This window comes from Gavia stellata, chromosome 1 (genome assembly GCF_030936135.1).
Source record: "Gavia stellata isolate bGavSte3 chromosome 1, bGavSte3.hap2, whole genome shotgun sequence".
Taxonomy (NCBI): domain Eukaryota; kingdom Metazoa; phylum Chordata; class Aves; order Gaviiformes; family Gaviidae; genus Gavia; species Gavia stellata.
Window position 1 is genome coordinate 109,740,991 of NC_082594.1, and position 144,179 is coordinate 109,885,169.

At 39.9% G+C, this 144,179-nt stretch overlaps 1 protein-coding gene across 2 annotated transcripts; it reads right to left on the minus strand.

The window, feature by feature from the left end:
• Positions 1-17,143: 17,143 nt before the first annotated feature.
• On the minus strand, positions 17,144-112,240 carry USP25 (ubiquitin specific peptidase 25). 2 transcript variants are annotated; one of them, XM_059823136.1, is made up of 26 exons: positions 112,231-112,240; positions 90,671-90,748; positions 89,433-89,577; positions 80,083-80,206; positions 73,939-74,101; positions 59,643-59,729; positions 53,603-53,740; positions 52,670-52,746; positions 52,098-52,171; positions 50,464-50,612; positions 46,635-46,762; positions 45,749-45,844; positions 45,295-45,456; positions 43,279-43,487; positions 42,494-42,564; positions 38,607-38,835; positions 37,036-37,233; positions 35,420-35,559; positions 32,579-32,692; positions 30,615-30,710; positions 26,958-27,136; positions 26,066-26,144; positions 24,126-24,205; positions 19,065-19,188; positions 18,191-18,386; positions 17,144-17,740 (listed from the first exon to the last, which is right to left on the minus strand). In XM_059823136.1, exons 7-26 carry the CDS (start codon positions 53,717-53,719, stop codon positions 17,568-17,570), a joined length of 2,691 nt encoding a protein of 896 aa, XP_059679119.1. In that variant the 5' UTR covers positions 53,720-53,740; positions 59,643-59,729; positions 73,939-74,101; positions 80,083-80,206; positions 89,433-89,577; positions 90,671-90,748; positions 112,231-112,240; the 3' UTR covers positions 17,144-17,567. The 2 variants fall into 2 exon arrangements, with proteins under 2 accessions (XP_059679119.1, XP_059679127.1); XM_059823144.1 differs by lacking the exons at positions 30,615-30,710; positions 32,579-32,692.
• Between the last annotated feature and the right edge of the window lie 31,939 nt (positions 112,241-144,179).

A 144,179-nucleotide genomic window follows, 5' to 3' on the forward strand; every position in this document is an offset into this window, starting at 1 on the left:
CAGAAGCCTGCACCCAGGTACCCATTCGTTCTTACTTAGAAGACTATGTGCAGATCACACAACCTGCAGACTAAGGTACTGAACCTGCAAACACACGTGTGCTTAAGATTGCACATGTGAGTAGCATCAAGGAATTCAGTCACATCATATACATAAATAATAGGACCAGTCCACAGTATGCAATATAACACATTATTACCACTCGAAAAGTCATCAGAAACCATCATTCTGCCTGCCCTTTCCAGTATTCTTCCCCACATCCTCTCTGCTGAAAGAGACTTTGATTCACTGGGACTATTAAATGTTAGATGTAGTGCTATTCAGTGTGAAACAGATGATTCTCCTCTTGCAGAAAGCTGTAGGTTGTTTGTAAGAAAGTCTTCAATAGGTTTTGGGTTGTTTTGTTGGGGTTTTTTTGTATCAAAAATAACTGATAGATCTGGAGTAGTTACACAGACTTACCCAGTTTATTGTTAGAGGCAATAGTGTTAAGGCTTTAGGTGGTGAATTCAACAAGAGAATTAATTGCTTACAGAAGCTTTTAGAATAGAAGAATCCCTGTAGAAAGGATCTGAGTAATATCAGATTTACATGAGATGAAGAACAAGTGGCAAATACACCAATGTGTTCTGAAAGATATTTAGGTAAAACCAGGGGCGGCTTCTTCACGAGGCTATTTCCTAAGAATGTGCTATTTCTGTGTGTATTTATTCAACTGGGCCCAGAAAAATTCCAAACCTTATCTAAACTATAACAGTGTATGCAATTAAGGAATATGTTCTCTAGCAAAGATGCTAACATTTGTTTCCTTAAATGTCAATTAGAAAGTTACAATTTTTCACATTGGAAAATGCGACACCAGTAGTCAGTCATACATAGTCAGTTTTTATATATCAGCTTTATCATCAGACTGGTAGTAACCAGTAATGCAAGTACTAGGGTCCTGCAAAATAATGACAACAAATAAATCCCGCCACTCTTGCTGCTACTTAGACATGTTCAGCAGCTTGCATGACTGGACACTATCCATAAGTCCAAACCGGAACAGGATCTTCCCTAGGCTGCTTTTGCTTACATTTAGGGAAAAGACTGTTCTTTAGTTACTGGAAGTTACATAGCTCAACAAAAAAATATTTAATATTCTTCCTATAGAACTTGATAGTACATTTATATCAAAGATACTGTGCGCTTGGCTGGAAAACCCCTTAGGAAAAGTCTTACCTTATGTGGAGGAGACAAATTAAACCCAAGTTTGCAGCTTGAGACTTTCTTTTTTTTCTTCTAAGGATGAATTTATGTCTTTTCAGTTCAGTACCTCTGTGCTCTCTTCTGACCTAATTTTGTCTGTGATAAATGCCAAAGTTTCAGTGGAGTCACTTGGGCTCCTGTAAGAAAAGAACTGAAGTAAAAAATGAATGCACTCAACATTCCTGCTCTGACAGATTGCTTGTCAGGACACTAAAAGGCTTACAAGGCTGTAGGTGAGGTAAAGCCCCAGAACTGCCATTCTTTAAACAAAATTGCATTTCAGTTTTCTGTTAATTATTCTGACTAACATAATGAAGTTAAAGCTCTTTCAGACTAAACAGGTCTACAATTTGTACAAGCCTGATACAGGCCATTTTATAGGATTCATTCCCAGGGGTATTGCATGGCTAGAGGACATTAAAATTAATTTCAGCCTTGGTTTAGACAGGAGAAAGACAACAAACGCCTTCTACTGAGAGGCACTGCAAAGCACAGCTGGCCAATGAAGTTTCTCAATTTAACTACTTTCTATTCTTTCCCTACCCGAGCACCTTACAAGGAACGTTTTTCACTTGCTGATAGAGGGCCAGCAAATAGCATGGAAGACTGAACACAGCTGCATCTGCTCTTGCAGAAATGGGCAGGAAATGACCACAGAAGGTACAGGGTGGCTTCCCATCCTAACCCTTCCGGATGGATTCCGAGGTGTGGTGGAGGACCCTCCACCGAAGCCCATGTCACAGAATGAGGCAGGCAGGAAAGCTCAGGTGTGGCAGGTAACAGAAACATAAAAAGAGCTGTACTGGGAAGGGCCAAGAGCTCTTCCAGACCTGTATTCTGCTGCTGACGCTATCCAGTAATGAATCCTAGGGGAAATATCGAGGCAAGCACATCGAGATTTTTCCTCTACTATATGCTCCCAGCTTCTGACACCCTGCAGCCTTGGGGCTTACTTAAACCAGCAGGTGGTTTTTTCCAAGGCTACCAGCAACATAGGGGCTCATTGCTCGATCATGCTAAAGCCCTCCTAGATTTAGAGGACTCATTTAGCTCTACCTCAACAAGAGAAGAGTCCCTCATAGAGCAAAGGGAGAAAACTGAAGAAAGTAGATCAGATAATCTCATAGCCACACAACACATTTATGGAAGAAGAGTCTTTCTCTAGAAACTGTCCCAAAGTATGTGACACTTTATGGAACAGTTGGTGGAGGGCCAACAACTAAACAATATGTGGCTACATGATATATAATCTTAAGTCTTAGGATAATTTAATAAAAACTTTATTAAAAGATTATTTACAGCAGAAACTGCACTAAATTTTGCTATTTTAATACCATGATCAGGTTCACTGATCCACTGCAAACGCTCCAAAGTAGTTTTAAATTACCAGAATACATGCAAGTGTATAACTATTCTTCTAAGGTCTCAGTTTGCTGATCAGGCAAACATTGTGTTACTTAGGGGCAAAAAAGGAACGCCCAATTCCATCTCCTATTAGCAAAAAAGAAAACAACCCGTAAGATATCTTACCTGAAGCACATGAGAACAAAAGTTGGCTGCTTACGCAGTTAACAAACACTCATTTCATATGAGATGAACAAGAAAATATTTTCATCAGAAGAGCAAGTTATCCTCCATTAGAGCAGGTCCATTCTTTCTAGAGTGTCCCCTCAATCCTCTGAAAATACAAAAATAAATGAAAATACAACATTTTTTTAAGGAATAGGATTATCAGATTTTTGAACCAATTGTAAAACGCGGTATTGTAGACATGTTAAGGGTACAGTGCTTCCCAAGCCTATATGATAAAATTCCTCAATGTCTTAAAAGACTGACTGAGGCTTTGAAAAGTCAATATTTAATAATACATGTCAAGTCTGACTTTCAGATGTCCAAGTGATAATTTAAAAAAAAAATTAAAAAAATTAATATTTAAAACAGTACAGCTACAGCTCTTCTTTACTTCATCATTGCTAGGAAGATGGGTAAATTCACAGGACTACCGCAAAACAGTGCACACACATTGCCTAGGTATCATCAAAACTTGCAGACCTGCATAAGAGGAACACAATTGTGAAAGTATTTATAGTTCATATTCTTGTTTTTGAAGGAAGAGTAGAGAGCTTTTATATACCCTATTGCTTAAACACTTCTTCAGCTCCTAGAAAGTATTTGGATTTTCAAAGAAGGTTTAAGGAAATAAAGTGTTGACCACCAATGTCAATGATACTAAGGTGTTTACTGTAGTAGCATCTCTTTTGAAAGCTCACACTAAATTAGAAAGAAAATGTAAAAGGCATAGACATAGATGTATTAATCATTAGTATTCTCTCTTGCACCATGCTTCTGCATTTTTTTCACAGTACTTAAATACCTAAGCCAAAAGCACCCTGATCACGTAGAACTTCATAGAAGACAATCAGCTTTAAAAACAAACAAACAATCAAAAAACAACAACCAAAAAACCCCCCAAAAAACAGCATGATTTGGGCACCCCAGATTCTTTTGCAGCAATGAGATTTAAAGACCCCACTGCTTCGTTCACTTCTGATGTCAGAATAATAGTATTTCTTTTCTAATGCCATTTTCTTAAAATAAATTATGCTGTTACTTATACAACATGTAACCAGTATCAGAATACCAGTTATGGAAAACACAGCAGTAATATACGCAAAACTTCATATTGCTGCTGTTACGTGTTTTCCTAGTTTTGGCATGCCTTTTACAAACACTTTTTAACTTGTACTTGAATTGTTCTGGCCCTTAAAGCTTTTCCTCAAGTTGCTGAATAGGATTTTAGAAAAAGCAGTTGGGACTGCAGTAGAGAAAGGAAAAGAAAGTCATGTTTTACGTATGCCTAATGTTGCTCTCTGCCTTCCGTGATTATAGAGATAACAGGATTTCCAAAACTGGGATTCGAAACTGCGTGTTTCCTCCACTTCGAAATCAAGAAGGCCATTTACCTCTGAGAATTGGAGGAGGAAATTACAGGAGCACATTCAGCAACAGTTTGTAAAGCAAAATATTGACAAGAGAGGTGGTTGTTGTTATTATTTTAAAAAGAGTACCAGAAGCACTTAGCACCAGAAACTAAGAGGGCTAAAGACAGCTAAGCCTCATCTTTCTTATACGTCAGTACCACAACAGGAGTCCTGGTAAGGCAATGGGCTCAGGGTGCGATCTAGCAATTTCACAGCCCAGCACGGAAGATTTTTGCAAGGAAGCGCCAACCGCATGAAAACAACTCCTGTGAAGCTGTCTGGTTTCTGCGGCACCAGAGGCGCAGTGGTAGCAGTGATTCTAGCTTCAGTTCACTTTCTTCCAAACTTTTCAGGAATCATGTGCATTTATGGCACCTACTCCCAAGAAGAGTTTGCACAGCGTTTTGATCTACTACAACTGAGAGGACTGGAAAGCAGCTAATTCTGACACAAGTGATGACAGCAAGCCTTACCCCCCCCCCCCCCACCCCCTTCATGAGGAGAGAAGTACAACTAAATAAGGACTAAAAGCTGGATCCTAGGACCAGTTGCCACTAAATGGTCATTTCAACAGGGTTGTTTTGCATTGGTATCCAAGTTGCTGCTGCTGTTTATGCAAACAGTGATCCATGGTAGCCATGCAAAAAGCCACACACAAACCACTTCTGATCTCTGGAATCTTACAGTTCACTCAGGACACCAAGGCTTTACAGAGGAAAAAAGGTACAGACTAAAAGCTGAAAATGACAGTTTTTATGTCCCGCTTATCTTTAGTATTTACCCCCCAAAAATAGCTTGGCTGAAATTCCATTTAGCACAGAAATAGCTAATAGCTGAATAATTCCTTATGGTGCACACACTCCAATAGTTTTAATATTGGCATAATAAAACTGAATTTTAATTGACTTTGACATTACAGTTATTCTAAGATGAGTGTTATTCTGCTTTCACGTATATTGTAAATAACATTCTTTTATGTTACCTATAAAGTGACAATGTTATTTATGAGAAGAAACACAGATTAGACTAGGTGTGTGAATATATCAGATACTGACGGCTAACTAACATTCTGAAAAGTGTGTTTGTCCCACATAGCACTCCAAAACCTGAATACTTGTATTTGACCTATTATCTCTATAGATTTTCAGTTTCTTTTATACCTTTTATATGCTTCATTACTTTTGAAAGTGATTTTTAAAATTATTACTTTTTCAAAAATCAAACCAAAAAATCTTTAAAATCATTTTTAAGGTTGCATATTTGCAAAGGTCTGAGTAGCTTTGAACAAAAATATTGATTATCAGCTTTCAAGATGGAACCACCGAGCCTTTGCAAACAAATCTGCTCGCATGGCAACCTACAGCCATCCAGAATGTGTTAAAATGCGAGTCTGAAGGTTTTTGTCTTTTTCTGAACATACAGTATATTCCCTTTTCTCCTTTGTGAAGGAAGAATCAGAATACACACACATATATATACACACATACACATTTGTGCCAATCCCAGACTACAGCCAGCAACTGTTCTGTCTGATCTATAGGAGGAACGTATGTTGACTGGCTTGATGGTACATAACCAAGACTTGTTTTTAACATATTTTATGCTTTCTCAAGAGGGAAAGAGGGAGCATTCAACCAGCTTCTCTAGAAGCTCGTGGTTCTAGAAGTAAGATTGAATACCCAGATCAGAAATGTAGTCCTCAAACACATGGCCTAACCTTATTTTTCTTTTATTTCTGTTCAGCTTCCTTTCCATACACTGGGGAGGACGTATCTTTCTCCACTCTGTCTTTTAAAATTAAAAGATGGGTACTCACTCTTACTGTTAATGATTTTAGTACACTAACAACAGAACTATTCTCTCAGCTGTGGCTTCAAGAATAGCCTCTAACACAAACCAGAAGGTGGTGATGAGACTACACATCTCCAAGTTTTGTGTTCCTCCCTCTGCCTCAAGTGAGTGTCAGGTCCAACTGCCAAAGGGCCGTATTTGCTCAGGGATACCTGCTCATAAACCACGACAGACAATACTTGGTTCTCCAAAATTGAAAGCATGTTTCCAAGATGTATATAATCAATCTTTCAGAGGAGGAACAGGGCAGGAATCCATTTTTCATATTTTTATAGCCCCTCATGACAAAACATACCACATTAAGATTTTTCCAAATGTGTGTCATTTCAGACTGTACAGGTTACAACTACATATTCCCACTGAACATTTCCATTACAGCATAAACTTTGCTGAATGAACCACACAGAATACTTACAAGCCTTGACACATGAAGATGGGGTAGTGCTGCACTATGTTAGTTTTAACACACAGGACAGTGAATCAGTTCAGAAATCTCCCAGTATAGTCTAGAAAGAGCTTAACAACAGCAAAAACAAAGACTACAATGACAAAAACCCAATTTATTGCACTTAAATTCTGCAACAAGGCACACTTGTAGCTGGTAATAATGTAAGGGCAGGTAAAGTACTCTTTATTTGGAGTTTATAAAAAAGAAATTGCTGGTTTTATTTTACTTCTCCCACCACTGTAGGTACTCCATTAAGAAAAATCCCCTAGCTCAGTCTGGCATTCGAGAGCTACAGGTTGCTCACTCCAGGCTGAACCCAGCAAACTTGCATAAAAAGAACAAAGATCCATGTGATAAAAGAACTGAGTGTTATTACTGCATGCACCAACTCCATCCTTGACTTTCGGCAAACCTTCACTCTGAATATTTTGCAATGAGCAACTGAAGAAAGTCGCTGCTACTTTTCAGCAAAGCATCTGAAAGTGGAACTATGGAAAAAGCTCAGCACCAGAAGCGTGACATATTTCCTTCTATTCAGTGCCAGGATTTTGATAGAGCAGGCTGGCAGCTGAGGACTGCTGTCAGCCCTTGAGCTTTCCATTTGCAAAGTGACAGAAGTCCATCGTCGCCAGGCTGACAGCCATGTGATATGCTGCCAGCAATCCGCAGTGTGACACGGCTGGGATAGTAAGGCTGAGCTCTGCGTAGCAGGTAGAACATCATCTTTAGTCAAGAAAACAAGAAGGAAAGCAGCAAGCACAGATCAGCCACCGCATTAATGAAATCCATCAAATAGTAGCTCTTTAGCATGGACACCACCACCAGCCTCGTGCTGGCCTCAGTCCTCCAGTTCTCGCAGAGTGCTATAACTTACAAGCAGTGGAAAAGTATTTATTATGCCAAGAAAGAAAAATGCAATGGATCTTGAGAGTTGGGGTTTTTAAACTTCTCGTTGATATATGAAAACTGAATATCTGAGAGATTTTGTGCTGTGAATTTGGGTTCTATTTAATAGGGCAAGTTTGAGTAAATAAACATGTATCTTCTTTCCTGCCCACATGACTTCATATACTGCTAGGCTGTTAAGGGGAGAAAGAAAATTTCAGAAGTCCTAAAGCACATTGGGTGTGGAGAAATACTTGCAGCAAAGCTCTTGTAGATATGCTACAGCAGACCCAAGTTCCATCCATCTTCATGATTTTGATCATGAGTATGTCTAAACATCTCAGGTTCTCCAACAGTTTCACACAGTGCTATTTTGGCCTTGTATACATGGGACTGAGTGGCACAGAGGAGGAGCACACATTGAGCACCACTTAAATTCATCAAGAATGAAAAAAAGTCACCAACAATCCTGGTCCAAAAATTTTAAGAGACTAATTGTACATTCCAATATGTCCAGCAAATATTATGCTGCTTTGTAGCTTTTGCCCCCACCACAACTTTGGCCAGTCATTTTCGATACACTGTAATGCTCAGCTCAGGGTTTTGTGTAGAAGGAACTCCTTACTGTCTGTTGGATGAAGAAATGTTGTAATCTATGCCACAGGAAAGGCAAACACAAAGGCAAGATGGAGTCAAAGGACAGAAGAACCCTCACTGGGAAGAGTCGTCTTCTTTCAGCCTCCTAGTGAGACCCCCGGCTAGTTTCACTAGTGGCCAGTGATGCAGAAGGTAAGGCAGAAAGCTATTTGGGCACGCACCCAGCCTCGCGTTGCACACTGAGAACCTCCACTTGTGCACTCGCTGCCAGAGCAGCACCTTCCTCTCCTGCACCCCTGGCCATGGCAGAGCAGGGCCACAGACATTTTCCTGCCCTCCCTTCACCAAGGAGCGACCCCAACCCTGGCCTGCCCTCTGCTTGTCAGCCCTGCAAGTGGAACCAATAGCTGGCTGAAAATTAGCTCAGTACATGCTGACATACCACTCTGAAGAGCCTATTTAAAAGGTTAATAACTTTTAAAATCCAATTAGAGAGTCTAATTAGCTAAAGTAATCTTTGGTCTGCCTACTAAATCTCAAACTAGGTGAATGCAATAAAGATTAATTCTTTCTTTGTTTCTGCTTAAGCACCAAATAGGATGCTGGAGACCTCCGATCACCTCCGTTTTCAGGTAGGCACTGCGATGACACCTTCTTCAGAGCAAGTTCAACTACAGCAGAAAAGCTCAAGCCACAGACCTTGTGTACCGGTATCAACGACTGACGTATCATGATGCTGATCAAGCAGGTAGGGGACACTAACATACATGCTAGAACAGAGACAAAACTGCCATTTTGGGGGCAGCTAGTGTGGCACATTGGGTCAAAGTCATCTGGTTTGCTAGGAACAGCAGCAGTTAAAACACGGTGCCTAAAATTATAGACAGCAATTTTATTTCTTCACTCAAGTACTTCTGTGGACTTTTTCCTTTGTAACTTAGATCAAGTCAGATCATCTTGTTCTCACTATTGCTTTACATATATGCATCCTTGCAAACAGGCAAGAAACCTGTTAGTTACTAACCCACTAACTAGTTAGTAAGTAACTGGCTCTAGGCATCCACTGAAATACTGTTCCACCATTTCATAGACTATTCTTTCTCTTCCCTGCTAGGCATCAACAGCAGCCATAAAAAAGAACGGAAATTGCTACTTTCCTAGAAACTTAAAAAAAAAAAACACAAAAAACCCCCACACCTCCAATAAAAGCTCCTGAAAACAGCATATGGCTATCCTGAATCTGTCATTAGCACACAACCTCAAGGTAGAAAGGTTAAATTCACAATACATCAGATTATAATAAACTATCCTTGATTCTCTTGTTGGCAGGCAGCCCAGTGCCTCAGAAAGCCCCCCCAGTTTCCCAGGAATGCTTCCTGGGAGCTGCTACATCCTGCCAGAGGCATGGGATTGGTACCACTCACAAAGTGTATTTCAGAGCAAAAGGACCAGTTGCTAAAAACGTTGCACTACCAATCACTGGTCAATTTAAAATCAGAAAGCTGTTTAGTATGAATGGCAAGACTAACTGCAGCCATTCGAACACACTACTGAAAGAAGCTGCTTACCCTATCAAAACAGCTAATCACTTCAGACTTTCTGTGGTAAGACCTACACCATGTTTCCAGTCCAAGGGAAGAAAGAAATTGTTCCGGTTCACATGATGACATCAGCAAAAAGTGTAAAATTATTTTCCTCTGCTGAAGTGTCATGAGAGAAAAAAAAATAACCTCTAATGTGCCTTGCCACCCAGGCAGAGCAAAGCATAGCATTAACTGCTGAAAAATCAAACGTATATAAGACACCCCTCGCTTTTTAGTGACTTGGATAGCTTTGGTGTTCATTCGAGAACGAAGCACCGAGAAGGTCTGCAGGGAACTCCCTTTACACATCCCACTAAAAGCTGGAGGAGGTGAGCAGCTGCCCCCGGAGCACGCCTCTCACCCGCCAAGACTCACAGAATCATTAAGGTTGGAAAAGACCTGTAAGATCAAGACCAACCACTACAAAAAAAAAAAAAAAAACCACCAAACCCACACCACACAAACAAAATAAAAACCACACCACACACCACCATGCCCATCAAGCCACGCTCTCCTTGAACACCTCCAGGGAGGGTGACTCCATCGCCTCCCTGGGCAGTCTGTTCCACTCTGTTACCACTCTCTCAGTAAAGAACTTTTTCCTAATATCCAGCCTGAACCTCCCCTGGCGCAACTTGAGGCCATTTCCTCTTGTCCTGTCACTCGTCACTTGGGAGAAGAGACCAACACCCACCTCTCTGCAACCCCCTTTCAGGTAATTGTAGAGAGCGATGAGGTCTCCCCTCAGCCTCCTCTTCTCCAGACTGAACAACCCCAGTTCCCTCAGCCGCTCCTCATCAGACTTGTGCTCCAGACCCCTCACCAGCTTCGTCGCCCTTCTCTGGACATGCTCCAGTACCTCAATGTCCTTCTTGTAGTGAGGGGCCCAACACTGAACGCAGTATTCGAGGAGACGGCGAGAGGTATTAGCTTCGGCGCGTCTCTCGCCTGCCGGCGCCGGCGGCGGGGCTGGCTCAGGGGCGGCCGCTGACCGGCAGGGGTCCCCCCAGCTCCGCCGAAGGGCCTCGGCGGCGGCCGCCCCCCCCCCCGGCAGGGGAGGCCGGCAGCGCCCCTGTCCCGCGGTCGGGCGGGGGGAGCTGCAGCCGCCCGCGGCTACACGGCTCAAGGGTCGCCCGCGCCTCTCGGCGACCACAGCGTTTGTCATCGCGTCCCGAAGCCCGGGTCGGGGTGCTGCAGAATCCAGCTCCTGGGAAATTTGCCTCCAAGCGTAGGAAGCGGGAGCTGCTGCCTGCCTGCGACGGGAGATCTTTTGCCTCAGGGCGGAGAGCAGCCCGAGGCCTTACAGAACCACTCCCGAGCGCAACCAACGTCCTCCAGCTGTTGCTCTGCAGTTTCTCGTCACCCAAAGCCAGACTTTGATACCTTCGGTAAATCTACACAGACAGAAGAAATTTAAAATATTTCAGAACCCTTTTCCCCTGGAGATTAAAACCCTGCCGCCTTCCCAGAAAAGCGGCTGTCTCCATCCCTGCTGAAAGCGTTCACGTTTTTGACAGAGCGCGGCAGTGATATACCTCAGGCCTTCGCGAACCCTGTTCCCCGAGACAATGCATCAGAGACTCTGAAGCCATCGCTTACACCATTACACCCTAGAAAACATTAGAAGTATGACGGGCATAAAAGCAAACCAAACCCAGTCCAGACAAAACGCCCAGGCACTGTAAAATCTGCAAGATAAAAGCATTGTCAATAATACATATATTTTATACACTTAAAGAAGAAAGGCTGTCCAAATTAATGCATTCATTTTAAATCACTTCCTATGCAGGTCAGCTGAAAAGCTAAATAGGAAAGTTAAACAAAAGAAAATAATTATGTAGAGACTGTCTCTGAGCACTCCAGTGAAAACTCCCCTAGTTTAGGGAGATGGGCCACTGAAAATAAGAAATAGAAGCTTTTAAAATATTGTAATACAGTAGGTGAGATCTTGGTCTAAATTGAACAAATAGGAAATTTGTTAACTGCATTCCTCATTGTTAGGCTGTCACCATGTAAGATTTTTCAGAAAACAAAAGGTTTCAGTTTCAGCATATCTGTGTTCATTTGCAGTCTGTCCGATGTCATTTTAACCTGAGGGTTTATCCTTCTCTGGTGTAGAAGGCCTACTACTAATGCTGAAATTTGTAACTTGGGCCTTTACATACAGAAGTAGCCTCCCACACGCAAGCTGATAATATCCTACACAACAGCATGGCCAGTTTTACACTTGCCAGATTTTACCTAGTGGCTTCTATTTTCTTAGAAAAGATACTCAGCTTTCCTGATCTTGTGGGGCACTGTGTCAAGGGAGAAATTATTTAATTTCCCATTTTTACTAATTAGAAAACATCATTATGGCTCTTCTCTATCAACTACAACCAGCAGGTAATTAACTCCATCACTCTCCATTTCAGTTAAACAATTTCACAGATTACAAAGCACTACAACATCTCTTAAGCAGCCCAGATAACACAGAGATGTCACTGTCTTCAGTGGGAAAGACAAGAACGATGGCAAACAAAATCAGTACTGTTTTACTTGCCCAGTGCAAGGCATTTGAATAAGAAGATTAAACTGGACCAAGAAAAAGGGGAAGGGGAGTCCATTGTTAAAACACAGCAGTATAAATCCTTGTATGCAAAGAGTACTGAGGACTCCACCCTACAGATATAGGTACTGAAGTGAGAAATCATCTGTTCAAGCACCTGGCAACCCCCACAGAACTAAAATCACCATCAGCTGAGAGTGGAACAAGCACCTGTGCCAAATACAATGACAGGTCTTAATCTCCTGTTCAAAGGTATTGGAGGTAACAAACTTTTCTTCAGAAATTCGAAGGGAAATTTTACATATTCCAGAACAGAATGTACTTGTTCAAAATAGACTGTGAGCATGGAAGGGAGGACATAAGAAGTCTTTTGAGCATCCAAACTCAACTTGGACTTCTCAGAACAATATCGCCTCCCTCAATGAATGGGGGTTTTGTTATTTGATTTTGTAGGGAACAGTATTTTGGTTGGGTTTGGTTTTTGTTGTTGTGGGTTTTTTTTTTTTTTTTTGTTTTTTTTTTTTTTTTTAAGAATCTGCTTCATGAGATGCAAAACTTCAAGAATCTTTCCAAACAAAACAGCTTCAGAAGAAGATTACAAGAATGTATTACCTTGAGCTATTAAAAGTTGTAAGACTTTCAGTTCCATAGATCAAGGGCCTCACTGAAAAGCCTAACTCTCCAACCTCTTCCCTGCGGAAGCATGAGGGATTTTTTTTGGTTGTTTTTGGTTGTTCCCCCTCTCCCCCCCCCCAAACCGTGTTACTTACCACTGACTTTTGTTGTTTCTTGAAGGAAATCTACAGGAATTATTGCTGTCTCCCTGTTGCCTGCACGTCCTTGAAATACAAATGGGTTCAAAAGAACTTTAAGACAGATAATGAAGAAGATACAGTCCAAAAAGTGATAGGAAATACCTAGATACAGAACACAGATATGTGTAGGGACTGCACAGATGCTAACTTAAACCAGCACAGCAAGACATAGCTGCTTTTTGCCAAAATTTATGTTTGACTGCAGTTTTAATAATTCAAGACAAAGCATGAGGATCAGGGTAAACTGAAGTGAAGATGATTCAACACCAGGAACAGCCTCTACAGCCTTCATAAACCTGGAGAGATAGTGCCGATATCCAGCGCACGAGACACTGCTCACGCTTCTGAAGCACTCAGTTCAGAGAGCTCAGTTAAGTCAGTCTCCAACAATTTTTTTTTTTTATGTGCTAAGAGACTGTACAGAAAAATATCTGGAGCTTGAACTAACTGTCCATACCCTTCCTATTTCAGGCTCTCAAATGCGGAGTTGCCAGACAGCATGTGTGTAGATGGTGTTATTTGACCCACAGATCCTGCACAGGCATATACACCAGAGCGGTTCCAAGAAAAGCACTCAGGAGCCTGTAGAGGTGAAAACTGAAGCCCACACTAATCAGATGGCAGCAGAAGAATCCTGGTTCCGTATCACCAGCTCTACCTGGTAGCGAAGGCACAGTGGTTAGACCAGCTTTTAGTGAAGCAAAAACTAAACAAACTAGAAAGCCTGGAAAGTGCATACTCAAGTGACTTAAATGAAGAACAACAGGGCAGGAGGGAAATAAAAGAGAGTGAATGAAAGTACCATGGAGCCCGAACCTTTATTTGAGAGGTACTTCAATTAAGATATGAAAGGAGAGATGAAGGATGACAATATCCTTAACACTCATGATGAATCCATCCAGTGAATGGCATTCTGAAAATAAGCCTCTCTCACTATACCTTTCCTAGCCTGTGAGAAGGGGATTTGGGTTGATCCTGACCACCAGAAAGTAAGTCAAGCTGTTCTTCCAAAGTGCTGCCTCAAGAAGCTGTTTCTGAGAAGTGCGAGTCTCTTCCTGCTACTTACAGTGAAGATCTGAAATTCACAGTGAATAAAAGTTCATAACCAAGTCCAAGATTTTAAGGGGATGACAATAAAGTTGGAGCACACGCGTGTACGGTAGCGATGGCTGGAGCTATAAGAAATACAGGTGTCTGCCAAAGTTTTGCAGCCTCACTCCCATAAGGATCAAAACTGAAATAGAAGATCTGAACCAAGCAGGAATGTTCTGCTGATGGAAACTCCACTAGGGCAATACTGATACCATTAGCTTGCCTACAAAGAAATATGCTCCTTAGGAATTATGAGTGTTTTCAGTTAATAGCTTATCCATCAAGCCCAGCATTTCAAAAGATTTTCAAGGACACAATACATAAAGGAAAACTGGGTATCAACCGCATGAAAAATAAATCTGTTTAACTTGAAAGAATCACTCCTCTTTTGAGTTCTACCCACTGCATTTTGCTAAAAGATCTCTTTGGATAAGAGCTTTTTTGTATCTGTATTAATATCCTCTCCAGAAGCAAGGGATGGAAAGATGCAACCACTTTCCTCTCAATGCCATGACTGATACCTATTTTTCTTGCATCCTTCTAGACACAAAACCAGAATACATATTTTAAAAAATAATGTATGTATTTATGTTGGAAAATGCTGCAGAGATGAAGTGATTTATTATACACTTAGAGCAGTGCATTTTTTCATCAACATTCTTAGCTTGTGTTTATATAAGGCCTCCCACAGACATTTAGACTCACCGGATTTTGAGAGAAGGAAACAGCACAAAATGAAGAATATAAACAACAACCATTGTCTCTCTTTATGGACCTTTCGTTTGTTGGACAGTATCAGACTGTTTGCTGTGTGCTGCTGTTTATGTTGGGTACATAACTGAAAGACTGCAGTGCCTTCAGGGTCCTCCACAGTATGAAGCAACATCTGGGAAAAAACCCCTTGCATTTAATTGATGGAGCAGGTGATTTAGTAAATGAATTGGGGTTAAATTCCCTTATCTTTTTGTGTTCTATAAGCTAAAAAAGCCTGGTAAAAAAAATCTCACAATTCCCATACTGAAGAGAAATATCTACTTAGGCAATTCAGTGACAGATTATTAGGTAGCCAAATGAAATGTATGCTTTACTACCTTACACAGTTACTTGTATAGGTTTTGTGCTAGGCATCGTGAATCCAAGCTATCAGCTATCTTATTGCAGTGAAAAATGCAAGGTTAAGATAATTAATACCTTAAGCATTTAACTGAAGGTTTACATTCATACAAGGTATTTGAAAGATTAAAATAGTAAAATACATATAAATTTATTTCTGCTCTACTAGACAGACCTCAGTTAAACTCAAAAATTCAAGTCATTGCAAATGAATACATATTTATCTTCAGTACTATGAACTACAATGGATTATTTTCATAAAGAAACTGACAAACCTGAAAACAAAGAGAACAAATAATCTCATCCTTGCTTGCCTCCTTTTAATTTAAATATCTTAGATATTTTTCCCAAGCGAAATACTTTCTTCCTCTTTTACCTTAGAAAGAGTGCCTTTTCCCCTGTGTTTGTCATGGAAGATTACACAGAAGAGGGTAACTGGCTCCTGCAGGGTTAGAGGGGAGCTTTCCTTAAAAGTTTTCACAAACATTCGAATTCAAAACCTGTTAGCAAAGAAATAAAATTGCTTTCACTTTTAGTGGTTTTTACCATTATTGCAAAAGGCAAACGAGAAGTCTAATCTGTTCAAAACCTTGTTTAAAAATACACAATGCTAAGTAAGCATATTCTTGAGTTTCAAATCAAAGTGCAACAGATGCAAAATGTGAAAGCTTTTAAAATGCATCTTCACCTTTTCATAATATGCTTATCTTTTTCCTTGAAAGATGATACTTCACACATCAATAGTTTCAGACCTAAAAAAAGGCTCCTCAGTAGCACAGCACTTGTAAGAGTTGAATATTCTTTTCTTAACAAATTTTGATAAAATAAATGGATAGTTTGACAAAATATGAAGCACTCCAATACTGAACACAGAAGAGGAAAACATCCCTATAAAGCTTTTGAATGGAAGGCCACACACTATTCACTGTATATTGTGATCCAGTATCTCTCAAAAGTGAAAAACTTTCAAGACTGATACGTACTAAGATGGAACTCTGCCTCTTCTTGGATATGAGATGCCTACATTTATGCCCACTACATTTCTAGGTGGTCTGAACTTAATCACTCCATCCCTCCCTCTGTGCTCTTTTATTAGTAGATATTCAAATAAACACCACTTGAAAGCTTGTAATGAAAAGTTGAGTGCCGCTCCAATAAAAACATACAAACAAACATTCACATATTTTACTGTTCTAACACAAAAAGTTCTCTATAAAGAGTTGGAATCAAAATAGTGTCAGGTAACAGGATTACCTAAGGACGCATTAAATTTCTTTTTCCACAAAATAATTAAGTTTCTTCATTAAAACCAGAGAGTATTTCAGTTCTACAAAACAAACTCTATAGATCTTTTCTTTCACTTCCAATGGAAATTTAATTAGGACAGATAAAAGATTTCTAAGATACTTTGTTGCAACAATAGCAACCCATTTCAAGTAAGGAATTAATGTAAGGTTTTATTTCTGGTCACTTACATGACTAAAATACCAATTAGAAAAATGGAATAATTCTTAAGCTTCACAAATTCCTCTTTTTTAAAACTTTATTTCCTCTACTTAAATCAATTTCTAGAAATTTTGCTCAGAGGGTGTAATATAGTTCTACTGAAAATGCTTTTAATTTTTTTTTGTGGTTTTTTTTTTTTTTTTTTTTTAAGAATAGAAGGAAGGTGCCATTATTGTTTTGCTTCAGAAGCCAGTCCCTACTATCAGAAGAGACTTGGCATGGCCACACACACAAAAGTGTTCAGGTGCAGTATCATACAGATCAGCAAAGGATATACGAAAAACCATAGTGTATAATACTGTGACATTTTTTCAATATATTCACATAATCTCCAACTACCTGTAACTAAACTGGCCATAAATCCTGAAGAACCTTGTCTATAAAACTGAGTAACCCATCAATATCCTGTATCTCTTCTAAAAATACCCGTATTTTACACTAATATACAACAAGGTATCTGCTTGCCAACACAGAAGTAGCCATAAATAAAACTTTATTCTTTCATTTCATTTACAAGCTACCAAGTACCATGTATTTACACAGCACTGGACACTTAAAGTAGTTGCAGTCACAAAATGATCCAGACAGCTGTTGATAAAGTAAAGGATCTTAAGATAAAAGCAAAGTAATACTGTAACAGATAAGTGGCAAAAAAAGCAGTTTTGCCATAATGATCAGACTTGCATGTTGCATCAATTCTGGTTGAAACGACTGAGCGCCATGCGATTCTCAGCTTTAATTGTTTGCAGTCTGGCTAAAGTTTGTACAGTCATTTCTCTTTTGCAGTTATTAAAATAAAAAAGTTAAAAACTATAGCAGCAACAAGCAAACCCTGTGACAGGAAGGCAAGGTTTAAGAACTAAAAAAGTTTATACAATGTGCTTCGGAAGGTTGCAGAATTTATCTTCCATCGGCTGGAGTTCGACTGAGTGACAACATGATTCGGGCGTATCTTTCACACAGTTCATGTGTGGAGTAGGAGGGTAACTTTGGCGGGTCATTGAAACCTTTAATCTCTGTAGAACAATCTAGCAGTTTTGGCAGGAAATCTGTCAGCTTTTCTTGCAAGTTAGCTGCAAATAAAACAAGAAAAACAAACATAAGCATTTACATCTGCATGTGGAATTCTCCTTTTTCTGCCCAACATTGACTTTTTTTTTAAATTGGTGGGTAGGAAGAGGAGGAGTTTCACTTGGAATAATCCCCTTTCTTCAGGTCTGCCAGCAATAACTAGGACATACCAATTCCTAATAAGATGTTAATATAAATGCCCCTTCAGATGGTCTAACAACATGAATGTTTTTCCATTCAAAAAGCATGTTTCCTTTAAGGCCCTAATACCCCAGTGCAATATATGGAAAAACTGTTTATTTAAGCGTGTACAGGATTATTCAAAAGTCAGGGTAGCTCAAAATACATTACCAAGGCACAAAAGATATAGGCTCAATTCAAGACATTGAAAACATAACATTTACAAAAAAAGGTACACAAGGGCCTTTTACCTTAATGAAAAAATGACTTACGTTCCATTTCTTGTCCAAGATAGGAACACCAACGGTTTCTCATATCTTCCACAGCAACAATATCTTTTTCTTCCATTTCATCCACCAGTAGTAATGGCAAACATGGGACAATAAGCTCATTCATAATGATCAGGCCATTATTTACTTCCTGATCATCTCCCGATTCAAACAGTGCTGCAGCATGTTCATTTAGTTTCTTCATAAACCACCATAAAAAAGGAAAGCCTTTAAGTATACAGCATTTCACATTCTACCATGCATCAGTTTCTGTTTGTTTTAAAGCACAGTCTTCCTACAAAGCTACCTGGTAATTTGTATTAGCCACAGATGCGCTTTAACTTTTACAGCAATGATGCATATACTCTATTAAGCCACTTCATCTTGTGGTATTCCTCAAGCCACTTCATTTGATACCTGCCAACTCAACCTTTGCAGCTGTTCTTTTTAAGACTGAGGTCCTATCACCTGCTTTTGTTTTTTCATTCTTGCTAGAAGTGACATAATCAAGGAAAAAACCCCTTGCTTCCTTCCTGCTGATGCCTTTTCCAGTATTTGTCTCCCCATCAAACCATGGCAACAGGGTGAGTCTGCTCACCAACACTGCCAACTGTTGTTCCTACCTAGCCCAGACACGATGGCAGTGAGCACAGTATTTACAATCATAAAGATGATGATTGATTATTCAAAAAAAATGGGAATAATGTTTTCCTTCTTACTTTTGCGTTTTTTTCTTACACAAGTCTAAGTATTAACTTGTTAATGAAAGGGGCTTTTGGCTGGTTTTGTTTTACATGATGGCAACACTTTTCTACTAATTTTGTTAAAGCTATGCAGCAAGTTCAACTTTTTGAAACATACTTCACCCTTCACTTACTAGCAAACATTCTCGTCTGTAGTGAGATATCAGCTCTTCATCATGCCCTCTGTATGGGCCTTTGGACAAGAGTTCTTTGTTATTCTGGTAAGCATAGATAAGGTAGAGCAAGGCTTCCATATAGCTGAAGTAAAGTAAAGAAACAAAAACATTAGATGCAACATCCAGGTACCCCCTGTTTCAAGCTAACTACTGTGCTCTTCAAAGAATAGGTAACTTCACTTGGTCGTTTTACACCCCTCCCCACCAATCTCTTCATAATGTTTTTTCTACCAAATAATTTCATCTTTTATGCACATTAGAACAAGTTATCTTATTATCAGCTTAGATCACTTGCACATGAAGTCTGATCCAAAGCTCGCTGAAACCAATGGATATCATTTCACTCACTTCAAAAATAGGTTTGGGTTAGCCTTGAGTATACATGAAAACTTAATTTTTCCTGCGTGCATTTATGTCACATTAGGTTTGATCTTCTGTTGCCATATACATCTTGATAGCACTCTACACCTTAGCAAAGATTTAAAGCTGTCACGTTAGTTCTAAAAAATAAACTGTGAATTTCCAGCCTCACTAACTTTAAGTTCTTCCAAACTATTGAAGTCTAAAGCCACAACAGCATTTCAAAAGCAGAAGTGCCACTAGACTGTTGATATTTCTGTCTTCAACCTAAATGCAGAAGATAAATACAAGCCTAATTGGTAAAGGACAAGTAAACAGAGGACCTAGGAACCTAACAGTTAATAAACAACAGAGATCCCTTCATGCAGAGATTAACAATCTCCCCTCACACTGCTGCACATCATTTCCAGCAAACATCTTAAATTGCTAATTCTCTGACTTACAGAAACCCAGTTATGACAGACAGCCACTGAAAGCAGTTCAGGCAGCTACTCTAAAACCAAGCAGTTAGAAATCTCATTTTTATTCAAACTAAAAAAATCTAGGAAGAGAAATTTCCTAACGGAGCAGTTACAGGAACAGTACATTGTGTGCTCACTCACTTCTAGTGAGAACAGGAGGCCATGGTTAAGGTTTAAACTACCAAAACCCCAAACTACCAAAACCCCAAACTACCAAAACCCCAAACTACCAAAACCCCAAACTACCAAAACCCCAAACTACCAAAACCCCAAACTACCAAAACCCCAAACTACCAAAACCCCAAACTACCAAAACCCCAAACTACCAAAACCCCAAACTACCAAAACCCCAAACTACCAAAACCCCAAACTACCAAAACCCCAAACTACCAAAACCCCAAACTACCAAAACCCCAAACTACCAAAACCCCAAACTACCAAAACCCCAAACTACCAAAACCCCAAACTACCAAAACCCCAAACTACCAAAACCAGCTAAAAATTATGTGTGAGCACACACAGGGCATACCTGAAAAATACACATCAGTTTTCCAAAGTAGACAAACTTAAGATTTACAGCAATGCCTCCCAATGAGACAACATAAAAACGGAAAAAGCTACTTGAAATGGCAATGTTTCCTTAAAGCTTTACCTTCCAACATCCCTGTTTAGAAGGAAAGATGAAGCCCAACACTGTAATTTCAGAATCTACTGTGAAGTTATTTCTTCCACCATGAGATCTCCTCATAGTCCCTTACAATTCTAAATACTGATTGCTTAAGTAATTAATATATTACAAGTACAGTCACTATTCTCCACTTTTTTGTCCTCAAAATATAAAGCTATGCTTTTATTAAAAGAAGTCCTATTACCCTCTCCTTAAATTCCTTTCTCCTGCCCATGAAAACTCTTCACACCACTGATCACCAGCACAACGGACCAGACAGCAGAAAACCTAATGTAGGAGGAAAGGGGAGATGATGATTGCAAGGAACTGGAATTGCTGGATATAAAGCCAGAGGAGCAGGACCTTCTCTCCCTTTCTGTTCTTAATTCAGTTATTTGTGAAACTGCAAGTTGAAATTGCAGTGTCAACTACTCACTTGATCCAGATTAAAAACTTGCTGCTGGTAGTGGCCTTATTCCCAGTCCCTCTCTTCCTGCTCCTTCCCCCCGTTGTGTGACCTTTCCCTGAAAGAACCACAGTGCCATCTAACAGCAAGGTAAGCTATTTTAAATCATTACTGTACATCCAAGCTCAAAGTCCTTATATATCTTGAGAGTCTGAGGAATACAATTACACTGTAAATTAGCAAACAGATTCTGCCTTTTCACACCTGAAGTGCATATAAGCTCCAGCCTATGAAGCCTAAGCCTAAAATCACTGAAGCTACTCACTGAATTATGGAGCTCACTGGGTCAAGGCTTTGTAAAAGATGCAGAAAGCACAGGTTGGCTAAATTTTAGCACTGCTTTGAAAAAAGGCATTTCATTCAAAACTGAAAAACTGTATTGGCTTTCAAAGAAACTTAAAAGGCAACTACTAAGGTCTATGGTTTGTTCACTTTTCGGTTACTACCACAAGAACGAGCTGCAGGTAAAACTCCTGCCAAGGTTCATTAGCTGGCTGCATTCATCTCACCCATTGCAGGTTCCTACTCTATAGTACAGTCAGAGAAGACGTTCCTGAAAGACCCTTTAATTCTCCACCCGCAGTGAAAAGAGGGCCTTGTCAACCACCATAAGAGATCATGAGTGAACACTGAAAGTAGGCATGACTTCCCAGTGCTCAGCATAAGGTGATTTTTAGTAGTACTAAGCAGCTGTGGTTTCCTTTGCACCTTCAAATGCGGTCTTGCATGTTACACACTCCAGCACCAAGACCTATAACAGTAAGCTACATAAAGGAGAAAAAGATACACCAAACTACTTCTTTAATGTTGAGTTTGTTCAACACAGCACAATTATTTGAGGTAATCAGAGACTACCTAGAAAAAGGCTGATTTTTGGGTCTATCTAGAGTGCTACTAGGTACCAAACAGCGTTATTAAAGCAAGAAAAGTTGGTCAACTGAGGGAGATGGGTTTCTGAAAAAAGCCTCAAAACAGTCCTGCTGATGAAGACCGTATTTCAATTATGAAAGTCCATGTTTTCATATGTATTTCTAAAGTTACATTTTTATGATTTCAGTGTTAAAGGAATTGGAAGAGTTCATCAATTTAGTCTCATTTTCAGAATAAGGATGGTAGTACTGCCCTCTAGAGTGCAGAAGATGTGATCCTCAGTAAGTATCTCAGTCCTTTGGGAACCTGTAGCTGAAGCATCAGTGCCTAATTGCAATAGATGCCTTTAGAGTAGGTCAATGGATACCCAGATCCTCGCCCATCCTCTAAGCATGCTTAACCCTAGTCTTACTGACTTTGCATTAAATACCTGTTGAAGCAGTTATGAAATTGCATTTTTGCCAAAGGAAATGAATGCTACACTTGTTTGGATATTAGATGAGTCTGATAATACGGTATTTTTTATTTCTGACCAGTATCAAAGTCTCAGACTGGTCATTATAGGCTTGTTTTCTAAATTACAAAGATGTTTGGTAACAAAAGCCTCACCCTAATTTTGCAAATTAATGTAAATAATGGAAAACTATACCAAAAAAGCTGTTCAGCATGGAGCAGAAACATGTCCTTCCCTCCCTCCCCCTGGCATAATCAGAATATATTATGGTAAGAAGTGGATTAGTGAAAACACTGGTATTTTGCAACTGAAGGTGCCATCCTGGAGTCCCAGTGCCAAGGAACTTGAAGATTTTCCATTCCTGCCTGCATGCTTAGAGCATGCATGAAATCTGGCGCTAACAAGGAGGGGTCCTATATACCACACTGATGCCCATGACATTTTTGCCTCCTTAAGGGATCAAGCAATAACAGAGTGTTTATTTTTCAAATAAGCGAGGCAATCTTCTGACCAACCTTTGTATGTAAACTCTTCAAGACTGACAAAGTAGCATATTGCAATTCAGATTATTAATGAATGTACTATTTATTTCACGCTAGCAACCAGAAGACAAAACAGGACTATGGGCTCATTGTTTTAGCCACTATACAAAGTCGCAGCTTGTCACAAAGACAAGGCAGTGTCTTTTCCAATCAATTTTCCTGTTTTGTGTGGGGCCTTTCTTGCTTGGGACATATAAGACAAGAAAGATAAATATGAAGCAATTCACTTCACAACATACACACAAGAAATTAAGTTTGATTCTCCCACTGTAATTCCCCTACCTACTGTGTTATACAGGAAAAAACAGTGACTGATTGCAGAATTGTTTTCACAGTCAAAAATTTGTATCATGTGATAGCTCAATTTTCACACAACAGATGTCAGCCACCAGATATTTTGCAGCTAATAATTTTATTCCTTTGGCTGGGCATGGGAGGAAGATGCAGTTTTGAACAATTCTGTTTCGAAGACTCTCTTCTGCAGAATGCTTTGAGGCATTTATACTGCAATCACCATCCTTGTTGCATGCAGTAGATCAGAGTGTAAGTTTTAGCTGTAGTGCATTAAGTACATAAATGTCACCAATTTTATATAGCCACAATTCCTGACTTGGTTGGAAAAGAGAAGGGAATGAATCACCATTGTCTCATAGAGCTAAGAACCAGCTACAACTATGATAGTTATGCATGACAGTTTTCTTCAAATATGTTCTTTTTTCCTATCCTTTAAAGCCCATCACAGGTGGACTTTTGGCTCAGACAAATGCAGAAGACAACACTGCTTCTCTGGGAAGACCCAATAAAAAGATGGATAAGACGGGGTCTTGACTAATTGTGATTGCTGATGAAAGCAGATATATGTATGTATACATGTGCTGCCAGAAAGGAAAAATTTTTATGTCTGAGGGATACCCAGAGCACTTAGATTAGGAGAGAAGGAGGAATACAGGTGCACATGGAGGGTGCTTTGAAAAGAGTACATGGCTTGATAAGGAAAGAAAAAATGGAGATTAAGAATAGGAAGCTGTGGGAAACTTTGAGGTAGATGCAAGACTGAAGACACTAATGGACCAAATAAATGCTTAAATAAAATGAAGAACGCATTAAACAATTATAATTTTTAAAATAGCTTTACTTATTAATATTACATTTTGTCTTCAAATTGCTGTACCACATTTGAGTTCTATACTACCACTTACCTCTTTTTTTGGAAAAACTCCAATCCTACCATGAGAAACATGGTTGTTTCCCTGAAATTTCTGTAGTCTTGATGCCATCTCTGCATATAAGAAAGGGTATATACAATTTCATCCACAAACATGAAATACAATTTTTTTTTTTTTTTTTTTTAAAAACACACTTTACTTAGTGTTGAATACTCACGGTAAGTACTAAGGACTCTTAGTAAGCTTGCATGTGGGAAAAGTCCGCCTGCATCCCCCCTCCCTCAGTAAAAAGAGAATTCTTACAATACCTAAAATACTTCCAAATGAGATTATTTTTACAGAATGCATTACCATTTGAGAGGAACATAGAGCATCTTTGGAGAACCACAGTCAGAATTATATGAGATCCCCGTTTTCTTCTCAAAAAGAGTTGAGAAATGAATAGCTTTTCTTTTCTTCCCTACATTACAATCAGTTATTTACTCAAACTGTTAGAAAGCTTTTTCATACACTAAATACTAAGCTTAACTTTCAATATAAGACAGACATAGAAAAAGCCTAAACACATTACAGGGGAAGTGACAAAAAAGCCAAACGCAATTCAGACTGTGGAGATACTTATACTGGACAAAACATTTATCTTATTGCATCGCCACTTATACAAAGTGCCTACTGGTACAGTTTACACGTAAATGCTCTAAGTGAAAAAGGTGCTTTTACTGCAGTTGGTTAGTAGCTAACTTTCAATTGCTTATTAAAGATAAAATAGAGGACTGCATATCATAATACATAGCCACTTACAGATTCAACATAAAAAGCATGAGAAAGTGTCCATGAAATGCCAACTCGCAATAGAGGACAAACACTGATACAATCTTTGGAGAAACCACCAGCTATCTGCCTCAGGAGCTAAAAAAGTGGTGTGTACCTGCAGGGTAATAGAAGACACCCCACTCCCTCACTCTTAAAGCTAAGCCCAGAATTGTTTATTCTACCTGTGTAATGCCATTCAGAAAATGGTAAGATATTGAGCCTTGCACAGCCAAAAAAAATGCAACAGAAATCCCATTATGAGAGTCCTTTCCCCTCACAGGCCAGAGATGGCACACTGCGATATAGTAAGCATCTACTGTAGGTCCTAAACGTGGCAATGAGAAATGACAAGTAAATATTTTTCATTTGGGTTTGTTGAGGGGAACATTACTCCCATAGTCCTCCTGAACAAGCTGTTTGGACATACGAGCATAGCAATGAGGTTTAAGTCGTGCACTGGAATCTGCCTAAGACTTAAATATTCCCTGTCAAGAGGCCTTAATGAACTGTATTACGCAGAGTTGAAATTGACATTGGAAAACCAGCTACAGACTTCGCTTTAAACACAAGATGAATTATTTTAGCAAATATTAAGTCACAATTATTTAATGTCTGAGATTTCCTCTTCTGTCCAAGTTTTTCTAAATAGCGCAGGAAGTAAAATGAAATGCATGAACTGGTTATGTATGGTCTCAACAAACAAAAGAATCCGACGCTCATAAGAAAAATGGGAATAGCTGCAGAGACAGCTGGAGGAAAAGCACAAATGGGACTGTGCCTGTGACCCAGTTCTCAAGATGTGTAAGGCTTGGGCTTAGACCACTCTCACTCCTTCACTGCTAGCTGTTTCTGACTAAAGAAAGCCAGTTGGCTCATTTGGTGATAAATTATGAAATACTGTTAGTGACGTTGAGACACGTTAAGGAGTAAGGACAGACTCAAACCTGACATTTATTTATGGCTCAAGTCACTGAAATTACAGATGTGGCAAAACCAGCTTTAAATCACCTGGTCAGAGCAACATTCCTACAAATAAATGGTCTTTCAATAACCAGTTTCAACTTCTTAGTTTAAGACAAGAAGAAATTTGTGAAGATAAAATTCAGCTTACTGATAACTATTTCATGTTACAGTTTAATTTAACGCATAAAAATACTGACCTCATATTCCTCCATGTTTACTTCATCTGGCTTTATCATTTCAAGTTTAGCTTGAGCAACCTTCATTATGTTACGGCACCTTACAGAAAGCAACAAGAAATCATGGAAGATTACTGGAAATTTGCAAAGGATATTATCCCTACAAAGACAGCAGCCTCGAACAGTATAAGCTACAGCCTTATCCAAAACAGTATGAAAACACTGGAAAATTCGCTTTTTATTATGCATGGCATAATCAGCAGGAGAGGGCATACTTTAGAAGTACATGTGATGGAGGCCCGTGCTATTTAAGAATTACTTCTTGTTTTGTTTTGCTAAATTGCCACATTGCTCAGTCTTTCTTTTTAATTTAAAGTTCAGATGGCTTGAAACTCCTCGATATTTACTTTGCAAAAGTAACATTAAAGGATTATTTACTCGGCAAAAATCAGACCAATGTTCTCTACCTTTCAATTTATTTATTTCTTTAAATAAGTAAACATATGGAATTTTGAGTGGAAAAGAGACATTGTCTTGCATTCAAGTAAGTTACCCATATAGCTTGCAAGGCTTTGCTGTCTACTGCTGGCTTTCAGGGCAGCAAAGAATGCAAACTACACAACCTTACACAGAGTTCTGAAAGAAGGTACAGAAATCTATGTGCAAAATTATAAGCAACAGTGAGTATTTCTCCTTATTTCATAATGATAGAAATCCAACTCCTTGTTTACTCTTTTTATAGAGATTTTTATAAAGATGGTATTTTTTACAAAATATACTTGCAAGCTGTTAACTGGAAGATAGAGCCAAACAAACACACTAGCCTTCCCTCTATTACGTGCTACGAAGGGGCGTCTCCACCCGTCAGAGAACGTTTGTGAGCACAGGAAATGAGACATGCAGATCTTATTACCTTTCATCAAAGCTAAGATTGTGATCTCCAAACTGTTCTAGTAATGTTCTCTCAATTATCTTCTTTGGTGCCTGGTTTTGGATGAAGTAAACAATTGCATGACGCAAGCGGTAATCACATTCAGGTGGTGGATCTTCCTGGGCTAATTTTAGCAGACGCGTGTATTCCAATTTAATTGCCTAAATAATTTTAAAAATATACATTATTCTTTCTGGCTTTTAACTCTTAGACGTCACAGACGTTAACAGGATAATTCATGTCCTGTAGCCTTTTGCCTACAAAACAATTTTTTAACAATTCCATACCCCACCCTGCTAAAAAGTCTGAGCTACATTAAAAAAAAAAATAAAACTAACCCAACAACAAACCCCTCCCCGCAGACAAATGGTAAAGTTGTTCCTGTCTCTCCCCAACTAAGCCTGCCAAAATCCCAGGTAGACTTTTACTTCAAAAGCAGTCCCAATCCTGTACTACATCTCCCTGAGAGAAGGTTTATCCAATTCCTAGAGAGGCCTCTTCAAGCATTTACAGTCCAAAAGCAGTATAAGATTTCAGACACTTAAAGCAGTCTTCTCATATCTCGTGAGTTAAAAAAGGTACCTTTAATACATGGTTAAAATGCAAATATATGAATAGAACAAATGCTACAGGAAGTTTAATAAACAAGTATGATTTTGGAAACACTAAGTGAGAATGGAGAATACCTTTCAAATTGTAGGATTTCTAAAGAAAATACTACTTCAATACAAATAGTATTAGTCTCCTATAGGGCAGGACAGAGTCCTCACTGAGTATTTTAGATCAACTTTAGAGGTCATCAGGAACATTTACTTTTCCAGCTTTGCCAGCACATTAGATTTTAATGAACATCATCTGTTATGTTCATTAGATTTTACTCACTGCAACTATACAGCATGAACAAGAGCAACAACATGAAAAATAATTAGAAAATGGTGACAAATGTTAATATGTTCCATAATTTATGTCTCGAAGAAAGGGAGGTGATCAGACTGTTTGCTAACACTACGTGTTGACTCAAAACAAATGACTTAACGCAGTAACTTCACTCATTAGCAAAGTTTCAATACAACGTATGCACAAGATAAAGCTCCAAAGCAGGCAGAAAAATACCCTGTTCAGTATTTCAAATTGCTTTATGTTGAAATACCTGGCAGTAGCTGGTAACTTCTTGATATTTAACTATTAGAAATTTGGGCTCCCATCCTCTACTAAGACACATATTGTTTCAGGACTAAACATGTGGGTAGGATACTATTCACACAGGCTTAAACACAGAGCGTGTTGAGAACTTTAAGAGAACGTTCTGCATCAATATTTTTAAATACTAATCATATGCATTATCATTAAAAAGGAAGTTTGGGAGAACCAATTATAAATATCAAAAGCCACAGAGTTTCTATTATCTTACATCAGAAGAAGTTCTACCATTAGAAAACCAACACAGATAACTATGCAATTAAACCCTGTTTATTGGTGTAGGCCAGAAACAAAAAGCAACTGCTGCTAGACATTTAATTTTTCAGAGAATTACTTAGAAGTAGGAAAAAAAGCAACACAAAACCTGTATTTTTATACACATTTAAACAAAAAAAAGGTATACTACAGATTCAGGAATCATATATACAATGAAAAATAACACTATTTCTTTACACAGAATACAGGAAAGAGGGATGGTAGAAAAGACTATTATATGCTTTTGTTTTCTGACTGAGAATGTTATATAAAGATCTTAAGGCAAACATTCTGCAAGGAACTATCTATAAAGTTTAAAGAAGGATGATTGGAAGAGGTAATTGATCAAGTAATATCTTAAACGTTTGTATTAGTCACATCTCAAGCCTGAGATCTGAAGGGGGAGTGAAACCTTGGCAGTAACAATGACCCACGTCAAATGCATTTTACCTGGGTTACACTAAAACAAAGACATCGTAGAAAAAAACCACAATTTTCTGTAAACACTCATTTTATAAAAAAGAAGCACATGAAGAAACCCAGAGTATAACAGTAATAAAAAATATCATAGAAGCTTTTACAGTAAGTTTATGGAGTAATATGAGATTTCGTCTGATACGTTTCAAAATATAAATTTTGTTACTAAGACAGACCACTTCATCTGCACACTTTCATACTAATGTATTCCTCAAAAATGAAGCATTTTCCACCTCTCCTAAGCTATTGCAAACATGATTCAGCAGAAAACGAGTAAGGAAACTTTTCTACTCTCCAACAATTTAGTGTCAGAACATTTTCTCACTCAAAGATAAATTCCATCCCCCGTGAAGTGAAAATGTTTAAGCATTAAAATTAAAGACCAAAAAACATTTCAACTAAGCATTGTTTCGATAACTCTGAAGGACTAAATAAAATTGTATTTTGAACTGCATTTCTGTTTTTAAAATATCAAAACACCCTTCATATTAAAATAATTCGGTATAATTAAACTTTCTGGTAATGAGTTTGATCAAATAAGGATTTTTTTTTTTTTTTCAACTTAAAAAAATAAAAAAGTTAGACATCTTTTCATTAGCAATAAATTTGAAAAAAAAAAACAAAAAACCCCAGACCAGCACTAAATCCCAAAAACAAAACCCATTTCACTAAGCAGAAGCCATGGCAGGTGTCTATTCCGTGAGGGCAGGCACGGTTAACAGAGACAGCCCTGCAAGCAAATGTTATGGTCATAACACTTCTCAAAGTATCCATTACAAAACCCCACACAAACAGACAAACCAACCAACCCATGAGACTTCAATTTACTTACCAAGGGGTTAGAGAATTTTTTTGGGGGTGGGGGTGTTTGGTTTTTGTTTGGTTGGTTGTTATTTGTTTGGGGGGGGTTATTTCTTTTGTTTTTTACAATTTCTTCTAGCACAACTACCCCATAACAATTAAGAAAAACAGACTGCTACTCAACGACAAACAGGAAACCTCTTCCCCCCTCCAAATCACATTTGAGAGGATTTTACATCATGTCAAAGTAATTCCCTTTCTAATACCCTGAAAATTCAAAAGATCATGAGTTAAATACACAAACTTCTGAGAATTTTTAAGGACACTAACAAGTTTTGAAGTCTGGTATCATTGTGAAGAATAATAACCACAAAAAGCCTAATGTCTAATTCCTAGTAATAAAACACTGCATAAATAAATAGTATTGACATCCATGCAGTTACACAAAAGAAAGTAATTTAGATTTACTAAAAATCTTTTAAGGAGTACAAAACAAGAACATCTCTTTGAAATAAAAAACAAATGACTAAACACTAATGTCCCTGGGTGAAAAAATTGATGTCCCAAACAGTCTAGCAAAGGCATAGTTTTTGTTACTAACGGGGGCGGGGGGACACCAAACATGTTCTTATTGATTACATGTCTAGGTTTCATGTTACTTGCTACTATAATTCGAAAGGTAAAATGCAGAAGGGTATATAAGCTACTGATATCAAGGCAGTGTACCTCTGAATCAGAGAAATAGCTGTCTATTTTTCAAGGGAGAAATATCTAAATGGAGGACTGATATCATAGAAAAGTATGTATAAACACTGGAACAGTTTTTATATGCATCAAAGGGTGGAGGGAGAAGGCATATCTAACAAGAAAAGTCAGAGGAGAAAAAGTTGAAAATGTTAGTTGTACCTTAAAGAACCCTGCTTCTGGCCCACACCTGTCATAAACATTCCTGGCTTTACCTATAGCCATGATAATACCTTGCATGTTCGGGGTCAGCATGACCTGCCACAAGGGATTTAAGGTAAAAGTTTTGAATGATTAATATTTTAATGACCAAATTCAATATGCCTTTAGTCTCATGCAAGATAAAAAGCAACTTAATGCATGCATACATTGAAATGGTACATTTCAATACAGATCTGGTGTGCATATTATGTTCATCAGTCATAGCATGTGTATATATTTTTACTGTAACAACATATGATTAAAGGACACTTACAAAAAAAAAATTGAAGAACTGTGTCAAATACAATTTGAATATTGCATGGTCAAAATTTCCCAGGAAAGGAACATGCATCGTTCAGCATTAGTATCCATCAGAAACTGCACAACAAATGAGTGCTACCCATGGCCAAAGGAAAACAAAACAAAAACAAAACATGTCTCAAGTAGAAAAATCACCAATCACACTTTATATATACTATATTAAAAGCATAGTAAACTACACTGCCTGTATTTTATGCATATTTCAACATCAAAATAAGGGATCCATCACTGCAAATGCAATTGGTCCCTAGAGCATTTGCAGACATATTCTTAAAAATCAAACCCAAAACATTTAACAAACACAAAGCCAGACATAAGACACACATCTCACACCTATTCACATCAGTTATATACAAACAATCTGATACATCTAGGTTACTCAAAGGCGAAAGGCCGTTCTATCTGTAAGCAATGAAAACCACTCCCTCTCTCCCTGCCCAAGGTATAGCCGGCACAGCAACTGGCACAGCAACAAAAGATGAAGAACCCTAAACTCTCCAGAAGAGTTTCCCACACATAAGAACAACATTAAAAAAAGTGAATACACTTACAAAAGTAACAGGGAAATAGGGGAGAAAGTTATCATCCTCTAGAAAGACAATGGCATGGGGACAATAGTGGGAAAAAAGAAAACCAAAAAAGCAGGTCATTAGGTGAGGCTAAATCCTCATGTCTTTAAAGGTGGAGACTATGCATCTGTGAGAAGCCAAACTCCATGTGGTGACGTCAATTAAATAATTTTATTCCAAATCCTATACTCCCAGTCACAACTGATCACAGCTACAGGGCAGAATGACCTGAAATATCCATTTCCCTAGGGAAGCAAAAGCCCACTAAGAATGCACGCTCAGACACCTGAGAATATGGGCTGCACCAATGCTATCCCTAGACAAAACAAACATGGAGTAAGCAGTGTCAAGGCAGGACAGTTTGATGACCTGGCAGCGTTGCTTTCTGCTGCTAAAATAGGGCAAAAGAAAATAGCGTCTCACAGGATAACATGCGCCTCCCATCTGTTCTTCAAGTAGTACCAGGTACACACACCACCCTGGGTCTGAACTGGGAAAAAGAGTTTCTGTACTTTTTTTTTGTCCTTAAGCTTTGGAAGAGTCAGCTCCACTAGCCACATCAGTTTCAGGTTATTCCCATGGATAATTTAATCCTTGAAGTCTGAAAAGCTTAACCTTGGCAAATAAGGGATCGGACTTGAACATTAGCTTTATTGGACTGACAAGAAAGCACAAACATTAAGAACATCACTCGCTATCCTGTCACTTTTTAAGTAATGTAGTAGTCCGCAGTCTATCACCAGCATTTCAAAGGCTCTCTTGGCCTAACACAAACACTCAACTTCCACAGCTAAGAAGACAAAAATACCTCCAGTGTAAATGGTACCATGCAAAGCGTGCCCAATTAGAGTAGCTAGTGCTTTCCTTTCATATTTCATTACAAATTAAGACATTGTTAAGGTTACAAATTGCTAAGCATTTAGTCTTGCAGAAATCTGTTAGGTGTCACAATGTGCAAACATGCCAAAAATTCTCATCAGGCAGCACAAGAAAGCACCGAGGAGGAGCGGTGCACACAATTGCAATCAAATGTACCTCATCGTCATAACCCCCCTCCTCTGACTCAATCACAAAAGTCCCTACATCAGGAATCGCCACCTCTACAACTCGCTGGTTAGGAGCTGGTTGAGCTGGGGCATTATCAGAGCTCTGCAGAAGAAAATCATTATCAGTATGTGTGGGGGGGAAATAATAAAAAAGAAAAATCAGAAAAAAAGATAAAATTACAGAGAGACACAAACTGACAGGCTGATCAAGTAAAATGATGTGCACTGCTGAAGTTCTGAAAAAATAATAAATATCACTTACAACTCTACTTACAGTTTCTTAATTTTTTAAGCAGTACATTTTAAAATTAAGCCATCATTATTAAAAAGATTTCATTTGCCCATTATTCACTAATTACATCTTTACAGGTTAGTATGCCAGTATTGCAACTCTAACATCCATTACAAATTTAAGGCAGTTGTTAAAGGATGAGTCTGAACCACCACTTCTTTTCCATACGTTCCACAAAAATATTACTAAATATAACTGAAGTATCTGCTGAATTCATACTAAGGGATGGCAACAAACTAAAGGCTAATTTCCTGATGCTCTGGGAAAAAAAAGTATAAAAGAGCCTCTAGCAATTAAGATATTTGAAAGAATATTTAAAGGTGCATTACATTCAACAGGTTGAGTTTTTCTGAAAGTAATTAGACAGAAAATACAGCGGAAGATTACATTAGTCACTGAAATTCTTGCTATGTTAAAGTAAGTTTTAAACCATAGAGACAACTCTCAGCTCCTACAATCTATCATTGTGTAATAGCCAGTTTACAACATTTGCAGAATTTAAACCTTGACTCTCATCTAAGCAATCACAGAGCGCCATGCTACTTGTTCTGTAACTATTACAATAATCTCATTTTTTAACAAAGATTCCAGAAACACACATATAGTATCTATTTACACCCAGTACTGTATAAATACAAAGGAAGACTGTGCAGAGGGTAGAAAAAAGGACAAAAGGGCAGAAAACGGACACGAATTATCATATGGCGACTAACCTACAGTCCTGTTTGTTACATGTTCTGATGTTGGCTTTCCTTCTTTTAAAATGGACAAACAAAAAGCAGAGGAAAGGAATATATGCCTGCATGTCAGAATGCATATGGAAGTAGAATAATTAAAGCATGATGATACACTGAGAAGGAAGCACAATTCTGCCTAAGTTAAATTTGAGAGAGCAGCTTTTAAACATTAACAGAGTACCTTCAGATTAGCTAGAAATTGGCTTTAGAGTCTAACAGCTGAAATCCATTTGTTTCTAAATAAAATAGTTTGCATGGTTTGAGATTTTTTTGGTTTTAGTTTTAAAGAGCCATCCACCTTGCTGCAGAACAATGCAGTGAAAATATTGGAACAAGACAACCTGCATCTGCCTCATTAAGCCTATCATGATGTTCCCCATGTGGTTCCTCAACCACAGTCTTGTAAAGTCCTAAGGCTGATCACTGTGCAAACTGTCCTTAGCCTAAGCTAAAACACTTGACCCATGGAATCAAGCCTGTAAGATTCTTCCACGTCCCACCAGGATGGATGCTCACAGACCCTAGAAAGAGGACAGCATGATGCACGACATTTTATCACGGGTTTGCTATCTTCATAGCTACCCCTTCAGCTGCAGGTAACTCATAGGACAGGCTCCCCCTAAGCTGTTCTGTGTTCTGAGAACTCAAAAAAGTCAGATATGCAGTAGCCTAAAGCATTAGTGGTAGAGCATCTTTTCATCCAGAGTTAGATTAGTTTCTCTGTTGGCTTTGATTTCAGCTTAGCAGAGAAAGCCTGCTTCTCTGCTCTCCTAACACCACAGGTGAGAGGGATGGAAAACACGTAAGATGCAAGAATCGACAAGTTGTCACGTCATTTTCAAAGGCTTTAAGAGAACTTTCCTGTTGATCCCAAATGTATCTGTGGCTAGACTGCTTTTGTTTAATGAGGATTCATACCTGAATTTAGGAAGCATGCTTCAAATTTTGCACACATCTAAATTGTTCATATCTCTAGTGGTTACTAGTGGTGCCTAAGGAAGCTTATACTGTACATTTCGTATGTTTTATCCTTACGGATACAGTTCCAAGACAGATGCATGTATTGCCACAGAAGCAAGTGCCTTTAAAGCAAATACATCAGTCATTTATCTATATACTTATAGGGAAGCAAAACAATATTTGCTGAAAGAAAAAGCTATTAAATATTAGTTTCGTTAATAACTAATGAAGTAGTTAATTTCCAATTCCTCTCAGTATTTAGTGTATGAAGTCAAAACAGAATCACCCAACACTAATTCTTATAACCATTTTAAGTTAATATATGCATCTGATGAATCACAAAAAAATAATTTTCAACAAGTTGTGAATTTGCTTTAAAGCTACAGATTGCTGTTGAAAAAACCTTTACTTCTGAAGCTATTTTAACTTCCACAGGTCTTTCAAGGGAACTCAATTATAATCTTGTATTTCTCAGATAAAAAACTGAATGTTTAAATCAAGTCTTTTACATGGAATGTCAATGTTTACTCGTCAAAAATAAATGGAACCATCTAACATTTTGAAAAGATGGTGGGCACAAACATGACTGTCATTTGAACAATATGCTGTACTATCAACAAGTACTTTAATCACATAGAGGACATCTATCTTAGTATTTTTCTTCCACTACACCCATTACTGTAGTACACACTTTCTGGATGGACTTTGTTGGACAGTCCCTGAAGAAATAGCAGTTTTCATCTCAAAGTTTCCACTCACACACCCTTTTATCAGCTATTATATTGTTTCTACTTGCAAAATAAAAGCAAAAGTAGTATTTTAAGCTTCAAAATATCCTCACCGTATCCATTATAGCTTCTGGGCCTCTATCTTCTTGTTCAGCTAAAGCTTTATTGATTGCTTGTACAGAATCTTCTTTTAAGTGCTTTGAAAGATCACTTCTTGATGGCTGCTCTAAATATTCTGGTTCTCCTGCTTGAACTTAGTGACAGAAATAAAATAACAATTTTGTGTGTTAAGCATGAATTCTGAATTGATTAGCTTTATTTGGGTCACTCTCTCATAGATAAAGTAACCCACGCAGAAAATGCAGCGTAGGCCACACCATTCACAAATACAACTTTTCAACATGACCTGAGACACACAGACTGGTGTACACTTTCATATAAATGGACCCATGATTTTATATTAGGAATAACAGACCTGTCCTGTCCATAGACCCATTAAGGCTCTTGGGTGAGAGGTGTTCATCAACCATATGGGGGATGACTGAGAACAAAGATGAGATCCCTACTTGGACTTTCTGTGGCCTACAGACCCAATAAATGGAATAACCTACAGCCACCTGAATGCCAGATGTATTTTTATTTCACAAAATAATCAACATGTTATATTCTTCTGACTTAAGGGTAATCTCAAAGTCTCCCCCACTTGAGGGCAATAGAATTGCTTAGCATAAATAGTGTCTTATATTCCTTACATGATGAAAGCAAATTCTGGCAAACAAATAAAACATTCATTTAGTACTTTCCATTACTAACAAAAGAACTAAAACCAGTCTCAAAGTATCTGTGAAGTCAAAACGTATAGAAGTCACTCTCCATGGAGTTTGCGAAGAGAAATGTCATTAAGTCACTGCAGTTTTTACATTCAGTTTGTAGTCATAGATTGTTATGAGAAATATATGCTCAGTCTTAATGACTCAAATACAACAATAAGAGCATCTGGACAGCACAAATCCGTCATGTTACCTTTCACATAATGTACATACAGCCTTCTGCAATGGATCAAAAGGCGGATAAAACCTAAAACCTGACAGGTTTTTCTGTGTCAAATCAGGCATATGTTTTACAGTCAGATTGCCAGTGGTCTTCATTAGCTAGGTTCCTAACAGCATTGGCCTCACTGTTGCTGTTCAGAGCCTTTTCCACAGTTTTAACACCCTTGTTTTTACATAATAATTTCTTAAGTGGGCCCTACTATTGCTAACTCTATTTAATATATCACACCAAATAAATTATTCTTCTCTTCAGATCTAAATCCTGTCCTAATTTAAAATGGGAAGGTAGGTCTTCTACTCAATCACTCTGAATAGAAGAATGTACATCACTTATGGTCTAATAAATTCTCAAAACAGACTGGTGAGGCCTATTAATAATTACTTATCTTAAAAGGCCAAAGTTTCTAAGGAAAAAAAAATTAGTAAAAGCTAAGCACAACTGGGAGGGAAAAGGTAGAAGAATCAACAAATAATTTTTTTCTTTAAATAAGAAATAAAATGCAAGAACACCCCAACAGACTAAACTTCAAGTGCAGTTACCTTGGCCAAGTAAATAGTTATAATTCAAGATTACACAAATTTAATTTTTTCTTCCTTTCTTAAGCTGCAAAACAATATATACAAAACTCAGTGATTTTTGGTTCCACTCCTTTTACAAACAGGTAGAAGCAGCTAACCTGGAGCAGGTGAGGGTGCTGGTGCCCTGGGTATCTGAGATAACAACTTCTCCTGCTGTGCTTTCTGAGCAAGTTCTGCATCCCATTCTTCGAGTTCTTTTTCAAAACGTTTATTGTCTTCCTTGACGTAATCCCTTAGATCAGAAGGTAGCGTGTCCATTCCAACAAGGATCTGTCCCGTTTCTTTGTTAAACTCCTCTGCGGTAACATGAAATATAAATTTCAGAAAAAGAAAGAATAGGGGAAAAGAAAGTACATTCAACAAATTTCCTCAAGTGAATTACTGGAAACATACAGTACAGCAGCAAAACCCCAAAACTATATTACTTTTAACTGGTTTTATTATCTATTGGGTACTCCTCTGCTACTGGGACACGTGTCTACTGCTCTTGTGATCTTTGGGTGATATGTTCTTGGGTACCATCAGATCACTGCCATTTTGAAAGATAAGCCTTTTGGGCCATGAGCACCCTATGATTGTGAACATTCATAAAAAAGTCACAAAAAAACCCACCATAAGCTTGATTGCATTACTGCCACATGGAGTTGGACACAACTCAACTCCCCAGCAGAAAAGGGGAAGGAGAGTGGGCCTACAGGGATTTGGAAAGTCCCCTTATATGAACACCAGCTACATGAAGTAACCTTCCTTTTTGCTTCGAGAATTGTCTCTGCAAGAAGGTCCCAGATCCTGGGGGATCAATCAGCTGTAACTGTCCCCCAGCAAGCAGACCTCAGACTTAAGAGTGGCACAGCCACCCTACAGGGCCCATAAACCCTATGGCTGCAAGTCCACTACTAATCTGGCAATCTAGAAATGTCAAGGTTAATATTGGTTCTCATTTAAAAACTGAACTAATGCACATTCTAGCTTTCTGCCCTACAAAAAGACAGGAACAAGAAAATTTTCCACCACCTGCTATTGAATCTCTGCCCATTTTCACAGTCAGCTCCCTAGCCATCATTATCAGGCCCCACAAAACTCATGCTAAGGGATCTTAGCCCTCTCTCCAAACACTTACATACAAGCCTTATAGTAACATACTACTACATGACCTGAAAAAAATTTCCCAATCCATGTATTACTTTGGTTTAGTATGTGGTGGGTAGGGCTAAGTTATTCACATTTCAATATCCTGCATAAAGCTTCAAGTTTCCACGCTCCAGTGAAGTTCAGAGTTCTGAAGCTTATGAAAAAAAAGCTACATGAGGATTTTAATGTCAAGAGGGTCATTTCTGTACTTCCGTATTTCTGTTCTTAACTTCACTGAGATAACACCTCCAAAATTCTGAACATGTGATCACCTGGTGAAAATGTTTACAAATTAGCAAACAGTTTATTTTGCTCTCTTAATAATGCTGAAACACTGGCAATATCTTTATTAATCCAAAAGTTGAAGAGCAGTTGTTCCACCCACAAAAACAATCTGACTAACAGTTATGAGCATAAATAGAACTTTCAATAATAATTAAAACCATTTCAAAAATCTGGAAATCAATCTAAAAGAAGCTTGCTTTAGCAATATATTCAGCTATTCTGTATCATGCAGAAAACATATCCATAACATTACCTTGTATCAAGTATTGTTCCTTGTCATTGATATACATTAAACAATATGCACTGGCATTCCTGTAACCACCAAAAGAGTCCCGTTCCAACTCTTCCCAAGTTGACTTTGTCACAGAAATATCATTGTATTTCATCCATCTGTTCTGGTGGTGGTCATAAATATATGCCCAGTAGTGTCCTGCATTAGCTTGACCTTCATGAACTAGCACAGCATGCAACCTATAAGGAACCTTAAAAAAAAAAAAAAGAACAAAAAACCCAAAAATGTCAAAAACTCTCCTTGCGAGCATTTAGTTCCTACTACCTGCCAGCAGTAACAGCTACATTAAATAAAAGTAACAAACAAACAGGATCAAAACACGACACAGAGGAAAACCAAAAAAGGTAAAACTAGCAACTCACTAAGCAAAAGGACTTTGAACTATTTTACTTACCACTACTAGTTATAAGAGATCTTAAAAACATTAGTGAATCTATAGCACAAATGTCTACTCTGCTGTCTTTACTGCCAGGCATTTTCTTTTCTTAATTCCTTAATATTCCTACTTTCCCTGTATCTACAAAAGCCCCTCAAATATGTCAGCCTTGAGTGTCTATGATTTGCTCCAGTTCTGACCTGGTAAACTTGTCCTGAAGTAAATTCAAGATAATAAACTCTGTGCTTTCTATGTGCCAGTAAGAGAGTTTATTTAAAGGTATATCTGGGAGTTGGAATACTTCCATTAGTCAAAGGTAAAATTCTTACAGAAGAATAGGAATACAACTGTTTTCCAGTATTTTAAACGTATCGGTAAAAGCATTGCTACAAGAAGAATGGAACACATGAAGAGGTCCTCTCCTCCTCCTGAGGCAGAGAAGGAAGATACCAGTTTCTAGGATCAATGTAAAAAAGTATCCCAGGTTACATGTGTTCACCGACAACTAAGGAGAATGGGAAACCTAGTTTCTACTCAAGTAGTTGGAAATCTGAAGGAGAGAGAAGCAGAATGAGAGTGCTTCCTTATCAGTCTTTAAAGCATCTTAGTGATCGGCTCATTTTAACCTGCTGAAACAGCACATGCAACATAAAAGGGAAAACTGATCTTCCCTGCTATGCACAGTACACCCAAATGACAGCAGCTTAGCTAGGATGAAAAAACTGAAACCATCTTTTACTGGTGTCACAGTCTGGACTGTAGATAAATGGTCAATTTAACATAAGGTGTACTAAATATTTGTTACAAATATTATCCGAGGACCACTATAATTAGTAAGCATAAGTACATATGTAACTATGACTTAAGAAACTCCTTGAAGTTATTTTTAACCTGATCATTCTCTTCCAGGCTATATATGCAAGCGCTGGAGATTTTGCAACCCCACCTTGAACCATATAGCTGGCTGACTGCACAGCAGCTGGAATCAAACAGGCTGTCATCCCTGAGACCAAACCATACTGTAAATCTCCCAAACACAAGAAATATACACAGAAGAAATCCTAGCAAGTCCTTAAATCTGAATGCTCTGGGGTTTTTAACATCTGTTATCAAACCAGTGTGAAAGCTTTCTTAATATGATTGCAAGCCCATGCGTAGGCACATAAATATATGCAGATCCTGATTAAAAAAAAAGGAAAGAGAAGTCTCTTTAGACTTCGACAATAAAATTTCCTCACATTAAAATAGGGCATTAAAATCCCAGGTGAATTTAAATCATTTTACTCAAAACCATGCTAACTAGGTCAGCTTGAGGGCCCCTACCCTTGGTTCCAGCTCTGGAGGACCGGCTGTCAGTCATCCATGCTGAGCTTCCAGGAAGGTTCCCCACAAAGGTCTGTGACTGGGGGACACGCAAGTTCAGTGCTGACAGGTGTCTCTTGTGATAAGCCATTATATCAACAGCAATTAACGGTACAGGGCAACACAACAAGTAAATAGTTGGCATTAAGCTTCTTAGCTTACACATTACTCATGAAGCAGAAATGAAGCTTTACCACCCTTGTCACATGTAGCTACAGAACATACATATCAAAGCTGATATATCAAAGATGAATTCCTACAGGAAAAACAGGTGTCTCATTTCCTCACAGCAAGTTCATGGAAGGAAGGAAACACTCAAATAAGCAGCTGATGAAATCTATTCATTCAGGACAAAATAAGAATTTCGGGAATGTATTTCACATGACAATTTAACAAGGGTCTTATGGACAACTGCAGTTTCCTTCGAATCGAAGGGGACACAAGAAGATTAAGAGCTTCTTAAATAGTTCATACACACACTAGGAAGCATCCTGCAACTATAATACATTTTCCTGAGAAAAGTCTAGCTCTATGTGCCCAGACCTTACCGACTCACAAGAGAAAAGCTTTCAGTCCTACAATTTTATCATTCAGAGGAAAAGAACAATACTGTGAAACCGCTCCCAGTGAATGCGGCAATACTAAGCTACCCAATCACCCACATGCAGAGGCAGGTGGGGGGAAGTAGACAGCTATATGCACTTGCCTCCTTCCTGTGTGCCAAAACACCCACAGGGACAAAACTAGCTGAGCTGCAGAAGGGCAGCCTTTGCTTCCGGCCTGTGATTTCAGATGGGTTCAGTGCCTATTTGTTCCCTAACAATCACGTAACACACACCACTACTTTCAGCCATGGCACAGGAACCCCCTCTACAAATCTATATACCACCTTCATCCTCCTCTGTTCCTGGAATTCTGTTTCAAAACAAAAACTAAAAAAAAAATCTAGTCTACATTATACAAATCTGCACTAGGACAAAGTGTTTTACTAAATAATCTCCTTTTTTCATTGTAATGATTGCTGACTAGTATCTTCGCCATCCAGAGGTATTTCCTCCTGTAACACTTAAGCCAACACAGGTAGGCTATTTGGATGTGAGATCACCAAATTACTTCATTTTACTGTTAGATGACATGTAACCTGTAGCGTTCCTGTTATAACACAGGTATTAAGGAAAAAAAATGCCTGCGAGTAGCAAGCTTAAAGAAAACCATCTAGGCAAGTCTGCCTGAAATCCTTAACATCACAGTTCAGCTGCCAGGAACTATTACAAGCCATGTACAAAATGAAAACATACCTCAAGGAAAACTGTAAGCTGAACAGATCTTACTTGGAAGGAAAATAGTTCTTTTTACTAACAGAAAGTAACAGAGGAAGTAATCCTTAACCTTAAAACCTGTCAAAGTGAGCAAACACGAGTATGTGAACACAAGAAATACCAGAGGAGCCATGACTCCATAGTAAAACATTCTAAAAATGCTGTTCAGATTACACAGCATGAGAATCTCCCTAAAACTCAGCTTAGACTAATAGTCAAGGTTGTGACTGATACTAAATCTAGACAGAGTTTTTAAAAACCCAACAATAACCATAACAACAACACCACCACCACCCACTGGCATTATTAACTGCAAATTAAAATCAGGAGCCTTGAATCCCCAAGTATTAGTAAGGAAGATGCAATACGCAATGGCAATAAATATTGAAATATAAAAATAATATTTTCTTGTGCCTAATGCTTTGCCACCTTAAAGCTATAAGATTACCTAGCAATATGGTCAAATCAGGGTGAGAAAAATTTTATTGTGTTATATAAAAACTGAAGTTCTGCATTCAAGTCAAAAAAGTAGATCAGAGATCGAACATATTTGGGCTTTTCATCACGAAGTTGCTTAAACTTAAGTATGTCACCTGTAAAATACTGTAACACTGTCTTTCATCTGACTGCATAACTAAAAGGTTTGCAAAACCCATTATGACTTTCCAATGAAATTTCTCAAACCACTATATATAATTGTATACTTGCTCTACTTTCAAGCATCTAAGAACTTTTATTAAAGTGACAAAAAGAATCTATTTTGAATTATCTCATGCAGAAGTTGTACTTACTTGAACCATTGTTTTGTCAGAGTACATCAACTCAATTGTCCGATGTATTCTAGATATACTTTCTTGTAAATCTAAAAGAAAAATAAAAAAAGAAGCTCTGTTCCATAAGGCTGCATAATTGCACATGGCTACATCTTTATTTTATCTCATTAAAAGCCAAACAAGGGTACGCTTCGCATTTGGTGCATCTGTTTATCTACCTACATGCCAAACACTAAACCTTCTCGGATGATAAAGCAGAAAGAGTGACTCGTTATATGCCACTGGTTGTTTCCTAGAGCTCAGCCAAGCCCACCCCTGCTAGAACAACTACTTCCCTTGCTTCCCTCAGAGCAACAGAACAGACTGTAAGCTCTACCCACTCCAAAAAGCCTTTTCTCAGAAATTCGCTGAATTTTCCCTTATGGAAGGGGTCACTCTACCCTAAACTCCCCTGCAGAGTACCAAGTCACAGCATGGGCCCAGCCACTATAACAGAGACAGCTCAGACACGTCTGCAGGGACGTTCTTTGGCATGGATCCCATCTCTGTTTCACTCTACTCCCCTCAACAGCCTGCACACAGAAACCTGCGTTGAAACACCTGCTCCACTCAACACCCAGTTTGCATCTTCAGTTTATATACCTCCAGTCTACTACAATTTCTAACTGACTTCCCTTCCTATGAGCTAGAGATAAATTTGGAAGTGTGAAACAAGCAACTCGGGATACATGTGGACATTAAGGGAAATCTCCCCCACTTCCACAAATCCTTCCCAAACAGCATTCTCCAGCTTGTGGCATTACCTCTAGTGTCATTCTCTACTTCAGTCCTCCAGCGATGTAAACAGCCTTCTAGGACAGACAGCTCTTCCTCAGTGATGTGCCTTGGTGCCGGATGCATTGGCAGATCAGGAGGAATTCGTGATTGTGTGAAAGGTTTATGTATTACTGATCTTTGTACAGGAGATGTGCTAGGAACATCTGAAGATGAAGGCCCCTGCTGCTCTATTGTGCTGCATTCATTCAAAACATGAAATACAAAAATTGAATTGTCATGTATACAAACTAAAAGCTACACCATAAAAATAAGCTTTTCATCTGAAAACAGAAATTTTAAAAGGTAATGATTTCCTACAGCACAATCCAGAAAAGGTACTACAGCATCAATATGGAATAACTATATAACTTCTGAAAACTTTGTGGTGTATTACATGTTAGCACAACAACAATTCTGGTTGCCGTTACCAATGATAAAGGAATTGGATCGGTCAAGTCAGTTTGCTTCACTTGAAATGCTATTCAACACATTCAAATAACGTCATACAAGTAGTCACTGTGGTTTGAAACATTTACGGCCAAACTGCAGAGAGAAAAATTGCAGCAGCTTGTCTTATGGCCCATTGACCATAAAATCCAATAAATACAGAGTTCTGTGCTTAATAACTTATCTTCATGTCTAGTGTCTAACAGACTTTTTCCAGTCACCTACCTACAACTTAACTGAACAGCAACAGTGAAACAATTTCTGATATTTATAGCACACTGGAAATTTAGCACCAAGCCATCTAAACTTGTTCCAAACAAGTCTCATAACTCAAACAGCAAAGTGGCCAACTTAGGAGAATTCTACAAGAGCAGCAGAATATTAAAAATTAAAAACTGTTACAGGTTTTTCTCCTCCCAGCAAGACCACCTATATATAAACATACACATAAGGAATCTGAAGTACTAGCAAGCCACTATTTCTTTACTTTGTGCAGCGTCATGATACAACCTGAGGAACCTAGATCCTGCAGTAGTTTAGAAAGTTCTGAGAACATTAAGAGCTGACAATGTCACTCCTCATAACATGCTGTTTTGTTCTTACAGATTGACAAAAAAGTCGTAATACTCACATTTTTACAGAACAAGCTTCCTATACAAGACTTTGTTCAAAGTATACTACTTCTGCTATTACATTTTATGCAACAATGGTATCTTAAAAGTTTGTCTTCTCTTATCAGTCATCATGATTTCTATTGGCATTATATCAGCAAGATGTCTGAAATCTTGGAAAGGACTTTTAGCCGCATTTGCTTAACTTCTCTAAAGTACAAAAAGTTAACTTTCTTGACTGGACTAGAGCCCTACTTTCCAATTGTGATATAAAAAAAGCTCTGTTATAAACCGTTGGCATCCAGCTAGCCAAACCCTATCTTAAGTTATACTCTACTCTATTAGCTGTCACTAACAGTTACTACTAGCTTCAATAATGAGAACATCAGGGTGATAAAGGTCTAGTAATGTTCTTACTTTGGCTAGTCTGTATTTAAAAAGTCAGACTGTTAAGTTCCTGACAATCTCAGTCAGAAATGTAAGCAGCAAAGCAGAAAAGAAGCTTAAGACCCAGTCAAAAATTAACAGATAAATTGTACACCAGAAACCTTGAAGCTCCACAGAACATACATGCTGCCCAAATTCAGATTCTTCCACAACACATTTGGGAAGCAGTGACCTCACCAGATTTCGTGTCTATTTGGAACTGTAGGTGGAATTGTGCTGTGTTTGAAAATGGTAATTCTCCACCTAAAGACATTTTCAGAAGTGCATGAGACAAACCCAGATAAATAAATAAACCAAAATGTTAATAAAGTCTGTCGTGCTGAAAAATATTTCTAAGGAGAGAGCAAAAACTTTACACTACACCCCTTAAAAGATGCCTAGTTGTTATCAATCCAGTGAACAAAGCAGTTAAACTTCCTCCCCTCTCTCTCAGCAGCTGGGTTTGCACTAAGGGCATGATTGGCCTCTCACCTTGGGAGAGCAGGAGGCAGCCCTTACCTGGGCAGTGTCTGAGCTGGCAGCGTGCCGCTGGCAGGGGCACTAGCACCCAGGTCATCGACAGGAGACGTACACACCGGCTTGCTGGAGGCAAACTCCAAGGCATACTGCAGGACATCTACCAAGGGGAATCGTTTAGGACCAGAACCATAGCTTAAATATCTGTTAACCATAAAACGTATTAATGCCATGACTCACATATACAAGAAAAAGAAAAAAAAAGGATTTTTTTCTGGTTTACCACAACTAAATAAAGCAAGCCTTTCCTAGCACATTTCATGCACCAGAACTACTGTGCTTACACACAGTTTCCAAGGAAAACAGTAAAATAAAAGAGATACAGCAGGGAAATTTAGCACAAATAACTACACACAAAGTGCATAGTTGAAAGGAGTTATTCTATGTAGCCCATAATATTACTTGCATTTACATTGGGAACAGTTATCTATAGTACCGTTCTAATCTCTGCTGTAAAACCGTAAGGTACTCTTTGAGTCTCTTGATTTCATCCCGTTTAATTCTTGTTATTTCTCTGTTTTTGTGCATATACCTGTAAAACATGAAAGTTAGAAAGAGATGTCAACCCATAGTATTCTAGCACTGAAACTGAGGTCTGTACCCATCAGCCACACTGCTTAGTGCCAAGAAAAACTAACCCTCTCTAGAGCCTTGTTGTACCTACAACATGTTAAGCAGTAAAACAGAACTGAGAAGAAAATGGTAACCCCGCTAAGCCTCCTCTTCCACAACTTTCAGAAGATGCTTTATCCCCAGTATCAAAAGCTCTGTTCATACTATGGATGTGTCTTATAAATGTATACAAACACATACTAGAAAGCTTCTAAATTAAGTGGCTTAAGTAGCAACCGAGTAGCAATACTCTTGTTTCATTGTTTAGGTTGACAAATAACATTCAGCGTCTAACTGAAAGCCAAGTATTTCACCTCTACGTATAAACAGCATGCAACTGATGTTGAGAATCCTCTTCAATCCATGCAGTCTATCTGGAACACCATGAAATATCTGACTACTCACCCTCTTTCCCAAATGGACTCAAACAGTGTGATTTTTCAGAGTATTTTGCCTGCATACACAACTACCTAGCAATAAATTAAAGACTGAAGCGTAAGCAGGTTTTGGCACAAAGTAGCAGTAGGTCTTAAATTATTATCTATGCGTATTTTCTGAAACAGATGAAACCATGAAAATTGTAACTTGTCTGGCTAGAACAGAAATTTACTGTGATTTAAGTGAGTATCAGATGCACCAGCAACTTTACCAAACTCATGAGATTTAATTCATATTCATACTAGGATTGTGTTGATAATATTATACTGTACCTGTCCAGATACAAAATTGGAGGAAATTCTAATTTGTTGTGTATCTTCTCTGGTCTCCCCAAAGCTTGATTAAACTCAAATCTTGATAGCTCAAAAGTTAAGACAGGAGGAAGCTCAGTGAACCAGTGCTGAACAAAAAGAAAAACAGAAAACCCCACAATGAATGCCTTCCAACAGCAGAACTTTAGTAATAATGTTACAGTACCTGCAGACTGGCATAGCTATGGTAGAAACTGATTTTTGAGGATGGATCAGCATAAGCTTTCCAAAGTTCATCTTTCACCTTCACTGTAAACACAGACCATTTGTCACCCATGCTGCATCAAAGCTTTTCAACTCATCTACTGCCATCTGCATTAAAGCAGAGTAGGCAGGCAGGCTTCTTCCTTTCACATTTATCTTGCTTGTACTAAAAGCAGCCTACGCTTGAACCTACCTGCCTTGTCAACTGTCCTGTTCTCTTCTAACTCTCGAAGGCCACTGAAAGAGTTGTTCATACTGTATGAAGTGCTCTTCCCACTAGTTGCCTCAGACTCAAGTTTCTGACCCTTTCATTCACCTGGTATCACTCAAAGTTTCTAATGACCTTCTCTGAAGCAGGATCAGTGAGTACTTTGGGTTAGGTCGGACAAGCTCTCTCAGCACTGTAAAACTGATACTTGTTCTTGAAATCTCCTCCATACAAACATCCTCTCCTGAAGTTTCTGCTTATACCTCTAATCACTGCTAATTCATCCATGGACTAAACCATGTTATCGTTACTTTATCCCAGCTTTCTTTGAGTATTCAGTAGAGGTCTATCCTTAGTCTTCATTTCTTTCCTCACATACTTCAATTCTCAAATACAAGACAAATTCAGCTCCACTTCCAGCATTACAATCCATTTTTTCCTCCTTGCTCTGTAACATGAAAACCACAGTCTATCCATTTAATATGTTTTGAATGTCTAACCATCAACTCAAGCTTCCCTGATTGCTGCAGACACCATTGCCGCATATTTCTGACATCAATGCCCACAGCCCGGACGTGGCATTTGACTCAGGGCTCACTTCAAGTTCTCCTATCCAGCCAAACGTCTTGAATAGCCTTTTCACACAATACCTCCAAGACAACCTTTGCTCATGGCTAAAATTTGGATCTAGGTTCTCATCACTCCACATCTCAGTGCAATGTTTCCTCTCTTCTATCCTTGCCCAGCCTTAGTGCACGTAGCATTGTCACACTAACAGATTTCCAGGATGTTACCAGATTTTCCTAGTTCATTGCCTTCAGCATCACTCCTCACATCTGTTTACATGCAAAATGAGCTGCCTTCCCTCTTATTGCATATGTCAGCCTCCACTAACCACCTTTTCAGTTTTAAAGGAGACAATTACGACTTCTCTCTTGCAGCAACTTCACACAGCAGTAAATTTCAATGCTAAAGTCAGCAAAGCCACACCACAACCCTTCCCCCTAAACCCCTTTTACTGCAAAGCCCCCAAACCACTTAATGACTAAACTGCTGATGTGCTGAAGTTCATCAACCATGATGCTGACAAATGTTATCTCATTTTCCCCACACTTCTAACTCCAAGTATGTGTACTGATCTCCATCTTCTCTTGAATTCAGATTTAAGTTCCTTGGGACAGGAATATCTCTTTTCTGTTCATATGTTAACAAACAAGCTAAATACCCCATTAGAGGCAATGGTGCGAACAAGGGAAAAATAGAACGTTAATTTCAGGATAAAATGGATCTTTCAACACATGTGACTACCACATTAATATTATTCTCTTTAAGCTTTGATATCTACCAGCTTGGACGAATACCACTTGAAGCCTTTGTTCAGCAGAGACAGAATTCGTTAAAACGACAAGAAATTCAGCTTCCTTCAGTATTTCCAAACCTTCTAATGTACTGTAACATCTTTGAGGCATTATATTTAAGCATAACTACTAACAGCAGCAACCACTATAAATAAATTACTTCAGTTCAGGGAAATATAACCGATTTACTTGGCCATGGTAATAATGCAGTAGTGTTTTTCCAGATTAGGACTTAACACATTACTTTTCTTGTTTTGCCACTGTTGTCAATCTGTCATATGTCTATTTCACTTCCATTTCCACATGCTAAGAAGCCAAGCTGATTAAAAACCTGACAGTTTCACAGAACTCTGAGCTTAACACTGTAGGCCTGTACATGACTATCCTTTTGTTCCCCAGAGTTCCCTGACATTACGGGTTAAAAAAACCCCTCAAAAACAAAACCATAAAAAACCCCAAGACTGACATTTCTAGTCACGCGTTTATAACTGAACTGACATTTTATGAATGAATGCACACAGGTTTTAACTGCAAGACAGCCTTCCATCCATAAGATGAACAATCGTGCAAGATTTCATCTTGCGTAAAGAAATTGAACACTGGATTGTACCAAGATATTTATGAGATTTTTTTTCTTCCAGTTATATTTCAGGAAACATGCTCATTGTAAGAAGTCATTTCTACAAGTGCTGGAATAAAAATCGAAACATCCTGTGAAAGAAGAACACATCCAGTAAGATGTGTAAATACAGATGTTAACAAGCATTTTAAATTATTTGGTTGATCAATATTTGATCACCAATAGCTGACCAGAAAAAGGGACTGCAAAAAGGATGCTATAAAACCTTTGTTGATAACAAAATTGGAACTACAGCTTCAGACTGGAGGATGATTTCAGTGTGCATCACTAGGTTTAGTAATTAAACCATGTGTATGTTGATATGATTAAAGGAAGCAAAATTTCATTACCGCAAAAGATTGACATCAAAGAAGAAACTATACCTGAACTGTCTACTTAAGTAGAAGAAACCTCCTAAGACTTCACATCTTTAAAATAACTGTGATGAAACATGAACAACTGTGTAAAGAGAAAGTAGCTCAAGCCTTTACAGGCAACGGGGATTCCCATATTTTCACATCAATAACCCACAGGTTAGAGAGAGCTCTGCCAGAGAAAAAATGCTGGGCATATACATGCATGGCAGCAATAAGAGGGGACACTTCAGAGCACACCCTCTTGGTTCTACAACTACCGTCGGTCCAACTACCTCTTTTCCCTAACACGTTATTTCTGCACAAGAAAACTCATTCATCACTTCATTCCAACACCACATACTGCATACCCCACTTCTTAGTGGGGCTCCACCTGAATCCTGTCATCCATGCCTTCAGTATGCTCTGACATTTGGCAGCCTCCTGCTCTAGCAAGAGCTCTTCTGGGAGGAACAGCAGCCCATAGAGCAAGTATCATCTGTCCACCACTGCGAGCAAAGAGGAGGAGAATTGCCCACCACAGGGGGCAAAGAGGAGGATGCTGGGAAACATCAGTAAAAAGGGGAGAAGGCCACAGTGCTGAGGAATTAGAAGACAGGCACAAAGGAATAACAACAATGCTCTAAAGCAATGGTCAAATGCACAGCTTGTGCGTGCTGTTTACAGCACTGCACAGGGTGGCAAGTCATTCAGAGCAGTGGTCAGCTACCACAGGACATTATACCCATGACCTCTCTGGAGATCAAATATCAGCAACAGGTGGGAACCAGCCTGTGCCAAATCACTGTAAGCACTTAACTGTGCCAGCTTTTAATAAGCATGAACTTTGTATCTTATGATAAATACAAAAAGATGATACTCTGGATACACCAAAAGAGATAAACACACCAAATTAAAAATCCAATTACACCAGACATCAGAACCTGCACAGCAGCAGGTCACATAAAAACCAACCGTGAACCCAAATGAAAAAAAAACAGCACTACAACACCACCCTGAGAGAAGCCCACAGGAGCACTTAACTCACCTCCTGACCAGACTTTGCAGAGTTTTCTGAATGGAGAGATTCAATTTCCCCTTCAATCATTGCAGCTTCTAGGCACTCATGCAGATCTTTAAAGCCATTAACCTGGAGTGGATACTGGCCAAACATTTCTGTGTTTTCAAATTTTTTACCTTCACATAAGAAATTAAACAGTTAAGGTTTCAGAACAAACATCTACCTAACCTAATAATCCTAGGTCACCTGACCTAGTCTACTGAACAATACCCAGGTTTTCTTACTGAACAATTCAATCATATGTATGAAAACAAGTTACTCGCAAAAGTCACTTGAACCTAATATTGAAAATTACTGTATTTTCCTCTTCAGCCCATTTTTTATATTGTTTTTGCATCTTTTGGTAATAAGCAAAACTCAAAATGACTTGGCACAAAAGATGTATGGAAAGTTTTACACATATACATCAGTCGTTCTCCTGCAAATAGCAGCTCAGTAGTCCAACCCTACATTGTATCAGAGAAGTTAGTTGAATTGGTGGTATGAAACAGTCCTTTGTATAAGTTAAGTTTTGCAAAAATAAACCACAAAAGAGAACATTCATGATTTCTGTCCTGAAAACAAGATCACAATTTGGTAACAGCGTATAAAGACGTAAGCTCAAAAATGAGGAGAAATATCGGTGACAAACGATTTCAATCTACAATTTCATTTATGTCATCCTAAAGACAGTAACAAGTCTTCTTACATCCACTAGTTTCTTTTCATTGGTTTGGTTTTTACATCTCCTCAGTTAAGATGAGAATGTGAGGGATGGAAGTACCCGAACACCAAGGAGCAAGAATACTAGCTAGGAGCAGGGAACCTGCAGAATGGTTTTGAAATCTGACAAGAAATCATTAGATACACTGTTCCAGGCCAAGCAACAACCTGGAAGCCACTTTAAAGATTATAGCTGCTTCACTCAAATGGCATCTCACGAGTCATTCACTCTCGGGATGGAGAACAAAATCACCAACTTCAAAAATACTTTCACAACTGCTGGCCTCCTGGAAATAGAGAATGCTGCAGATCTGCAGATCTACTAACTATATGCAGATAAGAAAAGGAAGCTTGTTGTACAGTCTCTTTCTCCTCAGTAGTCTCTCCAACACTGCCCTTGAGAAGGTTTTCACTGGCTTGTTTTCAGTGAACTGTAATTTTAAAGAGGGTGAGTTATCCGTACCAAAAATTGTGCAGAAGAAAATTCAATAATTGAAATTTTAAATTGCACTAAATGAAGCAGAGAGAGTGCAAGAGACTAGCTCAATGAAACACAATAACTTGCCTTCTGTATACCATTAGTAAGTGGCAAAAGTGCCCTGATAATAATTTCTTGCAAGCATTTTTGCTCAGCATCTCACCCTAACTTCTACTGCACTTAATTACATTGCTCAGCTCCTAAAAGTTATTGGAACAGTCTTTCTGGACCTCTGCAGCTCACTACATTTACCTTCAGTCTCATTCTCAGGACAAACATTTTGTCACAGATCGAATGCGTATTCTCCAAATGTACTTCTGCAGAAGTAGCTAAAATGCTATAACTGCATCATTCACCTGTGTACTTAGACAAGCACTGAACAGACATGAGCACAGAAGTCCAAGTGAATTCAGATGCATACCTTCAAGTACACCTACTGCTAGAAATCGTCCATAAAACAACTCCACCATTGGGTTCTTTGGTTTCTCTCCATCCCTGAAAACAGAAAGCATGTTAGTGCAAAAATCAAACACAAAGCTACAAACTTTTATAAAACTATGAGCAGAATATTCTGAATTCGTTATGGAAATGCTACCTATTTTACTCAGTTACTGTTCATTAAGTTTTGTACTTTCCTTTAATGACAATAACAATGATTCACATATTTGCAATGGTAAGTATATTCTGAAAATTAAGTTTCAGAAGTGCTTCATTCTAAGAAAATTTATGTAAATCCAATTCAATTCGTGAGTGGTTAAATTGTACAAAACCCTTGTAAAAACTATTTCCTGCAACACTCTAGAAACAATCATGTATTCAAAAGACAGTTTACAGATGTTCACTTATACAAATGATGAGTATTTACTTCTGAGAAGTATATTGAATATTTTCATGAGAAAAAGCAAACCAAATAACCAAAAATCCACTTCTCACTGCGTGGCTGAAAAAGATCCAACTGAGCTGGATACAGAGCTATTAAAAAAAAAATCTTACCTCTCTTCTTCAGCTTTAATTTGGAAGGCATCTTCTAGCCAATCTAATAATTTGTGTGTAAATTCACTAACATCTTGCTGTTGAAAAATAGGAAATGATCAGTATATGTTCACATATGTAAAAGAACACAACAAAGTGTCACCTTACAAGATTAGTATAGCAGTATTCTCCCCACAAGAGCTCCAAAATCACACTATGTTTAAGACTATGCCATGATTGGTTTTTTATGGGTGGCTCTTACAGCACCCTAAGGCTCTGGTGTTCCTCAGCCATTACACTGTCCTGTGATCCTTATTTCTTGGGCTCAGCTTTCATACCATGCTAGTCCAAAGGCATCTTATGAATCCCATTGTTCAAACCCTTTGGTATCTAACAAGTGGTGACTAATGTTACTTTCATCAAGCAATAAATTCAGCATGCTGTTGTAAGTAAACACCTTAGCCACATAACCTCATGTGGGAAAAAAAGCACCCGAAGAAACAAAGCGTTTCTCAGAAAAGCAAAATGTATCCACTATGATTTAGGCAAGAATCCTGAATATGAATATTAGGACCCTCCAAACCAGTATCTACACAGACAAATAGTATACCAGAACTATACCAGCCCTGGATGTGAAGAATAAAGCTCTTTCAAAAACCACATACTTAGAAGCTAAACTAAACTCTAAAAGCAAGAATGTGGAACTATTGGTTTCTAAAGTAATAGGAAGAAAGTGTACTGAATAAAACAGTCATGCTGTCTGGATTTTTTTTTTTTTAAATAAAAATTATTAGAGATTGCATAACATGAAAGAAAAAGCTCAAAACCTGTGACAATTAGAAGTTTCTTTTCCGTGGACATTTTGAATTTTTGTTGTCCATTTTAAGAGTTTCCTATTGCCAGACGAGCATATGAAAATGTGCATAAGCTTGAATAAAAATACATGGAAATCACCTGTTGGGAATCATTTGATTTAAAAGCATCTTTAAGGATTTCAACCGCTCTTGATGGGTCAACATATTTTCTCTTTGAACCAACTAGAAGTGCAAACAGGTACCTCAATTCACGCATGAAAGGCAGATTCCTATGTTCCTGTATTTGAAGAAGAAATTAAAAATATTTAACAAAGTGGTAACAAAAAAATTTACTTTATAGATGTGTTACCCAATGAACTAAGCATATATCCAGCCAATCATCATTATATATAAGCTTACTTGTAGTAGTACTACCAAGGTAGTGTGGCATGTCTTTTACTTGTCAGTTTTACAAAATAATGTAGTTCTCTGGGAAGAAAATTGTATTTCAGAAACTGAAAGCTCCCTGAAACCATATCTAGATGTGCCTGTGACTTGAAATGGGACTGAATGAACAAGTGAACAGGCTGAGTTGCATTTAAGACAGAACTCTTGTTCCCAAGACTTACAAAGCCTTAAGTAATGCACTGCAATAATATGCTTTGATTTTATTGACATTAGTATTCCTCTATACCTCTAGCAGAATTTCTTGTGAGTGTACACACTCCCTAGTACCTTTTTAAGCTTATTTTTTACTGAAGACTAAATATATAAGGTGTGCACAAACCATTATTATTTCTCTTGACAGAAGTAAGAGAAATAGCCTGCTCTCCTTTCTACCTATTTTTTTTTTTTAAGTATAGTTCACGGGAAATATGGAGTTATTTTTCCGGTTTCAGGGAGAGAAGCAGAAGAAATACTTTCTGTCTGTATAATGAAAAGCAAGTAAACTGAAACACAAATCCATCATACCATAGATTAAACCACAGGTTACAAATGCTGTGGAGATTGGAGATATCACTCACACTCCTGAGTACATAGTTGACAAATACTTGTGAAATTAAAACCTATGTAATATCCACTTGTATTTAGAACAAAGTATCATTCAAAGGCAGCACAGATGTCAGATGCTGGTCAAACTGGAACTACTTGATGACAAACTATTTCACACGCTCATCAAACAGCAGACTCGTTTAGTCACTCCTATGTCAATCCAGCATGCATAAAGATTTTTTTTTTTACATAAAGCCTGTTTTATTTCAGCTTTAAAAACTGCGCATGAATTGGAGTATGTTCTGCATAATACCTAAAAAATAGTTCTATTCACATAAAATCCCAATTTTTACTTGCTCTTCTCGTCCACCTTGCAAAACACTTGCCAGTTATAAACAATGTTCACAGAAAAGGCTGAAGATTTGATCAAATGCCACCTTAATTCAGCATTATATCATCATAATTTAAGAATAAAATCAGTCTCCCATTTACATATTTAAAGCACTTTATAACAAAAAAACAGGGAAACAAATTGTGAAAGTGATTTTTTGTTACTTTTTTCCTAAAGTGATCTATTAAAAATGAATAGAATTTCAAGTGTAGATATATATTTTATCAAGATGCTTCAACACCAGTCATAAATCATATGAATAATATAGATGATTGACCACAGAATACTCTAGATCTCACCTTCCTTTTGTTAAATCTGAAGTACACAGAGTACTATTGCATTACTTACCCAAATTTACGCTACTAATTTGGCTGAATTTTAAGCATACCTGTAGCTTTAGGTTGAACAACTGACTACTGATGTCAGTAGGATTACTCAGAACAAATCTCTCTGTAAAGCCTATGAAAAAGTTCTCTAGAACTAGAAAAATCCTTGTTGTTTTTTGAGAAAGCTCGATGTAGTGCATTAAGCATGATCCTTGACCAGATTACGTGGGCTTTACCACAACAAATAGTGATTCTGACTAAACAAAGCCCAAAATCTTCAAAAGGATGTGAGCCAGTCCCCAAGACAAGGTATACAGTTCCACAAAAGACTTGCACATTAAAACAAAAGAACTAATAAAGTAATCACAGCACATGGCTCTCAATTTTAAAGCATACCGTAGGTGCAACAACACAAAAAAGATTAAAATAAATCTTAAAATAAAAACCTGTATAGAACATTCATAATCTAAAACATTCTCTATTTTACCACCTATCCTGCCTGCATAAATAATGCCTTAATACGCTGATGTTGGAACAATGTAGGATTAAAAAATGCTTCTAAAGCAATCTACATGTTTAATACAGAGTAAACATTCATTATTGTCAATCAGTATGCCAGGACACTGAAATGGTGAAACAGGGGGAAGGATGTGCTAACCTGTAGCACAGTAACCCACTTCCTCGGATAATAAAATGTTTCCTGAAGATATCGTCAAGGCCAAACATGTAGCTGGCCTCACTACATAGAGCAAAAAAAAGTTCTGTTCATATGACAGCAAGAGGTAAGAGAACTGGCAGAGCAAAGAGGCTGCAGTAACTACAGAGAACCATATTTGTTCTACACAAGGAAACTGAGGAACACACCAAGGAAGAAAAATAAATTTCAAATGCAAAAGAACAAAAACAAAGTTTAAGTGTATGTCCGAGTTTACAATCCAGAAAAACAAAGTCCAATTAGCTGAGGCAAACTGGGGGGGGTTGTTGTTTGGTTGTGGGGGGTTTTTTAAGTCAAAATTTATACCAATGATTTCTGGATTAAAAATTTTACATGCCAAATTATTAATAGCATTCGGATTCAATATATCGATAGGAAAGAACAATAACACCCCACTATGCAAGATTCCCTCAAGCCTTCAACACTGTTCCCCACAGTATTCTCCTGGAGAAGCTGGCGACTCGTGGCTTAGACAGGTGCACTCTTTGCTGGGTAAAAAACTGGCTGGATGGCCGAGCCCAGAGGGTTGTGGTGAATGGAGCAAAATCCAGCTGGCGGCCGGTCACAAGTGGAGTCCCCCAGGGCTCAGTACTGGGGCCAGTCTTGTTTAATATATTTATCGATGATCTGGATGAAGAGATTGAGTGCTCCCTCAGCAAGTTTGCAGATGACACCAAGTTGGGCGGGAGTGTTGATCTGCTCGAGGGTCGGAAGGCTCTGCAGAGGGATCTGGACAGGCTGGATCCATGGGCTGAGGCCAATTGTATGAGGTTCAACAAGGCCAAGTGCCGGGTCCTGCACTTGGGTCACAACAACCCCAGGCAATGCTACAGGCTTGGGGACGAGTGGCTGGAAAGCTGCCCTGCAGAAAAGGACCTGGGGGTGTTGTTTGACAGCCAGCTGAATATGAGCCAGCAGTGTGCCCAGGTGGCCAAGAAGGCCAACAGCATCCTGGCCTGTATCAGAAACAGTGTGGCCAGCAGGAGCAGGGAGGTGATCGTGCCCCTGGACTCGGCGCTGGTGAGGCCGCACCTCGAATACTGTGTTCAGTTTTGGGCCCCTCACTACAAGAAGGACATTGAGGTGCTGGAGCATGTCCAGAGAAGGGCGACGAAGCTGGTGAGGGGTCTGGAACACAAGTCTTATGAGGAGCGGCTGAGCGAGCTGGGGTTGTTTAGCCTGGAGAAGAGAAGGCTGAGGGGAGACCTTATCGCTCTCTACAACTACCTGAAATGGGGTTGCAGAGAGGTGGGTGTTGGTCTCTTCTCCCAAGTGACTAGCGACAGGACAAGAGGAAACGGTCTCAAGTTGTGCCAGGGAAGGTTCAGGCTGGATATTGGGAAAAATTTTTTTACTGAGAGAGTGGTGAAGCATTGGAACGGGCTGCCCAGGGAGGTGGTGGAGTCACCCTCACTGGAGGTGTTCAAGGAACGTGTGGACGTGGCATTGTGGGACATGGTTTAGTGGGCATGGTGGTGTTGGGTTGATGGTTGGACTTGATGATCTTACAGGTCTTTTCCAACCTTAGTGATTCTGTGAAGTACAACCACATGCTTTAATTCTAAACCAAGAGATTGTCATGACCCTAGCATTAAACTCTCATTTCCACCAACTGGAAGAACAACATGATGTAAACCAAAGTCTTGAAAATCTGGCATTATTAAAACTTGGTCTTTATTAGCAAGGAAATTTGATCCTAGGGAATGTCAGTCACATACAGTATTTAATACTAGGTTAAAAATAAAAAGCAAAACAAAACTAAGTCGAGATAGTTTTAAAACAAGTAAGCAGATGGAAGTAAATTCCAGGGCTTTTTTTGGTCAACTGGTAGCTTATATTACAACTTTAAATCAATTTGCCTCTACTTGCCTTCACCTTATAAAGAAATAAAAGCACTATATTTGGTGGCATGCATGCTTATTTCTTCTACTTGTCTAAGTTCCAACTAGTGAAGCGATTTCTTTTCCTAAATTCTCCCCAAAACATATTTCAACACTAAGATAATCCTTTTTCAGCTGTAGATAAGACAGATGAACAAATCAATTAATAATGTTATTTCATTCTGGAATTTAAGTTAACAAAAGGAGAGGATACAAACTACTGCCAGAGATTCTTAGCAGCAGGCTTGCAGAAAGCAAGGTTTCTGCACAAATTCATATACTTGCCTAGTGTCACACCATTTCACACAACCTTAATATTGTCTGTCATTGTCAGTATTTCTAAGAAATAGCACTGTGGAATTGCTAAACGCATTCGGCTGCTAGTGTCAATGCTCGGGCAAGATGTTCTTCAAAGAAAACAGCTTGTTATTATCTAGTTCATACCACCTTTTAGATGCCAACTGCTTTTTACGCCCTGAAAAATGAAGGTAAAGAACTCTTGAGTACTGGAGGATATTACTCAAACAAATTATATGACGAATAATGAAATACCAGGCACAAAGTCAATCTAAAAATCAAAAAATAAATATTTCAGTACAACTCTTTGTTAAAGCATGACTTTATCCTCTCTTTCTGACTAAAATACACTGTCCCATCATTCTCGTGACATGTTCCCAATACTACTCATGTTGTATTTGCACACCATCTCATGAACTAATGCAAACTTTTTTTCCTAAGGGAAAAAAAAAAAAGAAGTGACAACTTGCTCTTTGAAGGGGGGGGGCAGGGGGGGAGGGAGGTGGCGGCAGAGGAGAAATTATACAGTTCTGACTGAACATGCAACTTCCCTTTTATGGTACATACCTAGAGGTTTAGAAAATGGACACCACCTTCTCTACATCTGTTTTCTTTTGCTTTTTTAATTGCAGCTCTTACTTTTCCTAGTGCACATTCCAGCCAAGCCTGAAGTGCCAAACAACTAAGAACAGGCCAACAACACACTCCCTTTTTAAAATCCAAAAGAAAGCGGTAAAAGGCAATAGTCTAATTTCTGGATATACAAAAATTCACTGCTCTGTAAACCCTTGCTAAAAATCAGGGCATCGAGTGCCTTCATGCTTCATACAGCCACTTCTGCTTCCCATTTCTTCCTTTCTATTTCATAACATAGAAACCAAGGTGCCCCCATGTATCTCTCCTCAGATGGCATCCATGAAGGAAGAAAAAGCGGTCTGTTTTGTCCCTCAGTCCATGACCATTCCTCCTCGCTAGTCTGAGGTCACGAGAAACCTGAGCTAAGGCTTCCCCCTCCCCAATCAAATATAAGTACCAGAATAAACACGGGAAAATTTACGCTTAACATTGCTTCATGAAAAGGCCAGAAGAGACAAGCTAATAACTAAAAGCTTGATCTCAGGTGATGAGTTACAAATACTAACATCCCTGAAAAACCAATGAAGTGGCCAGGCCAACACTAACAATGCTGCTGGCAAAGCTACAGATATCAAAAACATGCAGGTAACCAAAAAACATGCTCGTAGCTGCACAGTGAGAGTGGTCTAGAACAAAATGTATTTGTTAACACAAGCTCCATTCACATTAGAAATGCTCACCCACTAGCAGCAATGCTGCTACAGATTCATCAGTGAAGCCCTTCCACTGAATCCGGTCTAAGCAGCAGTAAGCCGAGCAAACTCTGCCTCTCTCAACACCCTGCCCGGTACTGTACTGTGAGGCTAACGTATTTTACGTAAGATCCCTAATAGGCAGCTCAGACAAATGTTAATTGGCACCTATAAAAAACGTGCTAATTTGAGCTAAGAACAATGCAAAATTCAACTGCAAGAGAGAAATGCCCTTAAGGGCCACTAAGGAAAGTTAGCTTCTAATTTTACCTTTTGGTTTCGGGGCAAGTCTTGAGCATTTGCAGGAGGATTGAAATTCAAAACTAGTCTTCGAAACTCCAGGAGGTTAAATAATGACTGAAAAGGGAAAAAAAATATTAAAAAAACGTTTAAACATTTCTGTAAACAATACAAAATTCTTCCAAATGTGCCTTTGTGAACTACATGAAATGTCAAACATAGGAAATGCTAAAACTTCATTTCAGAAGCTGTACTATTTCACTTAACTTTGCTAAACGTATTTTCAACAGACGACAATTATTTTTACCAAGAAAACAGCATAATCAAAAAAATTCTTTACAGTTAATCCCATAAATGGAACTATAATTTTAGATGACGAATAAAATTCTTGTTGTAACAAGTATTTTCTTCATTGTATAATTGTCAGTTTTCAAATAGAAATTAAAGCCTGTTTAGCCATGCAAAATTCATCTTGTAGCCCCTCTACGATCTACCTCCTCAGTGCAGAGGGAGTACATCTTTGTATATGCAACTTAAATCCACTTGCAATTATCTGTACTTTTTGCATTCTGCCCACTCCTCCCATTATTACAGGATCTCAACACTGTACATTAGAGTAAGGAAACTGGGTTATACATCTTTGCAGGTAAGGAACTGATAACATTTTCATTTTACGGACAGAGAGATGTAAACAGGTGTCCACAGGCACACCCACAAAGAACCTCATAGTGTAACACAGAGCCTGGAGCCAAGAGAGTACAAGAACAAGACGACTCTGGGTTGCAAAAATGAAAGTCCAAAGCAGTGGCTGAGAACTGAAGTCCTCAGCACTTGCTTAACTGCATTGTTGCTTTTCTGTACAGGCAGAAAGCACTTTGACTAAAGTTCACTTTATTACCACAGACTAGCATTTTGATGAAGAAAGAGTAGCAGAAAAGGTCTAAAGTATTTTAAACATAGTCATCAGAGAAGCACAGGAAATATTTGCCCTCCTATTCATCCACTTTGGTTTTACAATCTATAATTAACTCCCCACCCCACCCCCCTCAATCACATATTGCTATTTATTTTGGAAAGGCAGAGTTTGCCTACCCCAGCAATAGACTTTGATCCCAAAACTTGTCCTACACAGGTAAAGACTTAAGTCACAGACCACAGCAGGTTTAATAGCATTTCAACCCCGCAGTGCCAAGAAAGTGAAACTCAAATTGTGAAGCAGTACTGCATTTATTCCAATAATTTAGAACATGTTGGAAGGAAAAAAGAAAGATATTTGTGAAAAATTGCAATGTTCCTGACTCTCCCTTGTGAAAGAGCCTGTACCAAGTTTAACCTCTTCCCATACCCCACAGTATACAGCATCTCCAGCAAAATGAAAAAAATCAAAAACACCAACAAAAAAAGACCTTTCTGACCTTGCTAAATCAACAGACAATTGAGTAGTCAAGCTTTCCCCGCCCCCCCTCCCTGTTTTGCTGTTCAAAATACAGGTTCCCCTTTTACCCGTCCTTGCAGAGAAAGATTAAAACACGGAGTTCTTTGTTTACTTACTCAAAGCATAGAAAATGTTAATATTTAATTCAAGTGTCATTCTAGAAGTTGATACTAATTGAAGTTATGTCTCATGATGTAACAGCATTCCACTGGTGGGCTCTTCATCAAGCAAAACATAGCAATGTCTTACACACAAAATAAACTGGCGGCTAAAATAGAATGTCCAAAGACTGAATTCTCTCCACGATTAATCCAAGTGCCATCAAAGTGCCAAACAGCTGAGCTGGCCAATTTCATAATACACACAGACACGAATTAAATACAGAAAACTGTATTAAAGTTCAGAATTTTTGCCTGACATTTAATCCACAAGTTTTTCACAAAAACTGTATTCATTTAATCCAGAATTCTAAATTGTGAACATGTAACTCCATGCTTTTCTAAGCTAAACAAACTGATTTCTGCAAGCTGCTGAGAATAATTAAGAGGATTGTCTGATATGCTCTTTTTGTCTTCATCTTTGTTCTACTCAAAATTTCTTATGCAAGAGATTTAGTTATTAAACTTTTGTCCAAAACAGCTTACACTGAGGGGCTGTACTGAGATGCAGCAGAACGCTCACAGTTAATCTACTGCCAACACCACTAATGCTAACAGAACAGTATCATTATGTTTATTATTATTTATTATATATTTATTATTATCAACATTATCATTAACATTATCATAATGCTAACATAACAGCCCAAACACTCTTCTATACTGAACTAAATCAACTTCAGGAAACTTCTATTTTCGTTAAAAAAAACAAAGATAATTTCCCAGTGTAAGCGTAAACAAGCATACAATAAGTGTGCCTGAGATCAATCAGTTTTTGTGCCTGAAGTATCACAAGGATGAACCTACGGTTCTTCCTGAGGTAAGGAGATATAAATGAGCTCACCTAAGCCCTCACTGCAACAGAGACCTCCTATGGCCAACTCCCCCAGTGCTTCAGAAAGGGGCTAGGCAAAACAATTCCCAATTTGCTAAGCCATCTGTTGACTAGGCTTCCTACACCCAGGGTAGGCAACATCATGGAGCAGAAGCTGTTCTTCTGCAGCCACCGATTGAGACGCAGCAGAGACTGTCCCTGGCCTGAGTGCCACCCGCTGGCCCTAGGCCAAAGCACTGGCCTTCCAAACACATCGAATGGGGCAGCACTTCACCTCTCACACACTTGGCTTCAGCTACGGAAAGGTGTCAGGAGTCCCAGTGCACGAAAACAGGGTGGATCTAAAAGGTGGATACTTCATACCTACTGGCCTTGATCAAATATGTTTAAAATTTACCAATGTGAAGTATGCAAAACTTATGTATGCAAGAAAATTTCTCTAAAATGTGGGTGTTTGTTTTTTGGGGTTTTTTCCAGTGTATTTAAACCTATTTAAAAAGCTGTCATCTGGAAACCTGACCAAGCTAAGGCTAAGATAAGCTATAACAATTCAGATTACCATGAAAATCAATAGATCTTCAGAACACCTGCCTCCTATTACATCAGTTTGGGGACTGAAAAAAGTAAACGAAAATGAACAACAACAAAAACCCAGTGTCAGTTTAGGGTGTTCAGACTAACCGTGCTGAATGACAACAGACATACTGTGGCTTTCCCCTGTTATAGGTGGTGGTCATGTAGACATATTTTCTCTCATGCCAGAAAGAGCTAGGTAGAGTTGTAGCTTCAAGACTATAAGATATTAAAAACATTCAATTCTCTAAGTAATGTCTACCCTCGTTATATAGAGTCCAAACCCAGTTTCAGAATATAAGATGCCTTCATTTCACCTAAAATACCCTGCCTATCCCTTTTTTTGCCCTTTAATGTCTGGGCTTATCAAATATAAGGACCCTGGCACAAATTAGGTTGCCTGAGTAAAGGATTAATTCTTAACATTCAAGTACTGTGATGCTACATTAATACTGCAAGAATATAAATTAGTCAGCATATTAAATCCATAAAAGCCTGGCATGCAACAGAGATCATTAAAAGCCACCAGCAGAGTCCTAAAATAGTAAAGGTACTGACATCAACAATACTTGGGGAGTAGGAAAACAATACTTCTGCATCTAGATAAAAGGCGACCTATCAAGCTACTGCACAGAGCTTTAGACAGGCTCTCTCTGATGTATTCTTGCAAGTTCTGTAAGCACAGGGCACTAAAAACAGCTGTTTCAGTAGCCGATACATGAAAGCCTTCTGTTTTCTTTGACTTGCAGTTTTGTATCTGTTTCCACTGTTGAAAACAAAAAAGCAAAAGTTTTTGTGAAAGAGCTAGGGAATTTTTAATATTGATCACCTTTCTACAAGCTTACATGAAAGTCATTATTTCATAATACTATGAGTGTAGCCATTTTTCCATTCAATTTGTAAAGATTAAGCTTGGAAGGAAGGACTTTAAAATTGATCTGTGAAACACATATTAAAGCAATTCAGGCTACTAATTCTAAACCAGTCAGCAAGATGCCAAAAGCATTCTCATTTGGCAGAAAATCATCTAGGATGCTTAAGTAGAATGAATACATTTGACCAGTGCTGTAATGACTGCAGAAAACTTATTCTCCTAAGGTGATAAGTAAGAAAAAAATGGAAAAAACAAAAGCTTAGCAAACAAAATGGGACCGACCTACCTACTGGCAGACAACTGGAACACCAGCAGCATATTGTGATATGCAGTCATCATTCAGGTTTCTCTTACAGCAGCCCCAAGAAAAGCTGTGCAATTTCTATTCTTGAGGCAGGCCAGTTTGTAGTGTCCCTTTTATCAACGTGAGGGGGATTAACAACAGGCAAGGATGCCACAACTAGTGTAGGTGTGCATAATGATACCTATGTGTCAGCAGCAAATACTGACTAGGGATTTGTCCGAATTAGGGCCAAAGCTTGAAATTTAACAGGAGAAATATACAAAGACTAACCTGAATTTTGGCAAAGAAAATTTAAGGACTTAATTTGGCTAGTAACCAAAACCTAAATATATCTTATTAGTACAGCTTGGAAAGCAACCCTTCAGCAGGGGGAAAGAGAAGCATGCATTCCTACAGAACTCCTAAACGAACTGCTTCAGGTACTGGCATTTAGCTAAAACCTGATTTTGTTTACGTTGAAAGCTTATATATGCATTAACACATTGCAACACTCATTTGCCTTATTTAGTCATCTGGGGCCTTTTATGCATTTCCAATCTTACATTTATTCAGATTTTAAAGCCACAAAGAAGAGACCATATCTACCTTCATTTTGTATAGCAAGCAGAGAGTAATCTTAAAGAATGAATACATTATTATTGTTCTAAAAACAAAAGCAAAAACAGAGCTTTGCCTATGCCATTAAGTATATTATTTGGAATAGTTTGCCTCTGCCAACATGACCCATTAGACTTATGTTCTCACTTCATTTTATAAACAGTTTTGGTGGTTTACTGTATACAGAGCTAGTCTTAGTGGGGTAGATAGGCCATTATTAGGCTTAACTTTTTATTCATGCCAGTAACCTAAATCAAAAACACAGAATGCTATGGAATCTATGCTCCCACCTGCACGCATTACCTTATGTTCTTTCCAATAACAGAAAGAACTTTAAATTTACTAGTTATCAATATTTGAAGTGTTAACGGTTCAAAATAAATGTACTCTAAATACTGCACTTAGGCTTATTAGTGACCTAACACTCCTACATGCCTCAGAGGATTAGTGTCCAGCAAAACTCTGTATTACAAAAACGTAAGCAACTTCACTGGCAACTAAGTCCACTTCTCTCCAACTTTCAAGTCTTTTGGACTCTATACCACTAATTTGGGAGAATCACTTCTCCCTCCTCTTTAAGGCCTTCCCCACTTTTTCTATTCATTGATCTATTTTACTATTTTACCTTTTGGTTCATATTCTTGAACCTACTTTTCTCACAACAGAAGTCCATAAAGTGGTTGTTTGTTGCCACTGCACTGGCCGCTCTACTCCTGCGCTATGCTCCTTTCCACCCAGCACCTCCTCATAACTCACACTGCAGCTGCCTCCTACTCCACTTGTGCATGCCTTATTCGTGTAAATGGTAAATCCTGTTTTCAGAATACAGACTAATGATGGGCATTAAATGTCATCAACAGGCTTATATTTGAGCCAATGCATACATTGCATAGCAGTAAAAGTCAGCAAGCATAATACAACACAAATTTATCCTGTAACGCTTAAACTAAAAGGAAACTGACTGCTATATGTGTATGCAAATGCAAATTAGTTTAAACACATTTTACTTACAATGTAGAAAATAATTATTGTAACAAGACTACAGAGAATTTTAAATATATTTTCTCTTAAGCACATAGTAGCCCTGTGTATTGTCTTCTACCTTTTAGCAAAAAAAAAAACCCCTTAAGACAAGGAAGTCACCAAAGCATATTCCTGATATTGCTTCTTTCCCTACACTGAGAATTTGGCACAATCAAAAGCCTTCCTGGAAAGGCTTGCATTCTTCAGAAAATTGATGTAAGGAAGAGGGAAGGGAAGAGAGGAAAACAGCTTCAAAGCTGGGACTGGAGCAGGTTCCTGTTCAAACTTCATTGTAAAAGTTTAATAGGAGGAGTTTATTCTCTTTCCCTCTCTGAAACAAAAGTCGTACAGACAGGTAAGACACTATCTCATGGCTGAACTTCAGCAGAACAGCCCCACGTGCACAGTGGTAGCAGTCAGGAAGACAGATTCAATCCCAGATCTTAATAGCTTTCAAAAATATCTCAGGAAGGACATTTTTATTTATAAGCAGTCAACCAATCAGCATTCCAAACTGCTGAAAACCAAGGTATAAAATGCAGTTTTAAGCTGTCATGTTTTGCTTTTCTAAAAGGCTGAGGTGTAACATGGAAGAAGATGGAAAACAGCTTTCATACTGTTTGATCTAGAAAGTCAAACTAACCTAACCCAAGTCTGCTAGAGGTCTAAAGTCAACATTTTAAACAAACAGCTCACCATGGTATTACCAGCCTGCATTTAGAGAACATTTACTTGTTTATAGCAACAAACCCAGAACATTACTGCAATTCAGAAGACAAGTAAGTATGATATGAGATGTGTCCAGAAGAATTCACTTTATACTTGTGTCTTGGCACATACTAAAAAATGCCATTCAACCACTCCCCTATTACATGTTCAAAGCAAGAAAAAAAAATTCTGTTAGGACATAAAATAACAGCCGACATTTCCTTACATGGTTACAGTTTTCAGCTTCTTGCCTAAATGCACAGCAACATGAAATAAGTTCGTGGTATAACTTTAAATGACGCACCTAAAAAATGCAATGGCTTTACACCCTTCTAAACCTAGGAATTGCATGTAGGATCACAACCCAACACTTATTCTGTATCCTTTATTTTAATTAAATGAACAACTATTTTTGAGTCAAAGCTAAAGCCATCATCTGTTAAAGCTTTCCAACCCTTCACAACAGAAATTCTGCAATATTATATATGACTAAATATAAGGTAAGAGTTTGAAAAAATCACACAAGCAACCTGAGGGAACTGGAGACCATAGAGAAGAATAAAAAGCAGGAAAAGGAATATCCTGTCAGCAAATATCATAGGATGACTGAGCTTGTAAGTGACAGGTCAATCTTTACAGGAGAACAGAGGGAGTGACGGAGGGAGGGAAAGCAAGAAACCAGATTTCCAACATCATTATACCCCTGCCCATGAAACTCTACAGAACAGTTTATATATCCTATTCCCCCCCAACCCCAGGCAGTCCCACAGAGAAAATAGTGGAAAGAAAATATTCCACCCATGACCGTTTTAAGTCAAACAGGGACTGTGCACTGAATGTTCTTCAGCATCCAGCCTTCCACTGCATGCCCAGGGAAGCAAGGGAGTCGTACAGCGTACATATACACAACTCTTTTATATAATACTAGGCTTTTTGGTATTAACGCACTGCCACATCATTCAGCATAATCCTTTCCAACATGACAAATAGGAAAAACAAAACAACGCAAAAGTTAGATACTTGTGGTAGACTGCTTCAAAGATGGTAAGAACAATAGCTGAGCCACCAACTGGGAAAAAAAAAATATTTGTTTGATTCTCACCCACCAAGCTGGCTTGCTTCTTCCCAGGACTAAAAGCCTAGGATCAAATGAGATCCTAACCCCAAATATATTGACATCAGGAAAGCAAAAAGGCTGCTCCCAAACACAATGCAACAGAGTAAAATGCCAGAGGTGGTATTAGGGACCCTGAAAATAAAAGTTAAAAAGCCACCATGGAGATTTATGCTTGTAAGACAGTAGCTTGTTAATTCTTTGTTCTGCAAGCTATGTACTTTTGGGGAAGAAAAAACAAGAAACATAAGTGTCTCATTTTTGAATGACTAACCAGACTCTGACAGACTCCCGGGGAAAAGAGAGCGGAGATGCCAAACCCCAGCTGTCCTGATGGGGTAACTCATCCGGTAAATAATGGAGACAATCTGGACAGGCTCTCGGGAAGTCATGAGACCGAGGAAAACGCTGCACCTAGTACTTCAGGTATGGGACTGGGGGAAGGGGAAATAGAGCAGCATTTACAGTACAATTTTCATGGGATTCCCCAAACACTTTTTTCCTTCCATTAGAAATTTGTCTTAGCACACTGAATGGACAACATTGATTAAAGGACCAACTACTTCGTGTCTCCCACAACACCTTTTTCAAAGGGCAAGTACTGCCAGGGCATTACTTTTCACACATGACTGAAACCCTACTTGGAACTCCAAAAGATAAAGTTAGTCTTGTGCAATGTCTTAAAGCAAAACACCTGAGAGACAACTTGCACAGGCAGCAGGCCTGCAGACAATTCCAATAGTGCATTTGTGTCCTGTGAGTTACCCACCTTCTACATCCTGCAAATACTTAACTGATGCTCAGCATGACACAAAGGAGCCGCTTCACAGGCTCAATAAATGTATTATTTATAAGCCATTTGCAGACTATAAACGCTTAAAACCAAGGAAAATTGTGACGTTACCTTTTTACAAGGGAGCCACTGAAAACTACTGCAAAAAAGGTAGTAGTATATTCGTGTTTTGTTTCTTTAAAGAAATTGATACCAAGTTCTATTTCAAGAGCAGACATATGCAGTTACAATAATGAGAATTAAAAAACCACACACACAAACAACCTTCTAGAAGTATTCTAAAACCTCAAGATTTAGGGATCCTTCTATAAAAATTAATCTAAACAGTAGCAAAAGCATGTATGGGTGAAATCCTGTCAAAAATGCAGGTTTATTACAAGTTCGAGAGGAGGTGGGAAAATCATTGAGGGACTTATTTGTTTCTTGCAGGTAAGGAAGAAGCGAACATGTTTTAATACAGTTTTGTTTTGACATATTTTCTTGGGGACTCAGCTTTAAATTCAAGTTATTATCAAGTCAAAAGTCTTCAACAGCAGGACAGGTTTTTAGAAGTTTCACTGTGGAAAAAATATTCCTGTTCATTCTAATGATGCTGGATGTAACTGCTGAAAGCAAAACTTTGTTTTGGAGCTATATGAAGAGAGACTCCCCTCTTCCCCTACAGAAGAAGATGACTTCCACATGCGTGCACTTCTCTAACGCACAAATCAATACAGATTAAAAGGCAGTATTTCTAGCAATGTTTGAATCTTGTTAGGGTTTGCCGTCTTTCACTGCAAACTTATCTTAAGGAATTTCATGCTCTTAATACAAACACAACAAACCACTGATGATTGCATTTGACTAACTCAGCTAATTGGTAGCTATAAAAACCAACATCCATTGCATAAGAAAACTGTCAAAAAGTCAAAGGTTTTTTTTTCCTTAACAAGCACCCTTTAAATAGAAGGAAAAAGATTTTTCTTTCTTTACAATTTAGTTTTAGATTATATTACACAATATAACATTGTGACTGACAGTAGTTAAGATTTAGATATCGTTGACCTATGTGATGTGTCAGGTTTCAAAAAACTCCTAAAAAGAAAGCTTGAAAATACTTCTACATAGTCAATGCAACCCAAGGAGTCAATCTGCCCGGTAGATAAATAAATATGGTATTAGCTAATGCTCTAAATTAACATGCATTAAGTTTCCTGGGATGGTTTTTTGAAACATAAGTCTTCCTGACTGGCAGACTATATTAACAACCTAAATTTTCAACCAACTGAAGTTATAAATCTTTCAATGGTTTACTTGAATTACATTCTATAGACCTAAATACAGATGTTTAACTGCCTTTTAGGATCAAACCATTGTAATCCCAAATGCCACAGATTTTCACATAATATGGGTGGTGACGATAAGAATTAACTACCCCTCTTTATAAATCCATTTAAGATATAAAGTTGCACATCAGGTATAAATAACAAGAGATCATAGGTTTTTACATTCCCTAGCCTCTGTTCTTATCTTTGTGGTTAATGTATTAAAACTCAAGTCTTCCTGAAAACATTTATTTAAACATTTGCAGTTTCCCATGTATAAATATTTCTTTTACAGAAATGCACGTACACATAAAGTCAGTCATCTTGAGATTTGGGACTACTATGGAATGTAAAATCTGATGACACAACAGAGAAGGTAAAATGCCAAGTCATATTAGCTCTACAAAGAGCTTTACGGAAATAAAATGTTTCTCTATATTAGCACCAAGACAATGTTTCTGCTATTGGAAAAAGAGCTATACATGTGAAGGAATAAGGAAAGGAGGAGATATGAACAAGGGCAACATCAAAAGATCTCAGGAAAACAGAAAATACAAACACCTGACAGATTACTAGATGTTGAAAGAAAAGAGGCCTAAGAACACGAAAACTTCAGTGGGAAGTGAGGTGGTAGAACAAATAGAGAAGTCTTTCTGGAATACCCAAGTATTACCTGCAGGTGAGTAAAACGTGCCCATAAAAAAACCTAAAACCAAACAAAAAACCCACCACAAACAAAAATAACCCCACCCAACACCAAGTAGTCAAAAAGAACACGGATAACAGCAATCCAACTTATGTAGTCTACTGGGATTTCAGAGTAATTTCTGAAGAAGTCATTCTTCAGAACTAAGCAGCAATGAGGTAAGATGGAAGGTCCAGGCACAGACAAAGAGGCAATCAAAAAGAAAAAGAGGGCAGGAGCAAACCATCTGTTCCGGCCTGAAGGGAGGTTCCTGCAAATTCACGAAGTCTGTGCTGGTAAGCAAAATTCAGAAGTTATCTAGAAAAGACAGCAAGTGGCAAGATGACCAAGTTTGCTCAGTACAGACATATGTAATGTAGTAAAAACAAGAGCTGGCAAAGATGAACTGACAGAAGGATCATATGGGACTGAGTGACTATGTAGTAAGAAAGCTAAATTCAACACAGATAAGTATACAGTGAGGTACATGGTAGAAAGCAACCCTAAAATTTATAGAAAGTTACAGGCACCAAGCTAACTAGTATTATTCAAAATTTCAAATTTATGAAAGATAATTCCATTAAAGTATCATTTCAACACATGAAGTAGTTAAAAGCAGAATAAAATAATTAAAAAAGGAAGACAGAATGAAACAGAAAACATTATTATAGAATCACAGGGTAATTCAGCTCAGAAAGGACTGATGGAAGCCTCTTGTTGAACGTCCTGCTTTGAGCAGGAGGTCACCTGTGAGATCAGACCAGGCTGCTCAGGGCTTTTTCCAGACATGTCTTAAAGCCTTCAAGGTTCAACAGAGCTTGCACAGCCTCTCTGGGCAACCTCCACTGCGTGCCTGTCCTCGTGAGGAAAATACTTCTTATATCCAGGCTAAATCTCTCTTATCTCAACTTACTCCCATTGCCTCTCATCCTCCCAATATGCACTACTGTGAAAAGCCTGGTTCCATCTTCTCGATGGTCAGCTAATGCAGACCACTCCATAGCTTCCCAGGTTGACTTTTTGGCCTGTCTGCAGTTAATCAGAAATCTCTTTGATCCTCCACGACCCTTCAAAGATGAGAGAGAGTGGCCTTGCTAAGACTTTGCCTCATTCTCTCACTACTGGATGCAGCTCAGTGGGTCGTATGGACTTATATGGGTGAAGTTTCCTCAACTAATCTCTGATTCAATCCTTAACCACTGCTCAGAGTTCCTCTCCCCCAATAAGCACGGTGGTCTGGGAGACCTCATTGGTGAAGACTGAGCCAAAGCAAGGCACTGAGTACCTCAGCCTTATTTAAGCCTGCTGTCACTAAATCACCTGCTCTATTAAGCAACAGAACCACCTTCTCCTTGCTCAGCCTTTTAGGACTAGTGTAGCATCAAAACCTCTTCTTATTACCCTAGACATCCCTTGAGACATCAACTCTAGGTTACCTTTCAGTTTCCTAACACCATCCTTTCATGCCTGGGTAACATTTCCAAACTCTTCCTCAGTAGCCCATCTCTGCTTCCAGATCCTACACACTGCCTGCTTGCACTGGAGCTTGGCCATGAGTTCCCTGAGCAGCAGAATGGACCCTTCTTGCAATTAGAGGATGCTGCCAGCTTTCCTGACCTCCTCTGCCCTTCAGAGCTGCCTCCTAAGGGATCCCAGATACCAAGTTCCTGAAGAAGCCAAAGGCTGCTCTCCTGAACTCTAGCATCTGTACCCTACTACTCCTTCCTCACTCCCATCAGGATCTTGAACTCTACTATTTCATGGTCACTGCAGTCAAGAGTACCCATGTTACTACATCTCCAACCAGTTCTTCTATTTTAGGGAACAGCAGATCCAGCTGTTCATCACCCCTAGTTGGCCTATCAGTACTTGTATCAAGAAGTTGTCCCTGATACTCTCCAGAAATTTGGTTTGCTTGTGTCCTGCTGTGTTGGACTTCCAGCAGGTGTCAGGATGTTTATTATGAAGTTCCCTATGGGAACCACAGACTGTGATCCAGAGACTTCCTTGACTTTAAAGAAAGCTTTGTCCACAACTTCATCCTGATGAGGGTGGTCTGGAACAGACTAACCAGGGTGGTACCTTTATCAGCCTCTCCTCTGATCCTGACCCACAAACTCTCATCTTAAACTGTCGTCTTGTCCCACACAAGTACAGCATATATTTGAGCTGCTCCTTCACAAGGAAGGCAACGCCCTTCATTGTCATTCCTACTTGTCTTTCCTGAAGAGCCTGTATCTGTTCATTGTACCACCTCATAAATTCATAGCCCACTCACACCTTGAGAACTTTCCAGGTCCCCCAACTAAAATGCTACTAGAGCTAGAGAAGATCCGGAAAACAGCAACAAGGTAGATCAGAGATTGGAATAGGTTCTATATAGGCAACAACTCAGCAGTCAGCTTGGAAAAAGAGACCACTGACCTGTGGAAAGAAAGTACGACAGCAGTCCACAGAACTGTAACGGCAATCAACTTTTAACTGTCTTGTCCACCAGGAGACATGGAGGCCATCAGACAAAGCTAGTGGGAGCCAGGTTCAAAAAACAAAACCAAGGCGGTTCTTTATCCAATAGGGAGCACAACTATGGAATTCCTACCCAAATGACCCTATGGTTGCAAGAAATTTGCAAGGTTCAAGGGAGACAAGTTCATAAAAGAGAGGTCCACTGGGGATTACCAACTAAACAAACTACAAAGGATCAAGAAAATCCCAAGATGAAAGCAGTTGAAGGCTTGGGAGTGTTTTAACGGAGCAGTATAATGCGTACTGTTTGTACTCTTCTGTAAGTATCTATTTGCAGAAATTGCTAGGCAGAACATTGATCTAAATGGACTCAGCCTGAAGTACAACAGCCATCACTATGAAAGTAACAATATTAGTTTATCTGAAGAGCTTCAGCCTGACCATAATTTGTTAAAAATGGGTATTAAATATTTTATTTGCTTCCTCTCAAGATGTCAAACTATGACTAGTTACAATATGATGAATTTGCTTCTTTTAGGCTAAAAAAATAAATTTCCCCTACTGTATTCCAGTTTCACCCACAGTTTTCTATGGGTTTGGATGCTTTTGAATATATCTACAGATTATTTACAGAAACATAGACAGACTTAGCAATCACTTATAAAAAAAATCTCCTAAAAGATGGATTCTTAAAGTTTATGTACAATGAATTATTGATATTAGAACATTAGATTTCAATAGACAAGTTGCAGTATCGCTACTCATTTCCCTATTGACCCTATCTTAAAAAAAAAATGTAGCTTTTAATTCAGCTACATATATACAAAAACAGACTAAGAGCACACATATTGGCTGTATTAGGTAAAACAACACAAAACAGACACACTTGCATCCATATCAGATCTTCACCTTCCTTCTTCTCAAGTTTCCTTCTCTATCAGTTCTTCCTTCTTTTACCCTACTCAGCTATCCATTTCCTTGTAACTACTCCAGTAAGCACTCCATAATTGAGGGTGTCTCATTTCCTCTACCTACCCTCATTGTCAGCCACCCCCTTTCAGTCATTTGCTTGAGTTCCTTTTAACATAAAAAGTCTGTTCCTCATCTGTAATCCAATTTTCACATGTTTTTAGGCATCCACAGTTGTCATTGATGTCAGCATGAGCTGCAGACACGCAGGATCTTCAGAGACTCAACTCCTTGCCTTCAACAACTTTTTAATATGAAACATTTTGAAGCTTCACTTAGTTATGCTACAGTACTTTCTACGCTTCAATCACACTTATGGATGACATGTTAAGAGAGACAATAAATAAGTAATGCTCAAAAACATTTCATGTAGTGGCCTAAACTTCCCAGGAAAACAGATATCTTATTTTAGGTGGATAACTTAAGATAATTAACCTCACATTAAATACAATGAAGAGTATACACAGCTAATTGAAGAGGGTGCTTACCTGAATGACAGCACTAAACCAGCACGTGTTGCCAACATTCTTTAATCCTACTGGACAGTTGTCTTGCCGCTTTCGATCATAAGGGTTTGGAGAGTCACTCCATACCTCTGGATGCGTCCTCTTTAAACTTGCTTTATTTTCTGCAATGCTGGCTTCTAGAACTCTTTGGGAACAGAAGGGAGGAAAAAATGTGAGAAAAAGCCAAAAAAAAAAAACCATAGTAAAACACCTTCAGTTACTAATACAGACATCTTAATTGCATCATTTGCTAACATTGTTGCTGAACTTGGTTTAAAATTTATATGAAATAATGTGTCTTCAAAAGTAAAATGCTATTTTACTTTTAGATATGTTACAGTAATTCCATTACCTTTTGGAAAATGGTATCAGTGAGCAAGTGAATCTCCTGTGAGAGCTCTAGATACAAGAGCCACGTAAGTCAACAATTATTTAAGAACCAGATTCCAATAGGATGGACAACAATAAATTTTAGGCAGCACTATTAGTGTAGTGCTTTCATCAACAAATGCTTGTATTGGTATGCAAAGCACAAAGTCACCAATATTTACTGACAGGAAACCAAAGCTAGAGAGGCAGCTTTCAAAACTGGAAGACACTTTTTTAGTTTCCATTTTTGCAACTTATGCAACTGTATTTATCGCTTTACATAGCAAGTAGTTACTTTATGAGCCATGGAAAGACATCTCCCCACAATTTTTCAAATGTCAGCCAACAAGTTAATTGTACGCTTCAATGACCATACTCTTTGCAGGAAACTGTTCCTACGTGATTTAAGCTGAATGTCCATATTTCACATGACAGTAAGATCTGATGTGTGTTATGCTCCCAAACTCAAGCTTCACTGAACACAGTATTTCTGTATCGGCACATATCCTTAGATCGGTGACAAAGAACACCTTAAAGGTAATTTGTGGTAACCACGTATTCTAAACAGAAAGATGGAGATGGATACATTCAGGTCATATAACAATGGCTCTAACTCATAAGCAAAGGTGCCTGGTGTGTGCATAGTCACTATCCCCAACCATCTAGTCTGACTGTCATACAAAAGGCTGAGCTGCTATTGAACTACTACATTTGCCAAGCACAGGATTTCAGGAGCTGCAATACAAACATCTAAGCAGTCTGAGCAGCATGAATGGTTGCCCTCTTCGGTTCTAGGCTCACTAAACATCAAAGAAAGGCAGGTTTAGACTGGTCTGTAAATGGAGTTCCTAAAGGACAAAGTTTGAAGAGCTTAGAAAAAACAAAGAAGGGGGGGTGGGACAGGGGGAACACAGGACACATGACATAATCCTTCAGTTCCCTAACTGTGAGTTTTTGTTTCAAGCTATGCTTTTGTCAAAGTAAGAAAAGGTATTTATGAATTTACTATAGGTAACTGCTTTGGGGGATATACTAATTTGTTATTGCTACTTATTCTGAAAAAAAAAAAGAAATAGAAGCATTCAGAATTTGAGAGACCATCTGGTATAAACACCACCTTTGTATCAACACATCTCAGGAAGACCCTAAAACTTGTAATTTCCTAAGGATTAATCAATTTCTGACATTTAGTTTTTGACAGATAACCTTGTAAACAGTACTGGAAGGACAGGTGTATAATCCTCCAAGACTTCCTGCTCCAACACCTCTTCAAACAATGCATAGGGATGGAACCTGACTCTTCAGTAGCAAAACACTCTTACAACTAGCAAAGTTAATGTTATCTCCTAGGCAAACCCCAAAATGTAAAGAAACAGTCAAACTCATTTCCCTTCTCAATGATACAATCCTTAAAAAGTATTAGATGACCAGTCTCTGCTTTGAGAATAGAAGTTATTTGATGGGGACATTAAAAATTCATTCAAAACAAATGTCATACATATTTCAAGTAAATAAATTCATGTTCAGGTAGAATTACTTAAACTCTTGTCTGAACTAAACTGAAGGGACCTTTAAAACTGATGGGAAGACTCTGACAGACTGGAATAAATTTAGAATGATGTGGTAACAGGACTACAATACCTACTCCATACCACTTTTGTTTCAGGGAAACAATCAAACTTCTTTATTTCCCCAATCTCAAGAATATTTCAAGATACTTCAGGATTCAAGTTCAGAAAAATATATATTCTCAAACTGAAACAGTTCTGTGACCCCAAGGGTATTACCATCTATGAACTTAATTACCTACTAAAATTTCTTCCTTGTATTTGTTTTTTTATTTCTTTAGCAGGTGAGGGATTTCCTCATCTCTAGCTCCACCTCAAATCTGTTTCCATGTCTTAATAAAGTATTTGATTCTCAAAGCTTCATAATATTTTTCCTTAATTTTACTTATAACATTATCTGTCCTCAGAGACCACATGCGATAGCTGCACACCCTATGTGTCAAATTCATTTTCAGCCATAATGATAGCTCTGATGCAAACTGAAATAAAAAAGTGAGCACAGTAAACAGGAACCTAACGATAAGCTCAAAGCTACATAAATAAATGTATTCACCAGCATAGTGAGTATACCCCTTACACTATAATGTTCACTATATTACATTCAGACAGTCCTAATCTGGGAGACTACCTTGACAAAGAATCTTACCCATATGTTGCTCTCAACAAAATGAGCATCCTTCCAGAAAGTTAGAACAAGGATTTAGCAATTCTGATTACACAGCCAAAACACCCTCTTTGCGACCCTCGGAGACCACAGCAGCCGTTGCTAGCAGCAGAGCCATAAGCTACGTGCAGGGTATGGCATGTCTCTAGCCTCAAGGGACCAAGGGCTTCCCCACCTCCAAGTGGTGGAATCTTGTTTGGAGGGAAACTCTGGAGTGAGCGAGCGTTAGTTAATGCCAGGCTTGGCACGGGACTTGAAAGCGGTGTTTTATTCTCTCTGTAACAAGCATAGCCAAGCAGCTTTGCAGAGCTGCTTGCATGGGGATAGCCATACAATGCAATAAGCCTCAGGCAAAGTGAGCCCACAGCACAGAAGTTCAGCCAAACCATTTTGAGGAAGCCCACTAAACATGCTTCAGAAAAGCCCACTCTGACAAGCTACTCAGCTAAAAGAACCAGGAAAGGTCTTTATACTGTAACTGTCTTACAGCTGGATATCCCAGAGCATCCCCAACCCTACATCCCTCCCCAGTTTCACCTTCAATCTATACTACACAGTGGCTAAGCATTGTGTGTATCCCCGCAGCTTCAATGACCACGTTAAAAAAGAAAAAAAAAGCCCTGGGGTTGTGCACATTCTTATGCACTTACAGCACATACCCTCGTTTTAAAATGGCTACTACCACCATGTGTGTGTGCCACAACACACATCAACTAACTTCTCCTTTCAGTCTTATCTTACTAGTTTCCCCAGTGAAGCCCTACTTGGCCAGCCTCCTTCAATCCATGAAAAGTAATATAAACAGGAAAAAACTTCTTCATATTAGGAAATACACTGATCAGGCACAATTCCCTGGGAGATTTAGAGAGGGAATAGTAAAAAACTTGAAATGTGCCACGTACAAGATTTTCAGCTTGGACACTTGGACATTTCAGCTGCATTCCTCTCAACACCTACATAGTAATCAGATCCGTCCTCATTAAGTAGCACAAGGCAATTGCATTCAGAAAGACAAATTCTACGTGCATTACAACATTAATTACACAAGTCAAGAAATTCCATTAACGGTCCCTTGGAAACCTTAACAAAATCAGTGCAAAACAGGTTCCAAACCACTACGAATACCTTTGAAAAAAATATTCTCCACACCAGAAACTATTTAAATATGCACACATCCTACATTATTAAAAATGAAATATTTCCATAGTTTAATTTGCTTATTATTGATTTCCTGTTTGATTTCTGCTGCTTATTTAACGTAGAAAAACAAAAGCAAATGACTGCAGCTTGACTTGTTTACAACCAGTGTTCTACTTTTTCCTTTTTTCCCCCCCCCGAGAAGTCCTGCACAGATACTGTGCTTTCTATTGGAATGCCAACATTCTTTCATGAGGTGTTAACTACAAAGTAATATTTTTTTTTTTAACAGTCTTAAGTCTTGCCCTTAAGGAAACTGATTGAACAGTTCAGATCAAGAATCCTGAACTTCCTCCATTTGTACAACTTGTACATCATTTGCCATGAACTCAGGGTGTATCTTGGTATGTAACCGAGTTGATATAATACCTCAATGCTGGCAAAACCCCCAAGATTCTCACTCTTCTCCGCCTCTATTCACAAGCAAAGTCCCATTTCCCTTTCTTGTGCCACAATACACTCTGGATCTTTTAATGAATATTTTTGTATGGCTTTGGGAGATGAATTCACTAACAAATGCTCCAAAGAATACTACAGCAAGTATGGAAGATGTGGTACGGTGTGCAGGCCATATGCCCCTTGGTAGCAATAAGCTCTTAATTTAGCACATGCTGTCGTATGTAATTTTGCTATCAAATATACATCCCTGTTTCATCAAAAGACCAACATTTTTCTCTGTATATAACCGAACAGATTGTCTACATGCCTTTGTACATACGGTGAAAAAATGGCATACTTTGTTATTTTCTGCAGCCAGAAAAAAATACACCATAATTTAAGTAGAATGTATTTATAATACTTAGTTATGGGCTAAGCAGATAAGACCAAAAAGGGCATTTTAGTCCTAGAAGTGAAAAAAACAAAGTCTACAGGAAAAAACCTCAAGCTTCGAGGCTGCCAAGAAGTGAGCACAGCAGAAGCAGTCAAAGCTTGGGGAAGGAAAATAAAGGGAAAAAAGATTTCCATATCCAGAAATAGGTCCATCTTTCTGATTGCCTGCCTAAATCACAACTCTGTAATTATAACAATTCTGTCCTTCAAAAAGGAACATGCAAGAGCTGAACTTCTGAATCAAAACTGAACTTCCACCGTAATCTTGTATACATGCACATAGGGAGGTCTTAGAAAAAGACAACCCCTTAAAATCTTCTTCCAATTACTAATGAGAATATAAATCCCTCTCATCCCACCTTTCTCTCCTAAAATATGTTATCTTAAACTCATAACAAGATGGCTTGTATCACAAATAGACAAAGGGAGGGAGGGGTATGTTTATTCTCACAATTAGTACATTTATTTTTCAAAAGGAAAAATAAAATGACTGTGGATAAAGTAACACTCTTCATTTTCTCAGAGTTGGACTTTTCTGATAAGCCATTTAGTCTGTCAAATACAGTGACTGAGGAAAAGAATTATTGTGGTGAATCTCCCCCATCTAAATCAATTTTTTTAAAAATTAGTCTTTTACAAGGAGGCAGTACTTAACCTTCTAACACAAGGATCAAGTCATTGCCCTTTTGCCCTAGAACAAGGCTAGCCACAAATGAAAAAAACCCAACATCCCTCCCAAGGCCAGACACAGATAAAAAAACCAACATCCCTCCCACACAACACTACACCCAGGCTTAGTTCAAGTCCCAAATATTTCATAATTCTATCTACATTTACATATAAACACACACAGTACAAAAAGTTATTGTAAAATCTAATCAAAAGTTAATTTACAGACTCTTATCACGCCCAAGTTGAGAAAGTTAAGTTCATAAAACTTTAAACAAAGAAGTTAACTTCACTCAAGGCTTATATATTCTATTTGTAAAATAGGTTAATAAAATACTTCATCAGCTAAAATACAGCAGCTGCTCTTAGTATACTCAAGTCATAGCATTACTACCCCCTCCCTCAACCTTCGCACAGAGGTAAGAATGTTAGTGTAAAATGAACACTGCAAAAAACAGGATGAAGACTTTATTAGCTGCTTAATTATATTTTGTTTTCATTGTCTTTTACCTGATAGACAAGAGAAACTTTTAGTTTTAGGTCCTATTTAAATATGACTGTATATCCTCTATCTCCATCCACTTCCTCAATATTTAAACAAAAACATCAACATGAAACATACTATTAAATCCTAGCCCACACATAATAGAGTATTTTCCATTGTGGAACATACAATACATTAAAGCAACATCCTGAAGCCAGGCATATCAGTAGCACAAGTAAAAGTAAACAAGTTATTCTTTGTTAAATTAAAAGTTAAAAAAAGCAATACAGGCCAATCTCCAACTCTTTAATTTAATTTCTGCTTTATATAAGTTGTTCGTTTACCTGCTAATGGCTTGTTCCTCATCTGTTATTCCAGTCTCCCTGAATGCCCTGTTTGATTCCTCCAAACTCAAGGCAATTGCCCTCTGAAGATCATCTTTATCATCTCCAGTGAGATCAATCACATCTGAAAAGCAAAACTATCTTTCTCAAAATTAAAAGTGAAACAGAATGAAAGGCAAGTCTTACTGTAGAGGAGAGAGAGCCCACATGGATTGCTGAGCGCCATTCCAGTCCATCCCTCCTGTGCCCTGTGCTCTTCCAACCACTAACCCTGCTAATGTCTCCCTTCCGCCTCCAAGCCAGATAAAAACCTCAGCAGCTTGCTCTTGCTAAGATATGACAGGCAATAGTCTTCCTTCCTCCTAATGATCTTAAGTTTCACAAAGCTATGGGACAAATTTAGGAATCCATGGTTTCTGAAAGCCCTCTTAAAAGCCATACACTTAAATGTATTACATTAGCTACCACAATCAGTTGCTTCCAGGGAACACATGATGAAGACAACCTTCTCTTAAAAAGGATACCTTAACCAAGCATAGTTGTTTTTCCTTCCCCATGGAGGAACACGTGCAGAGTTTTCCCAATACAGCCCCAAATTCTACAAGTATTTCTGTGCACTGGTGAGCCAAACACTTTCACACAGTTTCATAACATGTGGGAGAGTTCTTTACTTAACCTAATTCTTTCCTATCCTGCCTGTGCATTCCTTTTCTGAAGGTATTTAAATCTAATTTCCATCTACTGGAAGTATCCCATCTCAACAGAAGAATTAAGAAAACAAATACTGAAGTCAAAATGAGGATCCATACTTGGAAACGTAGAGAATGCTGGATGGGCTACTGACTGGGTAATGAAGATGAAGACAACCCTACTTCTGCCTTCCTCTCCAACTCCCATTATCTAAAGAATCAGATACTAATGTCCCCCGTAAACACCTCTGAGGGTAGCAACAGCACTCCCCCTCCTGAGTAAGGAGGGATTCTACTACCCACATCACACCGTGACACCAATCATCCCCCCATCGGGCACAGCCGTGCTTTCAGAGCAGCCAGGGCCAACAGGAATGTCCAACTGCACAAGACCTTCAGAAAAGCCAAGGATATTGGTTATCATGATTTCAAGGGCCAAAAGTCTCATCTTGCAAGTCAGCCAGACAGAAAGAGAGGGGAAAGTGCAAAACAGAGACTTTTATGCGCAATATTAGACAGACACGCACACGGAGCATTGGCTGTTTTAGTCTCCCTCCTCCAAGGCCAAAGTTTACCCAAAGAGCTATGAAAGGGACTACTCTCCAGCATGGGGTTTAGACATTAGAAGCTAAAAGACTCTGGGAGAAAGATACAGATTCAAAACTGACGATTGCTCACAAAGAGAGTTGAGCAGCTTGTCTGCATTTCTCGTTCCACAGGCCAGCTCAATTACTCATACCCAAAAAGCTTCTCCGTCTAGCTTCTGACTTTTCTCCTGGATGGGCTGACTCGCTGTAGAGACAGCTTCCCCTGTTTTCCTGGGCTTACTTGTCTGTGACATTTCTCCTTGGATTAAAATAAAAAACTGAACTTATGATACAAAAGTCATCGTCATAGCTGTGTATGAACAGAAAATGGGATGACCTGTCCTAACAGAAAGCTGAAACTGAAGAGGAGTTGTAGAAGAAACTTTTCTGCTAACACCAGCATCTTCAAAAACTAGTTTTCAACTTAGTCCTGTTTCCCCCAAATAAAGATAGTTGAATTTCTATTTTATTTAGTGAGTCTTTAAAAGGAAGCACTCTTACCTACAAAGTAAACTGGGCAATTTGTCATGATCTGTAAGTATGGAAAAATGCTATGACCACAAAAGCAGCACTTCATAATTTTATTCCTATGTCTTTTATAGTCAGCTCAGACCTTCCAGCATATCAGAAGGATACTTCAACTCAGATGCCTGAAATTCTCCTTCAGAATTACTAAAGCAATTAAAAGAACCACCAGCAGAAGTCTCAGCCAGAGGGGTTTTGATATAAGAGCTGCCATGTTGAGAACATGTAATTCGGGCTAAAATAATACCTCAGCCTGGGTCACATGCAAGCATGGCTCTGTTCTACAGCCTGGGAGCAGGAGAAAGACTAGAAAGGTCGACAGCAGTGAGAGGATCCTGTGACCACAAACACTACCTATTACACTCTAAAATGTGATGCTTATGTTGTATTTTCTACCCATTTGCAGGCGGTCACACACAAGCACCTCATCCCCACTGGCAACGAGCTCTTTTTCTGAAAGTAGTAATAGTTGTCACAACTGAAGATAGAGTAACCCTCAATCCAGCAGCCACACATGCTAATGAAGACGTATGGGATTACTCCAATCACTTACTTAGAGGGGAATATTCCTTTAGCTAGTCTCTATTCAGGTAAAAGTGATGAAACTCTTATACAACAACAAAGAAGAAAGTGAGATTAAGAAGTAAGCTCCTTTATATGTTATATGGGGAGTATTTTCCAGAAAAGTCTCATAACCTAGCTGAAAATTATGTGGTTAACAAAAGCTCCCGCTGTATTTAACAAAAAAAAAAAAAACACTTATCAAGGTCAACTCCAACTCACACTTTCATTAAATTATTCAATTTCTTTACACCTCCCTAGCTCCTTAATCTTTATTAATCTATACCACCACCTTATGTGTTCAGCAGTTTATTACCATTTATATTACCAGCGATTACATCACTTAAATATTAAAAACCCCAAATCCTTGACTTCCTCTTGCTTTCCAAAAGCAGATTAACACAACAGTTTCCTCTGGCATGCAAGGATTTTGGAGCAGACAATACAGGATTCTCTTTAGAAATGTTGTTTTCACATAAACATTGTTCCTGATCTGCATGAAAAAAAGACAATACAGTGAAGACCTGCTGCCAGATACTACCACCATATGCGAGTGGTACAATTGATTTATGTCACAGAGGGTTTACCTAGCATAACCTATGTCAGAAAAATACATTTCTAAATATCAGGTGACCCATAGTAACCTACTTTATGCAAGCTTTTAGTTTGTAGCAAATGTAAAATACAAGTGTTTTGGAAGTTTAAGCTAATGTATTTTAGCTCATGTTTGCTGTACTTGGAGCAGGTCCAAGGTCTTTTTCAGCATCTCAGCTGACACAGTAACTCCTTAAGCTGCAACAGCTCACGTATGACTTGAATCCTAAATCATAGGATTAAAGAGGAGATCTCAATAGAAGTCATAACAGAAGGGGAACAGTGTGAAACTAAATCCCTCTTTTTAAAAAAAAAAAAATATATATATATATATATCAGCTTGTTGGCACAGTTTGCATTCCTGTCAATTGGGTATAGTACATATACTACATGAAATTCGTGCAGGTTTTTTTGGTTTTGTTTTAAAATATCTTCTTGTTGTATATATTCTTACATGGGGATTTTTTTTTAGTGAAAAGGTATCCAATTTTCAACCAGTTATTCTACGTGTGATTATTTTGCCTTCTCTCACAATCATTAATAAATTCAACATTAACCTAGTTTTAAAAATACCTACTTCATTTCAATTTTCTAGTGTTAATGCAAACCTATAACTGTTTGTCTTATAGCAATTAGTAGTGGAATTCATTCATGAAACTGATCTACTGAAGTTTCTTATCTGACCAATTGATTTCTGTGTTCAAGGTCTGAGTTTGAAGAAAAAAAAAAAGCTGGCTTTACTGGAAGTATTTATTAGACACACATTAGTTTCCTGTGATAGGCTGAAGGATGCATTTCATAAAGCTATTAAGAATAATGCCACTTCTCCAAATTTAGAAGTACCTGACTTTAATTTACATATGCCAACTTTGTAATGCTTATTTAGGCCACAGAATGCTTTAGTTCTCACTGGCTTATCCTCGTAAAAGTACTTCTTATTGTATATCACATAGCCTTATGAAAATGCAAGCTTTCTTAACTAAACCATGACTACTAGATAAAAAAAAAGTTTGCTTCTGAAAAAATTCTTTATGAACGAAGAAACTGCTCATCAAAACAGTCTGGCTTAGTACATTCATGATGTTTATTCAACTAAAATTAACATGCAGAATTAATCAACTGTTTTAATAAGAAATGTATTTTTGGTTTACAATGTTATTGTATAATAATGTGTGCTTCTGGTACATAAGATCAGAGTTTGATATCGTTTGTAATTCTACAAAGCAATTAAGTTGTATATTGAAATTTGTGACAAACATACTAGTTATATATAGTAAATGCACACACTACATCTATAGCTATCCCCATATATCTACTTTCTTTTCAAAAAAAACTTTTTATCAATCTGTTTACTTAGGAAGTTTCTATCATCATTTAAATAAATAGTTCTTACTTGGTAATTGCCTAGGTCATTAAAATAATTACTGTGTTATTGACTTGTTACTTATACCAGGAGGAGGCAGAGAGTAGGAACTTTAAACTTAAGTAGGCTGGGAAACCCAGTATGAGGGTCAGATCTGAAGTAGCAATTGAACCCAGGGACAGGCAATAAACAACAACAGTGATGCAACCGCTAGCACAAGGAGAAGAAAATGAAGGGGTAGGCCTGATGGGTTCAACGGACAGGTGCCAATGGAAATCCAGCAGCAAGACCCCAATGTCAACATGCCAACAATACAAAAAGAAAAAAAAACAAGAAAAAAACGAAGTTGAGACTACATCAGTTTTGTTTATTACAAGCAGAGCTAAGCAAGATCCTATATTCTATGGTCTATTCTGTGATGTTAAACATCATGATGGTCTTGGGCTCCTACATGAAGATTTAAAGGAATTTAATTGGTTGTACATGCCAATTTTGGTTAAAACTGGAGGGGGAAAGAATACACAGCATCCCAGCAGCTACTTAGCCAACCCAAACAGCTCTATTGACATAAATGTTAGCCACCACTATCTTACAGGAACTTCCCCATCTCAGCTGCCTTCACACTGTCCTAGGATTGTAACACCTTAAACTGACAATTCTCACACTGACAGGGATGGGAAGGAGAGAGGTAGTCATGGAACAATGGAACAAGTGAATCTATAAGATGAAAGGAGGACCTCAAGGTATAAGACTCCCAACATTTTGAAGCAGGGTCCCTGCCATACCAAGCTGAAGATGCTCTCAGGAACCTGGACAGAGATGACAAATAATCCCTGAAATAGAAGGAAGTGTCATATCTGAGTTAGGTAAGGTGACAGAAGAAACTAGTGTCAAATTCTACTCACAGAAAAAATGAAATGCACAGCTATAGAATGAGGACTGACTAGGACTTGTGCCAAGAAGGATCTAGGAGCTACAGCTGATTCATGTTCAACCTGCAATTCACATCATCGCAGCGCTGAAAAAAAATATGAAGTGTTACACTGAGGTATATTGTCAGAGTACTACACCGACATTTACAGAGATTCACCCATTTTTCTTAAGAGCTCAGCTGAAGTCTTGGTTAATGTTTTGAGTGCCACAATTCACAAAAAAGGCAGAACCATTAGAGAAAGTCTAGAAGAGAGAAAAAATTTACAATAGGTATAGGAAATGCATCCAAAGACTTGAAAAGGATTTGGGCTGTTTAGTTTAGATCTGAGGAAACTAAGGGGACGTTATGATACACTGTCTTCACGCATGCAACATTTCATCTAAGACAAAAGGAACAGTGTACTATAATCCCCACAGGGGATAGCACAAAGAATAAAAGACTTAACCTGAAGCAAGGTGGATTTAGGGAAGCCATTAGGTGTCTAAAAGTAATGACAGTGAAGCACCAAAACAAATTACTCTATGAACATTTCAGAGTCTCTAGAACAGAAGAGTTTTTAGGGAAAATGTTATATAAACATCACTTAGGGATGGTTTACGTGCAGTTAAGTCTACCTCATTGAAAAGGGCTGACTGAATGACTTGAAACCTACGCAAAGGCTCAAACTCTCGGACCAAGAAGATATAAAAGCCAGGTCCCCAGAAGCAATAAAGTCTACAGACCCCAAGTTGGTGTGCATGGTATTTTAGTGACATTGTACTATGGCCTTATAAAAGGGCTTGAAATCTTTTGTCTTGGCTGTGGAATGTGCGACTGAAAAGACTAATAATTCAGTTTTTATGAAAAAGAATTCTGAGTTTTCAAAAGAAGGGAGGGAGAGAATTTGTCTTGACAACTATTTTATTTGAAGACAATACATCTTCTAAAATATGTCTTCTCTTCATTCTGCTGCTTCCTTTAACCCTGGGTTCTGCAAGTTTCTCAAATAATGAAAAAGAAATGGATAAATGCTTAGCGATGCAATAGTTCTATTGTGCAGCCGTAGATGAAAATACACTGAATTACTGAAAATGGCAAAAAAGGTTTCTAGAGAAATCAATAAAGTGATAATATTGGAAAGTACTACTCAACAACTTCTTTTATTTTGCTTTAAGTGCAGTGCCTAGGATTTATGCTACTAAGCAGAACATTAAAGTGGATCTTAGATTAAAAGGAGTTCACTTGTACATTGCATCACTCATGACGTGAAAAAGCTACACTTGCACGTGCTTGCACATACCATTTTGAACAGGCAATAAGGCAAGCGTCATGAATAACACTAACTGTGCAAGTCAGCCTTTGCTTTTAAAGATGGAGTAAATTTTATGCAAACTTATTAATATTTTTGCAGCTGCTGAAATATTGCATTTGCTAATAAGAGAAATGAGGTTTCCTTATACCTCCTAAACATACAGGATGCAACTCTCAAACAGCTGAATGACCACTATCACTTTTGGAACAACCAGTGCACAACCCAGGCTAACCACTGACTGTTAAGGTATGACTTGCTGTTATACACATTTTTATTCTACCCCTTAACTAAGTAACCATTTCAAAGAAATGTAGTCAGTCAAGCTGACAGAATACATTTGATACACCTTTATGCAAGGCATACATTCAAAAGCCTTTGTAAGTGGCTGGAGGGTTTCTGTGGCATAAAAGAGAGTTCTGATATTTATCTGTAACTCCCTCTCATCCCTAGTTTGGATGACTTCACTTGGTGGGACTGCAAAGCTCGGTGACTCATAACATCGTAAGTTCCAAATGCACAGAGGTAGTTAAGCAGTAAGGAACAGTAAGGGTGAGTTATAATTGTCTTCATGTAATTATACCTACGTGGGATAGTAAAAGGGAGTCAGATTTGAAAGGCAAGATACTGTCACCAATTCAGCATAGTTACTGAGAAGTGCTAATAGCATTCTTTGCAGAAGGGAGTGTTGATGGTTGGAGCTATATTGTTGAACACGTTTTCCATCTATGCCCACCCTTCCAATCTCTTCTCCCAGGTCACCTGATGTCTTTCACCATACTCCCTTGCATGACAGTACTTACCAATGCAGGACCCTGAACCTTGTCCATTTTAAGTGTACTGCATTTTTAAAATTCATAATCAAAATAATTACAGACAAGCAGATCCCAACAAAAAGAACTGTAGAGTTCTGCAAGAAGCTTTCACTAGACCTCTATGGGGTGGGGGCTCTATGATCAGATTGGTTTAGACTTTTGTTCTGCTGTGGGTGTTTAGTTCTTGCCTTTAGTCCTCCAACATGAAGAAAACTTGGCCAGGATGCCTTTATCTCATAACTGTTTTCAGTCTAACTAAAACAAAGGCTGGCAAAGGGCTGTCATCTTTGTCGCCAGTGACGACCTGACCAGACACTAAAGATGTGCGGGAAAAAAAAAGTCTGCCTGCTTTTTCCACAGCAGTTGGCGTCTCTTGATTACTGACTTGTAGTACTATATAACTGTAAGGAATTTGGGTCTACCTTCAGTCCTCCAGAGAAGAAAAGAGAATCCTGAAATTCAACTTGGAATGTGCAACTGAAGACTTAGGCTTTTCAGTTTGACCATCAGTCATGGGTAATGTAGACTCTCTGCAGGCTTGACTCTTCCCTCATATCCCTTGTCACCTCATCTTCAATAAGGTTGTATAGCACAGTAAGTGACAGAAAAACTAAACACTTCGATTAATAGGATTGCTAATAAATCTAATTAAACACAGACTATAAGAGAATCCAGCTTACTATTCCACTGCCATAGTAGATATTCAGTACTGGAGACTATGACAATGGTGGTAAGTTTGTTGAAAATAATCTCCATTTCCTCAACGTCAATTTTCTGACATTGAAAATTAAATACGTGTGGGGCTTTGTGTGTGTTTTCTTTCCAAAGGAGGCAAAAAGAAAAAACCCAAAAAACCCAAACCACCCCCCACAACTTAGTGGGGGGATAATACAACTACCTATAATGCACTCAGGACATTTTATACAAGCTTGCTAGTAATATCAAGGATTAAAATGCAGTTTTCAGATTTGAGATGTTGATAATAAACTAATCTCTAACTAAAAAAAAAGTTTTAAAAAATATGTTTATGTCAAGGTGTCAGAGACAAAAAGACAGTTGTACAACTGACAAGATCTAACTAAATTTCTTTACAATGGTGACACCATAGCCACCCCAGTATTAGTGAAACGAAGGTGAAAAAATCCTACTGTGGGTGAAGCTAAATAATTCTACTCATTTAATAAAAGCTACATAGATGTACTACAAATATGGTCACAGGATCAATATAATTAAAATATTCTATATCTATGTTTAGAATGTTGGAATGTAAACACAGTATCAAGAAACTCAGGTTTTACAGAAATCAATCCCACTACAAAATTTCCTTTGACTTTTTCTTTCACGTTATTTCCTGTATTTTTTTGCGGAACACATTTAACATGTTTAACACATTTAACACATTTTTCCCCCCATAAAAATAACTATGTGCTTAAGCAAAGGAATAGAACCTGGCAAGGCTCAGAGAAATACAGGTTATGGGACCTCCTGCATCAATTAAATAAAATTGTTTTAAATTAAGCATATTTAATGTTAATTTCACATGTAAAATATCCACTCTCTTACTACAAAATGCACACCTAACCTCTTACTTCTCCCTTTGGGAAAGTCATCCTTGTCAGGGAGAAGCTACTCTTAAGTGTAATATGCTAAAGCTTAATAAGACAGATATTCACAGACTCTTCTCCAATTTTATTTTGATGGAAGAGTACCCAGCTTTTGCCTTTAATTATTTGCTGCTTGACCCCAAAATAAATCCTATAACAGGGACACAAAAAAAAAAGGGAAAAGAGATTGAAAACCCAGTTATTCACCCTCTGATCAGTACCATACATACATGTCAAGCTAATGCTTAAGGATAGCTCAAATAAAAAAAAACACTGAAATAATCTAAAAATTGTTAAGTAAGAATTAACAGCAGATTAACAGTCAACTCAAAGGCAAGTTTTTAGTTTCCTTGCCTTTAAACTAAACTTATGAAAAGAAAAAATACCTACTAGTGTCTGCCTGGCTGCCCACGCTGATGTATCTGTCATTTCCAGGAAGGGCAGTTTGATAGTAAGTTGCCTCCTCTAGCTGGGGAACCTTGGCATTCTTCGCAGTGAGGAAAGCCACAGCCAACTCCAGATTACCATTGCTGTCCTTTAAGCATCAACAAAACAAAAAGTGAGTCCCCTCACCCTTTTTTAATTTCTCTTAACAGCAAAGTACAACAGCAAAGCAACTTATAAGATCAATGACATACTGAATTTTCAGGTGAAATATTGATTACAAAAGAAAGTTTCCAAACTCGACATATTCTGCATACTTGACTATTTTTAACCAAAATAAAGATAAAACATTTTATCAAAATTTACTTTGGCAGAATTCCTCTTATTTCAGAAAAAAATTAAAAGTCTTGTAGTGTAGGTCAACCCCTCAACAAGCATAATCAACATACTCTCACAGACTTCAACAGCAGTCAGCTGAATTCTTCTGAAAATCTACCATTTCATTTTTAAAGCCAGAAATACAGGCTTTTGAGGGGCAGTTGTGTACATAATTTATGCTGAGTCTGAAGCAACAGCTATATATATACACACACGAGTTTAATTCATTAAATCCTCATTCACCATGTATAAATGGCTGAAAAGCTCTGCTTGAGGGAGACAAGGCATTTTTTAAATTTTATTTATATATATATATTTGGGGAAACAGAACATAGAGAGACCTGCCATTCTTTACTTGCATCAAAGAACTCTTCTGTGCTGTGAAAGAATTTACAAGGGTTAAAAAAACCCAACAGTGAAACAATAGCAAATTACCAAGGGGTGGCAAGTTCAAGGAGAGTTCTTCATTCTACATACTGAGGAGGACCTGTTCATGATAGAAAACTTAACTACATCTTGAAAAGAAAACAACACTTAACTCATCAGGAATTGACCAGCTGTAGTAGCACCAAGGTATCTCAAAACATTTTAGCCAAAGGCTAAAGGCAAGTCATACCATTCCTGTCTTTTCATTTTTGAACATCAGATTAATTTTTATGTCAGTACCAAAACAGACCAAGATTCCTTCTAAAGTGAGCAAGCCGTCATTATCAGCTTTTTTTCCCCTGAAATAAAGCTGAAAAGTATTCAAGCTGGGAATGGAAGGGAAGGAAGGAAAGACAAGAGTAAGAAAGGGTGGAGTTTACGTCTTTCACAGGCAGTTAAGGTGTATACATTCAGCTATAAGTCAGACACATCCATCTTACCTTCAGGGCCTGTTGTAGTACCTGGATGTCATTGATACCAGTGATCTCCCTCAGCTGATTTAAAAATGTTTGCTGGTGCTAAAAACAAAAACAGACCATCAAAATAAGATAAGAGCCAAATAACAGCAAAACCAATTACTTACGAGAGTATGCTTCTCTACAAACATTAGAAGTATCTCCATATAAGCTTTATGCACCACAAAGGGGCAGAACCTTTGTTATTCAAGTTTGTCTTAGTTTCTGCAACTTGGCCACTTTTAATTCCCAAATGTAATGTTTTTGGTTGGTTGGTTTTTTTGTTTTGGTGTTTGTTATTTTAAAAACAAAAAAAATTTATGATGGGTGAACTTATGCAATATGGGTTTAAGGAGCCTATATAAAGCCACAGTTGGCCCTCCTAAACAAATGAAATTCCACAGAGCTTGGTCTTCAAAGGCAGCAGGTGAAATAGTTGACTGAACTCCCATCAAAACCAATTTCTTCAACTCCCAATTATTCTCAATCCCACTATTTCCTTAACATACACAATTCCCAGCCACTCCAACCTCAAAACTAGGAAATTAATCCTTACTGATCATCTATGTGTTTTAAGAGAAGTACTATAAAAAATATCCACACAAAACAGAATTTCTTGAGACTAAAGCAAAACCTTAGAAGTTTGTCTTAATTGCCTTCCTAGACCAGTTAAATCCAACTCTCCCAAATCACAATATCAGTCAGCATGTATGACCGAGTTTCAGGTAACACTTGGAGTCAGAAAAGAATAAGAGGTTCCAGGTCTCTTGAATATTCAATTCGTATGAATTTTGAGGCTTTTTTAAATAAAAATCTGGTCCCACTCCTGTTCAGAACCAACAGATGACTCCCTCCGCTCATGCATCACATCACAGAAGCAAAAAGCAGGCACTAGGCTGGAACAATCCTTGAACTCCAGTTAACCATTAAAACCAGCTTAACCATTAAAAGCATGAAAACACAGAGGACCGATCATTGTTTCATACTAACAAATTCCATTCTTCCTTTGGCAGACGGGAAAAAGGAGAAAGGCTTGGTGGTATTTGCAAGTGGTTTTTCTTTTTTATTGCTTGCCCACCACATCCTGAACTCAAAACAATAATTTCATCTATAAAAGACAAGATTTGTGAAGGACAGGGTTTTGTTTGCTTTACAAAAAGCATATTTCCTATCAGTGACAAATAAATGTTCTCATGTTACTCTCCAAATCCAGTTTTAAAAAAACCCACAACTATAATTGTCTTGCGGCTACTTCTAAAATACTTTTCTTTAAAACTAATTATTTGGAATCAAATATTCAAATACCCTTATTCTCTCCTTATCACAGCTTTGTGTAGAAGAGGAAATTAAGAGCTGCATGAATGCCAAATTCCCCAGTGTGAAATTAACCTGGCAGGCACTACTTCATGCCCTAATAAATTGAAATAGAAGGCGTATAGTTCAGGATGTTTATGAATTACATACACAGTCTTCCTTTCATTTATGATCCTAAGGGACACTGCTAACAATCCAATTTGCCTCCCCCCCCCCCCAAGAACCCTGCTATTGGCACAAGGAAAGTGAAGTGATGCAGGAAAACAAACTCCCACTCTATCCCCATCTCTCACCCCCTCATTTGTTTACTCTGTGCATTTCATGGCACTGCACAAAGGCAGGACTTGTTTCCCCTACAAAGCTGCTTTCCTGCCCCTGGGTCTAGCAAGAAGCAAAGAAAAGAAATAGAGTATTTGGGAAAGGTAATTACAACAACATTAAAACTGGCAGGAGCCATTCAAGGGCAGTGCATGGCAGCAAAATGGATTTCTTTTTGTATTTGCTACCAACGTGATGGTTAATAAAATGGACAATAGTTCCACTATAAATTATTATAACAAGTTAACAGATTTCTGTATCTTCCACAATATATCAACACTTGGAAAGGCTGACTGGAGGATATTAATTGTTCACAGAGATTGGGAAAAGACACAAGGGACATAGTTTACCAACAAACGATCTCTTAGCAGTTCGAAATGTTGGCTGTTAATTTATGAGCGCAGCTGCGACTTATAAACCTAGACATTTGTAGTTTATATCCAGATTTCAGTATTCTGGTGTAAAGCTGTGGTTCGAGGCCCCCTTCCCCAAGGACATACACATTTAACAGATCAGAACCAGACCCAGAGATGCTCCTTTCTCATCAAGTGATTATTTAGGTACCTAAATACACTTTTTTAAAGCCAAGAGTTTAAGGCACTCAGGTCCAAAATTTCAAACTGGTAATTAAGTGAAGACCACAGAGAATCCGTAAGAATCCTGGTTACAAGTGACAGAAATTAAGATGAAAATTAACAGTTATCCTGAATACCTCAAATGGAGTTAAACTGCTTTAGGGCCACAAACACCCCATTTAGACATTACTGGCCTTTCAGGTAAATGTGGACAAGCTGCCATTAATCTCCAATGGAGTTATTTCAAATCACACAGAAATTAAAGAATGACGATACGTTTCCCTTCCTAGATGGAGGAGGAAAAAGATAAAAACAAAGCAACAAAAAAAAAGTATAATTTAAGTTCTTTCCACCTGATCAATGTGTTTGCTTAATACCTGCTAATAGACTACCAGGTCTTCAGAAACAATTCTGAAACTGTAAAAGGCAGCTAAAAAAACTCCTTAACGTGGCATTAGACTGGTGGCCTTCTCTTCCATACATTCACTGCTCTCCCCTCATGCTCTCAAATCTGACATAACTGCATCATCTGTACTGTATACAGACCTTTCTTTCAACTGCATGTTTAACTTTGCCATTATTCTCCACACATAACTGCATCATCTGTACTGTATACAGACCTTTCTTTCAACTGCATGTTTAACTTTGCCATTATTCTCCTTTACTGTTATATTGACAATATGTTATCACCCATGAAACCATATTAATACAGGTAATTCTATTTCTTTTCATTACAAATGACAGTGCAGGCAGTTACTACCAAACCCTTTCCTCATTCATTATTCAGAGGGCGAGATAAAATTTTTTTTGTTTTTCTTTTCACTTAAGAAACACAATCGTACTCATATTCAGAGAGCTGAGATTACTTCATTCTTGATGTCACTTTAATTTAGTGCATCTGCACTAGACTGCCAAAGTCAAAATGGGTGAAGCTTATTTGTTTTGAAATATATACCTTTAGCACATGCTACTGTGGCATATAGGGTGATTTTAAAAAAATATTTTATTTAACTACTACCCATGACTGAATTTTGAAGATCAATTTCTAATGCAACTGCTAAACGATTAAGTCTCTTCTGTTTTGTAACTGATATTTAATGGAATACTTAGGACAGACTTCTACATACTAAGCAAGCCACTGTCCTTATTCCTATTAATGCTCTGTCCAATTACATCTGTCTTAGAGGCTTTACTCTTCCTGGAGCTTGGGCTATCGGAGTTGAAGTGACTGTAGCACGCAGGCCCTCAAATATCCACGAACACTAAATGTAGACATTCTAAACAATTATGATCATAATTCACTCAAAGGCTTACCAAAAATACCCCAAAAAGCTCACACTACACTAAAGCAAAGTTAAAAAATTAAGAAGGCGGCCTACAAGTATTTACAATTGTCTGAAGCATCTACACTAATGTATGTTAATTAAATCAGGTCAGCAAGGGAGATTCAGAACCGAACTAGCAGTCCTAACATAAATAAGCTGTTTCTGCTTTTGAACACAGCTCTTCCCCAATTCCCTATTTTTTCCAACCATGCAAGTAGAGGTTCAAATTCTGAATTATAACTCACTGCACTTTAAATCAATTTAATAAGCAACCTCTCTCTTCAAATGCAGATCCAAAGAGATTATTCCAACAGAACCAGGTGAGCAAAGAAACCCACTTCAGTTCTTTCAGGGCTTATTTGCCTGTACCCACTCATTTGTCTGTACCCACTTATTTGCCATCCTTTCCCCAAATTTACATGACAGATTCCATAGTTTATCTACAGCACAGATCCTCCAGTTTAGTGAGTCAATAGTCCACGTATATCCACCGCGTACACACACCACCAAATGTGTTACGTTATACATGCACACATTTACGTAACACATATACACACATAAACCATGTAACTTGAACTGCATTTGACTCGACTCTAGAAAGGCTTTGGTCCACAACACCAACTCTGCTGGCCTAAGTGCCGCAGGGCAACCCAAATCGCTGGCCAGAGGAAGGAGATGGTCTGCTGATGCTATAGCTGCCCTGAGACCCAGCCGTTCACACCCCTCAGTCCCACCACATCAGGCAGCAATTGGTTCCCCGGGGCTTTCATGCAGGAGCTATTCCCAGCCTTCCCTCTTCCTCTGGCTCCCCGAGGTATGCGGCATGTATCTCCAAGGCTTGCAGCTTTTGGAAGATTTTAACTAACAGGAAATTCTCCCGTTTTCCTGGATGGAAGCCAAATTTGTATATCAGGAATGCATGCCCTTATTTCCAATTCTTTCCTTTTTCAGCCATCCCTCCCTTCCTCTCAGGAAATGTCCAATTAAGATTATCTGGTTTATAACCTCACACAATAGCATATTCAGTAGCTGTGCCTGAGCTAGTGAGGCAGAAAAGAATCTACACTATTATCTGCTTAGGGAGATACTGTGCCCAAATTAGTTCCACGACAGTACTGTAAACTCTGATAACTTATCAAAATCAGAGCAAAAAGCTAAATCACACAAATTTTTTTTGGACAAGGTAAGTCTCATAAGTTGACTACTTCTGAACTATAATGCAGATTGATTTGGGGGGAAAAAAACAGCCACCTTTTGATCTGCTTATTTTCTCATCTCTGTAGCTTCTGAAGAAGTACATGTAAGCTTTGGCTTTATTCATGGCAACATCCAAATATTTGTATTTGCAACACAAGCACTTTCAAACTTAGAAGATAAAACAACCCTCTTCAGTTTCCAAGCAGAGAAAAAGCCCTGTGTTTAGTAATAAATGAGATGGTCCAACCATTACTAGGAGAAAACAGGGCCTACTGCCTCACTACGCAGTTCATTTAAATAGTACATAATGAAAATGAACAATAGGAATCCCTTCCTTCACGGGATGAATACTTGTACCAGAGACAAAAAGAAAGAGGGGAAAATGCAAATGCAGAGAACAGCGTCTTGACTCAGTTCCTCCACACAAAACCCACTTACTTTACTTTCTGGTGCAACACCAATTTGTAAGAGCTATTTGTTGGAGAAAAACCCAAATGACATTGCACAAAATATTTTATATTAAATATAATTCCAATGTCACCTGAGCTGGAGAGGACCTGCTAATGGTACTGTTTGCAGACAAGTAGCTAATAAGCTAATTTCCTCATATGATGTTGCTGTAACGAGAAGAACACTGGGAGATCAGAGGAATGTAATCCTCTATAAAAAGGTTTTAAGTTTTTGCTACAAACAAAGAGACAAAAAACAGTTAATGTACAAAGGACGAGCATACTAAAGACCCTCAATTACTACTATGAACGTCATGTTCTGCCACATTAATTGCATCTCCCAAGAACAGTTAAAAGGCCCACATACACTGCTGAGCATTATGGCTTCCAGCAACACAGATACATTAACCATCTTCTAAATAAACTGTTGGTCAAGTTACAAATAGGCAAATAAAAACTAACTCCTTCCATGAAAATACTAAGTTGAAACACAGGGAAAACACACAGTCAACTCCAGAAGGCTTTTTTGCATGTCTTTGCTCTTACCATCGCTGGCCTCAAGATTTTTCTGTCTGTGTGTGCAGAATAAATGTAAATATATAAATATGTAAATTAAAAAGTGGGTGTATGTATAATATATTTTTAAAAGCAGTGTTTTACTAGTGCAAAGACCAAGTTAAATCTCTGCACTGGCTCCAAGGTGTACATTCTTACAGTACCTCCTAAAGCATAGCAGAATTAGGTTCCCTTACCTGGTATCTGCTAACTGGGTTTCCTTTTGTTCAGTCATGAAAAGAGAAACCTCCTACATGACATTGTATCCTCTAAGAAAGCCGGTGAAGATACATATTTTATACACGCACAAATGCAAAATGTATCTCAGCTTTAGCTTGGACAAAATCATCTGTGGAGAGCAAAGGATGTGCACAGAGACTGCAGATTTTCAGTCCGGGACTGCTCTGCGCAAACTGCCAAAACCTGCCAATTACAGCAGCAGCTTGTGCGAAGTGGATAATTACCCACCTGCAACTGGACTGAGAGCAAACTTACTTCAAGGAAGTAAAAGGACACACTGTATGGCAGCAACTTTTGACCAACTACAGCCCCGACCAAATAAAAGTTTCATGGTGAAAAGGCTTGAGTGCATCACTTACGTGCATACAGTCCTCCCCAAAAAATTAAAGGAAGGATCCTACTTAATCATAGCGCATATATATATAACCTATATTCATCATAAGACAACACTCAGAGTACTCTCACCACATGTCTATGGTTTCCATGAACAATAACAAAGCTGTACTACTTCAACTAAAAATGCTTTAACAAGTGACTTTTCAATTATTCGATATTAAGGATTCTACACAACACTAGAGCATGCATTCATGTAAACACCCACTATTCTGAGCCTGATCTATGTGGCTCATTTATGTAGTCTCATTTACTCTGAACATAACACTTATTTTAATTCAAGCTAATATTTAAACTTTTTGAAATGAGATTTTAAAAAGAGGCTTGAGGACTTTAGTTTCTATTTACTGACACTATATATAAGGCAAACCCACCTCAGATAGTTTCACACCTTTACAAAAAAACAGAAGTTAAAGGTGAACCAAATTATCACCTACATGGGGAATACTCTTGCAATGAGCAGGAAACCCTGTCAGTTCACAGGGGGAAAGTCTGTGACTTTCTAAACTCTTCTACCCATAGGCAGAAGTGGCTTCACACCCTTTCTTCCACATTCACATGGACAGCACAGGGAAGGAATGAGAACCTAAAGCCACATTTCTTACACAGCTCAGGGGGGAGAAGTGAAAAGCAAGGGGAAAGCATCACCTTATTACTATATAGGTCTTCCTAGGCAAATTTTGGGCTGCAAAAGAATTGGAGTAATAATGCAGCTGGAAGAGGCACCACCGAGTACATACATACAATAACATGGAGAGCATTCAGAAAGCAATAGAAACACACTTCCTTGACCATGTTTAGTGGATTTTGTCTCATTTTCCCTCAGGCCACAGAAGTACTGAAACTCAGCCCTGGACACCAACTCAATACCCCTGCAGGTCTATTGCCTGGATTACAACTAATCATGCTCAGTTTACATTATCAAGAGATTCTGTTTTCCCCAGTTAAAAAAACAAAACCAAAACAATACAGAAGAAAACAGTGGCTGAAGGCAATACGAGTAGTCATGATAAAGACAAAGCAGAGTGAACACTAGGAAGGAAGCAAAACCATTTAAACTTATAAGAACACGATAATAAATGCTGTGATCTACCACAACAGAAGTGTGAATTGGCTCAAAAATCTTGTCATTTCCATCAAAGCAACATGGTTTAAAACCAATCTTCCAAACCAAAAGAGAAACAAACAACAGAAACATAACTGACATTCTGTCTTAAAATTAGTCCATGAACTCATTTATGAATGTTGTTGCCTGAATGAAGCAGCATGTGAAGAATTGCTTAGTTCCACATTTCTAGCTCTTACTGACAACTATTCCTAAACAAGCTTTAGTTACAGGCTTATAATCAAGAAAGGACAGCAGTCGTAGTACTTACTGAAAACATAAAAGGTATCAGAAATGTAAAATTGAGTTTTGAGGTTTGTGTGTTTTAAACCATCGTCATGATTTCTCACACCCTGTTTAGCACAATAGAGAGAGCTTCCCCATAAAACAATGTCAAGCTAGGTCTTTATCTCTTGTCACTCTGCTGTTATCATAGTAATGACAACAGCTCTAAAAATTAACTAACATAAAACCAGGGAGATCTTTAGTCTCACATAACTAGATGCAAGTTAAACTTCAGGTTGTATTCACTGGAATGGCCACAGGAAAGTCTGCTTCACAAAAAATCACTTTTGATTCCTACACACTCCAGTAATGGTGACAGTAATCAGCAAAAATATCTCTACTCTTGATCGAAATCCGATGGATGATTACTGTTATTGGTGGCAGCTGGGTGTCTTTCAAAGCACCAGTACACGTTGTCTGTAAACTACATAAAATTCAGAAGGATTCCTCCGAGAGCCCACATGGGGACAACAGCTGGGCATTGCCATGTCCTGGTGGCACACTCCAGCCTCGGTTCACGTCCCAGTCCCACATCAAAATGTTCGGATCCCAGCATTAGAGAGAGCTGCCAACAGCATGCACAAATCACAGCAAATTAAAACCTGTGGACTCAATGATAGGTGACAATATACAAGACAGAAAGGAAAAGGAGGCTGGAAGATAACAGATATACAGCTAACTGTGTGTGTATATAAAAAACAAACACACACATATACACACCTTTTCCAACCACTCCTGGCTACTTTCTGTTGCAAAAGTTTCCTTCTTCATTTTTTTCTTCTGTTCGTGAACCAATACCATCATGCCTAAACATTAAATTTTACCGTGTCTGCCCAGATAGTATCACCAAGACACAGGCTTTCTCCTCGCAGGAAAGACTACTGGCCAGGGTATAGCATTCTAACTTGCCGCTCTGAGGTATTTTCCTTTGCATCCCAACCACAGTTTAACCCATCACACCAAACACAAGCTGTTCTGGCTCACTTTTGAGGCTCTTCACAGTCCTTTCATGACCCATTTATTACATGTCACTGAAAGGCTAAGACCTACCTCTCAACTCAAGAGGGCAGTCCCACTAGCCCATTCAAGTGTTTAGCTTTATGTTTTTTTCCAAATAGCCATCATGATAATCTCACTCTGCTCTGCACAATACAGAGGAGCTCCCAAGAAAACAGCATCAAGCTAGCCCCTTCGTTCTCCTTGCTCTGCCACCATGAAAACGAGGACAATAACTCTAGGAACAAACAAATCAACTCTGGAAGCTGAAAGTGTCCTCAGATCGGTGGGATCCCAATCTCTCCAATACTTGCAAACAAAAAAGTTTAAAGGGGCTGTCAGACCACAAGCTGGTTCTGACGAGTCAGCTGTCCCTCCCTGCTTTTAGCTCCTGCCCACGTTGGCCAACCTAGGCTGGTGTGGCCAGATGCCACCCGCTCCGGCCACGAGCCACTCATCCATTTGACCCAGCACTGTCACTTGCCTGAACTGCCAGCAAGCCAGCCCAGGCTCTCAATAAACCATCAGAAAGCCGCTCTTTGCTTTTAATTACATTTCCTGCTGACACAGTGAGAGCCAGGGGACAAGGGAGAGGACAAGACCAAGGCTGCACCTATTTCCGCTGGATTAAACTGTTGCGGAGCAGCAGCCTTAGGAGAATGAATTGTTCCTCTGCTTTTATTTTAATCCTATTTTTATCCAGTGAGAGAAACTGAGGGGGGAAAAAAGCCTCCTGCAGGCCTCATCCTACTTAGGCACTATTGCAGAAAACTTACTCCAACAAGAGGTGAATATAAAATTCACACAGCAACTGCACACTTGCACACCAGGAGCATCAGATCCCTGCCTCGGTGGTCAAAGCTGCACACCACGCAAGTGAATGCACACACCCAGACCCACTCCTGCACATACTGAAATCGTGTACACACTGCTCTCCTCTCCCTGGTTTAGGTGTTCGTATCCAGAAAGACCTCATTTACTGCAACTGTTAATGGCAGAAGTGGCAAAGATCCCACCTCACCTCAAACAACTCTGCTACGGGCCATAGGCAAGCGATACCGGAGAAGATTTCACAAACGAAACAATTTTTCCACACAAAATTCAGAATAAAAGTTAAATTGCACTTTTTAAGACAGGTCTTTATTACAAAGAGTCTGTGGTATTCAACAGCAGAGACACAGAAAGCCTTTCAGTAAAGGCTTTTCCATTTAGTCCGATTAAAATAAAATTACTAACCCGGTCTCCTAAAGAAAGAGGCCTTGTGATCAAGAGAGTGTGCACGTACCCAGGCACGCCTGCCCTCCTATCTGTCGAGAGCAACAGCCCTGGCAGCCCACGGCCACCTCCAGCAGGTCAGCCCGAGCCCGGGGCTCCCTGACACCCTCGGCAGCACACCCGGGCTCCCCAGAGGCAGGGTCTACACCCACCAGCCCGGCCAGCCAGCACGCAGCTCCCGATCACGCTGCCTGCTGCTGCCCACTTCCCAGGCCAAAAGGAATTAGGTGAGACAACACAGGGGGCTGGGGAAGAAGAGCGGAGGGGAGCACCTCCACCCCACTGCAGTGAAGTCTTCCAGAAGTGAACTCATCCTGCAGCCTCAATGGATCCCCCCAACCCCAACTTTTAATCCGAGCTGCATTACAAGATGAAATGCCATCAGAAAAGTCGGGCACCATTATTTGCAGCATTCAGTAAAATTATTTAATAGCTTATCCTGCCCCCTACTAATCATTCAAACAGAAATCCTGTGAAAAGACACACGTTGTTAGCTTGAAGGAAAAATAAATAAATAAACAAACTCTGCAGAAGAACGAGACTACAGAAAACATTAAATCACCTAAAATCTGGGGCAGTATTTAACAGGTTGCCTGCAAGGTGATGGGTCTCTGACAGCAGTTCCAGCTCCTGCAGCGAGACAGCCCTTCCAGGAAGCCGCTGGCACGTGCTGCGTCCCTGCAGAAAGGCCGCTGCAACACCGCGCACTGTCGGCCTGTGAAGGTCAGCAAGCAGCTTTCATTTTCATTAGGTAATAACCTCAACGGATGCAGATGACATTAGAATTAAAATGAGCCTAAAACACAACAGAGACACTATTGTATTTAAAGATGTGTGGAGATTCATACTGAGGATCAGCATATAATCTTACTACCTCACAATTAAAGAAATAGTAAATTTAGCAGTGCACTCCACAGAGGGTAACTGAAATTTTCTAGGCTGTTTTCTTTCAAGGAGAAAAAAGGCAGTCTTGAGAAACTTTGTTTTGGTTTGTTTGGTTTTTTTTAAAATGGACTTTGAATTACCTGATTTTGAAATGCACATTTGGCTCAGCTCCCACAGAAAGCTGTTATATTCTAATATGTGAGGACATGGTCTCAAGAAACTTACAACAACTTTGGTTTTAACTACTATGTGTTGTAATTTAGCCCTATCAGCCTCCCCTGCCTCGGTGATGGTGTGGCAATATCATCAATAGTGACTTTCTGCCTTCCTTCATCACCACATACCTAGCTGAAACTTCACAGGCTGACTTGAGTAAAAGGAGTATGAAAGACTCCTCTAAGGAATTCCCATTTTTGAAAAATAAATAATTTAAAACATAAAAAATTAAAATTCCCTGCTGCCTTCCTAGCAGCAGCATTATGCCAACACATTCCCCATCAAACAACAGAGATAAACTCCAACAGCAAAATTTTCAACCCTTTTCTCCTCAGCAAGGTCACGAAGCAACAGAGTCTTAGGGATCTTTGCTGGGGATAGCAGGCAGCTGCAAACTCCTTTCCTGGTCTACAGCAACGCAACAGAGCCTGTACACTGCACGCACATCCCCACGCAGCACTAGGAAGTAGGTGGCACATTTACCAGTCTTCTTTAAATCAGCCCCAGAAAAAGCTTCAAGGCAACATGCCAAGTTAGCAAGAGCTAGAACCGGTGATGATGGGGAAATCTGTCCGTCTTTACCATCAATAAATCCAGAGGTTACCCAGCAGACCAGCAAACCGTACCCAAAAAAGCAGCCCAGTCAGCTTCAGGTGACAGGACAATTATGGTCCAGCCAGGGTTGTCACAAGAGATGTTCCATGGCTTACAGCACCAAGTCCTATAAAACACACTCAAGACTAGAGGGAACTTTTAAAAGTTGCCAGTAAGATGGTGGCTATTTTTTAATTTCCCAAAAAGAAGGGAAATGCAATGCTGCAACAAGCTGTCCAAAAGCTATTTAGTTTAAAAAAAAAAAGTCATATTTACAAGCTTAAAAACTTTCTCTTCTATATTTTCCCATGCTTCTGTAACAAAACAAAGCAAAAGTTAAAATCTGCAAAATACAGAAATGCTTTCTCAGTCATAACATAAGATTTCTGGGATACAATGAAATACACAGTATTCAGTCCTCTAACCAGGCCATTTATAACTATGCACTTCGGAAAGTGCTAAACAAAAAGTTCATTTCCAACAGCTGTGGTCCCAGGAGAAATTTCTTTTTCAAAGCAGCTAACTTTCAGAGGAATAAAATGAAACTGAACACAAAAGGAAAGTGGAGTAGGAGTTTGTTCTCACTATCTCCTCCTCTTCTGAAAAGAATGAAGAATGCCACATGCCTGTGCATACCCAGCCTTTTCCAGCTGCTTACCTTAGAGCACTCTCAAAGCATACACCTGAAAGTAAATTAATACTATTTTCAACTTCCATGTAGCACTTCTCTTTTTCTGGCTTAAGCCCAGTAAGAACACAGCTAAACTCAACTTCTCAAAATTATGGGAGTTTTAATTGAAATTTTATTGAAATTCAGAAAAAGTAATTTTTAGTTTGAGAATAAGAATAGGAATTTACAGCACAGATATCTGGCTTTTCTTGAAGTCATACACCTGTGAGAAGAACAGCTATCACAGAAACCATGCATGAACTCAAGCATAGCATCTACTATATACCAAAAGTAACAGATGGCATTAAATACAGCTACACAATTCACAATCCAAAACTTTTACATCTCAGACTCAGACCCTAATGTCAAGTGAACATCCTGTTTTAATTAAAGGGAGCCGTCTGGATTATGGGGTACAACACAAGTGAAATGATGACATGTCAATTGGTAGGAAGGAGCCACAGAGGCATATAACGCCATCTTATCAAATGCATTAATTTCCACAAATTCTGTTTAGACCAAGGTAAGATACAAGAGTCAGATAAATTTAAATAGCTATGGATCATGCCTTGAAAACAATAATGCCTCTCTGAAAAGCTTTTTAAATACATTATTCTGTCTACATGAGCTTACTGTAAAGCTTAAAAATATGCATTCACCTGACGGCTAAAAAAGCTTTAGTCAAGGATATTATAAGCACAGTCTGCACTTGCTTGACACCTAAACTTTGATAAGCATGACTGTTGCCAATTAATTGATAACAGAAACATTTTAAAAGAAGTGTTGTTCGGGGTATAATTTTTTCAGAAAAAATCCACCAGTTAAAGTAATTCCAAAACCTACTATAAACAAAAGCATCAAGTGAAAGCTGTGCATCTCAGAATAAAAACTATTAGAATTTGCATACCAATATTTCTGCTGCCTGAAAAAAAAAAGTATTTTACATACACAAACCTGCACTGAGCAAAGTTTCCAAAGTTAACCTAGTTGCACTCCAGCCTTCAAGCTGTTCCACATTGCATGTTCTTTGGATTCCATCTCTCCAGCCTCCTTACTTTGCAGAGCTACATTAAAACTGTGGACACTCAGTGTTGCCACCTCTCACAACAGTGCTGTTTCTGTTAAAGTCCCATCATCAGGAAACATCAGGTTTCAGGAAAACTCTCATGCTGTTGGCTTTCAACACACTCCTGAATTTCATCCATTATGGCAAAGAAAAGCAAAAGTACGTAGCTAATGATATTTTCAAAAGAATGAAAGCTATGAAACCTAACTGAAAAAAATCATCAGTGCCTTCTTAAATGGCAAGAGTCTACATATAAATAGATTAAATATTTTCATTGTTATTTTCAAATGCCTGGAATTAATGATGTTACTAAATACACGGAAAACCTGTCCATAATTAAATAGACAAGAACTCAGAAAGCCTGCCACAGATGACTGAAGTTATCGCAGTGTCCTACTCATGACATTTTGTGTCAATCTGTCCTTTACACCATCTTAGGACCCAAATCTTCCTTTCTTCTTTCATAGCACTTCACAGAATCTCAATATTGACTCAAAATGTTGCTTAACATCTCATTCCTGTTAAAGCCTAAAACCATAGATTCTGCACCACATTCACCAGGAAAACTACTACGTAGTTCAGTATGTTAAAACCACCCCTCTACCAGAAGACATAGCCCTGCAGCTAGCAGTAGAAGGCAGTACAACACCTTGCCACTCCAGATCACAGACCAGTGTACTCATCCCGAACATTCAGGCACAGAGGGGTAACCCACTGCAGCGGAGACAGACTTAGATTCCCTTTACTGGGATGGTAACATAGAGCAGAAAGGTGGAATGGACAGGATTACTCAAAAAGAAGTTTCATGAACATTTTCCATTAAGGTCTGTAGAGCCCTTAGTTAGTCTACTGCAAGTTTTGAAGTGCTAAAGAAATCTAGTGATAAAGAGATCTGAAGCCTGCAATACAATGAGGGAGTGAAAATTTTACTTAATGCTGTAAGAAAGCAACATTTTAGATGGTGATTGTATTCAACCATGGCACACACTACAGCCGCTCTCCATTCTACCTACAAGTTTGGCTGAGGTGTGTTGGCACAATACAGCTTATGACAACATTTACATTCAGCACAGCATTAATGTAAGGTAACGTTAAAAATCCGACATGTGCTTTTCAGAATACATTGTTGCCAAATTAAAAGTTTTAAGTGCTCACAAAAAATAGCAAGAGATGCCATTTGCCAACTTCATGCAGGAAAGGGGGAAAAAGTATTTCCTTTTACTTGGCATAAAGCCTGAGTTCATACCATTATGCAAGGCATGCCCCTACTATCCTGTTCAGCAGTAAAGCATCTCACCACCTCATCTTTATTTCAGCCTCACAGCTTTAGATTACTTTGTCACTGTATTTTCGCTCTTTTTTAAATAATAAAAAATATTTAAATAATAAAATTAAAATTATTCATTTTTATTTAAATAATAAAAATATGAAGAATTTACCAGAAGATTTTCAACTTGACATAGTTTTACATGCAACTAACTACTGCGATTCGCAGTACTAGGTCTTCCCTATTAATTATACTTGACAGCCCAATAATCAGAACCTTGCACATATCACAGTCCTGAAGTGAATGGAAGGAGTCACCACCCCAGCTGCTGCACACTTAGCTCTCTGGCAGAAGTCACATGCGAGTTACATTAGTTTCACTGAACTTGGTTAAACTGACATTCACTCCAGTCAAATATTTTCTACTCTTGGCAGATACTGACTTCTTTAACAGCACCCCAACTGATGAAGTGCAAATCATCAGCTAACAGAAGCGGTCTTTATTTCCTAATGGGAAAAACAGACTGAAGTCTACCCTGAATTCATTAAATCACTTTGAAATACGTTGTCACAACAGCCTCTCCTACATTACTCACCTAATGCTCTGGCTCGCTGTTCGCATCGTGATGCTACGCTGCTACCCCAGGCACGAGTCAACAGTCCCCTGGTGAGAAGCTGAATCCTCCGAAATTACAGGTGTCTATCTGCTGACTAAAGACCATCACATTGGTAACTTAGTCACTGGGTTTTGATGGGGAAGTTTAACACTTCCATCTAAAAAAAAAAACCACCAAAACCAAACACAAAAACCCCCAACACACACACAAACTGTTGTGACTCAATGCAACCTTCCCTGCCCTTACATAAGCACACCGGTTATCACAAGAGAATTAGAAAGTGAAAGCACTCAGGATACTTTCGTTTCCCAGAAAAGCTGCTCCCATACATGTGGCTTTCCTACTCAGTGAAAGTAGACGACTTTCCTGTCTCAGTCCAGGTCCTGGCAACACACACCCCCGCCCCCCCCTCCGAATTTTAAGAGCTCTGTTCCGTAAGTACAAGAAGTCAATAGCAAAAAACAAAACAAAAAAACCAACCAAACCCAAACAAAACAAAAAGTCAGGCTTTTAGAGGAATTTATTCCTACATGAAAACATGTAAGTGAAGACACTGCTCTTAAGCTTTTTGTTTACTTTTTATGCTAAGGAGTATCAGGAATGCCATGTTTGGCTCTTAGCTTCTGCCAGATGACCAGCTGGGAATTGCTAATCAGCATCTTCACTACAGAAAACAAAAAGCAATAAAACATAAAGGAACCCTGGACATATCCCTGGGCACCTGGATAATCCCCCCATCACTGGCACTGCCAGCAACGGCTGTAAGGGGGTGACTGATGCAGCACCCCAAACAACTCCCAGCACAGGTGACGTCTGAGGGTTAAACACCTCCCAGCTAGTTCTGCAAAGATGTCAGCCCAGCCTGAAAAGGCAGCCTCCAAGTCAGCTGGGCCATCAGGTCGATTTAACAACTCTGCCACTGCACGCGTCCCCAGCGTCCAGGGTGTCCCTCAAATCAATTATTCACATCACTGACGTTACGGAGCCAGCTTCTCGCTGACTGAATAATCGGACTGTTGGCACTTGGATGGGTTCTTCAGCCAGGAATAAAAGAAGATTTAGCCAAAACCAGAATGAAAATTATATCTTTCATTCATCTTTAGTTAGAGAAGTCCATGAACTCCAATTGAATTCACAGGATTAAAGAGATGCTACTTCCTGCCTTAACATATCTTTTCAGGCGTAAGAGCGCAAGAAAAAGCAACTGCTCAATTATCTTCCCACTTATCTTTACAAAGCACTTTTTAAAATGTGAAATATTTTTCTATTTTGAGACGTGGGTAATTTGCTTTTTGACCTTTTCATAGAAGCTGATGGGTTTTGTCATCTTTTGTAGATACTGCTCCTAGTAGTTGTAGATACAGGATTATCCTAAAAATATATTTTTTTTAGGAAGTACTAAAGATATTTTAAAATAATATTACAAAAGGTTAACAGAAAAAAATGTATAAATGTTACATTTTCATATTCTGAAGCAGTATTTTTCTTTCAATGTGTGGACCAAAAGATATTTAAAGACATTATTTCAGACAGATGTTAATGATGGTACTATAGATGTAAACTCCTGCTACCACAATCAAAATCATTACTGAACTTTTGTGAAAGGTTTTCTAGAATGCAACAGGTTTTAAACTGCTATTAAGGGTTTCAGAAAGGTGCAGATTCATAGCATATTATACCAATAAAAAAATTCCAAGATTCAGCAGGATTGCATAGCTACCAAAAAAAAAAAGAACCCAACCCTAACCACACACACCCCCCTCCCACCAAAGCCCATCAGAACATTCACAAAACTAGAAGGCATTCAGCACACCAGTCTGACAAGAGCTTTCAAAGTTACTTTGAACCACTGACCTTTGCACCTTGCTCCAGCTTCCAGAAAATACAAACAGGAGTCTATGTAGAAGGTGTAACTACATCTAATATGAACTTTTTTAATGAACTTTTTATAAAAAAATGTATCTAAAAGCATGACTCTATAGCACTTCAAATAATTCTTGCCAATTACTTAGTAGTTGGTGCAACAGTCTGGTTATTCTGCTCTTCCTCATCAAAAGAGGTAATGAAGCTTTAAATACCAGCAGTAGCAGCATTTGAGCCCATCACATGGGCAGCCCACCTGCCACACAGCCCAAACATATGCAGCCTGATCCTGGGGAGATACGTAGCCCACCCCCATTACGTGACCCTGGGTACATTTCTGAGATAAGGGAGGATACCTGTGTGTTGGTCATGGGCAAGAGTGGCTCTGCCCATGTGAGGAGAGCAGGAGCCTGCGGCCTCTCAGATCCACCAGGCAAATGGTCGGTCAGGCAACCCTGAACTCAACTCATCAATACACAAAGACTCTAAAGGTTGTATCCTTGGAAGGTTGCCACCTATCAAGATGAAAAAAAATGAGCACAACTCCCAAAATACTTCCCTTGTGTACCAAGTCCTGAATGGATATTCCATGCAATCACCTCCTGCCATTCAGTACTGCATCAACATCCCTATTTCGATTGTTGAAGACATATGACTATCATCTTCTGTATAAACTATCGCAGTGTTAAATAGTTAGTGGCTATTGCTTTCAGGAAAGAAAAGCAGTTAGTACCATATTTTAACTAAAATCTTTCAATAAAACATACATCAAATACATGGGATGAGCAGAGCAGAAGCACACGTGTGCTAGTATAATTTTCTCCTTATTACCTCGAAAAAGAGCAAAGGATAGGAAGTAAGTAGTATTAGACCTTGCTTAACGCCATGCATTATTTCAAGTGGTAAATATCCTTAAAGGTTTGTGCTTCTTTTAAAAAAAAATGGGCTGAGCTGACACACCTAACTTCATTCTGCTACTCCTGTGATTACACTGCCAATATGCTGCTGAATCACAGGTCTGAAATAACAGTGGGTGTGGGAAACCAAAGGACAGATAAAACAGACTTTAAATCCATGTATCAACCAACACTCAGTCTCTCTCCAGAAGCAGTAGAACTTGATAATACACATTGCTGAGAGGCCAACTAAATATCACCCTTTAAAATCCAGCTTCGTCAATCTGTTGTTCCGAGATAACCATCACAATAATTATTAGTTAGAGCTGACACACTGCTGAAACATGTATGACCTCTCCACATCATGTTTTCTGATTAGTAGAAAAATCACCATTCACCTAACCCCACTGCTGAAGCCACTGTGTAAGGGACACTGGCCGAGGGAAGGGTCTGTGAAGCATGAGGGACAGCCTGGGATGGTCTTCCTCTGGGAGAGAAAGAAAAAAAACACACACCCAAAAAAACCCGACGTACACATGCACCAGCACAAGCAGTCCCCACGGCAGCGATGCAGGACTGCCTGGAGTACGGCGAATCCTGCAATACACATGCCTTAGCTCTTCAGCAGCAAAATGCCCGGCAAAAAGTATTTTACTGGACAGAAATATAGACAGGGCAAAACCAGAAGCTACTTTTCTTAAACTTCCCAGGCCATTTACCTTTATTCACATGCTTTAGTCTTAATATGAACGTTACAGATAACCAACAGACACCTAACAACGTCAGAGAAGCACCCAAGAGCTGTCAGCAACAAGGGTAACATGATTAATTACTTGCTTGAGGAGATAAATTATAAGTTTCAACTAGGAGTCAAGATGACCAGTAAACATGAAAGAAAAAATTTCTTTTGACCCGATCCAGATGCTTTAACTACACAATAAACTAAAGATAGCTTCAGTGGGAAATGCACTGTTTGTAGTTAGAGCATTTATTAATACAAACCTACGACTCCAAGTACTGCTGAAGTTTGACACATACTTCCTGTATGACTGTAAGAAAGCATCTCATGAACAATGTTGAGAACCACAGTTCTGCATAAGGTATGCTGATGACTCAGGCATCTCTTGGAAATCCAATATATTTCTGCTTGTATGTGGTTTCTTCACACTAACAGAAAACAACCATGACAAACTTTGAGGTCTCTAGAACAAACTCATTATTCACGGAGCATGGGATTTTTTTCTTTTGAGGGAAGACGATGAGTTAGTGGTATGGTAACCTCTCCACCTTTCAGCCATGCATCAGCCCACTGTACCTTCATAATTTTTCTTCTTACATGTAAATAAGCTGAACAGTGTTAAAGTTTGTCATCCAATTAGCTATTCTTTAGACTCACTAAGCAGCGAGATATTACTTGACTCCAAAGTGAGTATTTTTTTGCAAAATATTCTCAAGATTAGCCTTCCCCCCTGCATCATGCAATTAGGGGTAAAGCAGGTAACAAGGCGTTTCAGATAATATAATAATCAGATGATTCAACAGAAATAAAAAAGAAAACCCCTGCCTAGAAAAAGGCTCGTTATTTTATACAGTTTCTCTAGATACTTAGACAAGTAATCATCATCCATAGATGCTGATTACAACTTCAGAATTATTGCTAATTTCATTTTTAGTGCAGTGTGGATTACCAGGTGATCTACCACAATCAATCTCCAACCACCCTTTAAGCTTATCTCCTCCATTTGAAACTAAAGTAATCCTGAACTACTGACCTGCAAGCAGTAGTTTACCTGAAAACTGTAACATTTCTTCTTTGGTATTATTGACAGAAAGTGCAAACAGGCAGCTCTGATCAGTGTCTACCAGGTATTATGTAACAGAGCATTGATACAATAACTAAGGGATATTTAAGTAAACCATCGACAACAGGTTTTGTAAAAGATAAGCTTGCTCACGAAAGTTGTCAGGTGCACAGTAGCAACAAATGAAGTCATTAAACACAGAAGACACACACAGCATGGGACCTGGCAGCAAAATTCTGCTACGTTAGCCTGTTAGCACACCTCAATTTAAAACACTACCAACTGAGGAACGAAAAGACAAAAATAGTCCTTTCAGCCCTTGCCTCCCTGCTGAAGCGGCCAAAATCAGTGCTAACTACTTCCAACTACGATAGCAGTCTTCGGTGACACACGCCTCTCCCTCCAAACGAGCTTCTTGAATGTAAGTTGTACCACTTTAACCAATTATACCTTAATCACCGCATTCTCACTGTCCACTCTTAAGGCTGGAGCCATTAAACTTCCACACTGACTATACCAAAGCAAATATACCTTTATCCTCTTATAAAAGCATCGTATGCCGTAAAAAAAGAAAAGTCAGGGAAGAGGAGGCAGTCACATCACTAACCAGAACAGCTGCATTAACCAGCAAGTTACCGTCAAAAAAAAATAATTTTAAAAAGCACTGCTATTTAATTTTAGGTTTCTTTTCCTCTTGCCAGTTCAGTTCACTTCAAGCAAAGAAGAGCTGTAGAAGGTGTCAAGTTTTTTGACAAAGAAACATTTTCCAGCAACTCCTGGTGCGCAGTAAAGATTCATCAACGCTGCCATTCGCTTAACCCCATGTCACCAGGCACTTTAATACGAGTCCCTAAAGCCAGCACTTTTTCACTCGAGCAAGAGCGCGTCACGGCGAGCCCCGTGTCACACGCTGGAAACAGCGTCCACCTTTCTTTCGCAGGCACGGATGCCGGCGCAGCAGGCTCACGCCGTGCATGGGCATGTGCATGTGCAGCATCTCCCTCCCAGCCCACGGCTCACAGCGGGGGCTCGGGCAGCACCTCCCGCTCCTCACCCACGCGCTGCTCCCCGTCCTGCTGCTCTGCAAGTGCAACAGGCCCGCCCGGGGCTGCCCGCTCGCCGCCCCGGGGACCGGCGGGCGTCCCCGGAGCCGCGGGGCGCTGCGGGGAGGAGCCGGCCCGGAGGGGGACTAACCCGCGGCCGGGGTGGCGGCGGCCCTCCGCTGCCCGGCCGCGCCCCAGCGCAGCGCCCGGCCCCGCCGCGCCCCCCCGGCGGCTTCGCAGTCGCCCCGGCCCCGGCCCGGGGCTGAAGCGGCGGGGGCAGGGAGAGGCCGCGGCGCGGGGAAGGCCGCCTCCCCCCCCCGCGGCGGGGGGAAGCTTCCCACGGGCCCGGGAAGCGGCGGCGGGGTGGGGAGGCTGCGCCCGGTTGCAGGGGGGGAAAAGTTGCCGGCGGGGCGGGGGCCGGGTGCGGGGGCAGCCGCCGGAGCCGCGCAGGAAAGGAGCGGCCCCGGGAGGGGGTGGGGGCCAGGCCCGGGCGAGGCCGGCGAGCAGGGACGCGGTGAGGGGCGCGCAGCCGGCTCCCAGGCCGGGCCCTGGCGCAGCGGGCGGCCTCCCGCGGCGCAGGGCGGCGGGCCGGTGTCTCACCTTGGCGGCGCCGCCGGGCTGCAGCACGTTCTGCTCCACCGTCATGGCCCCCGCGCGGCTCCCAGCTGCGCCCCGGGCTCGGCGGGCGGCGGCGGCGCCGTGCGGCAGCGGCTGGGCCCGGCCCGGGCTGGGCGAGCGGAGCAGGAGGCGGCAGCGGTGGCGGCGGAGGAGGGGCGGGAGGGGGAGCCCGAGTCACCGCCAGGCGGGCGGGCCGCCGAGGCGGGCGGCCGCCATGGGGCAGCGCCGACGCGCTCAGGCCCCGCTGTCACTCCCAGCGCGGCCGCCCCCGCCGCCGCCCAGGGTGCCCGGAGCGCCGAGCGCGCCGTCGGCCCCGCCCTCGGCTCTGCTCGCGCAGCCGCCCGGCAGCGCAGCTCCGCGCACCTGCCCCAGGCGGAGCCGCCGCCGCGGCTGCCCCCGGCCCCCCTCGCTCGCCACCGGCGGGGCCGGCGCTGCCCAGCCCCTTCCCCGCCGTATTTACACCGGCCGCCTCCATCTTGGCGGCGGGGCCCGCCCCCACGGGACAGCGCCGGCCTGGCCCCGGCCCCGGCCCCGGCCCCGGCCCCGGCCCCGGCCCCGGCCCCGGCCCCGGCCCCGGCCCCGGGGGGAGCAGCCCGGCCCCGCCGAGCCCGCGGGCGGCCCGGGCCGATCTGCCGGGAAGGACCCCGCGTCCCCCGCCGGGTGCAGGCTTCCCTCCGCCCCTCGCAGGGGCAGCCCCGCCGCCCTGCCTCCCGAGGGAAGGCGGCGTTTCCCCCGCTCCGCTGCGGCCGCCCGGGGGAGCCGCGGTCTGGCCGCGGCGGCGGAGCCCAGAGCAGCTCGGCCCCGCCGGGGAGCGCACCCCGCCCGGGGGTGCGGGGGGCGGCTGGAGGCTTCTCCCAGGGCGTGGGAGCCGAGGGCGGCCTGCCCTGCGGCCGGGCCCGTCGGGCAGTCATCAGCGTACTTCGGCCTCAGGAACCCGGCGCTTTCCAGGGCTTTTGCAGGGAATTTCTGACCAATTCCAGCGCTGGCCGCTCGTATCGACGACAAACCTCCGCACCAAACGGCACTTAAAGTTGCCATTTCCCCTCCCTACTTAGGGCGAGCTGGGTGAGCGGTGAGGTGATCGTATTCAGCGTTCAAATCAAACGGGAACGTCTTTAACTCTTTCACTGCTGATTAGAGTATGGGGAGGGTTTCAGGTCCCGGCAACGCGCAGTGAGTTTTGGCACTGCAGATAAACGGTATCAGGAAAGGGATTGTCCCTCTGCCACTCCGCTCTGTGGAGCTAAGGAAAGGGAGGGAAAGAACTCGGCTCTGGGCACCAGTACAAGCCAGTCTTGGGAAGTCCCGGGGGTACTGGGCCGTCCAAAATGCATTTGAACAGAAGCAGGTGAAGGGCAGCAGAGGAGCCCACCCCACATTTCGGATGCCTGCACAATAAATGCTAGCTGCATCCTGGTTGGGTTTCTCGGGCTGGTGAAGCTTGGTCTGTAGGACAAGCTGAGGAGAGCAGCACGGTTCCGATAGCCCCAAGTACCTAAAAATCACGGGCTGGGAGCCTAATGCAACAAAAAAATGACTTGTGGCTACTGCCTGTCAGCCACACAGAGCCTTAGCATTTACAACTCTCTAATTCAGTTCCCCTCTCGCCCCACAGGAGAGTATGAATCTTTTTAAAGCTGAGATTACCAGGTGACATTGCTGCAAGATCTTGGACTTTTAAGTAAAACACCGATTTTTGCACGGCTCCTGACAACCTGCAAACACTGCCTTATTTCACTGTAGCTTCTGTGCAGGAGATGTTGCAATTTGATCAATATTTGCTCTTCTAAGGTTTGTTGCTCATAGATTGTATCTGGTTTAACGTTTTTGCCTTTTATGCTGCAATACACAACGTGATTTTTAAAATTAGTGTTTCCAAAGAGTTTATTGTGCAAAGGACAAGAAACTATGCAGATAATATAATGAGATCAGAAATAGCTTGCAAATTACTTCTCAGGGGGTAAGAGCAGAAATTACCTCTGCTCAGACTGATGGCTACATGTAAGAAAGATAACAGTAGCAGTTTGGGGTTTTTTAAGAAAAGTTTTCTCTTACACTGCTATGCCCGAGTGCTAGACCAATTTCTCTGTCCTTCCAATATATAGTCATGCTTTTTCTCATACAGTTTTACAGCTTCTTCTACACCCTGTGTTTTTGACAAATGCTGCACTATTTGTGATTATTTTCATCAAAGCTATTCATTGTTTATATTTTAAAATATTTGCTTCAATGAAGCATTTTTTTAAAAAAATATATTTGTCTTGCAATAATTTTTTCAAGTCTTTTCTCTGTTCCGTTTAAGTCAATGGAAAAGCTTCCCTGACAGATAGAATGTGTCAAAAAAGAAAGTGTTGGAAATTTTACTTTTTGTCCAGTTTGCCTCAAATCAGGATAGGCCGACAAGGTATCATCTTCCATTAAATTCCTTCCTTTCTTCCTCCCTCTTCCTAACAAAACAATCACTTTTAAGGGCTTTTCCCTGCCTCACTTTCTTTAAAATAAAAAAGGCTGAGCAATCCACTCCCGAGACAGGGATTTATCATTGAAATACTGTCATAATCTGAGCCATAGCCATGCAAATTAGGATTCTGCCGCACATATGGTGTTGCTCGAAACCAGACAGAACAGGGTTTCGTGTTCCATCTGTAGCACAAGCTCTATATGAACTACATTGAGCACAAGACTGGAATTCGTACCTCATAAGAAAACACGATTTTGTCAGGGCCACAATTTAGAAAGAGCTCTTGACTTGATGATATTAGTATTCCTTAGTGTCTGTAATATATTAAGGAGCTATCATTTCCGAAGAAATTTAAAAAGCACATTGCTTGGTTCCCCCCCTCCTTCCTTTTCTGCCTTGGAATCCCATTGACTGGAGCCCAGATGAATTTTGTGTGAACCTAGCAGAGAATTCGGCGTGATAACTCAAGGTCCAAAAGCTGCACTGGTACAGCACAAGAAGAACCATATAGGAGACTTGCTTTTTTCACTTATGCAATATCATCTAATCTCCTACCTGTATTGTATTGTTTCTGAGACATGCTACCCTAACAAAGAGCCCACAGTCTTAAATTTCTGAGCTCCTGTTGCTAGTCTGCAGTGATCATTTAGCTGTCGCACTCCCAAAGCTGCGAGCATTTTCTTGCTAGTATTACTGATGATAGTAGTGCACAGGAAGAGAGGTGATCACATTTGCTTATGAGTCTCAAGAGCTGAAATTTCTCTTTTTTTATCCCTTCCTGTTGCTTATGTTCTTGGTTACAAGTTGGGCAACGGACCTTAACGGACCTTTAATATCTGAAATACTATAAGGCATAGCTCTACCTATTTTCCTGGAAGTTTAGCATGTTTCCACTTAGTTGCTCCTCACCTTTTAACAGTATTACATGGTTTGGTTGTTAAACACTTGGCAAGGTGTCTCGCAACATCTGCCTCCAGCTGCTTGGTCCCCTCAGCAATGCTCCCCCTGTTTGCATGGTCTCCTCACCAGCAGTGCTGGAGAAGAGATCCACCTGAAGTAAACCACAGCCTCCCCTCCCCACTAAACCAGTTGTTTTCTTCTGCTAGATCAGTTCCTCAAAATGGTTCACTGACTGGCTGTATGAACAGCTGTGCCGGCCCAAAAGAGAGGGTGACACAGGCTCAGCGATGATACCCGCTGAGCTTCATTTCTCCTGTTTCTTAAATCAGTAAGTGATCGCGCCTTTCTGATCTGCAGACCGCCTGTTGGATGCAAGCCGTGTTCCTGCTCACTAGGCTCCTTGTCTTCCCATTTTTGTAAAGAGCAAACAAAATGCCAGCCAACCACAAAACACTTTAGCACATGTTTTATTGTATACAAAGATCGTGTACAACAAGAAATAGCTCATTACTTCCCTCCGTTTTCAATAGGCTTGTTTTTGTCTTTAATTAAGTGCATCACTTATTTAGGGCTTTAATTATACTGTGGCTGCATTGGTTACAGCTGGGGAAGTACAAGTCAGGACTTCTTGGTTTTCTTTTCCCAAATGTGTAACCTGCTATACTGGCCATGAGAAAGCACTGCTTTAAAAAGTGCTGTAAACGCTACAAGCGCACAGCTTCTGTAATTAACACTAGAGAAGAGTTCCTCTGGATTCACATTTATAAAACCCATTTTGGAGCACTTTCACTTTGGCGTTTTTGCTTTGCAGTAAATAGTTCAGCAACCTGAAACAAAACCACCACCACTCAAGAAGCTTTTTAAGCACGACAACTTTTAAATCATAATTTGAAAATTACTCTCTGTGTTACTGGTAACCATTCAAACATTGCTTCTGTGCTTGCAAAATCTTATGTTGTTATTCCCTAAGGGAACCAAACCAAAAACTATCCAAAGTTGTAACTCAGCAAAGAGGGCGATCATTATCTGAAAGACCTTTGAAAATCTAAAAGTAAAACTAAAATGTTTTTTGTTACTGCAGAAAGCACAGCTATATATTTCATGGTTTATATATCTTAAATTAAAGGTCCCACACCTTCCAGTTGCTTCCTGACAGTAGATGCCTATTCATATACCTTCTAAAAGTCAGTAGATGCCTATTCCTATACTTTCTAAAAGTCAGATGCTACATTCAAAATAAAAAATCTGATATTTAAAGTACTGAGTCCATGTAACTGCAGCTGAATTCCACGGAAATTATGGATTCTCTGAGAACCTGGTTCAAGTGCCTTACATTTAACCTTAGCCGTCTTCACATTTTATTTATTTTCTTGACCACACTTGGGCATTGAACATATATTTCACACGGCTTTCCTGAGAGGCAATAAGGTTTTTTCCTATGTGGCTGAAGGTAATTTAGAGCTCAGCAATGAATACTAGTCCTTCCAATAGGCATTACACACCATTTATCAAGCAGTAGAAAGTTTCAGAACTTTTTCCTAAAATACTTCTTTGTCATTGAAAAAGTAACTCATTTAAAGGAGCATGTTTCACAACGAATTATTATCTCCATTGAATTTCCTTTGAGGTAAAATAATAATTAAACACACACACACCCATTTTAAATGTCACCTAATGATTCTTTCCAATGCTTATTTTGAACCATTTAAAATTTTTAGCATCGCAACTGTGTAACACTCAGATATTCAAGGTCTAAACAACTTATTTTGGATTACAAAGTAATTAAGCCAGTACTGCAGAAAATTCAATTTTTTTTTTTTTCATTTTTACTTTGAATATATTTTTTCAAATGGCAAAGCTTCCTACAAAGTAAAAAGTCACGTTCTCATCTTCCCCTCGTCTTCTCAGTTATTGTTTCTGTTCAAGCTAATGCTCATTGACCATGATGACAGCCTATCATACCTCCTGGACAATCTTCCCATACATGCAGTCATGTACATACATGCACTCTTGCTTAACTAAATAATGACAGACAATTGCTTCATTAGCCAATGACCTTACATCTGATGGTCTATGTGGATAAACAAGGTTGCTCTCCATCAGGATCCTGTAATCCACAGATAAAACTAGAAGGCAAAGCTGATGGGGCTAGTACAAAATTCACATTTTTTGCTTCTGTCATTTTTTTATGCCTGGCTAGTCACCCATAATCTGCTACTCAAAGCTAGAGAAATGAAAGGACCCAGACCACTGAGGTGCATTATTTCACGTAGTTTTCAGGTATTCAGTTCTATAATAATATCAAAACACCTCAGCTAGTTACCTAAGTTCCCTGCCGTAGGTATGGAAGGGACTTGGACGCTGCAAGCTGGCATCTACAACATCCAGCAACCTCCGACTTGCCAAATTGCTGAAAGAGGCACGTGCCTAATATCCTACCCCTACTATGGACTGGGAAGCTACTTTTGAAGAGGTGGGAAACTGCTTTAGATAAGGATTCATGTTTCACAACTGAAGCTTAGTGATTCTTGCTAACGTCCAACCACACCATTTCTTTATTGCAGCATGGTCTACATCCTCGTTGTCTGTCTGCTCCTTTGGAATGAGGGGAATGTCAATACCAAACCCCTGACAGTGGTGTAGAAGGACGCAGCACCCAGATCTTCCATCTGCTGGGAGAGTAGTCTAAACAGGAGGAGATTAAATAAGGAACAAACATCATTACCACCTCCCTCGCTGGCTGTATTTTTAAATGTAAGCACCCAAGGCTGCTGTATGTCATGTTGATTCATTCCCGTCAGCGCTCAAAGCATAGCTATCAAGTGGTCTCAGGGAAGATGAACTGGGGAATACCACCGCTTCCCTTTTAGGGAACGTTTCTAGGCGCTCAGCCCTGGCGGGGTGGAAGCACACATACAGAAAGACAGCTTCCCCAGCACTTTGGAAACTTTACTGATGAAAATTTGTTTGTCTAAAAATTTAGGTGGGACTTTGCTTTTTTTTTTTTTGCTTTTAGATCTGTATTTTCCATCAACCCAGCTGTAGACAGGTAGCTTTCTACAGAACACGGTGGGCATTAGCACAAGGTTCATTGTATGCAGCCCTTAGAAACATTAAGGAAAGATCGGACAGTCCCTCACAAATGACTGTGGCCTCCATAGCAGGACTTGATTACAGCTTTTTTTCCCAAGGAAAAAAAAAAAGAGGACAAACAGACCTTTAGGATTTTAACAGGATCTTGTAGGATTTTTATAGCATAAAGTTTTCATGCCCTCAGTGCAGAGGTTTTTTTAAAATTAATACTTCTCAGACTGGCTCACACAAAACTACTGAGTAGTAAGTGTAGTAATTTCTTCAAAACCAACTGCATGATTGCTTATTTCATATTGTCTGAGAGGTTTCCTCTCTCTTATATCCAGTTATGGGACCACGTGTCCTTCATTTTCTTGCATAAATGTCAGTTTGTTTTGTATCTTATTACTGACCGTAAGAAATTATATGTAAAAATTCAAGTAGATGTGAAACATTACTGACATACATGCATAGTCAGGCTCACGACATCTCGTATTTTTTTACCTGTATGTAGAAAATAATTTTTTTCTCAAATATTTTTTGACAGAAAATAATATATTCTCCATGTTATTTCAATGACCCATGGCGTTTGACCACATTTACTGACTGCAACAATAGCAGTTTTGTAAGTCAGAAGGCATCTGAGAAAACAAAAAACTATTTGTTTTCTTTTCTTGTCATGGTTTTAACCAACAAGCCTGCTTCACTTAAATTTTACAGAAGAATGCTAACAGTTGCAGACTATTTTACATCTCTGCCATGTTTCACTTGTTTTATCTGAGCCCAGTGTTCATTTGGGTGATTAAAAAGTTAATATTTTAATATTGGGGAGGTTACCTACCAGAAAGAAAGAAAAAGAAAGTTTTTAATCAATATAAAATGTCACTTTAAAAACCTCCTTATTGCTATTAACCCACTCAGAGAAGCGTTGCAGGTAGTATGGGGCTGTTGTCAGTGCGTGCTCTAGATACAGCTGTAGGACAACCTTCAAATAAATATGCGACTATACTCTCTATGTATTCACATGAAGGACAATATTGGGCTCCAAGAGTACAGTTCGCATTGCAAAATCTGTCACTTTATATATTCTAATGAGATTTCTAGTCCCGCTTGTGCTGAGACAACCAACTGAAAGCAAAGTCATTTAATACGTGCAACATTTAAAGCTCATCTTGTCAACAGACTTCACTATGACTCTTCCTCATCACGTTTGGTATATAAAAATGAAACCCACCTAATAGCAAAGTCAGCTTAGTGACCTTCACTACTACAGTATCAGGCACAGCAGACGCAAAGCCTTTGAATGTTAAAACATGGACAGCTGGGGTGAAACATAAGACTTAAAGGGTGACACATTAGATAAACGGAAGGCTGATGAGATGAGATGGGGTCATAAATTGCGTTAGTCACACTGTTTGACAAGCGATCTCCAGTGGCACTTGCTTCTCGCTGGGGACTTTCATTGACGATCTTTAGTATTGCATTGGTAAAACTTCATTCAACTTGTTACGCTATTGCACACTGGGTACATGTTACCATGGAAAAACATTGTCAGCGCAAGCTTTACTGGCATGAAACTCAACATCTGTGCAGAAAGCGGGGAGCGCTGGACTAGCTAGGACTCCCGGCTGCACAGTGAAAGCAGTGGTTAATTTGGGGGAGGGGAAGGAGAGTCCATGACTTAAAATGGAGACAGGACTGACGTGGTGATGTTAGACAATGCTTTTGGGGAACCTGGGCGCAGCGGTCTCATCAGAAACATCATGTACCAATTGACAACGAGAGCCGCTCTGCACAGCAGTTCATGTACGTTTTACTGAGGCGCGCTACACATGCGTATACTTTGCAATTTAAAACAAGCTCAACACAATATTCCAGAGAATTAATGAAGCAAGGAAAACTCCAAAGGCAAAAATCTAAGGGAAGTATTTATTATAAAAATGGACAAAATGAAGACAATAAAATAATTCATCACATGAGTATGGGGCCTGATTATCTAAGCATGGAGGCAGAGGCAGATAAGGTTTTTTAATAGTAGCTGGGCAGCATTACAGGTAGGTGAAGTCTCATACATTTAGTTTAGTGGTCCATCTAGAAAACAGGGGCAGAGCTATTAATTCTGAGGGCTCACTCTGTTTTTGTTAACCAAGGCTGGGAGATAGTACGGCTAAACAGTACTAAGGGATGGCAAAATGTTAACTGTAGAAGGACATACACAATAGCAAGGAGGGACTGTGGGGAAAAAACCCTACAGTATGAGGGCAACCAGCCCTCTGCACCAGGCTGGGTGACTGGTGTGGAAGTTCTGCAGCATGCAGCCTGGGAGGTGGCCACGTCACGGTGTTTCCACCGCTCTCTGAGCCTTTGCAAACACACACCTTCATGGCACGTCAAAGAGAAGTCACAATACACAAATTAAACATCTTTGTGTAACGTTCTGTGATTCAAAAGGTGTATCTATTAATTCACGCAATGACAAGAGTCTGGATCTTCACTAGGGGAATTCAGTGGAAGGAAAACTTTGGCTCTAGGCTTCTTACTTAAAGACCAGGTTGTATGGACTGTAAAGTCAAGTTTGGCACAAGTGATCATGGATTTGAGAACCCATCTGGAAGGGTCCTAGATGAAGGCATCTATTTGCTCAGAATCAATGTTGCTTCTTCTGATCCATTCAAATTTTCTTCTTAAAGCCTGCTACTCTTTTTAGAGTGACCTAAACTCAGATTCATGAATGATATGATTCTATTGACAGGCACATGCCTAAGGCTTTCACAGATGACCAGGACAATTACTGAAGGCCAACTGAGACTCTTACCTTTCAAACTCACTACTTCCCCTTCTCTGCAGTAGAGCTTGGACCCGCAGCTCATCACTCAGCCTGCTCCGCTGCACAGCAGAGCCTGCAGAGTAGTAGCCTGCCTCTGACAAGAGCTAGTACTCATTTCCTTCCCAGCTGCTTACAGCTGCGAATCTTTCACAACTTGCGTCTTCCCTTTTCTAGCCCTGCCAGACAGACACCCTTATGACAAAGCAGGAAAAGACAAACTAAGGAAGTAAATGGTATCAACCCATCTATTATTGCTGCTTAGGAAGTTGCAACACCTTCTGGTTCTGACACAGCTATTACTGCAGCAGCGTCAACACATCAGATGATAGTCCTTTCATGGACTTCCTAGAAACTTTCCAAATGCAGGCAGGTAGAAGCTGGCTCATTGCACCAGCTAGGTAAGGGAGCTTTGAGTTTGCAACCTATAAACTCGTATCCTCCCCCGCTTCTACAAGGCAGTTGCACTCTCAACCACAGTACTGTAACTTCAGTCGAGCTCCCCGGAGAGGCTGCGTGAAGAACATGCATGCGTCGTGGCGCAGGAGCAGACAGCAAATACTAACTGCTGTGGCTGGAAGTACCCCATTTCCTCTGGGTCTGCAGCAAAGTGCTGCAGCCCAATGCCGCAAGACCAGTTCTACAAATCAGGAAACACAGAAAAGAGGGTAATTGGGAGAAAACCGTAAGTATCAGAAATCTTCCTAGTACAAAACTTACTGCTCTGGTCTGAGTTTAACGTGAGAAATTAACAAACTCCAGCTATAAACCAGCTTTGGTAACATCTGAGCCATCTGACTTTGGATTTCTGACCTTGCCATGAGGAAAGCTGCAGCAGAACTGCTGTCGTGTTGCCACGTATGGTGTTCATGTTGGCAGTAATCCTACCTTCTCCTATAATGCCACTTTACCGTTTCGACACTGAATAGTAGAAAGAATACAGTTACTAGTAAAAAATGAGAGAACCACTCCCAACATCAAAGAATTCATTTTACTAGGATAGATTAACTTGTAATTGAAGACTCAAGCTATTCCAGGATGGGTGGCAATAGTTTGTTTGAAGAGACTCTTTTCTGAATGTGTGCATACACTATGTTCCCATTTAGGTGGCGCCACTCCTTGCATAAAATTTACTTTGCATAATTACAGGCAATTTTGCAAAATATTTATTTGTAATCTTTGGTGCTTGCATACCCCATATTTTTTCTTTTGGTTGAGGATGTTTGTAATAGCCTTCTGTTGTTGTTATTTAAATGGGGCTAAGGATTGATTTCTGCAATACTGTGGAAAAAAGTCTTTTGATAGTCATGACAGAAATGACTGGTGCTTTAAGACACTATTTCTTTCTTCTGCTTCTAGGCCCTCCACAGTTCGTTACCGCTTGTTTGCCAGGGGAAAACATCCCCGCAGAAAAGCAGCTGGCTGGGTCTGTGCATACATGCCTCAGATGCAAAGTCCAGCAATTTTCTTCAAAGTGCTGACAAAAGCTGGTTTGTGCTAAGACAGCAGACTTTGCGCTGAGACACGTGCAGGTGCTCCGCCCTGCCAAGCCAGCTGCGGCAGGGACGGGACAGACAGCTGGAGGGGTTCTGCCTCGAACAACCTCAGCTCAATTTGCCAGGCTGTCTCTGTCCTCATCCCTGGACTGAAAGAGTAGGTAAACTGCTTTGTTCAAGGAACAAATCAAGTGTTATGCATAACAGGGTACCTGCGTGATGGACGAAGTAAACCTGTGTCTTCTCCCATTTCCAAGCAGAAAGCTTCAGTGGGAAAATTCTGGTTCATTGACTTCAGAGCATTTAATTCACAACATCTTCAGGTTTGGTGATCTTCTGCTGAATCCGAGGTAGAGGTGAAACCTTTCCATGGTTACTGCAGACAGCCAACAGCAAAAGAAGGCCTCCCAGCTTTGTGGTTCTGCGTCAGAGCCACCAGCCAAGATCATTAAAGACAGTGGGCATGTTTACACAGCGCAGAGAGGCCTGGGAACTGCAGGCAGCATCACGGCCTCAGAGGAGCACGGTGCCGATACCCACGCTGGCTAGTGTGCGTGCCAAGAGAGGGCCGTAACACACTACTCTAGCTAGGCTGGTGGTAACTCTCTGCAAACTGCTCATGGCATGAAACGTGGATACCCCAGCCTCATGGGCTTCAAGGGAAACCATAGTAAGTTTGCTAGCTCACATGGGATATTAGGAAGGAGGATAAACCCAAAGAGAACACATCAAATGTGGTATATGTAGGGGGATTAATAGCGTAAAAGAGACATAACAGAGACAGAAAATTACTATATAACATACTGCACATAACTTTCAGGATTCAGAAAGACTTTCATGTTCAGATTCGTATTTTGTAGGCATTTCTCTCTCCCTTTTCATTAGATGCCAAAAATCTTTATAATGTTCTCCATGTTTTGTTTCCCATTTCCCTTTTCCTTGTGCATTGCTTCTTCCCATTTTCTGAGTATTGGTAAAACTCCATTTCACAAAAGCTCATTTTTCACACGTACCAGGTTGTAAAATACCGGAGCCAATTGTTGCTCACTCTCACAGATGTAAAGATAGATCTAAAACTGAAGTAAAAATGTTGAATGGCTGATTTTTTTTCATGTGCAGACAAATCTCATTATAAAACTATAAAGAAGAATTGTCCTGCTGTCCTTCCTAGATACATAGTTTAATTAATACTGGATATATTTAGTTTTCAGAGTGCCTCTCCCAGACACAAAAGCCAAGGTAAAATAATATTCAGTCGCTATATAATGGGAGGATATTTATAAAAAGCAAAGCTACATTCAGCAAAGCATTGTTCATTTAGATGGATGAGTTGAGAGATATAATTAATTCTAACTTTAATGTGAACTTGTACATGTATGATTAAGAACCCATACAAATAGCCAAATTACATTTTTAACTTGACTATGCAGAGTTTGCAACCTGATTGTTTTGGTAGACATTACAGGCCTGGTTCTACTAGTCTGTTAGCTGTACAACTCCTTGGCTCATAACAGCTTTGCATGGTGTAGAAGGGAGGTGGTATCTGCATTCCTTTATGTGACTAAGTTACTCTGTCACGAACCTAGTGTATACAAATCAAGATGAAGGACAAGATTCTTCATTCCACCCACGAGAAGGAGTAACTCATTTGAACAGAGAAATATTTCAGACATAGCTTGAAGGGCATTTTGAACTAGCACAGACACGTTCATTTGGTGACAAACACTCCTCTAAGGTCTACACACTCCTACGTGGTCTCCTACGTAGGAGAATTCTAGCTAATTAATCTGGCAGACTGGATTTCTTCTTCAGCTTACAAAGCGATGGGAAATGCATGGATGTGTCACAAAAAATTTGCTTCTACAGGAAATAGATTAAAATCCACAGAGAAGAAAGAAATCTGGCCACTAGATGGTTGTTAAATTCGGTGGTTGTTACATTCACAGTGCAGTGCAATGCTCATTGCACAGCAACTAGTTGCACAGTGCAACTAGTCCTTTTTTATTTCATGTTTCAATTTCCCACATAGAAAGAAGAGCTAATGAATGGGTTCTTCTTCCTTGACACTTTGTCACCACCAACACTTTTTCCACTTACGGAGATGTTCTTTAAAATCATACAATTTCCCAGCTTTCTTCCACCGTCACTGTCCAGCTCCCAGTGAGACCTACGGCATGGCACTCTGTGGTGACATGAGAGATGTGGTAACAGCTCATCTGACGTGTTCTTTTTGTTTCAAAGGTAATTAATACCCAATTTAAAATATACAGAGGTCAACCTGAACTCACAAGTTGTCAGCAGCCAGCAAATGAACAGCAACCTACACTTCAGGTAATTGGGAGGGAGTCTTAGGCTTTGCAAAAGCATAATTAGTCTGAGACCATTAATATCTACAGCTTGGGAAAGTATCTTCAGCCAGCTTTCACAGAAGGGCACGACTAGCTTCAGTACTGAGACCCCTTTCTGAGGAACATGTGGAACAGGGTTTCCACACGAGGTTCAAGCCATCCCCAATATAGTAAGCAGGTGGCTTGGGAGATTTTAATCCGCTTGCATTTGTGAGCTGACACTCAAGAATTTTCTCTCTCTTTAAAGCCATCAATAAAAAGTACTTACAGATTTAGGAAATTGTCACTAAACAGACCTGGCCAGGAACTGGATTTTCCGTTTCAAAGGAAACTTCATGCTGCTAATTTTTTTCCCGTTTCAACCTAATAAATTCTATTTTTCTGTAGTTGCAGTACATTTCATACAGAGTTCAAATTTCTTTGAATTGTTCTAAATAAAACAATTCACACTTTAAAATTTTTTAAATATGGTCAAGATTTTCTTTCCTGGACTTTTTTTTTTCCTAGTGCTTTATCAGTTTTCCTTTTCCTCTGATTTACATCAATTTAGCATATTTTTCAAAGCATTTCATATTTGACAGAAATAATGCTGCATTAACAAAAAGAATGTCTGAACAAGCTACACTAAAGATCCCATCTGCTGTATTTGGCATACACCTTTCTATTTCTTTCCCTAAGTTTACAGCTCCTAGACAGCCTCATGTGCACTGAGAAGAGGAGCATAAAAATGATGGCAGTCATTCTGGAAGGCCTTAGTTCAAGACTTTTTTTATGGCTTCAGTGGTTATTTCTTTAAAAGTATTATTGGTAATATTGCTCTAGTACCTATTAATATCTGAATGAAAAATGCCAGGAAAAAAAAATGCCCAGCTGGGCTTGAGTAAATGTTAAAATCTGTAGCAGCTTAGAGAGCCACTGCAGAGCAGTGACCCACTGAAAGGAATCAGTAAGTGAAGAAGCCTCTTCCCCTCCATTCAAGTCTTTTCCTTATGAGAGGAGGTTTTTAAAGCTCTCGTTACAAAATAGAAATACTGAAGGTCTTTTGCATGTGCTAAGCCAAATGTACTGTAAGAGCTACTCTTGGATACAGGCACACCTCTGTTTAGCACTGTAAACTTCAAACCCTTTTTATGTCAGCCTGTACTTATTTAGCGCATTAGGTTCCACTTCTGTGAGGAGGGTGACAGTTCTTCATTCAGCAAACTTCTTAATTGATAAACGAAATTCATGAGACGAGCTGAACCAAGGAGCTCTAAAACGATCACCAATGTGCACGTATTCACTGTTCCTTAAAAGGAATAGTTTTTTGACTTGTGACTTGTATTTTACCTTAAGGAGTGGTGGATCATTTTTTGACTTGGTCCAGGGACTAAACTTTCAGAATACACTGGAAATCTCTCAATTTACCAGGCTCAGTTAAAAAAGGTACACATACAGCATTCATGTAGTGTTTTGACAGACTTTATTTTCTGCTTAAGTGATTCAGTTTCGCCTGAATACATATGGCCCTCTCTTTGTTATGCAGAACTGTAAGTGCACAGAAAGAGGATGAGGCTATCAACTAAGTTGTGATACATTCATTAAACAAGTAATTTCAAATAGCCTTAAATAAATGAAATGTTCTGTAAGTAAAATTGGATTCCCACCTACTTTAAACATTAGGCTGCCAGGCTAAATAGTATCTGTTAATAAAAAGAAACACTGATAACAGCAAAGAAAATAGCATAGCCATTACATTCAGAAGAGCCAGTAGCCTTCAGACTTTTGTACCCACCAAAGTTTCAGATTCAGGGAAGTTTCTTCTGTCTTAATCGCTGTAGGAGAGCTGAGCAATTTTACCAGATGAGAAGGATAAATACTACAGAATCTGGCAACAAATTTCAAGATCCAGATACTTAAAGCATTCTGTTTGAGTAAAAGTTTAATACTAACTAAATAAGAGGATATAGCAGTGCCATGAAAAAGGAGACAGGACTCCTTAACAGAGACTGTCCAGCACAAAGATGCAGGAGGTCAGTGCCCACCTAGAGGATTGTCTAAAGTAAATCAGTCAGTGCATATGTTATCTTTGAAGTCTGTTGGTGACCTCTCTGAAGTCCAGTATTGGGTAGATCCAAAACTGTGAAGTTGGAAAGGCAATCCCAGATACAGGTGAAGGTGCACCCCCAACTTCAGACGCCTGAACAACTCCAGTCTCATAGATACAGCAGAACAGGCTCCTCGCGCTCAGCCTGTGAGACAGCTGTGGGGACAGCACGTGGCAGGTCAGAAGGCCTGCGGTACTTGTGCACGTTCCTGAGACCACTCTTCAAGAGCAAAGGCACAGTCATTGAGTTCTGAATACAGATGTTATCACCCACAGCTGACAACCACAAGCGGAACAAAGCATGAGTCAGAACTTAACGTCATGTAATTTGCCTGGTGTAAGCATAAGCAAGAAGACCTTGCCCCAAAATGACAGATACATCATCTACAATTTTCGTGAAAAACAAAAGCCAGGTATGACAAAGAACCTGTAAGGGAAGAGAAAAGATGGACTGATATTCCTAAGAATAGGTGGCTGAACTGGTGGCCCACGAGTCAGGTACTGAGCACACAAGGTGGTCCTAACTCATGACCTTTTCTGCAGCAGTTCTGGAGGAGACAGGGCATGACAGCGGCTGAAAACTGGTACCTCCCTCTGCATCTGTGCATGGCACCCTGTCAGGAGAATGCCAGATGTGGCAGCCAGCACTGAAAAATTGGGACCACCAATGCAAGTTCACCCTCACATACTGCCAAGGGTATCTAAGACAGTTTTCTCATCTCCCTCACAAGCCTCCTCTGAAAGGTAGCACAGAATATCTGTGTTAGACTTCTGGTCAGGAATCCACTGCAAGATCCTCTTTCTCTCTGTTGACCACAGAGGGAGCCCTTGCAAATTAAAGTCTTAATTTTGTTGACTAAAATTAGTCACTTAAACTAGGGAATGTGAAGTTGTTATCCTTTCCTCAAGTCATTTCCTTTGGGCAAAGTAGACAAATTTTTAAGGTTTTAAAAAATGTTTTCTGATAAATCAGTGTTCAAAATTCAGTCAAATACCTTTACATAATTTCCAAAAACACTGAGTGACAAAAACTTCTGTTAATAGGAATGAAAGATACAAGCAACCCAGAATCCCCGGGCTGAATAAACTACAACCTCTGGTCACTTCTGGAGTCTCTGTGGTGACACTGCATCTCTTGCAGTGAACATTTTTCTCTGCTGATGTTAATAAAACACTTAAAGAAAATTATTTATGCTATTCTTTATTATTGGGATTGTAGATGCCCCATTCTATGTGGATGCAAGAAAAGGGTATCATCTCTGTTTAGGAGAGGTTATAAGTCAAATAAAGTTTACTAAAAAAAATCAAAACTACCATGGTAAGCCAGTTTTTTAATACTATCATGGCTCTACTGTATTACGCTCCACAGAGGCTACAGCGAGAGAGTTGTTGAAAGCAGCTTTGTTTATTGTTAACCAATGAACTTAGCAGGGGGAGGGATTCCTGTCACAAGGCAGGATATAAGGAAAGAAAAATAACAGTGTATTTCTGTTGTTGTCTTTATTCTGTAATATTCTGTATAATCCAAGTAGCTGATGATGCTCTTTTCTTGGCAGCAGAAAAAGGAGCTATTGTAATTAGAAGCAGCTAGACAATTTTCATATGAAACATAGAGTATATATTACAGCTTTCTGAAATACTACGGCAAGATTCAAGGTTATAACAGAAGACTGTGGAGAATGCCCATACAAATGAAACAAGGAAGAACGGAACTGAACACACTGATAATGTCTTCACCTTTCTCATGGGCAAAGTCAGACAATAACATTCACCAGTCCTACACATTGTCCTCTGAAGCTGGTGGTAATGTTACGACTCAGAGCCACAGCAGGACAAGATTTGAGATTAGCCATGTCTAATCCTGCCATCTGTATAAACTCCCCTCTGAGTGAAAGGCAATGGCAAGGCTGAACCTTCACTGCCTATATAACAACAACCTTTTGAATTAACACTTTACACAGCAAAAAAGCAGTCACCTAAAAAAAAAACTTTCTTGCTGAAATATAGCATATAGATAAATCAATGGGATATATTTATTTCCCAGCAGTCAGACATTGCAGATACATCTTATTGCTTTTGTCATTTTCTCTTCTGTCCCTTCCCTCTCCCAAAATGAATGCATTTGAAAAATTAGAAAGGGAGAGAGGGCTGAGAACACCAGTTGACATGTTCCTCTGTAACCATGGTGTTAAAATTGAGAAAGAAAGTATTTACCTTTGTAAACCTTTTGTTTAAAGATACAGCTTAGCGTAGAATAATATATCAAATGCAAGAGTTTTACAATTTTTTATAAATGCATTCCCCTTGTTTTTTAAACTGTGGAGTTCTGTCAAGATTTCTTAAGAAGAGTGTACATCATTCATGCTCCAGAAATGGTATCTAGCCAGCTAGATATTGCTATAGAGTGATGAAAGAGAGACTTCTGCAGAAGCACTAGTCTTTTTAGTCCAGAGCACCAAGCTCTTTGCTAGGAACTGTGAGAGATTAGCTGTCTAGTTTGCAGCACTGAAACCAGGTGCCTGGAAGCGTCTGGAGTTAGTACCTGCCTTCAGGATAAAAAGAGATATTGCAGGTTCTGGCTTCACACAATTCATTCTGGGCAATTCATCCCCAGATAGTTCAGGTTCATCTTTAAAGCAGTGAATAGACTAGTAATTTATGGCCCAATTGCTCTGAGTTTTTTCAGCAACATAACGTCATAGCCATTCAGTATTTATGGAAAAAAAAACATCAAAAAAACTGAAACCTAGCATTCTAACTGCTAAGTATCTTCCTGTATAATTAGCATTAACAACCTAGAAATCCAAATTCCCACCTCTGAGTGCAAAAGACCAACAACCAAGCAAGGTTGCTATCCAAGTTATTAAACAGCATAAGGTAGCCTCTCTGCAAGAACCTCTTCTCCCTGCACTGGGCTACGTACCACCCTCGGTTACACAGAGCCAATCCCATAAACATCTACACGTCCTGTACTCGCAGGTGACACCAAGCGTGGCTCCTGTTAGAGCCCACCTGGCACACAGGTCTAGGAAGAGACTTAGCAGCATATTTCCAAGGACTTGCACTGATGGATGCTGCTCGCCAGGATCACGACTGTGGGGTTATAACAGCAGTTATGGCAGTTATGGCAGCACCTGCCAGGTCAAAGACTGGGGAGCCAGTCAGAGACCTAAACCAACATCTTCAACAAAGAGAACACAGACCTATGTACTTCAATAAACACATTGAAGGAATAAAATATGAATTTCCCAGTAAATTTGATTTTTTAGAAGTAATTTCTCCATTACTGTAATGCATCTATAGAAAAAATACTGCAGAGAGTACAGTAGACATTTCAAATTGCCACAAGAATTCCTTAAACAGAAATTCAATTTTGTTGCTTATTTTGAGAAATATAATGAATAGGTATAATTAAGGCTCACACAACTCCTTACTTCCACTTTGCTGAAATTAAAAGTAAACATTGTATATACAAAACTATTTAAAATCTAGCCTTCCCTTCCGAAACCCATACAAAATTATTTTAGGTCTTTATAAATAACTGCAATTCTGCACCTGTAAACTGTTTTCTGAATTCAGAGAAAGCTACAAACATATTATGGCATCCTTCCTACAGGAAGGGTCATGACAGGAAACAGAACTTTTTCAAGAATGGATTCACACTTTGGAAGCCTCTTCTGCAAGAGCAGATGACTATAAATCTCATCACATTCAAAAGACAGTAGAAGCCTCTCACTAAAACCTCAGTTCTTTGATTAAGGTTTCTACTAAGCTGTTCTAGACACATACACACTATACATATATGCAGTTTCTTCCTCACTCCTACAGAAAGGAAAAGGAAAATGATGTATGAAGAATTTAAAAACAGCACGGACAACCACTGAGAGAATATGGTAGGTATCATACTACCTGAATAGTACAGTTAAGATTGGTCCATTCAGTTCTCAGCCAGATCTGTAGCCTGCCCTTCCATACATACCATTGCTCAAAATGTTAACTTTCCTTAAGCCAAATGTTTAAATACATATTATCCGATAAATCTATAGATTTCAGCTATTGCAGGAATAATTTTTGAATGAACCTGTTATTATTTCCCCCCTCTTTGTCATCAGTTTTCACCATGCTGTCAATGTAAGCCAGAAACGACAGAATTATTCCGCACAGACGGCACAGCAATAAAAATCTGGACATTTTTCATGTGAATGTCTGTCTTTGGACCTAATTTCTAAGCATATGGAATAGGAACCACTACATACTGCAGTATGGTAACAGTCTTGACAGTGATAATTGAGGAATGACTATTACTTGAGTATAATGTTAAGGGTCATTTGACATAAAAGCAATGTCTTAAAACAGGTTATCTACCTTCGCACCATACTTCACTCAATTCTGCTTCATCTGGTACAGTAAGAAATCCATCTGCTGTTTTTGGATATCTTCAATGTTGAGGCTTAAGGTGGTGATCTCAAGAATGAAACATCTGAATCTCTCCTTCCAGTCAGCTGAAAGAAAGGTGGGGGTTTAACTCATGGGAACTGAACTTTTATACAAGAGGGACTACAGAAATTAAATTCTACCCTCCTAAAAGAAAAATATGTCTTTCTATATGAATGAGCATGTATTACTCTTATTTTGGAATGAGGAAGAAAGAAAAAAAGAGAATTCAGAAACCATTTTAGGCTAGCAAGTCACAGCAGTGATCACACAAAGATAACATAGCTAGTGCAGCACTGTAAAGAGATAACCAAGTTAATTTTAAGCTGGCTGGTCAAGTATTAGAAGTTTATATTAGAAGACTATCCATGACAGCAAGGAACTGAGTGTTAACCAGCTTACCTGCTGAGAATTAATTACTCCGTATCAAACTCTTGTATTGCCACTTCCGATATCTCAATGACTAAATTAAAGCTAGTTCAAGTATTGATAACTCCAGTTTATTATATCTAAACAATTTTTAACAACAGTTTTTAAGAGGGTAATGCATCTTCACAGTGACAACTCCTACACATTCTCTCTCGTTTCAAAAAGAAGATGGGGATTAGTCCAGACTTGAAAAGGTCGCTCAAATTAGGAGGTATCAATTGCTGCAAATCAAGAAGCATTTGAAATACACTTCTAAGAAAATCAGATTATTCAGTCTTTCAAGTTGTAAATTACATTTTTTGAAGGGATTGTTATGAAATGTCTCATATGATATTTGCATATATACAGCATCCTTATATTTTAAAATTATTTCTGACTGATTCCTGGTGTTAGAGTAATTGAGCTTATTGTGTAGCTATCAGATTATACTTCTTTAAAATCTAAAAGAACTCAGAACATTTGCAAGTCATGGGGTATCTAAAATTTTTTTGCAGCTGTCCAGCCCAACTAAACCTGAACTTTCTCTTAAAGAATAATTGTCATATTGTTGTGTTTCTATAGCATTAAGCACAACTGTACTCTAAGAATCTCTGGCAAGAATTGAGGCAGTGCTATTGAACACAAATTATATTATAAAAAAATGACAACTTTCCAAGTCAGACATTATCAGTAACTGGAAAAGAAAATTTTAAGAAACAACACTTTTTAAGAACCATCTTCTGAGATTCCTTCTGTGTACCAGTAGGATTGCAGTTTTTCTTGTGCAGTTAAAACTGAGCACACAACTACTGCTTACTATTCTTCTATTCTAATACAGGTCATTTAACATACCTCACATAAGGTCAATGAAGTTTTTGGATATGATTTTTGCCAAGTGCTGAGTACCTGCCATTCCTCGGAAACACAAACTTCTGATATGTGAGATTTCTAAAGAGCGAGTCTGTGACATCTGATACAAATCTTGCTATAGGCTGTAGAAGCAGTAGTGGTATAAACAAGGTAGAACTTGTTCCTAAAACATTAAACCCTAAAATAAAGCAAGAGCAAGAGTAGAGACATTCTGGTGAATCAAGATGCCTGGAAATGCTCTTGGAGTACTGCAGATCAGACGTGAGTACTTGCAGTATCCAACAGGTCTCATGCTCCCTGAAATAAAACCTGGCCAGTTCCACAGCTCTTCCAAAAAGTCAGCTTCCACTGCAAGGTGCTTGCTGTCAAATTAGTCGCCCTTTGAGGAATCAAATTATATGCCTCAAAATCTATATTTAAACCCTTGCTGCTACATAATCAGGCTATTAACACCATCCACTCACACATTCTTTGAGATTTGGGACAATTCCACAATAACTACACTCTGGCTGGTGTTAAATTTCGGAGTCATTTACTCTGTATTAATTACATCATGTGAGACTATGGTATGACTAACCCCATACTAACATTACCCGCAGTACCTAATACATGCATAGGGCCTCAGTGACAGATTATTTTTTTGTATGCCATACTCTGGCTGACAACTGCTACTGCTACAGTTTAGTGATTTCTAAGCTAGTGAAGGAAATAGCACCTAGCTTACAGTTACCATTAACTTCAGCTTTAAGAAGTACTCAAGATAAAGAACATTATATAAAATCTCATTATTACTCTGCCTCCCCCTACATTTGAGTTTCATTCCTTTTATTATTTATTCCACTCTACCTGTGCTGTATGTGTCTCCTTCTCTTCTGCAGGTGACAGTACGAATATGGACTAGGAATGACATGTGATAGTATATAAAAAGGTGAGCTTGAAAGTACCAGGCCTAAAGTTGTTCTCCACTGGCGTCTTACACATCTTTGCTTCTTGCCGTATTTTAAGCAGCAAATGCAAGCACTTAATAATGTTTCTCAGCTCCCGACCAATGAATTTAGTAAGAATGCTGGAGTCCCTTGATTTGATTTGCTGAGAGGTTATGAAATGGAAACACTGGAAAAAGAAAAAAGAAAAGTGTAATGACTTTTTCCTCTCTCTGCCACTTTCATATCAACATGTCCTTACCTGTAAAAGGTTTCAATATTCATGTCATATTTTAATAATCAAAGGAACACTTTACATCGTCAATGATTTCTTATTAAGATGCAAATCAAGAATAATCTCTGATCTTCTAGCAGAGCCTAAAAGCACTTTCTTAATTAGTCATGTTCCATCTAACATCTGACAAGACTTGCCTCATCATAGGAAAACTGACTTTAAAATTATCTTCTGAATTCACATTTGTGGTCAGCAATAAGGGGCTAGAATCGTATACAAGCCATCACAATCGCGATAATTTTTGTCACTAAAAATCAGCATACATTCTCCTTAACAACAGAAAGTGTGAATGGTTTAGTTATTTAATGGGTATTTCATAAACTGTTCTGACACCTGAATTCCTTTAGATGTTAAAATGAAGTGTCTCGTGCTAGACAAGCAGAGCCGTATTTCACTGACTCAAGAGTCACTTCTAACTGCTCAGGAGGTGAGTTTTTCTTCACGCTTTCTCTCTCACCACTTTATAGGTTTTGCAGTACCTCGCTTCATCTTTTAAAAATATACCTTAGAAAATGTAAGTCTATAAAGCATCTATGGTGATTACACGATTACCACATCTCACCTGTTGCTGTCATCATATGGTCCATAATTAACCTCTAAAGTGCTTTACTGCTATCTCAGCTTGAGTAACAAAATCCTTGAGACAAGCACCATGGCTTGCCTTTGTTTTTAGAGAGCTTGCCTTCCTTGCAACCAATAACAGATTAATAATAAATTATTAATATTTCTGTCTCTTTCAGACCTTCAGTTGTATTGAGCAGAACTTTGCTAAGGCCAACAGATGTCTAAGTTCAAGCTGAAGGAGAACTGTGTTGCATGGTAGCAGCTTTATGACTATTCTTCATGAATTTCGGCAGCCTGACCAGTCATGCTGTAGTTATGGGCACATTGGGAAAACCCAAAAAAGGTAAAATAGGTATTGGTGTTTTCCACCCACATTCAAAAGAGCAAATGCTCCAAAGAGGCTGAACATACATGCTGGTCCTGATTCAACAGAGTTAACTTCCATACCAAATTTTCAACTTCCCTAACTTCAGGGAGACTGCTCAGTATCTTAATTTAAAACTTGAGGCTGTGGAGATTTGTTTAAAGGACCTAATCCAGCTAAATACACTATCATGAGGAATTTACACAAGCTAGCTCTCTACAGTTGCATCTCCCCGAGGCAGTATTCTAATGGCACCATAGCATAAGAGTATATGGCATTACCAGAGTGTTGCCTCACAAATCTGACATATTCAATCTTTTGAATAATTAAAAAAGATGATTACAGGTCAATAACCATCCGCCTAAAGCTTAACTCGGAACAACAATCTCCATCTACATTTTAGTGATTTTTATTTCTACACGTTAGATATCCAAAAGATAATAGGCTCAAATCCGGCCAGAACAGTGCTCCGTCATCTCTGTTGACCACCCAGATGCCAGAAGGTCCATTTTCCTTGTAATTTCTTAGGGTCAAGTTTTTATTCAAATGCCTTCACCAGCAGGTCAAAAGTCTGCTTCTTGTTCCACAGCGAGTGACGTGTCCCTGACCTCAGCCTTTCCACAGCGACAGGAACGAGCTAACCCTGGCAGCTCGCTTCTCCCAGGCAGGGCTGCGGCGGTGCCCAGCCTTACCCCGGTGGTGTTTATCTGACCGGAGGCAAAGGACAGATGAAACACTGCAGATCCTCCAGAAAAGGAAGCAAACAGCACATCTGCCTGCCTTACCCCCGCTCCAGGTCCCACGGCGCTCACCCAGCGCCTGGTTTACTTCCCCGAGACTGTGGACGCTGCCCGGGCCACGTCCCCACCTCAGACCAGGTTCTCTCTGGGTTCACCTCCATTCTCCTTCAGGTCAAACCTTGGGCTTCGCGCTAACAGCAAAGCAGCTAAATTTTGGTGTTTTGCAGATTTATTTTGTTGTTGTTGTTGTTTTTGGAGTTTGTTCTGTTCCGCTTGAGGTTGTTCCTTTGTTTTCGTTGCTGGGGCTGGGGAGAGTTCTGAAAAGACTACTTGCAGTTTCTTCTCTGCCAACTCGTGTTGAGATCTCTGTAGCCTCCAAAAATCTGCGTGGTCTCCTACAGGGTCACGGTGAGGACTCTAGAAGAGGTGCTCTTAGTTAAATCATACCGAACTCGATTTTTGTTCAATTGCACCGAATTCGGAACGCACGCCCCACTGCCGTGCCCGGCTGCCCCGCGGACAAGGCAGGCCAGGGGCGGCAGGACAGGCCGCGTTTGCTCCCCACTCGGGAACCCTCCGCAAGGTTCACATCACGACGCGGCCGGTGCCGCTTCCCACGCGCGGCCCCGACCCGACGGCGGACACAGCCACCGCCCCGCGCTGCGGCACCCCACACCCATCCGCGAGAGGGGGCTGCCGCCGCAGCCCCGCCGCCCATCGCAGCCCTCCCCGCGGCGGCGGGAGGGGAACGGCGGCCACGTCAGCCCCGGCGGGCGGGAGGCGGCCCCCGGGCGGCGGCCATGTCCTCGCGCCGGGCAGATCCACGGGCGGCCCCTGTCACGCACCGCGCGCAAACCCTGCCCCGCCCCCCCGTCACCCGCTCCCGGCCCGGACACAGCCCGCGGCGCGGCGGCGCCACCTGCTGGGCGCGCCGCGGGCACCGCCCCGCGGCCGGCGGGGCCGGACGGAGCTGAGGCGGGCCCGCGGGTGGCGCTGCCGGCCGCTCCGTCGGCAGGAGCTGGGCCCTCCCGGCGCCGCGCCGTGCGTGAAAGGCGGGCTGCTGCCCGGTGCCCGGCGGTCAGCGCCGGCGGTTGCAGCCGCTGTGCCCTAACGGCATGGCCGCGGGGCAGCGCGGGGCTCCCCGGCACGCTCGGCTGAGGGAGGGGCTTCCCCCCGCCCCCCCACTGCTCCCTTCCCCCCGAGAAACCCTGCTCCGCGCCGGGACGAGGTGTCCCGCCGGGCCGCAGGCTGCCCGGGTAGGGTAGGGCCCAGCCCTGGCTGTGGACAGGTGCAGCGATGGGAAATGGCCCCTTTTAGGAAAGCATACAGGGAAAATCCAGTCACTCGGGACAGTCAGGTTACTAGAGCGAAGTTGCACCGCTTTTCATGCGGTAGGGAGACATCTTGGGAAAACGGCTGGTTGTGTCGGTACCTTTATGCTTCCAGTCAGGTCAGTACAATTTAAGACACACATATACAGAGGAGGGTCACTGCCGATTCGACCGAGCGTATGGTTGGGTTCTTTTGGGAAGCATTCGTGTGCCTGTCACCTGCTGTAATGTCTTCCAGGAAATTGTTGAGACTCCTGAGGCTCAAATACGTTTATAATTAATTCCACTAAGTCAAGCCACCTATTGCAGATGTGAAGGAAATACTTCCTAGCACAGATTTAAGGCTTTCACAAGTCAAATAAGATTTACAGATTTACAACCAGCCTTACAGGTCATGGGGGCAAACGTGACTGTTGATCAGCTTGTTGCAGGTGAAAAACATCCTGAACCCAAGGGGAAGAAGAGAGCGACAGTTCAGTCCTCGCCCTGCCATCCTGGCACGGGGCTGCCATTACTAACAACCCTTGTGCAGTACCACAGCTTCTTGCCAGCTCAGCGACTGGGGACAAGCACTGCCAGTAAGGGGGCAAGGAAGGGTGAAGAAGCGGGCAATAACGACACAGCTGAAACCTTTTCTTGTGGCTGGAGCAGTCTAGGGTCGCCCACTACACTCGTATCCAGGTGTGGCCCTGACACCACGTGTTAGGAACGGGAGTCCTGCCTTCAGTATTGTGGCAGCACAGAGGCAAGCCCTGGGTGTCCTGCTGTACCTGGCCAGTGACCTGCATGAGCTACCCCGAGCCACCCATTCGCACTGCAGTGCAGCCCTGGCCTTTGATCCTCTGGGTCTCACCCCAGTTACTTCTTCACAAAACCACGGTTTCCATTTGAGGTAACATCAGGTACTGAAAAAGACTGAATTTTTGCTTGGTATGGGAAATCCTGAGTAAGCTGCTTTTCTTCCTGTAAAGACAAGCAAAACAAACCTTTGGTTTCATTTATCTATATGCAATTTCAGCAAAGTTTTCTCTTGGCAAGCTCAGCATATACTCACTGATGCAGTTTTTCTTTCTTTCTTGGACCTTTCCAGATCCACGCTAATTCTCAGGGCTCTTCTCTGAGGCCTTTCCAAATTTTTCAGCATCTTTTTTGAAGCACTGATGTCAGAGTTGGACAAAGGATTCAATAGTGATCTCACCATTGGTGCAGAGAAACCAAATCAAACCAAACAAAACCCCCCTCATCAACTTCCGAATAATATCTCTTTCTTAGGACAGTGGAGTGATGTTGCATACCTGTTCATGGAACAATTACACTGTCTGTCAATTTTCAGGTTTCTGACCAGAAAAAAAGATTGCCTTTCATAATGCTGGACCTATTTAGTTCCAGAAGAGGGCTCTTTCTTCTAAAACCTTACCCATAGTCTTGGCATAGAAAGTCCAGGCCCTTTTTCTCACTTTGACCTGCATATACTGCCGTCCACCTGAATTCAGGTTTTTATCCCTAACTTGCAGTATTACAGACAGCTAGCTTCTTAACCCTTTTCTCCCCCGAGAGGGTAGCAACTACTAGAGGCTACACTCATTCTGACAGTGCTATTTATTTGGAAGTTAAACCATAGTGTAGGTCTGAGATGAACAGCTTGCAGAAGACCATTTCATGAGCATTTCTTTTTGCAACCAAGCTGGTGATCGTCTCAAAAAGTTACAGAGCGTTTGGCTGACCAGATTATTCACAGCTAATCTAAGACTACAGTGAGCTTGTTGAGCATATGAATCTCGTAACTCTTACCCTCCTTCCTTAGTGCATGGTGCCTGGAATTGTGTGATGAAACTTACCAGATGCTGTAACTCTTGTTGGGACCCGCACAGATTAGCTCCTCATTTTCAGACATCTAGTCAGTCACAAGAAAGGATCTGGTTTAGTATAATCAAAACTAAGGAAAGAAGCAATACCGTTTAGTAAATAGACTGTCTTCAAAAGCCAAGCTAGAAATATTTTACATTTTCCCAAAAAACCCCCCCATACCCAAGCTAGTGAGGAATAGCAGGGTATTCACGTGATGAAATGGGAAGTGAGCCTATGTATTTGTGTGTACACATGTGTATGTAGCAGGCCAATGGTAAGAACCTGTCCTCCTTGGGAAACTTAAAAGAATCACGCCCATTTTTATGAAACCTGAAGTGATACCTTACAAGAGTGAGTTTTCTGCTTTGACGGGAAAATAGGCTAGGAGATCACCTCTTTCTTTCATTCAATTTAGTGGCAAAAATTCAGCAAGAAGCCCTTCCAGGATTTTATATTTCTACAAGTGCCAAAAAACAAAATGTGCGCTAGAATCCAAGTGTTGCCTTGCTTATAAGCAGGAATGATCTAGCCTGAGTACTGTTTAAAAAGAACCAAAAAACACAGAAAGGAAGGCAGACAAAATAAGAAGGTAATAATAATGAAAAATCTATCCTGGGGGCATGCATCTTCAGGAATTGGAATTTTTTATTTCTCCTCTGGATAAGAAACTATACTATGCTATTTTATCTTTGCCATTCTCTTAAGCGCTTTGATAGATGTCATACTTTAAGGAAAATCATCAACATTTTCAATTATTTATGAATGCTACAGAAAAAACGATCCAACAAGACGTTGAAGGCAGGCAGTAGGTTGAAGAGCATAGAACTAATAATTAGAGATGGGTTAGTTCTTCAGATTTTTTTTAAATGAGAGGGATTTTTCTTGACATGTATAAAAGCATGTCACTGCACAGTGGAGAGGCTAAACCGGGAGCTATCAAATTCCTGATAATAAACATCATCTAAAGCAACTTCATAAAAATCTCCATTTCACAAAAGTCTGATTCAACTTCCTCGTTGGGAAAAAGACCCCACACTCATAGTAGAGCTCACATTTTTTTACGGTGCCCTAAAACTGATTTAATCAGTCCTTTCAGTCATTTGAGAATAAGACACCTAATAAGGGTGCCATAAATGTCATCTTCTTCGCATTTCTCTATTTTAGCTAATGCTTTTTACCATATGGGATGGTGACACGAGCTGTGCTGCAGGCAGCAGGTCCAGGGCAATGTGTTATCTCCCTGTCCTCTTCCTCCACCCACACCACAAGCCCAGTAGAGATTTCATCTCTCAGTACTATTCATTTTCTTGTTTTCCTGGTTGATCTCTAACCTATAGACTGAGCCAGCTTGAAACAACGCTTTTCTTTTAAAGAGGGTTTTTCAGTTGGGTTGTTTCTCAGAACTGATTTAGAGCCTACATAACTCAACCTATTCTAAATGAAACAAACAAACAAAACCCAAACCCAGTGGCAGGGATCTCTGCCAGAGGCAGCAGATAAAGGTGAGAACAAGCAGCTTGGGGGAGCAGGGGGTGGGGGATGGTGTCAATAAAATATCAATTCAGCTCAGCTGTAACCAGAATAGTTCCTCTGACCATACCCATACTCCTTATCTCCTGCTCCATCATATTGCCTGTACATGACTTCTTTAATTGAAGTAATATATCTTTTGAGTCACTTCCCTTGAGTTAATACATGATGAAAGACTTAACAGTCAAGTGAGGGAGGAGAAAGAAAGAAGCAGCTGTTATACTTTGCATTCACCTTCCTAATACATGACTGGAAGAATCTGGAGGCACATCTCAGGCAAACATCAAAACAGCTATTATACAAATATGTTAGAACATCAAAGCGAAAGCTCTCATGTACCCCGGTTGATTTCCATTGCAAATACAAAGCTAACTCATTTATTTTCCAGTTTGCGCTCATGATTATTTTAATTTAACATGTTTGTCCAGAGGCAGCCGTCATATTGATGCCATGGTGCTGTGTCACACAAGCTGCGGCCTGAGACACCCCAGCTGGACATCTCAGTATCAGGAGAATTTATTCATGCCTCATACAAAATGTATTGTATGGGAAAGCTTGCAGTGGTATTTTGCAAAATAGCAAAATCTGTTACTCCGGAATGTTACAGATATTTTAAGAATCCCATATGGGCTTATCTAGTCTACTTTTTCTGATGATGGTCAGAATATACCTTAGAGGCAGAAAGAAAAGTCTCAAGATGCACTTAACTGGCATCAAAAGCAGATTGTCTGCAGATCACAGAATTGCAGATCACAGAGTCACAGAATCACAGAATCATTAAGGTTGGAAAAGACCTTTAAGATCATCAAGTCCAACCATCAACCTAACACCACCATGCCCATTAAACCATGTCCCACAATGCCATGTCCACACGTTTTTTGAACGATTCCAGTGATGGTGACTCCACCACCTCCCTGGGCAGCCTGTTCCAGTGTTTCACCACTCTCTCAGTAAAGAAATTTTTCCCAATATCCAGTCTAAACCTCCCCTGGTGCAACTTGAGGCCATTTCCTCTTGTCCTGTCACTCATCACTTGGTAGAAGAGACCAACACCCACCTCTCTGCAACCTCCTTTCAGGTAATTGTAGAGAGCGATGAGGTCTCCCCTCAGCCACCTCTTCTCCAGACTGAACAACCCCAGTTCCCTCAGCCACACCTCATAAGACTTGTGCTCCAGACCCCTCAACAGCTTCATCGCCCTTCTCTGGACACGTTCCAGGACCTCAATGTCTTTCTTGTCGTGAGGGGCCCAAAACTGAACACAGTATTCGAGGTGCGGCCTCACCAGTGACAAGTACAGGGGCACGATCACTTCCCTACTCCTGCTGGCCACACTATTTCTGATACAGGCCAGGATGCCGTTGGCCTTCTTGGCCACCTGGGCACACTGCTGGCTCATCTTCAGCTGGCTGTCAACCAGCACCCCCAGGTCCTTTTCTGCAGGGCAGCTTTCCAGCCACTGGTCCCCAAGCCTGTAGCATTGCATGGGGTTGTTGTGACCCAAGTACAGGACCCGGCACTTGGCCTTGTTGAACCTCATACAATTGGCCTCGGCCCATCGATCCAGCCTGTCCAGATCCCTCTGCAGAGCCTTCCGACCCTCGAGCAGATCAACACTCCCACCCAACTTGGTGTCATCTGCAAACTTGCTGAGGGAGCACTCTATCCCTTCATCCAGATCATCGATAAATATATTAAACAAGACCGGCCCCAAAACTGAGCCCTGGGGAACACCACTTGTGACCGGCCGCCAACTGGATTTTGCTCCATTCACCACAACTCTCTGGGCTTGGCCGTCCAGCCAGTTTTTTACCCAGCAAAGAGTACACCTGTCTAAGCCACGAGTTGCCAGCTTCTCCAGGAGAATACTGTGGGAGACAGTGTCAAAGTCTTTACGAAAGTCCCAGTAGACAACATCGACAGCCTTTCCCTCATCCACTAGTCAGGTCACCTGGACATAGAAGGAGATCAGGTTGGTCAAACAGGACCTGCCTTTCATGAACCCATGCTGGCTGGGCCTGATCCCTTGGTTGTCCTGCACATGTCCCATGAGCACCCTCAAGATGAACCTCTCCATAATCTTCCCCGGCACCGAGGTCAGGCTGACAGGCCTGTAGTTCCCCGGATCCTCCTTCCGGCCCTTCTTGTAGATGGGCGTCACGTTGGCAAGCCTCCAGTCGTCTGGGACCTCCCCTGTTAACCAGGACTGCTGATAAATGATGGAGAGTGGCTTGGCAAGATCCTCTGCCAGCTCCCTCAGCACCCTTGGGTGGATGCCATCAGGCCCCATAGACTTGTGAGTGTCCAGGTGGCATAGCAGGTCGTTAACTGCTTCCTCCTGGATTATGGGGAGTTTATTTTGCTCTCCATCCTTGTCTTCCAGCTCAGGGAGATGAATACCCTGAGGATACCCTGTCTGTCTATTAAAGACTGAGGCAAAGGAGTCATTAAGTCCCTCAGCCTTTTCCTCATCCTTGGTGGCAATGTTCCCCCCCGCATCCAATAAAGGATGGAGATGCTCCTTGGCTCTCTTTTTTTTGTTAATATATTTGTAAAAACATTTTTTTTTATGCAGTTGTCTTTCTGCATGAGAAAAGCTAAAGGGAAGCTGCTGGGTTAGTGGAACCACCGCTGGTGCCAAGGTTGACATGTAACTGAAATTTTATTATAAGATTGGTTACAGGTCTGTCACAGAGCAGCAGTTCTACTGAGTTTTTAAAAGGAGGTGTCAGCTGTAATTCTGAAGAACCACACAAATATACCCTAGAGCCATGCAGGACAAAAAAAAAAAAAAAAGCTTTATAACCAGCAAATTTAACTTTAATCGTTGGCTGTTGCAGGCATCTCACAGGTTCGTAGAAGGGACCTGAAGAACAGGTTACAGTTGGGAATTTTTCTTAATGGTTATCCTAAATTTATCTTGCTGCATTTTCAATAACTTTTGTTATATAACAAAAACTTCTGTCCTGTTTGTTAGGGAACAGTGACAGCGAGGCTGCTCCCCAAGGGAGGATAAGCCAGGAACCAAGGGTGACTCCAGCACAGGCAATGCCTTCACCAACCAGGGTGCAGCCTTGCACGCAACACAGAAGCAGAGCCAGCAGAGCCAGGGGCTGGTAACAGCGTCTGTCAGCAGCCAAGACACAAGAGAGGGGATGAACCAGGGCCAGGTCCATCCGGGGGAAGCAGAAGATGAGACAGGAGACGAGGCTGAAGACAGGATTGGAGAAGAGGCAACAACGTGAACCTGAGGTCCACCTGGGAAGTCCTGTCAGAGAACCAGGGCAGGGGAAGTCTGGGTGGGGGTCCCAGGTGAGGCTACTCAGGACAATTAAGACCTGTTAGTGCTGACAGCATCCTGACAGTATTCACAGTGGACATGGTGATCAGTTATACTCTTCTCTGGAAGATACATCTGCTGTTTTTATCATTTCCTT

What these genes read in the sequence shown, in the direction of transcription:
- USP25 (XM_059823136.1), bottom strand. Translation starts at nt 53,719, where the DNA reads ATGCGTGAATTGAGGTACCTGTTTGCACTTCTAGTTGGTTCAAAGAGA. An exon ending in ATTAAAGCTGAAGAAGAGAG is followed by an intron (nt 52,172 to 52,669) that starts GTAAGATTTTTT and finishes TTCTGTTTTCAG; the next exon opens with GGATGGAGAGAAACCAAAGA. An exon ending in TCTTGGACAAGAAATGGAAC is followed by an intron (nt 17,741 to 18,190) that starts GTAAGTCATTTT and finishes TTTTATTTGCAG; the next exon opens with CTAACTTGCAAGAAAAGCTG.